Below are 144,179 nucleotides of genomic sequence, written 5' to 3'. Positions count from 1 at the left end.
TTATGTGGTCAATTTTAGAATAAGTGTGATGTGGTGCTGAGAAGAATGTATATTCTGTTGATTTGGGTGGGGGGAGAGTTCTGCAGATGTCTAGTAAGTCGCTTGGTTCAGAGCTGAGTTCAAGTCGTGAATATCCTTGTTAATTTTCTTTCTTGTTGATCCATCTAATATGGACAGTGGGGTGTTAAAGTCTCCCACTATTATTGTGGGGGAGTCTAAGTCTCTTTGTAGGTCTCTAAGAACTTGCTTTATGAATCTGAGTGCTCCTGTATTGGGTGCACATATATTTAAGATAGTTAGCTCTTCTTGTTGCATTAATCACTTTACCATTATGTAATGCCCTCTTTGTCTTTTTTGATAAATGGTAAATATTCCTCCACCTTTCATTTTGAGCCTATGTGTGTCTTTGCACGTGAGATGGGTCACCTGAATACAGCACACTGATAGGTCTTGACACTTTATCCAACTTGCCTGTCTGTGTCTTTTAATTCGGGCATTTATCCCACTGACATTTAAGGTTAATATTGTTGTGTGTGAAGTTGATCCTGTCATTGCGATGCTAGCTGGTTATTTTGCCCATTAGTTGATGGAGTTTCTTCACAGTATCAATGGACTTTACAATTTGATATGTTTTTGCAGTGGCTGCTACCAGTTTTTCCTTTCTATGTTTAGTGCTTCCTTCAGGAGTTCTTGTAAGGCAGGCCTAGTGTGGACAATCTCTCAGCTTTTGCTTGTCTGTAAAGGATTTTATTTCTCCTTCAATTATGAAGCTTAGTTGGGCTGGATATGAAATTCTGGTTTGAAAATTCTTTAAGAATGTTGAATATTGGCCCCCACTCTCTTCTGGAATGGAGGTTTCTGCAGAGAGATCCCCTGTTAGTCTGATAGGCTTCCCTTTGTGGGTAAGGCAACCTTTCTCTCTCGCTGCCCTTAACATTTTTTCCTTCATTTTAACCTTGGAGAATCTAATGATTATGTGTCTTGGGGTTGCTCTTCTCAAGGAGTATCTTTGTGATATTCTCTGAATTCCCTGAAATTGAATGTTGGCATGTCTTGCTAGGTTGGGGAAGTTCTCCTGAATAATATCCTGAAGAGTGTTTTCCAACTTGGTTCCATTCTCCCCATCACTTTCAAGTACACCAATTAAACATAGGTTTGGTATTTTCACATAATTCCATGTTCTTGGAGGTTTTTTCATTTAAGAAACTCACTCAAAACCGCACAACTACATGGAAACTGAACAATCTGCTCCTGAATGACTACTGGGTAAATAATAAATTAAGGCAGAAGTAAAGAAGTTCTTTGAAACCAATAGGAACAACGAGACAATGTACCAGAATCTCTGGGACACAGGTAAAGCAGTGTTCATAGGGAAATTTATAGCACTAAATGCCCACAGGGAGAAAGGGCAAAAGATCTAAAATCAACACCCTAACATTACAATTAAAAGAACTACAGGAACAAGAGCAAACAAAATCAAAAGCTAGCAGAAAACAACAAATAACTAAGATCAGAGCAGAACTGAAGGAGATAGAGACATGAAAAATCCTTCAAAAAATCAACGAATCCAGGAGCTGATTTTCTGAAAAAATCAACAAAGTAGATAGTCCACTAGCCAGACTAATAATGAATAAAAGAGAGAAGAATCAAATAGACACAATAAGAAATGATAAATGGGATATCACCACTGATCTCACAAAAATACAAACTACCATCAGAGAATACTATAAACACCTCTAAATAAATAAACTAGGAAATCTAGAAGAAATGGATAAATTTCTGGACACATACACCCTCCCAAGTCTAAACCAGAAGTAAAATCGCTGAATAGACCAATAACAAGTTCTGAAATTGAGGCAGTAATTAATAGCCTATGAACCAAAAAGAGCCCAGGATAAGACAGATTCACAGCCAAATTATACCAGACATACAAACAGGAGATTGTACCATTCCTTCAGAAACTATTCCAAACGACAGAAAAAGAGGGACTCCTCCCTAACTCATTTTATGAGGCCAGCATCATCCTGATTCCAAAACCTGGCAGAGGCACAGCAACAACAAAAACTTTCAGGCCATTATCCCTAATGAACATCGATGCAACACTCCTCTGTAAAATACTAGCAAACCGAATCCAGCAGCACATCAAAAACCTTATCCACTGTGATCAAGTCAGCTTCATCCCTGGGGTGCAAGGCTGGTTCAACATACAAAAATCTATAAACGTAATTCATCACATAAATGGAACAAATAACAAAACCATCTGATTATCTCAATAGATGCGGAAAAGGCCTCTGGCAAAATTCAACAGCCCTTCATGCTAAAAACTCTCAATAAATGGAATGTATCCCAAAATAATAAAACTATTTGCGACAAACCCACAGCCAGTATCACACTGAATTGGCAAAACCTGGAAGCATTTCCTTTGAAGACCAGCGCAAGACAAGGATGCCCTCTCTCACCAATCCTATTAAACATAGTATTGGAAGTTCTGGCCAGAGCAATCAGGTGAGAGAAAGAAATACAGGGTATTCAAATAGGAAGAGAGGGAGTCAAATTGTCTCTGTTTGCAGATGACATGATTATATATTTAGAAAACCGGTCATCTCAGCCCCAAATCCCCTCAAGCTGATAAGGAACTTCAGCGAAGTCTCAGGATACAAAATCAAAGTGCAAAAATCGCAAGCATTCTTATGGACCAATAATAAACAGAGAGCCAAATCGTGAGTCAACTTGCATTCACAATTGCTGCAAGGAGAATAAAATACCTAGGAATACAACTTACAAGGGATGTGAAGGACCTCTTTTTTTTTTTTTTTTTTTTTGAGACGGAGTCTCGCTCTGTCGCCCAGGCTGGAGTGCAGTGGCGCGATCTCGGCTCACTGCAAGCTCCGCCTCCCGGGTTCACGCCATTCTCCTGCCTCAGCCTCCAGAGTAGCTGGGACTACAGGCGCCCGCTACCACGCCCGGCTAATTTTTTGTATTTTTAGTAGAGACGGGGTTTCACCGTGTTAGCCAGGATGGTCTCGATCTCCTGACCTCGTGATCCGCCTGCCTCGGCCTCCCAAAGTGCTGGGATTACAGGCGTGAGCCACCGCGCCCGGCCGAAGGACCTCTTTAAGAACTACAAACCTGGGCTGGGCGCAGTGGCTCACGCTTGTAATCCCAGCACTTCAGAAGGCCGAGGCGGGTGGATCACGAGGTCAGGAGATCAAGACCATCCTGGCTAACACGGTGAAACCCCGTCTCTACTAAAAATACAAAAAAATTAGCCGGGCGTGATGGCGGGCGCCTGTAGTCCCAGCTACTCCAGCCGAGGCTGAGGCAGGAGAATGGCATGAACCCGGGAGGCGGAGCTTGCAGTGAGCCGAGATTGCGCCACTGCACTCCCGCCTGGGCCACAGAGCGAGACTTCGTCTCAAAAAAAAAAAAAAAAAAAAAAAAGAACTACAAACCACTGCTCAAGCAAATAAGAGAGGACACAAACAAATGACAAAACATTTCATGCTCATGGATAGGAAGAATCAGTGTCGTGAAAACTGCCATACTCCCCATACTCCCCAAACTAATTTATAGATTCAATGCTATCCCCATCAAGCTACAATTGACTTTCTTCACAGAATTAGAAAAAAAACTACTTTAAATTTCATATGGAACCAAAAAAGAGTACATATAGCCTAGACAATCCTGAGCAAAAAGAACAAAGCTGGAGGCATGACCCTACCTGAATTCAAACTATACTACAAGGCTATGGTAACCAAAACAGCATTATTCTGGTACCAAAACAGATATATAAACCAATGGAACAGAACAGAGGCCTCAGAAATGACACCACACATCCACAACCATCTGGTCTTTGACAAACCTGAAAAAAACAAGCAATAAGGAAGGGATTCCCTATTTAATAAATGGTGTTGGAAAAACTGGCTAGCCATATGCAGAAAACTAAAATCAGACCCTTTCCTTATGCCTCATACAAAAATTAACTCAAGATGGATTAAACACTTAAATGTAAGACTTAAAACCATAAAAACCCTATAAGAAAATCTAGGCAATAGCATTCAGGACATAGGCATGGGCAAAGGCTTCATGACTAAAACAGCAAAAGCAATTGCAACAAAAGCCAAAATTGACAAATGAGATCTAATTAAACTAAAGAGCTTCTGCACAGCAAAAGAAACTATCATCAGAGTTAACAGGCAACCTATAGAATGTAAGAAAATTTTTGCAATCTATCCATCTGACAAAGGGATAATATCCAGAATCTACAAGGAACTTAGACAAATTTACACGAAAAAAAACAATCCCATCAAAAAGTGGGCAAAGGATATGAATGGACATTTCTAAAAAGAAAACATTTATGTGGCTAACAAACATATGAAAAAAAGCTCATCATCACTGGTCATTAGAGAAATGCAAATCAAAACCACAATGAGATACCTACCATCTCATGCCATTTAGAATGGCGATCATTGAAAAGTCAGGAAACAATAGATGCTGGAGAAGATGTGGAGAAATAAGAATGCTTTTACACTGTTGGTGGGGGTGTAAATTAGTTCAACCATTGTGGAAGACAGTGTGGTAATTCCTCAAAGATCTAGAACCAGAAATACCATTTGACCCAGCAATCCCATTACTGGGCGTATGCTCAAATGATTATAAATCATGCTACTATAAAGACACATGCACACATATGTTTACTGTGGCACTATTCATAATAGCAAAGACTTGGAACCAACCCAAATGCCCATCAATGATAGGCTGGATAAAGAAAATGTGGCACATATACCCCATGGAATACTATGCAGCCATAAAAAGGATGAGTTAATGTCCTTTGCAGGGACATGGATGAAGCTGGAAACCATCATTCTCAGCAAACTAACACAGAAACAGATAACCAAACACTGCATGTTCTCACTTATAAGTGGGATTTGAACAATGAGAACACATGGACACAGGGAGGGGAACATCACACACTGGGGCCTGTCAGGAGTGGGAAGCTAGGGGAGGGATAGCATTAGGAGAAATACCTAATGCAGATGACAGGTTGATGGGCACAGCAAACCACCATGGCACGTGTATACCTGTGTAACAAACAAGCATGTTCTGCACATGTATCCCAGAACATAAAATATAATAATAAAAAATAAATAAATAAATAAATAAAATTTAAAATAATAACAATATGACAATAAAATAAGAATTTAAAAAATACAGTATAGCAACTATGTATATGCCATTTTCATTGTGTTAGTTATTACAAGTAATCTACATACTATTTATACAGGTGGAATCACATAGGTTATATGTAAACACTATATATAATGTGTGTTTACATGTATTGTATATAATGGACTTTTATATAACGGACTTGAGCATCTACAGATTTTCCTATCTACAGGGGTCTTGAAACCATTATCCCTACAATACTGCAGGATGATCACCAAACAATTAAATTTTCTTTGTTAATAGGGTCCCTATACTGGTAAATGATAGGAATGATGAAGACTTTAGGGCTTCATAGTTTTAGGAAACTATTTTACAAACTTTGCTGTCACAGGCTAGTGTGCAAACTCAAATATCATTTGAACTGCATAATGGCCCAGTTTAGTGGATGTTTATGCCTGTGAGAAACACCAAAGAGGATGAATTGATGATTTGTCAAGTAGCACACAATTTAGACTCTTGTCTAATCTATCCTCAATTTGTAACAATGGTTTGGATAAAGACGCTAACATTTTGCTGATCAAATTTGCATATGACACAAAGTTGGGAGGAGAAACTAATGTAAGGGATGATAAAATTGAGATCCAAAGAGATCTTGACCAAAACAATGGACCAATTTTTACAAGATGAAATTTAATAGGAATAAATGTAAAATCATGCACTTCAACTAAAAAAATCAACTACCCCAGTACAAGATGGTCAAAATGTGGCTTATAGTCAAGATGCTCATGTGAAAAAGACCTTGGGAGTTTAGCTGGCAACAAAGCCTCTTATGGGTCAAGGGAAACTTAGTTGCATAAAAATGCTAATATCCTCTTAGCCTTTGTAGGTGTATACTAATATCTCCTTAGGCTATATTAATGGAAAAGAGTGTTGCTATAATCAATGGTAATAGCTCCTCTTTACTCTGCACCTCGCTGTGCTTTGAGTTTGGTTCTGGACCACAGAAAAACAGGAGCTTGTTCATTGGAGAGTGAACATGAGTGCTCCAGGCAATCCAACTGTGCTCTGGAGAATTTCAGCTTGGATATGGTGGTATGGAGAGACAAGAGACATGAATGTTTTTTAAAAATGTCAGATTAGCTGTTTATGAAAAGTGCTTCAAATAATTCCTACAGCCCTATGGAACTAGGATTAAAAGTAGATCTATTGAGGGTCTATTCTTTAACAAATGTTAGCACAGTATACAGGACCTGAAATAGTGAAGTCTTGAGAGAGATTTGTTCAGTATATAAGCAGATAATATATTAATGCTTAACACAATGGAAACATTTCCACTACTGAAAGACAGACAAAAATTGAGTGATGAATATATGAAGTCAGAAATTCACCATTACTAGAGGTATGTGAGCCAAGGCTGTGTGTATAATTGCCACAGTGTTGCAGGGCAGATGCAAATATTGGATGGGAGTTGGACTAGAGGGCCTTTAAGGCTCCTTTCAATTGTGAAATTCTATAAGTGTGTGAATGTCTCTGTAATGGTGAGCTATAACAGGCACTTTCAAGGTTATTTGGTTCAGAATGTTCTTACGCATGTTGCCTAAACTCTCCGGGTACGTATCCAAAATATCTGCCTGTAAGTTGGGTTTAGTCTATAATGATGCTGAATCATCATGGTAATAGATTTTTGCCTTTCTATCAAATGGACATCTTGGGTCCTTGAAACTGATCTGCATTTTTCCTCCTCTAAGATTTTGTTCACCTGTTGCTCTCTTTGCCTTGAATAATTGCCTCAGTACTTCCTCATAGACTTCTACAATATCTCAGCAACTAAAGATCCTTAGGGGAAATTTACCCCCAAGATTTTTTGTTGCTCAGATATACACTGGTGGTGCTCAGAAAGGTCTCTTGACTACTAACCCAGTGCTATTGCAGTTCTACTGTATTATGTTCTGGGGTTAAAAATCTTAATGATTCATAAGAAAACCAAATAACTCAAGAATATAAGGAGATGCTCTACCTGATGCATTATAATTTGCACTTAAAACTACATTTATTTTTTACACATCTTATTGACAGGTGCTAAAATGAATGAGAATCCTCTTTATGTACTGAAGTGGAGCAATCTCCAAGCTATATAAATGGAAAAAAGGTTATAGGATATCTTGTATAGTGAGTATACTGTCATTTATATTAAGAAAAAGGGGGGAGAGGCATAAAGATATAAATACATATACATGTATAAATGTTTGCTTGTATATTTGAGGTAGCAGATAAACAAGACTCGTTTTCATGACCCTGCTGATCAAAACAGGTTGTAGCAAATAAATTGGCTAAAACCAGCTAGGACTAGGAATTATAATACATTTTCATAAGACACTCCCACTGGCACTATGCCAGTTTACAAATGCCATGGCAACAACCCAGAATTTACCTTATATTGTTCCAGGAAATTCCCGTCCTTTTTCTAGAAAATTTGTCAATAGCCTGCTCCTTATTTAATATATAATTAGGAGTGGGTATGAATATAGCTAACCGGCACTCCACAAGTGCTACGCTCCCTATGGCATAGCCCTGCTCTGTGTATGGAGAAGCCATCTTGCTGTACACTGTTGGTCTAATAAACTTGCTTTCTTTCACTGTCAGCTCACTCTTGGATACTTTCCTGAGTGAAGCCAATAATAGACATATTGTTGTCTATTTTTCTAAATGTCTTTCCAAATTTATAATATAAATATGATGCAAGTGAGCCTTAAAACTGGGGCTCAGACCAAGGGGATTATCTTTTTAGAATTTTAGAATGTATTACAGGTAAAACCCAACTACTACATTACTATTATAGGACAATTCTACATTTCTGTCCACATATTCAAAAAATATTTAAGCAGTACCTTTCGGTGGAGGCAAAATTACCACTTGGACAATTAAAGGAATTGATTTTGTCTACTTTGGATAAAGCAGTTGATTTCTTAAGTAATTATAAAATATCATTTGGTTTGGAATGTTAAGTAAGCAAATAGAAAATATGTTGTGAAACAAAAAAGATTGACAGGGAGAGAAAGAGGAGTTGGGTGGAGTTGGTCAAAATTAGGAGCATTCTGCTCCCATCATCTAATCTTGAACTTAACTGCAAAGCCAAGATTACCACACCACTGAGAATTGTTGTTACTTGGTGTGTGAACCTTTAAAGTTACAAACCTTGACATAAAGCTGAAAGAAAATGACCACATATATCAACATAAAACAAACTTTCCTGTCTCTTAATCAGTTATTCCCCCCACCCCAAGGTAGAAAAAAATCAATGGAATAGCCATGAGCTTGCTCTCTGATTGTGGAGGTCAATGGAACTCTGAGTAGTAGATTTGCTAGACATGGCTGGTTGCTACAATGTTCCCAGCAAGTGTAAATGCATCACCACTTCTACCTCCAGACCTTTTCTTATGTCATTTCCCCATTTCTACCAGTGGAGGCCCCTCCCTTCTCCTATCTTATCTGAATTTTCATCATCCTTTAAGGCTGAACTGAAAACTCCTTCATTCCTGGAAGATTTTTATAACAACCTCCTGATTTTGTCCAACTCTAACCACCTCCAGTCCTTACTGTCTGCATTAAGCACTTGATTCTTCTTTCCAGGTGGCATTGTCAGCATCTTAGATTTGCAGACATATTGTATTCCCAAGAAATAAGACAAAGCCACTTGTTAGGGACTATATGTTCCTCCTTGTGGTGAATAAGAAGAGTAGAGACAGTCTGTGTCCTACTCCTAGCCTGGGTATGGAGTGCAGCAGAATTAAGTTAATTCCCAAATAATTAGAAGTTCAAGAACAACAGGAACCATAAGAGAGACAGATAAGACATTGAAGCTTCAGAGGGTACTCTTGCATCAGTAGGTCTAAACACTACAAAATGCTACTTTGCAAGATATTCAGAGCCTTTTAGTGGAGTTATGATCATCATAATGGAAGTAATGTAATGAATGGAGGTGGGGCTTGAAACCAATTAATTAATTCAACAAATATTTATTAAGCCCATATCACGTTCTTGGCACAATTCTCAGCACTAGGGATATATCAATGACCAAAAAGAAGAGACATTGACCCTGTGCTAACAGAACTTACATTCTAGTGGAGGGAAACAGACAATAAACAAGTAAACAAATATAGTAACAGGATTCTATCAGAAGTGATGCAAAATGCTATAAATAATATGACATATGGTAAACGTGATAAGGAGTGGGCTGGTGGTCCAAGAGCTACTTTGGATAATGCTATGGACTGAATGTTCATGTCCCCCCAAAAATTCATGCGTTTAAGCCCTAACCTGCAATTTGATGGTACTTGAAAATAGGACATTTGGGATGCAATTAAGGTTAGATTAAGTCATCAGAGAAAAATCTTAGTACAATGGAGTAAAAGTCCTTGTAACAAGAGACATAAGAGAACTTGCTCTTGTTCTTTCTTTGTGTGAACTCAGAGGAAAGGTAATGTAAACACATGGCAAGAAAGCATCCATCCATCTACAAACTAGTATAGGACCTTCACCAAAAGCCAACCATGCTGGCACCTTGGTCTTCAGCTTCCCAGCCTCCAGATCTGTGAGAAATAAATTTCTGTTCTGCATATCACCCAATATGTGGCATTTTGTTATTTTCAGCCCCAGAAGACTATTACAGATAGAAGGTCAAAGAAGGTTCCTACATGAAGGTGATTTTTGAGCTGATATCTGAAGTGTTCAGAAAAAGCCATGTGAATATTGAGTGAAGACCATTCCAGAAAAAAAGGAGCAAATAATTCAAGAAAAAGGATGTCATGATCTTGGTATGTTAGAGGAATAAAAAGGGCAATGAGACTTAAGAAGAGTGAAGGGAGGAGAGGTAAGAGATAAAGTTGGAGAGATTGACATATATCAGGTCATACAGGGTAATGTAGGCCATGAGAACAAACTCAGTGGAAAGTCACTGGAGCATCTTAAGCAGTAAGATAATATAACCTTATGAAAAGTTTAAGATGACTTTTTGCTACTGTGAAATGGTGACAAAAACAGAAACAAAAGGCAAGATAGATTTATTGCAGTAGTCCAAATGAGAAATAATTGCAGCAGTGCCAGAGATTCAGAGAAGTCTCTGAATATAGGTATGCTTCAGAAATGACCAACTTTAAGTAAGAATGGCAGATTAAATGCCAGAATGGCCCCGAGGTTGCTCGTCTAAGAAACTGAGTGCATGATGGAGACTTCACTGAGATGGGTAATACTGATAGAGGAACACATGTTCTGGTCCTGTTGAGTTTGAGATATCTATTAGAAATTTAAATAAAGATATCAAATAGAGAGTTGCATATAGAAATCTTAGAGTTCATTGGAAAAAATATTTTCTATCCTCTACCATATGTTCTGCTGCTCACTCTATAACCTACATCTCCTCTAGTTTCTCCACAGTAAAGAAAAAATAAAAACCTAGGCCAGGCATGGTGGCTCATGCCTGTAATTCCAGCATTTTGGGGGGCCAAAGTTGGTGGATCACTTGAGCCCAGGAGTTTGAAAACAGCCTAGGAAACATGGCAAAACCCTGTTGTTAGCCAGGCATGGTGGTGCGCACCTGTAGTCCCAGCTATTCAGGAGGCTAAAGTGATAGAATGACCTGAGCCCCAAAATTTGAGTCTGCTGTTAGCTGTGATTGTGCCACTGAACTCCAGCTTGGGTGACAGAGGGAGAACCTGTCTCATAAATAAATAAGTAAATGAATAAACATAAATAAAAAATAAAATATACTGTCTAGTCACCAGTATTTCCTAGAATTTGATACTGGCTCAAGTCTCAAAACTAAGACCAAAAGGCAGTGGCCTTCCAAAAAAAAATGGTGAAGCTGACTTGCTAGTAATAACACTAAGTGCCTGAAAGTACTTATAATACTGCATACCTAATACACTTAGCAGCAGGAAAGCCTTTGGCCTATCATTAATCGGGTGGAGGTGGGGAGGTAACAAAAACTGAGTACAAGACTTGAGCCAGTTCTCATACCTGGACACTCATATCCTTCGGTACGTGGATAATTTACTTTTAGCCGCCTGTTCAGGAACCTTGTGCCATCAAGCCACCCAAGCGCTCTTAAACTTCCTTGCCACCTGTGGCTACAAGGTTTCCAAACCAAAGGCTCAGCTCTGCTCACAGCAGGTTAAATACTTAGGGTTAAAATTATCCAAAGGCACTAGGGCCCTCAGTGAGGAACGTATGCAGTCTATTCTGGCTTATGCTCATCCCAAAATCCTAAAGCAACTAAGAGGGTTCCTTGGCATAACAGGCTTCTGCCGAATATGGATTCCCAAGTATGGCGAAATAACCAGGCCATTATATATACTAATTAAGGAAACTCAGAAAGCCAATGCCCATTTAGTAAGATGGACAGCTGAAGCAGAAGCAGCTTTCCAGGCCTTAAAGAAGGCCCTAACCCAAGCCCCATTGTTAAGCTTGCCAACAGGGCAAGACTTTTCTTTATATGTCACACACACACAAAAAAAACAGGAATAGCTCTAGGAGTCCTTACACAGGTCCGACGGACCAGCTTGCAACCCATGGCATACCTGAGTAAGAAAATTGATGTAGTGGCAAAATGTTGGCCTCATTATTTACATGTAGTGGTGGCAGTAGCAGTCTTAGTATCTGAAGCAGTTAAAATAATACAGGGAAGAGATTTTACTGTGTGGACATCTCATGAGGTAAAACAGCATACTCACTGCCAAAGGAGACTTGTGGCTGTCAGACAACCATTTGCTTAAATATCAGGCTCTATTACTTGAAGGGCCATTGCTGCGACTGCACACTTGTGCAACTCTTAACCCAGCCACATTTCTTCCAGACAATGAAGAAAAGATAGAACATAACTGTCAACAGGTGATTGCTCAAACCTACGCTGCTCGAGGGGACCTTCTAGAGGTTCCCGTGACTGATCCCTACCTCAACTTGTATACTGATGGAAGTTCCTTTGTAGAAAAAGGACTTCAAAAAGTGGGGTATGCAGTGGTCAGTGATAATAGAATACTTGAAAGTAATCCCCACACTCCAGGAACTAGCACTCAACTGGCAGAACTAATAGCCCTCACTCAGGCACTAGAATTAGGAGAAGGAAAAAGGGTAAATATATATACAGACTCTAAGTATGTCTACCTAGTCCTCCATGCCCATGCAGCAATATGGAGAGAAAGGGAATGCCTAACTTCCAAGGGAACACCTATCAAACATCAGGAAGCCATTAGGAGATTATTATTGGCTGTACAGAAACCTAAAGAGGTGGCAGTCTTACACTGCTGGGGTCATCAGAAAGGAAAGGAAAGAGAAATAGAAGGGAACCGCCGAGCGGATATTGAAGCCAAAAGAGCCGCAAGGCCGGACCCTCCATTAGAAACGCTTCTAGAAGGACCCCTAGTATAGGGTAATCCCCTCCAGGAAACCAAGCCCCAGCACTCAGCAGGAGAAATAGAATGGGGAACCTCTCAAGGACACAGTTTCCTCCCCTCAGGATGGCTAGCCACTGAAGAAAGAAAAATACTTTTGCCTACAGCTAACCAATGGAAATTACTTAAAACCCTTCACCAAACCTTTCCCTTAGGCATTGATAGTACCCATCAGATGGCCAAATCATTATTTACTGGACAAGGCCTTTTCAAAACCATCAAGCACATAGTCAGGGCCTGTGAAGTGTGCCAAAGAAATAATCCCCTGTACTGCAGGCCATACATTTCAATCCCTGTATCTTTAACCTCTTTGTTAATTTTGTCTCTTCCAGAATTGAAGCTGTAAAACTACAAATTGTTCTTTAAATGGAGCCTCAGTTGCAGTCCATGACTAAGATCTACTGCAGACCCCTGGACTGGCCTGCTAGCCCATGCTCTGATGTTGATGACATCAAAGGCACCCTTCCGCAGGAAATTTCAACTGCACGACCCCTGCTACACCCCAGTTCAGCAGGAAGCAGTTAAAGTGGTCATCAGCCAATCTCCCCAAGAGCAGTTGGGTTTTCCTGTTGAGGGGGGTACTGAGAGATAGGACTAGCTGGATATCCTAGCTGGGAAGGTGACCGCATTCACCTTTAAACATGGGGCTTGCAACTTAGCTCACACCTGACCAACCAGGTAGTAAAGAGAGCTCACTAAAATGCTAATTAGGAAAAAACAGGAGGTAAAGAAATAGCCAATCATCTATTGCCTGAGAGCACAGGGGGAGGGACAATGACTGGGATATAAACCCAGGCATTCAAGCCGCAAAAAAAAAACAAACAAACAAACAAACAACAAAAAAAAAAAACACCTGAGTACACTCTGGGCATTCCAGTCAATTGGATGTTATAATGTGCATGTAACAAGCAGGTCCTTAGGTCAGTTATCAGTATGAATATGAATAATAAAGCATGGGTGAGGTATCTCCTCTGGAATCAGTTTCTGCTTAGGAAACATAACATCAGCTTCTACTTTATGTATCTGTGAAAGATAGAGATATGGGAAAATATATGTAGAGAGTTGGGATGGAAAAATTTCAACTATGATTAATACAAAGGTGAATACATACTCATTCTTAACTCTTTCTCACTATATAGAGGCTAAAAACCTTAATACCTGCTTTCTAAGTCTCCTTTGTGGCTAGAAGTACTATATGATATAGGTCTTGCCAAATAGACCTAAGGGAAAGGGTGCTGGGAATTCTAGGAAAGCTTATATATTTGCTTATTTTAAAAAGACAGATGAAGAGCAAGACAGTGGAATAGAAGGCTCCATCAATCGTCCCTCTCCCAAAGACACAAATTTAACAACTGTCTGCACAGAAAAAAAACACCTTCATAAGAATCAAAAATTAGCTAAGCATGCATAGTACCTGGTTTTAACTTTATATCACTGAAAGAGACATTGAAGAGATAGAAAAAACAGTTCTGAATTACTAACGCCATCCCTTCTCCATCCCTGACAGTGGCAGCCTGGTGCAGAGAGCTTTTCTGGGTGCTGGGGTAGGGAGAACACAGAAATTGTGAGGCACTGAACTCAATGTTATCCTGTTAGAACAGAAAGGAAAACCAGACCAAACTCAGTTGATGCCCACCCACGGAGGGCATTTAAAGAATCCCTAGCCAGAGGGGACTCTCCAATCCCAGAGGTCTAAACATGAGTTCTGGTAAACCTCGCCACTGAGGGCTACAGTGCTCTGTGTCTCCAAGTAAATTTAAAAGGCAGCCTAGGCGATAAGGACAGCAAATCTTAGGTGAGTCCTAGCACTGAATTAGTACCAGAGAAAGTGGACTGAAGGGGCATACAACATACTGAGGCAACAGCTGGGGCAGCCAAGGGAGTGCTGGCATCACCCCTCCCTTAAATCCAGGCTGCACAGCTCATGGCTCCAAAAGAAACCTCTTCCTTCTGCTTGAGTAGAGGAGAGGGGAAAATGAACAGATCTTTGTCTTATGTTTTGGATACCAGATCAGATCAGCCACAGCAAGATAAGTTACTGGTCAGAGTCATGAGGCCTCTGTTCCAGGCCCTAGTTCCTGGAAAACATTTCTAGACATGCCTTGGGCCAGAAAAGAACCCACTGACTTGAAGGGAAGGACCCGGTTCTGGCAGTACTTATCATCTACTAACTGAAGAACTCTCCCATACTGAATAAAGAGCAGTGATATTCAGTTACTACATCAAGGGCTTTGGTTGAGCATCTGTGACTTGCTGGCTTCAAGCGAGACTCAGCACATTACCAGCTGTGGTGGCTATGGGTTAAAACTCCTTCTGCTTGGGAAAAGCAGAGGAAAATGTAAAGGGGACTTTGTCTTGCACCTTAGGTACCAGCACAGACACAGATTGGTAGAACAGCAAGTGGGCTCTTGGGATCCCTGATTCGAGGACTTGACTCCTGAATGGCATTTCTAGACCTGCCCTTGGCCAGAGGGGAGCCCACTTCCTTGAATGGTGAGTCTCAGGCAAGGCAGCATTCACCACAAACTGACTTAAGAGCCCTTGGGCCTTAAGGGAACATCTGAGATAATCTGGCAGTACTCTTCTTGGCCTGGGGTTGCAGTAGCTACAGGGTGAGGGTCATCTGTCTTTGGAAAGGGGAGGGAAGAGTGGAAAGGTCTGCATCTTGTGGTTTTAGTGCCAGCTAAGCCACAGTAAAACACCAGGTATACTTCTAAGGTGTTTGACTCTACTCCCTCACTCATGGATGGTACCTATTGACCTACTCAGGGCCTGAGGGAACTTATCATCCTGAAAGGAAGAACACAGGCCAGACTGGCTTTGCCATGGGTGGCTGTGGAACCCCAGGGGATAGAGTGAACACAGGCAGTTGCCAGTGAGTGATTACAGTGGGCCTTGGGCAAGACCCAGGACTGTGCTGGCTTCAGGTCTGTCTCAGGCCTGAATTCACAGAGAATTCAAAACAGCTGCGATAGGAAACTAAGAAATTCAAGATAACACAGGAATTTTATCAAATAAATTTAACAAAGAGATTGAAATAATTAAAAAGCATCAAGCAGAAATTCTGGAGCTGAAAGATGCAATTGGCATACTGTAGAATGTGTCAGAGTCCTTTAATAGCAGAATTGATAAGGCAGAAGAAACAATTAGTGAGCTCAACAAAAGACTATTTGAAAATACACAGTAAGAGGAGACAAAAGAAAAAGAATAAAAAACAATGATGCACCCCTACAGGATCTAGCAAATAGCTTCAAAGGGGCAAATCTAAGAGTTATCGGACTAAAAAAGTATGTAGAGAAACAGATAGAGATAAAAAGTTTATTCAGAAAGTAATAGGAGAGAAATTCCCAAACCTAGATAAAAATATCAATATACAAACACAAGATGGTTATAGAACACCAAGCAGATTGAATACAATGAAGACTACTTCAAGGCATTTAGTCATCAAAATCTCAAAGGTCAAGAATAAAATCCTAAAAGCTGCAAGAGAAGAGAAACAAACAGCATACAATGGAGCTCCAATACACTGAACAGCAGACTTTTCAGTGGAAACCTTACAGGCTAGGAGATAGGTCCATGACATGTTTAAAGTGCTGATTGAAAAAAACTTTTACCTTAGAATAGTAGATCTGGCAAAAATATCCTTCAAACGTGCAGGACAAATAAAGGCTTTCCCAGACAAACAAAAGCTGAGGGATTTCATCAATACCAGACCTGTTTTATAAGAAACTCTCAAGGGATTACTTTAATCAGAAAGAAAGGGGCATTAAGGAGCAGTAAGTAAGCACCTACTGGTACAAAACTTACTGGTAATGGTAAATAAACAGAAAAACACAAAACATCATAACAGCGTAACTGTGGTCTGTAAACTACTCTTAAGTAGAAATACTAAACAATGAATTAATAAAGATAATAACTACAACAACTTTTTGGGACACAGATAGTACAATAAGATATAAATAGAACCAACAAAATGTTGAAAAGTAGGGGGATAAAGTTAAGGATTCAAGTCTTTATTAGTTTTCTTCTTGCTTGTTTTTATATGCAAACAGTATTAAAATATCAACTTAAAATATTGGGTTATAAGATAATATTTTCAAGCCTCCCGGTAACCTCAACCCAAAAAGCATACAACAGATGCACACACACAAAAAAGAAAGAAACTAAGTCATGTCATGAGAGAAAAATGACCAATAAAGGAGTGCAGGAAGGAAAGAAAGAAGGAAGGAAAAGAAGACCACAAAACAACTAGAAAACAAATAACAAAATGACATAACCAAGTCCTTACTTATCAATAACAACATAATGATAAAGTGGTCCATTCAGCAAAAGGATATAACAACTTTAAATATCTATGCACCCAACACCAGAGCACCCAGATATATAAATAAACAAAGAAACATTGGATTTAATCTGCACTACGGACCAAATGGATGTAATAAATATTTACAAAACATATCATCCAATGGCTGCAGAATACACATCCTTTTTCTCAGCACACAGATTATTTTCAAAAATAGACCATATGTTAGGTCACAAAACAATTATTAAAACATACAAAAACAATTGAAATAACATCAAGCATATTCTCTGACCACAATGGAATAAAACTAGAAAATAATAAGAAGAGGAATTTTGGAAATTATACAAATACATGGAAATTAAACCATGTGCTCCTGAATGACCAGTGGGTCAATGAAGAAATTAAAAAGAAAAGTGAAACATTTATTGACAGAAATGATAATGGAAACACAACATATCAAAGCCAATGGGATATAGCTAAAGCAGTACACAGAGGGAAGTTTATAGCTATAAGCCTACATCAAAGAAGAGGAAAATCTTTCAGTAAACAATCTAATGATGCATCTTAAGGAACTAGAAAAGCAAAAAAAAAATCAAATTAGTTCTAAAACAAGAAATAATAAAGAGAGCAGTAATACATAAAATTCATATTAAAAAATGCAAAGGACCAATTCAACAAAAAGTTGTGTTTTTAAAAAGTTAAACCAAACTGACAAACTTTTAGCCAGACTAAGAAAAAAGAGAAGATCCAAATAAATAAAATTAGAAATGAAAAGGATACATAACAACTGATATGGCAGAAATTCAAAGGAACATTAGTAGCTACTATGTGGAACTAAATGCCAATAACTTGGAAAATCTAGATGAATTTGACAAATTCCTAGACACATACAACCTACCAGGATGGAACCAGGGAGAAATTTAAAACCTGAACAGACCAATAACAAGTAATGAGATCAAAGTCATAATAAAAAGTCTCTCCATAAAGGAGAGCCTGGGAGTTGACGGCTTCACTCCTGAACTCTACCAAGCATATCAAAAGAATTAATCCCCATCCTACTCAAACTTTCACAAAGAATAAAGGAGGAGGGAGGACTTCCAAACTCATTCTAAGAGGCTGGTATTACCCTGATACCAAAGTGAAAAAAAGACACATGAAAAAAGGAAAACTACATACGAGTATCTGCTGAATATTGATGCAAACATTCTCAACAAAATATTAGCCAACCAAACCCTAGAAGAAAACCTAGGCATTACCATTCAGGACATAGGCATGGGCAAGGACTTCATGTCTAAAACACCAAAAGCAATGGCAACAAAAGCCAAAATAGACAAATGCGATCTAATTAAACTAAAGAGCTTCTGCACAGCAAAAGAAACTACCATCAGAGTGAACAGGCAACCTACAGAATGGGAGAAAATTTTCACAACCTACTCACCTGACAAAGGGCTAATATCCAGAATCTACAATGAACTCAAACAAATTTACAAGAAAAAAACAAACAACCCCATCAAAAAGTGGGCAAAGGACATGAACAGACACTTCTCAAAAGAAGACATTTATGCAGCCAAAAACACATGAAAAAATGTTCATCATCACTGGCCATCAGAGAAATGCAAATCAAAACCACAATGAGATACCATCTCACACCAGTTAGAATGGTGATCATTAAAAAATCAGGAAACAACAGGTGCTGGAGAGGATGTGGAGAAATAGGAACACTTTTACACTGTTGGTGGGACTGTAAACTAGTTCAACCATTGTGGAAGTCAGTGTGGCGATTCCTCAGGGATCTAGAACTAGAAATACCATTTGACCCAGCCATACCAAAGGACTATAAATCATGCTGCTATAAAGACACATGTACACGTATGCTTATTGTGGCACTATTCACAATAGCAAGGACTTGGAACCAACCCAAATGTCCAATAATGATAGACTGGATTGAGAAAATGTGGCACATATACACCATGGAATACTATGCAGCCATAAAAAAAGGATGAGTTCATGTCCTTTGTAGGGACATGGATGAAATTGGAAATCATCATTCTCAGTAAACTATTGCAAGAACAAAAAACCAAACACTGCATATTCTCACTCATAGGTGGGAATTGAACAATGAGAACACATGGACACAGGAAGGGGAACATCACACTCTGGGGACTGCTGTGGGGTAGGGGGAGGGGGGAGGGATAGCATTAGGAGATATACCTAATGCTAAATGACAAGTTAATGGATGCAGCACACTAGCATTGCACATGTATACATATGTAACTAACCCACACATTGTGCACATGTACCCTAAAACTTAAAGTATAATAGTAATAAATAAAATAAAAAAAATACTAGCCAACCAAATTCAACAGTACATAAAAAATATCATTCATCATGACCAAATGGGATTCATCCCTGACATGCAAGGATGGTTCAAAATATGCAAATTAACCAATGTGATACATCATATCAACAGAATGATAGATTAAATAACATGAAACATACCTCAACATAATAAAAGCCATATGTCACAGTTCCATAGCTAGTATTATACTGAATGGGAGAAAACTGAAAGCCTTTCCTCTAAGATTGGGAACATGACATGGACACCCACTTTCACTCCTGCTCTTTAACATAGTACTGGAAATCCTAGCTAGAGAAATCAGACAAGAGAAAGAAATAAAAGACATCCAAATTGGAATTTAAAAAGTCAAATTATCCTCATTTGCAGATAATAAAATTTTATATTTGGAAAAACCTAAATATTCCACAAAAAACTATTAGAACTGATAAACAGATTCAATAAAGTTTCAGAATAAAAAATCAACATACAAAAACAGTAGTATATCTATATGCCTACAGTGATTAATCTGAAAAACAAATTTTTTAAACTCCACTTATAATAGCCACAAATAAAATTACATATCCAGGAATTAACCAAATAACTAGAAGATTTTTATAATAAAAACTATAAAATGCTGATGAAAGAAATTCAAGAGGACACCAAAAATGGAAAACTATTCCATGTTCATAAATTGAAAAAAAAATCAATATTCTTAAAATTGTCATACTACCCAAAGCAATCTACAGATTCAATGTAATCTCTATTGAAATACCGATGACATCCTAGGCAGAAATAGGAAAAAAAATTCTAACGTTTATATGAAACCACAAAAGACGTAGAATAGCCAAAGCTATCCTAAACAAAAAGAACCGAACTGAAAGAATCACATTACCTGACTTCAAATTGTACTACAGAGCTATGGTAAACAAAACAACATGGTACTGGGAAAAAAAAAAAAAAGACATATAAATAGAATAGAACAGAGAACCCAGAAACAAATCTACATACCCACAGTGAACTCATTTTTGACAAATGTGCCAAGAACATACACTGGGAAAAAGACTGTCTCTTCAAGAAATGGTGCTGGGAATACTGGATATTTCTTATGTGGAAGAATAAAGCTACTCCCCTCTCACCATATATAAAAATGAAATCGAAATGGAGTAAAAACTTAAATCCAAGACCTCAAACTACAAAACTACTATAAGAAAGCATTGGAGGAAATCTTCAGGATATTGGTCTGGGCAAAATTTTTCGAGCAATACCCCATAAACACAGGCAGCCAAAGCAAAAATGGACAAATGGGATCACATCAAGTTAACAAGCTTCTGTATAACAAAGAAAACAATCAACAAAGTGAAGAGACATCCCACAAAATTGAAGAAAATATTTGCAAACTACCCATCTGAAAAGGGATTAACAATTGGAATACATAAGGAGTTCAAAGAATTTTATAGAAAGAAATCTAATAATTTGATCAAAAAATGGGCAAAAGATCTGAATAGATATTTTACAAAAGAAGTAATACAGATAACAAACAGGCATATAAAAAGATGCTGAACATCATCGATCATCAGGGAAACATAAATCAAAAAGACAGTGAGCTATTATCTCACTCCAGTTAAAATAGCTTATATCAAAAAGACAGGCAATAACAAATGCTGGCAAGGATGTGGACAACAGGGAACACTTGTATATTGTTGGTGGGAATGTAAATTAGCATAAGCACTATGGAGAACAGTTTGGAGGTTCCTCAAAAAAAAACAAAATATTTACCTACCACACAAGTCAGCAATCTCACTTCTGGGTATATATGCAAAAGAAAGGAAATCAACATATTGAAGATATATCTGCCCTTCTTTTTTTATTGCAACGTCATTTACAATAGCTAATATATGGAAGCAACCTAAGTGTCCATTAACAGATGAATGGATGAAGAAAATGTGGTACATATACACAATGAAGTACTATTCAGTCATTTAAAAGAGTGAGATCCACTTATTTTCAACAAAATGGATGGAACCAAAGATCATTACATTGAGTGAAATAAGCCAGGCACGGAAAGACCAACATAGTATGTTCTCACTTATTTCTGTGATCTAAAAATCAAAATAATTTAACTCATGGACATAGAGAGCAGAAGGATTGTTACCAGAGGCTAGAAAGGGTAGTGAGAAGCTGAGTGGGGTGATGGGGATGGTTAATGGGTACAAAAAACAATGAGAAAGAATAAACAAGACCTACTGTTTGATAGCACAACAGGGTGAATATAGTCAATAATAACTTAATTGTGTATTTTAAAACAACTTAAAGGGTATAATTCCATTGTTCGTAACTCAATGGATAAATGCTTGAGAGGATGGATATGCCATTCTTCATAATATGCTTATTTCACATTGCATGCCAGTATTACAACATCTCATGTATCCCATAAAAATATACACCTACTATGTACTCACAAAAAAAAGACTTAAAATTAAAAAACACAAATGTGTGAGCACTGCCTCTTCCTCCTTCTTCTTGCCTTAAATACAGTTATGATGGTTGCAGCAACAGTAATCATTTTGTGTTTTTGAGGAAGATACCATAAGTATCTCAGTTACCTCAGCCCTGAAATGATTGAGTTACTGAACCACAGCAACCACTTTATATTTCTTGATATGTGAGAAAATAAAAAACTTCTTTTTTTTAAGCCACTATGGTTGGGTTTCTCGTACTTACAGCCAAATGCAACCCTAAGTTAAACTACTAGTTAGTGTGGGGTAGGAATTTATTACAGGTGTGACTGAATATGTCTCATGTTCTTGATCAGTATCCTATGCCATCTGCCCCACTGGGCACAATTTGTAAACAGCTCACAATACAATAGACTAAGTGATATGTAATGTGGTACAGGTTCTTTGTGGCATGGAAGTGTGGAAGCTCAGGTCACTGAAAGCTGGTGTAATTAGGAAGGGCCTCTTCCAAGGATGGAGAGCTGCTACAGAGACAGAAGGATAAAAAGAGGGCATTCTATGTGGAAGAACGTGCATTAAAAATTGGCATTACTTTTGCTCCTGTCCTCTGGTAACCATCCTTCTGCTCTCTATGACCATGAGTTTAATTATTTTTAATTTTAGATCACAGAAATAAGTGAAAACATACTATGTTTGCCTTTCTGTGACTGGCTTATTTCAGAAAGGTGCAATGTCTAGCTTCTGTCCTCAGACCAAGATTCCTTCCTAGGTTCCATTTGTTTCCCAAAAGAGTCATTATCCCTTGACTCCATAAAACCGGGCATCTGACTTTTACCTCACAATTATTTATAAATAACATCCCATTCAACGTTAAAGTAACATAAGTGGTAGGTCTGTTATATTCCCTGGGGCAGAGGGCTCTGGAGATGTGGCAGCCCCATCAGCACTGTTCAGATTATCTTGATAGAGATCAAAATCCTGTGTATAGGCAGGCCACAGAAGAGATCAAGGAGAGCTATGGAAACAGTTGCTGTAGAGTCTCTAAAAATCTTCATAGTAAACTTGGAGCAAAAATTCCTTAAACTTCCCACTCTGCCTCCACTGCAATGAAATTGTTGGGCCTAGCCTCACTTCTTTATGATTCTCAGTTTCAGCACCCACACAACCATCCCCATAACGTCATGCCACTCTGGCTCAATCTCAGCTTGTAGATTCAGACTCCAGACATTTGGTCCCTACTATAGGACTTGTCATGGGAGGGAATTAAGAAGGAATGAGGGCCGGGCATGGTGGCTCACGCCTGTAATCCCAGCACTTTGGGAGGCTGAGGTGGGTGGATCACAAGGTCAGGAGTTCAAGACCAGCTTGGCCAACATGGTGAAACCCCATCTCTACTAAAAATACAAAAATTAGCTGGGCATGGTGGCACGTGCCTGTAATCCCAGCTACTCAGGAGGCTGAGGCAAGAGAATTGCTTGAACAGGGACCTGGGAGGTGGAGGTTGCTGTGAGCCGAGATCGTGCCACTGCACTCCAGCCTGGGCTACAGAGGGAAACTGTCTCAAAAAAAAAAAAAAAAAAAAAAGAAGGAATGAGACAATGGGAACCAAACAAAGTTTTGTTGCCACTTGTCTTTCATTTTTTGAGTTACATCACCTTAGGTTATTGCATTATCCCACCAAGCTTTACTTTTCAAAGTGGAAAATATTTCTAAGTCAGATTATGCCTTCATTTGCTAACAGTCATTAATTCTAAACTGTGAATTAGTACTGTGAAAGCAATGATAAATGCTCTGAACGAATAAGAATTCTGATGAGAAGAGGGAAGAATACATTTGAAACATGAGACATTATTCTAGGGGAGCATCATCTAGGGCCATTATCGAAAAATTAAGCATGATAATTTTGAGAGAGAGTAGGGAGGATATCAGGGCTTTTCCCATTTTTAAAACTTGGTTGCTTGTTTTTTTATTGTTGGATTTTAAGAGTTTATTGTATACTTTATTTGCGGAAGTTTTTGTTTTTTTAATTTTTTACTAAATCTGAAATGAACAAATTTGTAAATTTTTAATTATATTTATTTTTAGAGACCGGGTCTTATTCTGTTACCCAGGCTGGAGTGTGGTGGCACAATCATAGCTCACTGCAGCTTCAACCTCCTAGGCTCAAGTGATCCTCCCACCTCAGCCTCCCGAGTAGTTAGGGTGACAGGCACATGCTATCATGTCTGGTTAATGTTATATATGTATATTTATATTTATTATATATAAAATAAATATAAACATATATACATATATACATATAATATGTATACACACATATATACATATATACACATATATACATATATGTGTATATACATAAACACATATATGTGCATACACATATATACACACATATGTATACACATATATATACACACATACGTATACACATATACGTGTACACATATATATATACACATATACATGTACACATATATACACATACACATGTACACATATATACACATATACGTGTACACATATATACACATATACGTGTACACATATACACATATATGTGTATATACATATACATATATGCACATATACACATATATGTGTATATACATATACATATATGCACATATACACATATATGTGTATATACATATACATATATGCACATATATACGTATATACACACATATATGTGTGTATATACGTATATGCATACACGGACACACACATACACACATATATACATATATACATATATACACACATATATACGTATATATGTGTGTATATATATATACACACACACACATACACACACACACATATATGAGATGGGAGTCTCTCTAGGTTGCCCAGGCTGGTCTTGAACTCCTGGTCTCAAGCAATCCTCCGACCTTGGCCTCCCAAAATGCTGAGATTACAGATGTGAGTTGCCATGCCTGGCCTCTTTTTTTTATTTTAGATAGCAGTCTTTTATCAGATATGCCTTTTGTGAATATTTTCTCCAATTTTGTAGCTCGACTTATTTATTGACAGTCTTTATTTTAACCATTTAGGAAGAGGCACTATTTACACGTTGTAAGTAGCAAATGTTACACTTGAAAATTATATTAAAATCTTTTTCTATAGCCTGGGAGTTACAGTTTGGTCCTATTTCTATGTTAGTTTAAATGAGACATAGATTTTCTCATTCCTCATTTATAAGAAATCTTGCAGGGTCATCAGATGATTTCATGGGAAGAACTATTTCAGTATTATTAACCTAGGACAGCTGCTGAAACAGCCCCTTGGAACTCCCAAAATTGAGTTTGGAGGCACTTTCACAAGGCGTAGTAGCAACTTCTGAATTTTCGGTGTCATTAAATATAACACTCACAAGGACCAATTCCTGACACAGGATTGTGGCTTCCTTTTAAGTTTTGGAGGAAGAGGAACATTTTCTACTCACCTTGCTGAGATTTCTCTTGACTACCAGTTAGGAACCGGTAGGTTTCAAGGTCAACTATGGGATTCCATTAGCACTTGGTGAGGAATAATTGTGAACATCAAAATGTACAATGTGGAAAGTGAAAGGCCAGAGGAAGATTATTATAACGTAGACTAAGGGCAAGCAGAATTTTGCTTCCTCAGTCCTTCACTAAGGGGCCCTTGTTTGATCCCTCACCTTAGATTTGATTCCTTCTGAGGTGCTTGTTCCTGACCTCAGCATTCCTCCCCCTGCTTCTTTTGTGTCCAGGGGCAGGGTTTGTTATGCAGCATTTAAGGTATAGTTGGGCCTCATTCAATAACCATTCCTGCTGCCTATGAATTAGGGATTCTAGCGTTCCTGCAACTCCTTGTATAATTGATTTATCCCCAGAAATGTCCTCAAAGGTCCCCAGCCTGTCTGTCACGTTGTGGCTATTCCTTCGTAACTGAGGCTGATTGACTCTTGGGTGACCTATGTTTTGGCAGGATAAGGTTACTTATTCTTTGCCGGTAAAAGACCCCTCACATTCTTCCTCACTGGCCAAGGTGAAGTTTAAGGCCATGTGGTTCTGATGTCCAAAGTCTTGAATGATCTCCAGTTGATACATTCAATTTGGTTGGTACTGACTTGTCCTAAATGGAATCTAGGCCCTGAGTCCTTAGAGTTTGCAGTCCCCTGGAGTGGTTGTGGTCTCTGCCTGTCTTTGCTTTGGTTATACCATGGGGTCATATTGAAAGATGTGGCATGAAGCGGGAGTGGGCCACCAAGACTGATGATCTATTGGCATATACAGACACAAACTTAACAGTTAAATATTAAAGTATATCCGATATGAGTGGTAAACTAGCACTGCCATTAGCTTACCCAAGTGGGTCCTCTCCAGGCTTTCCCATGATCAGGAGCTATAGGATTCATCCCTGGTTTGGCAGGCATTCTTCAGGATGGTGCACAGCCTCTAGCCAGGGCCTTGTTAAGTATTTTCAACATTGTTCTACATTCAACATTGTGTTCAACATAGTATTGCCTTTACTCCTTTGTCAAAGATCAGTTGACTATACTTATGTGGATCTATTTGTGGCCTCTCTAGCCTGCTGAATTATCTATTTATTTACTCTTTCACCAAGATCACACTGTCTTGATTATTACAATTTTATAATAAGTCTTGAAGTCAAGTGGTGTCAATCTTCTGATTTTGTTCTTTTCTTTTAATATTTTGTTAGCGATTCTGTCCTTTGTCTTTCCATATAAACTATAAAATAAATTTGTTGATATCCACAAAATAACTTGATGGGATTTTAATTGGAATTGTATTGAGTCTATATATCAACTTGGAAAAAGTAACATCTTGACAATATTAAGCCTTCCTATCAACTCTTCATTATTTAGTTCTTTGATTTCTTTCATCAGTTTTGTAGTTTTCCTAATATAGATCTTCTACTTATATTTTTTAGTTTTATACCTAAGCATTTTCTTTTAGGGCATGCTAATGAAAACAGTAATGTGTTTTTAATTCAAAATTTTACTTGTTACTGCTGGTATATAAGAATATGATTTACTTTTGTGTATTAACCTTGTATCCTGCCACCTTGCTATAATTGCCTTCTAGTTCCAGGAGTTTTATTATCTATTCTTTCAAATTTTTTGCACAGACAATCATGTCATTTGTGAACAAAGACTTTTATTTCTTCTTTCCCAATCTGTATAAATTTTCTTTCATTGTCCAGTCTTATTGCATTGGCTAGGACTGTCAGTACAATGTTGAAAAGGAGTGATGAGAGGAGATATCCTTGCCTTCTTCCTGATCTTAGTGGGAAAGTTTTTAGTTCATCATTAAGGGCAACGTTAACTGTAGGTTGTTGTAGATGTTCTTATCAAATTAAGGAAGTTCCTGTATATTCTTAATTTGCTGAGAGTTTTTTATCATGAATGGGTGCTGGAAGTTTTCAAATGCTTTTTTCTTCATCTATTTGTATGATCATGTGATTATTCTTCTTAGTGTGTAGATAAAATTGATTACACTAATTGATTGTTAAACCTTGAACCAGCTTTGCATACATGGAATAAATCCCCCTTCATCAAGGTGTATAATTTTTTAATACATGTTTAGATTTGATTGGCTAATATTTTGCTGAGAATTTTTACATTTATGGTCATGCGAGATAGTAGCCTGTAGTTATTTTTTTCTGCAATGTCTTTGCTTTTTGTACTACAGTAATGCTGCCTGGCCATATAGAATGAGTTAAAAAAAATTCCTTCTTCTGAAAGAGATTATAGAGAATTGGTGTGATTTCTTCCTTAAATATTGATAGACTTCACCAAGTAAATCCACTGGGGTCTAGTGCTTTCTTTTTAAAAATATCATTAATTATTGATTCATCTTCTCTAATAAATATGGGAGTATTCAGATTATTTCTTCTTGTGTGAATTTTGGCAGATTGTGTCTTTAAGAAATGGGTCAATTTCATCTAGGTTTTAATTTATGGACATATAGTTGCTCATAGTATCTATGTGTTTTCCTTTCAAGTCTTCAGAAACTGCAGTAATGACTCCTCTTGAATTTTTGACATTAGTAATTTTCATTTTTTCTTATTTTTTAGTTGGCTTGTCTATTGATATCTTCAAATCATCTACATTTGGTTTTGTTGATTTTCTCTATTGATTTTCTACTTTTAGTTTCATTACATTCTGCTCCAATTTTTATTATTTTCTTATGTTTATTCTTGATTTAATTTGCTCTTCTGTTTCTAGTTTCCTAAATTAGGAAATTAGATTATTAATTCTAAATCTTTCTCCTTTTCTAATATACTTATTCAGTGCTATAAATTTTCCTCTAAATACTGCTTTAGCTGCATCTCACCAAGCAATACATTTATATGTAACACTTAGAAGCAATATACTGTAGTGGAAAGGGCACTCAACAGTGCCAGCAGACCACCATTTAAGTCCCACCCTGACTTTATGGCCTAATAAAGACTCCTATTCTCCTCTACTCTTAGTTTCCTCATCTGTAAGAATAGAATTTGTTAGAAATTATAGAACAGCTCAAAGCCCTGAGTTGTAAATGATAAATACTGCCCTTTTTTAGATACTTTAAATCACTGTGAAATGGAATGGTAATTAATACTCTATGGAGGCGACAAGGCTTGACCTTTTCTAATGTAAGCAATTTAGTTCTACAAATTCCCTATTTAGTACTGGTATGGCTGCAACCCACAAATTTTGTTATGTTGTATTTTCACTTTCAACCAGTTCTATGTATTTCTTTAATTTCCTTTAAGAATTTGTTTATCCATGGATTATTAAGAAATGTATTTTTAAATTTCTGAGTGTTAAAGATTTTTCCTTTGTCTTTTGGTTAGTGATTTCTAGCTTGGTTCTATTGTGATTGGAGAACACACGCTGTATGATTTCAATTCTTTCAAATTTGCTGATGTTTGTTGTATGGTCCAAGATATGGTATATCCTGATGAATGTTCCATGGTTGTTTGAAAATGTGTATTCTGCTATTCTTGGTAGAGTATTTTATATATATCAGTTAGATCCTGTTGATTGATGGTATTGTTCAAACCTTCTCTGTCCTCATTTATACATATTTTTGCTTTATGTTTCTGTTTTTTTCTTTCCTTCATAATGTTTCAGAATTTTTTACTTTTATTATGTATTTTGTGTTTCAAGAATTTTCTTTTAGCCATTCTTTAAAAGTATGTCTGATATTAAAAATGTATCTTAAATTTTCTTAGTCTGAGAATGTCTTTATTTCTCCTTCATTCTTGATGTATAGTTTCACTGGATATAGACAATATTTTTTATTCATCACTTAAAAAAACGGAATACAGGCTGGGTGTGATGGCTCATGCCTGTAATCACAACACTTTGGGAGGCCGAGGTAGGTGGATGACCTGAAGTTAGGAGTTCGAGACCAGCATGACTAACAAGATGAAACCCTGTTTCCACTAAAAATACAAAAAATTAGCCGGGTGTGGTGGTGGGTGCAGGTAATCTCAGCTGCTCAGGAGGCTGAGGCAGGAGAATTGCTTGAACCTGGGAGTTGGAGGTTGCAGTGAACCAAGATTGCACCATTGCACTCCAGCCTCGGTGACAGAGCAAGACTCTGTCAAAAAAAAAAAAAAAAAAGGGCATGCTACTTCCCTCTAGCCTCTAGAACTTCAGATAAATGCCCATTGTTATTCAAATTGATGTTCCACTATACGTAATATGTTGTTTCTCTTTGGATCTTTTAAAGATTTGTTTTGGTCTTTAGTTTTTGGAATTTAAGTATGTTGTGTCTTGGCACAGACTGCTTTGGGATTATCATATTTGGGTAAAACTCAGCTTCTTAAATCTGTAGGAGCATAACTTTTCCTAAATTTGGTAAGTTTTCAACCATTATATCTTCAAATACTCTTTCAATCTCATCCATTTCTTCTCTTCTGAGACTCCTATAATATGAATTATGGATGTACTGTAATATTTATATAAGCCCCTGGGACACTGTTCATTCAGTCTATTTTCTCTGCTGTTTGGATTTCGTAAATTTTGTTGACTTGGTCTCAAGTTCACTAATCCTATCTTCTGTTATCTCCATTCTACTGTTCAGCCCATCCATCTAGTAAGTTTTTTAAATTTCAGTTATAGTTTCCAGATCTGGTTTTTCACTTGTTTTCTTTTTCTAATGTCTGTTGCTTTGTTGAGATTTTATATTTTTCATTTTATATGGTTTGGCTCTGTATTCTCACCCAAATCTCATCTTGAAATGTAATCCCCATAATCTCCATATGTTGAAGGCAGGACCTGGTGGGAGGTTATTAGATAATGGGGAAGTTTTTCCCATGTTGTTCTTGTGATAGTGAGTTCTCACAGTTTTCATAAGATCTGATGATTTTATAAGTGTTTGACAGCGCCTCTTAAACATGCTGACTCTTGCCTGCCACTGTGTAAGTTGTGCCTGCTTTCCCTTCCACCATGATTGTTAGTTTCCTAGGCTTCCTCAGCCATGTGGAACTGTGAGTCAATTAAACTTCTTTTCTTTATAAATTACCAAATCTCAGGTAGTTCTTTATAGCAGTGTGAGAATGAACTAATACAGGATATTGGTAGTAAGAGTGGAGCACCGCTATACAGATAACCTAAAAATGTGGAAGCGACTTTGAAACTAGATAATAAGCAGATACTGGAACAGTTTGGAGGCCTCAGAAGAAGACAGAAAAATGTGGGAAAGCTTGGAACTTCCTAGAGACTTGTTGAATGGTTTTGACCAGAATGTTGATAATGATGTGGACAATGAAGTCCAGGCTGAGATGGTCTCAGATGGAAATGAGGAACTTATTGGGAACTAGAGTAAAGATCACTCTTACTATGCTTTAGCAAAGAGACTGGTGGGCATTTTTCCCCTGCTGTAGAGTTCTGTGGAACTTTGAACTTGAGAAAGATGATCCGAAATTGGAAGTTATGTTTAAAAGGGAAGAGAAGTACAAAAGTTTGAAAAATTTGCAGCCTGACAATGTGATGAAAAGAAAAACTTATTTTCTGGGGAGAAATACAAGCTGGCTGCAGAAATTTGCATTATTAACAAGGACCCAAATGTTATTTACCAAGACAATGGGGAAAATGTCTCAAGGGCATGTCAGAGATCTTGGCAGCAGCCTCACCCATCACAGGCCTAGAGGCTTAGGAGAAAAAATTGGGTTTTATGGGCTGGGCCCAGGGCCCCAGACCCTACTCCTGAGTGCAGCCTTAGGACTTGCTGCCCTGCATTTTAGCCACTCTAGTTCCAGCTGTGGGTAAAAGAGGTCCAGGTACAGCTCCAGGCTTTGCTTCAGAGGGTGCAAGCCCCAAACCTTGGCAGCTTCCATGTGGCATTGGGAGTGTGGATGCACAGAAGTCAAGAATTGAGGTTTGAGAACATCTGCCTGGATTTCAGAGGATGTATGGAAATGGCTAGATGTACAGGCAAGTCTGCTGCAGGGCCAGAGCCCTGATGAAGAACCTCTGCTAGGATAGTAGAAAAGGGAAATGTGGGGTTGGAGCCCCCACACAGAGTCCCCACTGTGGCACTGCCTAGTAAATCTGCAAGAAGAGGACCACCATCCTCGAGACCCCAGAATGGTAGATCCACCAACAGCTCACACTGTGAACCTGGAAAATCTGCAGGCACTCAACCCCAGGCAATGAGAGCAGCCACAGGGGTTAAACCCTGCAAGGCCACAGAGGAAGAGATGCCCAAGGTGTTGGGAACCCATGTTTTGTTTGCATTTGGATGTAATAACTGCCCTGTTAGATATTGGACTTGCATGGGGCCTGTAGCACCTTCGTTTTGGCCAATTTCTGCTATTTGGAATGAGTGAATTTGTCCAATGCCTGTACCCCCATTGTATCTTGGAAAAAGCTAACTTTTTTTTTTTATTATTTTACAGGCTCATAGGTGGAAAAGACTTTCCTTGTCTCAGATGAGACTTTGGAATGTAAACTTTTAGGTTAATGATGGAAGGAGTTAAGACTGAGGGACTGTTGGGAAAGCATAATTGGTTTTGAAATGTAAAAAGGACATGAGATCTGGAAGAGCCAGGGGTGAAATAATATGGTTTGGCTATGAGTCCCCACTCAAACCTCATCTCCAATTGTAATCCCCATAATCTCCATGTGTTGAGGGCAGGACCTGGTGGGAGTTGGTTGGATCATGGGGGAAGTTTTCTCCATGCTGTTCTCATGATAGTGAGTGAATTCTCATGAGATCTGATGGCTTTATAAGTGCATGACAGTTCCTCCTACATACTCTCACCTGCCACCATGTAACATGTGCCTGCTTCCCCTTCCATCATGATTGTAATTTTCCTAAGGCCTCCCCAGCCACGTGGAACTGTAAGTGATATGATTTGGCTCTTTTTCCCCACCCAAATCTCATCTTGAATTGTTCTCCCATAATTCCCACATGTTGTGGGAAGCACCCAGTGGGAGATAATTGAATTATGGGGGCAGGTTCCCCCATACTGTTCTCATGGTTGTGAATAAGTCTCACAGGATCTGATGGTTTTATCAGGAGTTTCCGCTTTTGCATCTTCTTCATTCTCTCTTTGCCTGCCACCATCCACACGGAATGTAACTTGCTCCTCCTTGCCTTCTGCCATGATTCTCAGGCCTCTCCAACCATGTGGAACTGTAAATCCTTTAAACCTCTTTCATTCATAAATTGCCCAGTCTTGGGCTTGTCTTTATTAGCAGTGTGAAAATGGACTAATACAGTGAGTCAATTCAACCTCTTTTCTTTATAAATTACCCAGTCTTGGGCAGTTCTTTATAGCAGTGTGAAAACAGACTAATACATCATTTGCTTCAGGAGCATTTATAATTGCTCATGGAAGCATTCTTATGATGGCTGCTGCTTTAAAATAATTTTTGGGTAATTCCCACACATCATTTATATCAGTATTTGTGTCTATTGATTGACTTTTCTGAGTCAAGTTGTAATTTTCCTTGTTCTTCATATGATAAAATTCTGGGCTATATAGAAATTCTCTATTTTAGCAGGCAGTCACTCTGTTTACGTTTAGCAAACAGGTTGTGGCATAATTTTGAGTTCCAATAACAAAATAATTTTCAGAGATTTTTATGTGCTGTATTATTTTGCCTGGATTCTCTGGTGTCATGAGGGCTCTTATTGATCTCTGCCAGAGCCAGTTGGTGTCTCTGGACAGTGAGAAGGATTCTCTAGCTTGAAGGATCAAAGAGTGCTTTCTGGATTGGGCACCTTGCTGGGATGCGATCCCCCCTTGCAAGTGCTGCCTTGTGTCTATTTGGGGGACTGGAGTCACTGGCTAGTGGAGAGGAAGAGCAGCTCCCCTGACTACTTAGTGTTAACAAAGCTTCTCAGTGTCTCCTGCCACTGCTGCCAGGCCCACCTGGAATTGTCAGTAGGACTCTCCTTCAACCTCAGGCTGCATTTTGCTACATTGGGAGAGGCTGGGCCTATATCAACTTCAATTTCTGGGTTGAGGCTTATATGATGTCAAGTTTCTGTATTGCTCTTCCAGGTCTGTGTCCCTAGCCAGTCTGCCTTTCTCTTTTTAACATTTGAATTCTTTTATTGTTGTCTCTCTCACAATTTCCAGTGTCTTTTCATCTTAAAGGAGAGACAAGTCTATGACATTTTGTCCAAAATAGAAGCCTAATTTATTTGCAAAATATTACTTTTCTATGTGAAGAATAAATTGGATGGAGCTAGAGAGAATGTGAGAAAATTAAGCAGAAGACTACTATAATAGTTGAGGTAACATATCATTGTGGGAATTTTTAATTTTTAGCTTTCATGGGTACATAGTAAGTGTGTATATTTATGGAGTACATGAGTGGTTTTGATGCATGCATTTAATGTGTAATAATCACATCGTAGAGGATGGGGTATCCATCTCCTCAAGAATGTATGTTTTGTATTACAAACAATATATTTATGCTCTTTCATTTATTTTTAAATGTACAGTTATATTATTATTGACTATAGTCACCCTGTTTGGCTATTAAATAGGTTTATGCATTTTAAACTATTTTTTTTTACCCATTAACTGTATCTATCTCCCTGCTCCCTACTCTTCTTGGCCTCTGGTAATCATCCTACTCTCTATATCCAAGAGTTCAATTGTTTTGCTTTGTAGATCCTAAAAATAATGAGAACATGTGAAGTTTGTCTTTATGTGTCTGGCTTATTTTGCTTAACATAATGACCTCCAGTTCCATCCACATTGTTGCAAATGACAGGGTCTCATTCTTTTATGGCTGAATAGTACTCTATTGCGTATACTTACCACATTTTCTTCTTCATTCATCTGCTGATGGACATTTAGAGTGCTTTCAAATCTTGGCTGTTAACAGTGCTGCAACAAACATGGAAGTGCAGGTAGCTCTTCAATATACTAATTTATATTCTTTTGGGTATACACCCAGAAGTGAGATTGCTGGATGCTATTGTACCTAAATTTTTAGTTTTTTTTTTCTTTTTATTTTAGGCTTGGGGGGGTACTTGTGAAGGTTTGTTACATATGCAAACACGTGTCACCAGAATTTTTCGTACATATTATTTTATCACCCAAGTATTAAGCCCAGTACCCAATAGTTACCTTTTCTGCTTTTCCTTCTCCCACCCTCCCTCATCAAATAGACCCCAGTGTCTGTCGTTTCCTTGTGTTCATAAGTTCTTATCATTTAGCTCCCACTTATAAATGAGAACACATGGTATTTGGTTTTCTGTTCCTGCCTTAGTTCGCTAAAAATGGTAGCCTCTAGCTCCATCCATGTTCCCCAGAAGACATGATCTTGTTCTTATTTATGGCTGAATAGTATTCCATGGTGTATGTGTACCACATTTTCTTTATCCAATCTGTCATTGATGGGCATTTATGTTCATTGCAGGTCGTTGCTATTATAAATAGTGCTGCAGTAAACCTTCACATGCATGTGTCTTTATGGTAGAATGATTGATATTCCTCTGGGTATATAGCCAGTAATGGAATTTCTGGGTTTTACGGTAGTTCTGCTTTAAGCTTTTTGAAGAATCACCATCAGGTGATTCACTATACACTGTTGGTGGGAGTGTAAACATACTGTTTTCTACTATGGTTGAACTAATTTACACTCCCACAGTGTATAAGTGTTCCCATTTCTCCACCACCTCACCACCATCTGTTGTTTTTTGACTTTTTAATAGTAGCCATCTGACTGATGTGAGATGGCATCTCATTGTGGTTTGATTTAAGTACCTCTAATGACCAGTGATACTAAAATTTTTTATATGCTTGCTGGCCACATGTATGTCTTCTTTGGAAAAGTGCCAGTACAAGTCTTTTACCTTCTTTTTAATGGTGCTTTCTCTTGTAAAGTTAAGTTCATATAGATGCTGGATGTTAGACCTTTGTCAGGTGCAGAATTTGCAAATAATTTCTGTAGGCTGTCTGTTTACTCTGTTGATAGTTTCTTTTGCTGTGCTCTTTAGTTTAATTATATCCCACTTGCCAATTTTTGCTTTTGTTGTGACAGGTTTTGGTTTCTTTGTCATGAAATCTTTGCCCATTCTTATGTCCAGAATAATATTGCTCAGGTTGTCATCCAAGGTTTTTATAGGGAAGGGGTCAGCTTCAGTCTTCTGCATATGGCTAGCCAGCTATCACAGCACCATTTATTGAATAGGGAGTCGTTTCCCCATTGCTTGTTTTTGTAAGCTTTGTTGAAGATTAGATGGTCATAGATGTGTGACCTTATTTCTGGGCTCACTATTCTGTTATATTGATTTCTGTTCCTGTTTTTATACCAGTACCATGCTGTTTTGGTTACTGCAGCCTTGTAGTATAGTTTGAAGTAGAGTAACATGAGGCCTCCAGCTTTGTTCTTTTTGCTTAGAACTGCCTTGGCTATTTAGGCTCTTTTTTGGTTTCATATGAATTTCAAAACAGTTTTTTTCTAGTTATGTAAATAATGTCTATGGTAGTTTCATAGAAACAGCATTAAATCTGTAAATTGCTTTGGGAACTATGACCATTTTAATAATATTTATTTATTTACTCTTCCTATTCATGAGCATGGGATTTTTTTTTCCATTTGTTTGTGTCTTCTCTGATTTCATTGATCAGTGTTTTGTAATTCTCATTGTAGAGGACTTTCACCTCCCTGGTCAGCTGTATTCCTAGGTATTTCATTCTTTTTGTGGCAATTGTGAATAAGATTGTTTTTCCGATTTGGCTCTTGGTTTGGCTGTTGCTGGTGTATAGGAATGCTAGTAATTTTTGTACATTAATTTTGTATCCTGCAACTTTGCTAAAGTTGTTAATCAGCTGGAGGAGCTTTTGGGCTGAGACTATGAGATTTTCTAGATACAGAATCATGTCATCTGCAAATAGATACACTTTGACTTTCTCTCTTCCAATATGGATGCCCTTTATTTTATTCCCTTGCCCGACTGCTCTGGCTTCGGCTTCCACTATGTTGAATAGAAGTGGTGAGAGAGCGCATCCATATCTTATGCTGGTTTTAAGGGAAAATATTTCCAGCTTTTGCCTATTTGCTGTAATACTGGCAGCGCATTTGTCAAAGATGGCTTTTATTACTTTGAGATATGTTCCTTCAATACCTAATTTATTGAGAGTTTTTAATATGAAAGGGTATTGAGATTTATCAAAAGCCTTTTCAGCATCTATTGACATAATCATGTGGTTTTTGTCTTCAGTTCTGTTTATGTGATGAATCACATTTATTGATTTGCTTATGTTGAACCAATCTTACATCCTGGGATGAAGCCTACTTGATCATGTGGATTGGCTTTGTGATGTGATGCTGAATTTGGTTTGCAAGTATTTTGTTGACAATATTTGCATTGATGATCATCAAGAATATTGGCCTGAAATTTTTTTTTTGTCTCAGTCAGGTTTTGTTATCAAAATGATACTGCTCTCATAAAATGAGTTTGGGAAGTGTCCCTTCTTCTCAATTTTTAGAAATAGTTTTTGTAGAAATGATACCATCGTTTTTGCAGAATTTGGCTGTGAATCTGTCAGGTTTCAGGCTTTTTTTTTTTTTTTTGGTGGGTAGACTATTCATTACTGATTCAATTTTGGAGCTCAAGATTAATCTGTTCAGGGAATCAGTTTTTTCCTGGCTCAGTTTTGTGAGGATGTAAGTATCCAGAAATTTATCCATCTCTTCTAGGTTTTCTAGTTTGTGTGCGTAGATGTTTTTGTAGTAGTTTTTGAGTGTTGCTTTTATTTCAGTGCAATCAATAGTAACATTCCCTTTATCATTTCTGTGTTTGTTTGGATCTTCTCTGTTTTATTATTATTCTAGCTAGTGTCCTGTTTTATTAATTTTTTCAAAAAACAACTCCTGGATTCATTGATCTTTTGGATGGCTTTTTGTGTCTTGATTTTGTTCAGTTCAGCTCTAATTTTTTGTTATTGTTTCTCATCTTCTGCTAGCTTTGGGGTTTATTTGTTCTTGCTTGTGCAGTTTTGAGGTTACATTCTTGAGATCTAACTTTTGGTGTGGATATTTAATGCTCTGAATTTCCCTCTTAACACTGCCTTAGCTGTGTCTCAGTGATTGTGGTATGTTTTATCTCATTATTTTAAAAGATCTTCTTGATTTCTGCCTTTATTTCATTATGTACCCCAAAATCATTCAGGAGCATGTTGTTTAATTTCCATTTAATTTCATGGTTTTGAGAAACTTTCATAGTGTTGACTTCTATTGTTATTGTGTTGTGGTTTGAGACTGTGTTTGGTATGAATTTGATTTTTTTTATATTTGCTGATAATTGCTTTATGTCTAATTTTGTGGTTGATTTTAGAGTATGTGCCATGTGGTGATGAGAAGAATGTGTATTCTGTTGCTTGGGATGGAGGGTTCTGTAAAGGTCTATCAGATCCATTTGGTCCAATGTTGAGTTTAGATCCTGAATATCTTTGTTTTTTACCTCATGATCTAACACTGTCAGTGGAGTGTTGAAACCTCTCAGTATTATTGTGTGGGGATCTATGTCTCTTTGAAGGTCTCTAAGAACTTTCTTTATGAATCTGCATGCTTATGTGTTGAGTGCATATATATTTAGGATAGTTACTTCTTGTTATTGAATTGGACCCTTTACCATTATGTAATGCCCTTCTTTGCCTTTTTTTTTTTATTATTCTTGTTGGTTTGAAATCTCCTTTGTCTGAATTAAGGATTGCAACACTTGCTCTTTTTTTTTTTCCACTTGCTTGGTATATTTTCCTCCATCCCTTTATTTTGAGCCTATGAGTGTCCTCACGTGTTAGATGGATCTCTTGAAGACAGCATACCATAGAGTCTTGCTTCTTTATCCAGCTTGCCACTCTGTGCCTTTTAAGTGAGGCATTTTGACCATTTACATGAAAGATTAGCATTGATATGTGTGGATTTGATCCCGCCATTGTGTTGTTAGCTGGTTATTATGTTGCCTTGTGTGTGCAGTTGCTATACATTAACACTGCTCTGTGTGTTTGAGTGTGTTTTTGTATTAGCTTGTATCAGTCTTTCCTTTCTATATTTAGTGCTCCTTTCAAGATCTCTTGTAAGACAGGTCTAGAGGTAATAAATTCCCTCAAGATTTGCTTGTCTGAAAAGGACATTGTTTCTCCTTCACTTAGGAAGCTTAGTTTGGCTGGATGTGAAATTCTTGGCTGAAGATATTTTTTTCTTTAAGAATGTTGAATGTAGGCCCCAAATGACTTCCGGCTTGTAGGGTTTCAGCTAGCAGGTCCTCTGTTAGCCTGATAGGGTTCCCTTTGTAGGTGACCTGCCCATTTCTCCTGACTTTAACATTCTTTCTTTCATTTCAACCTTAGAATTTCTGACAATTAAGTGTCCTGGAAATAATCTTGTGTAGAATCTTGCAGTTCTCCGTATTTTCTGAATTTGACTGTTGGCATCTCTAGCAAGGTTGGTAAAGTTTTCATGGATGATATTCTGAAATATGTTTTCCAAGTTGTTTGCTATCTCCCCCTCCCTTTTAAGGATGCCAATAATTTGTAGATTTGGCTTTTTTACATAATCCCATACTTCTCAGAAAGATGCAGGTCAGCAATAGCTCAGTGCAATCAGCCCAGTATGGGACGCCTGTGCTGTGGGCCCAAGCTAGGGGTTCTCTGGTCATGAGCAGTAGCTGTGTGTGGGGGACTCATGGGGGACAGACTTGCCTCCTCTCCTTGGGTCCACTGCAGCTTGTTGGAGGTGTGGATAGGGCACTTAGAGTCTTTGTTCCTTCATCAGTCTGTAAGTGACAAAAGCAATTCCACTGCAGAGGCAGTGGCAGAAAGGCTTTCAGTTGCTCCTGGAGGCTCTGTCCAGAGAGTTGCTGAGTTGTTACTGGCTCAGTAGCTCTGTCAGGAAGTGGCTGGAATCCCAGGTCTGGAGGACCTATCTGGTGAGGAGAAATGGGAACAGGCAGTTATGTAACACTCTGGCCACTTTCCCACAGGGCTGCTGCAGTATGCTTGGAAACTGCTCCAGCCCTGAGTTACCTCAGATTTTCCAGTACCTGGTATCACCAGTGAAGGCTGTAAAACAGCAAAGATGGCAGTCTGTTCCTCCCTCTGGGAGCTCTGCGTCAGGGAGATATGGGCCAGTTGCTGGTACAAACACACCTGTAGGAGGTGGCTGAAGATCCCAGTTGGGGGTTCCCACCCAGTGAGTTGGAACAGGATCCGTGACCCACTTTAAAAAGCAGTCTGGCCACGTATTGGTAGAGCAGCTGTGCTGTGCTGGGAATCTGCTTCAGCGCACCAGTTGCCTCAGACACTCTGAAGCCTGAAGGCTGGAAAGGATATGTCGCCCAGACAGAAAGGATAGTGGCCCACCCCTCCCTCTGAGAGCTCCATCCCAGGGAGGTTACAAATCTCTGTTTGCTGTAGAATGCCAACAGCAATGGTTGGAGGCCCCAGTTGGAAGTTCCCACCCAGTGAGGAGAAATGAGATCAGGCACCTGATTAAAGTAGCAGTCTGGCCATGTTTTGGTAGAGCAGCTGGGCTGTGTTGAGGGATCCCTTCTGCCACCCATCAGCTTGGACTCTACAAAGCCTGAAGGCTGGAATGACTAAGGCACCCAAACAGCAAAGATGGCAGTCCACCCCTCCTCCCAGGACCTCCTTCTTAGGGGGTGCAATGCAGTTACTGGAGGCTGGCTGAAATTCCAAGCCAGTGGATCTTATCTTGTGACGTGCCATGTGCCATGGAAGTTGGGACTGCAGGCTGTTGCTGCTCAGCCTTGTAAATTTAGCCTCTTTCCTATGGGTATGTATGGGGGTCTAACCTCCCACTTTGCCCAAGTTACAGCTATTTTTGCCAAAAAACCCAAATAGCTAAGGCTCCAGGGTCTCCAATCATACCTGAGCAGATGCCCTGCCAAGACTCCACATAGCCCTGCATGTTCAGACTGAAGGCTGCAGTGGAGTGGCTTCACCAGGTGATCTCCTGACCTAAGGGCTGTAAAGATACTTGGGAGAACCATGGTACCGTGGTTCGCCTGGCTCTGTGTTGCCCGCAGGTGAGCCACTGTTCTGTCTTGCTTTTCTTCATTCTCCATGGGTCAAGTGGTTTACTTGATTAGTCCCAATGTGAGTACCTGGATATTTCAGTTTAAAGTACCATATGTACTCACCCCTTCCCTTCCTCTCCATGAGAGATAGAGCCATACACACTAGCTGCTTCTAGTCAGCCGTCTTGGCCACTCCCTAATTTTTTTTTTTGTAACGTCCAAACTGTTCTCTATAATGGTTGTACTAATTTACATTCCTACCAACAGTTTGTGAGGGTTCCCTTTTCTCCACATCCTTGCCAGCATGTTATTGCTTATCTTTGGATATAAGACATTTTAACTGGGGTGAGATGATATCTCATTGTAGTTTTGATTTGCATTTCTCTGATGATTGATGATGTTGAGCACCTTTTCATATGACTGTTTGCCATTTGTATGTCTTCTTTTGAGGCATGTCTATTCAAATATTTTGCCAATTTTTGATTAGATTACTAGATTTTTTCCTGTAGATTTGTTTGAGCTCCTTATATATTCTAGTTATTAATCCCTTGTCAGATGGGTAGTTTGCAAATATTTTCTCCCGTTCTGTTTGGTGTCTCTTCACTTTGTTGATTATTTCCTTTGCTTTGCAGTGGCTTTTTAACTTGATGTGATCTCATTTGTCCATTTTGGCTTTGGTTGCCTGTGCTTGTGGGGTATTCCTTGAGGTATTTCTGCCCAGACCAATGTCCTGGAGGTGTTCCCTAATTTTTTCTTGTCTTAAATTTAAGTATTTAATCCATTTTCATTTGATTTTTGTATATGGCGAGTGATAGTGGAACTAGTTTCATTCTTCCACATAGGGATATCCAGTTTCCCCAGCACCATTTATTGAAGAGACTTTCTTTTTCCCAGTGTGTGTTCTTGGCACCTTTGTTGAAAATGAGTTCACCGTAGGTGTGTGGATTTATTTCTGAGTTCTCTATTCTTTTCCAATGGTCTATGTGACTACTTTTATTCCAGTACTGTGCTGTTTTTGTTACTATAACTCTGCAGTATAATTTGAAATCAGGTAATGTAATTCCCCCAGTTTTCTTTTTCCTCAGGATATCTGTGGGTATTCTGTGTCTTTTGTGGTTCTGTATGAATTTTAGGATTTTTTTTTAATTTCTGTGAGGAATGTCATTAGTATTTTGATAGGGATTGTACTGAATCTATAGATTGCTTTGGGTCAGATGGTTGTGTTTTAAACTTAGGTGGTAGCAATGGAGATGGAAACGAATAGCAATGGAGCTAGAAACAAATGAATAGGATAAATACATTTTGGAGGTAAAACCGAGACTCACTGATGTGTTGACACTGATAATTTCCAGCTTGAGCAACTGAATAGATGGCAGTCACTTGATTGTCAAAAATAGATACTTGTATCCCTACTTGGAGCAAACTTACCACAAAAATACATTTCTTTCTTAAATACATGGGCTCTGAGTTTCTATTCCTTGACCTGGAGCAGGATTACAAAATAAGAAGAAATGCATTCCATCTTATCTACCTCTCCTAGTCTCTTAGAGTTATAACTGAGACCAAGCTAAGAACCTCCTAGTTGCATGTAAATTATAACCATTAATTGACTGGAATTCCTAGCATGTACTTGGTCTTCATTAACATTCATGTTAACTGCAGGCCAAAACAGTTCTGCTGCTGTTAAATCATTGATTCTGCAATGGCCTAAACACTAACTCTTGGATAACTAGCCATCTAAATCCCCCTTCCACCCACACTGTATTTCTGAGATTCTCAGTAAAGCTCTCCAGAAACCCATTGACCATGGAAAAACAAGAGGAATCATAGCCTCTGGATTGTGTTTTCTCCTCCACCAGCTCTGTGGGTTTCTACATTTTATCTTCAAGAGATTGCTACCTAGACAGACAGATTGCTGGACAGACAGAAAAGTTGGAATCAATATGGGTAAGGTGGATGGAGATTAGTGGATGTTTCCATGATATATGAGGATGAAATAGGCATTTGGAGTCAAACAGATGAATACATGAATCCCTGCTCAACTTCTAGCTGAGGGATCTTGGATGAAGTTACTTAATGTCCATAAGCTTTTGTTCACTCAAATGTATAAATGGATAACATTACTCAAATGTAAAATGACTTGCCCTGAGGTAATCCAAATGCAATCAAGAATTAAAATGCTTTTTAAAGTGTAAAACAGTACATAGTTATCATCTTTTCTCTCCTTGATACCTCTTCTGTTCTCCACTTGCCATGTGGTACAATATTATGGATATTGCAGTGGGGTGGGCCATCTTACCCAATCTAAAATTTATCACTTATCTGTGCTCTCTAACCAATATTTGGCTCAAATTTGCATGTAACAAAGGAATATTGCTGTAAAATACCAGAAAGAATGACTCCATCCTATAAGGAAGCCCCCAAAGTTGCAGCTAGACCTTTCACACCACCACTGCCAAAAAGGCCCCATAAGATATGGTCCTACTTCCCCTGGCCCACTGGACAGGTTTGAGTCTCGTCTCAGACTTCTATTTCCCTCCGGCAAATTTTCTTGACACTCAGAAAATTTTTGTCATTTATGCGACAGCTCCTTTTCTAGGGTGGTACCCAGCACTCTTTGATGCTTCCTCTGGAACAGCTTCCTCGTCTCTAAAACAAAAACTTGTAGGTTCTACAAAGGCTAGACAAATACATACTATACTCACTCACCCCCTAAGTATTTTCTGTTTCAATCACAGTGACAGAAGCCACAGAGACTGTCAAAAATCACCAAATTCAGTCTTTCAGTGTTCTAACAAGTATTTTAATGGATAGGGTTTGCTGTCTAAAACATGAAGAGGTAACTCAACATTCCTTTCAGTGCCACAGTTTAAGAACTTGGAGAACTGGCTTTCCTGAGGAGCTTCTAGCTCCAGAGGTTGTACATGCTCATGGCAGCAACAACCCATTGACCACTTCTTCAAAGTAGTTCACTGCCAAGGAGAATCAAAATTCAATTTGGATTCCCAATACTCAGCCTACCTTCAATTTCCCATCAAGCCTATATTCTTAGCCTTTAGTTTAAGTGTGGGTTATCTTAACAGCTCACTTGGCCTCAGTTCAAAGTGAAATTTCCTGAGTTCTTGAAAGAAGTAGAAACCCAATCAATGAGTTTTTCTCTTGGTCTCTACTTTGTGAGAAGGATACATTTCTAGAAATTTCAATACCTTCCAAGTGTCAGAAGGAAATATAATGTAGCTGTTGAAATTTGCGATGTAGGATAATAAGGTACTCCCTTAGTGCCAGGTGCCCACGTAGAGCAAAGAAACTAAAGAAAAAGTGAAATCATATTATTTCCATGTAAAATAAATAAAGAAAGAAATATCCAGATAAGCTTGATTCCTCCTTCTGCTTCTCCACCACCCATGCCCCTTTGAGTGTTGGGTTAGTGACTAGTCCATGGCCTGCTGGGAGTGCACTACAGATGTGCTTCCTGAGGATATCTCCAGGCTCCAGATGTTACTGTTTGAAAGACAGAAGCTTGAAGCTGTCATCCAGGATGGACCTCCTATTGCGTCGTAGCTTTCTCTGTCGATGTTGGTACCAAACCACTCCACCAAGAGCCAGAACAACGAGCAGAAGGGTGACACTAATGGCAACCAAAACAGAGGCCAGCATCTCAACATTCTTTATGGGGATCTGCATGCCCAGCATCTTCACATTGCCTTCTTCAATGTCTCTGGGGGGCACTGCTGAAATGGAGAAAAAAAAAATGGGCATCCTGGAATGGGGAGTACTCTAAAAGGTAACTATCTATAGTCATCACTTGAAAAAAACAAGTCAATCCAAATAGGACAGGAGACCTGTCCTTATCCTTCACAAAACCAGCTGATGAAGACAGATTTAGAGGTTAGAGAGTCAAGAAAACATGATGTAACAGCTATAAGGGTCCTTGAGAATCACTGAGGCCCCAGTCCATTCATGGAAAGAGCTAAGACTCAGATTGGGAAGGCCCTTGATACATTTTCTCAAATATCTAAAGGACTGTGATATAAAAAAAGATGAATTTGACTTGTTCTGTATGGTTTCAGAGGGTAGAATTGGAGGCAACAAGGGAAACTTCAGAAAGAAATTTGACTCAGTCATCCAGCTTATCAATAGCAATTTTGACAATTAAACCATGACAAGAACCTGCTACTAGGCTGTCCAGTCTTACCTCTTTGGGTCATGTTAACGCTGATGTCACATAGACCTTTCCAAGAGAAATAGCTGATTGTTAGTTCTTGGCATACACACTTTTGATGATTCCCAATTAGCCTACAGAGAAAAGCTCAGACTTTTAAACCAGACATTCCAACTCTCAGTATCAGGCTCTAATCTATCCTTCTAGTCCTATCTACTAGTTTGCAGCCATAGCAACACATTCTTTCCTCCTCATAAAAAGTGATCCCCTTTCAGGCTTCTAAGACTTTGCTCATGCTAATCCCTTTGTCTGAACACACTTTACTCCTTATCTTTCTAGCCCTACCTTAAATTTTACATGTCTCTGCAAAGTTTTCTTTGATTTCATTAGACAATTGTTCTTTCCTCTATGTTTTCCAAGCGCCTGTACCTTGTACCCCCACAATTTACTTATTGTGTGACCTTGGGCCAAGAGACCTAATCCCTCACTTCCCATCTAAACCTCAGTTTCCTCTTTTATAAAATCAGAATAACAACCATACCTAACACAGAGGCATATTGTAAAATTTAAGTGAATTAATACTTATATCTAGTATAGCACCTAGCAGACAGGAAGTACTCAATAAATGTTAACTGATATTATTGCTTGCCCTTTTTGTACAGCACACAGCATCCAGCATTATTATTTCTGTGCCTCATTCCATTTATAGACGCTGAAAAATAGCGGCTATGTCTTACTTATTTTGATATCCCTGGTACCTGACACTTGTTTGATGATTGTATAACTGGTTGAATTAATGTTCTAACACAACTGAGAGAAGACAGAATATAATGAGTTCAAATAGAAGCTCAAAACTTTCTGGTTCTGAGTTTACATTCTACCACATACTCCTTCTGTGACATTGAACAAATCATTTTCAATTTCTCAGCTTCTCATGTAGAAAATTATTGAGTTTTATTAGAACAACCGTTTCAAAGGCTTTTTTCCCCAGTGTGGAAACTTTTTAACAAATGAGAGCTTATGAGGAATGTATATATGTACACAAAATATGTATGTATATATACAAATATACACACAAAGTATGTGTGAACACAAATATATATATAATATTTAAAATATATAAAATATTTAAATATTAAAAAAATATATATTTAAATATATAAAATATTTAAATATTTAAAAATATATATATAAATATATAAAATATTTAAATATTTAAAAATATATATATTTAAATATATAAAATATTTAAATAGTTAAAAATATATATATTTAAATATATAAAATATTTAAATATTTAAAATATATATAAAAATATATATATATATTATATATATATAAAATAATTTAGTTGCTCAGGTTGAAAGAGACATGGCCTGAAAGCCCACCCACACAATCACACCTTACCTTTCCCCATCCCCTCCAGGACATATCCTGGTCCCCTGGTTAACAGTTCATGAGATACTTAGGCAGATCATTAAGACTTCTCCAAACAGCTGTAAAACCTCAGACTAAACTACTAATTATCTCTAATGTTCCTTTTAGCTCTCATACCTTTCTGGATCTTTCCTAGTCCAGAGACAAATGAGGTGGAGAATAACAACACTATTTGGACCTGGGCTGCACAGAAAAATAATCTCTACAGTATTCAAGGTCAGAAATGGCTGGTTCCAAAGGTTTAACTCCTTGGTATTCCATAGATGAAAGGGAAAGAGGCAAGAATAAAAACAGCCGTTGAAGAATATATGGTGTTTGAACTAGTCTCATACTGTCCCTAGGGGGGATTCATATTTGTGCTATAACTTTTCCATGTCCAACCCAGCAGGACCTAGATTTAATATATATATATATTAAATATATATATATAATATATATATTTAATATATATATATTATATATTTATATATATATTTCAACAGCTTCAGGAGTACAAGTGGTTTTTGGTTACATGGATGAATTGTGTAGAGGTAAAGTCTGGGATTTTAGGGCACCCATCACCCAAGTAGTGTACGTTGTACTTAATAGGTAGTTTTTTATTCCTCACTGCCCTTCTACTCTCCTTGCTTCTGAGTCTCCAATGTCCATTATGCCATTCTGTATACCTTTGCATATTCATAGCTTAACTCCCACTTATAAGTGAGAACATGCAGTATTTGGTTTTCGACTAGTATCTAGAATTTACTTCCCCCCTCACACATTAGATGAGAGGCTAAGACAGCAGCCTTTAAATGGGGAGGAGGCTGTTTTCCCCAACTCAGGAGGTTTGGGGTGGAAGCCAGAGAGAATAAACCTGCTGAGGGAAGCTAAACATTGGTTCTTTGGCTTCTGAAGTCTCGCAGAAGTCTCAGGATACTTTCTGCTGATGTATTCTAACTCTCAGTCACATAAGTCCCATACCCTAAAGGTACTTCACCCAACCTCATACACAGACACACTACATATAAGTACCCAGTCTGTGCATCATTTTACGTACCTTTTTCAGTCTCTTTGGTGATGATGGTGAGAGGGCTTAAGTGTTCTGGTTGGGGGGAAAAAAGACAAGAGGTTAGCCTTGTTGTTCTTCCTACCAATCCATAGGCCCCCTATGAAAAGTCAACATTGGTTGCAGAAATTTCTCTGTGATAAAGTAAGCAAAATAAAGGCAGAATTTACTACTTTATAGTCAAAGTCAATATTGGTATGTTGATTTGATTTTGAACAGTGACATGAAATATGGGCAAGAGAACAGGTGTAAATCACCCCTCTGCTATTATTTAAATATTTCTTGGCACTTCCTCTATCCCCATTATTGCTCTATTTCCAACCATTTGCCACACTTCCTTCAGGAAATCCCTGCTCCTTGTGAAACATACTTCTCTACACATTCAACATCTTCTCAGAACACTTCTTCCTCTCCTTGATTTAATAAAGCTGAGTTCTTCTCTGAGGACCATACTTCATTTACATCCTCTCAATACTTCTTTGAGATCATTGTTCCTCCTCTTTTTGTAAAAATATATCTCTTTTGAGGCTCATATTATTTGGCTAGAACTACAATCGTTTCTTGTTATTGTTAGCTAGCAGTTCTCTTCATTTATGGAAGTCTTTAGTACCTGGCTCAGTCTTCCTCTCCCTCAATTCCAACCATGGGTGCTGACCCATCAAATACTCAAGCCTCACAGTTTCTAGCCCTTTTAACTCCAATAACTTTGATGTCTACTCCAATTCTACCAACCACTCCCATGGTCACATTAACCTTGTTATCAAGAATTGTTACATCTCAGAAATCTAAAATCTAACAACAACCTCCCATCCTTTCAGTGCTCTAATACACTTTATTTCAAAAACCTGTTATCCTCCCCTGCCATGAGACCTCTAGCTTTCAAAACCTTCAGTTTTTTTCCTCAACCTAGTAGCTTCATCCTGTCTTTTCTTCCATTCCTGACCAAGTGAGACTCCAAGGTCTATCACTTCAACTACTAATCTACCAAGAGTGTTGCAATAATCTACCAAAACTCCAGTAACTGTAATTACCCTGTATTTTGTCTGGTATGCTTAATTGCTGTTAGAGAAAATCACACAATTGTAAAGATTATTATCCTTTGTGTCCAATTTCAACTAAGCCCTCAATGCTGGCTGGTGATAATTATTTATTTCCCATCCCCCAGAGTGGCTATTTCAAACTTTCATCCACTTTTCTCAAGCCCTGTACCCTATCACCTGCCTTTCATTCTCAGCAGATGACTCTATTTGCTCCATCAGAGAGAAGAGAAAGACCATAGGCTGAAATTATCTGTCAGTCTGTCAAACCCCCTGGTCAAACCTACACATTGATCCTTATATTTTCTGTCTTCTTTCTTCTTAGAGTAGAAAGATGATTTTCCTCCACTCTTGCACTAATCTTTCATGTTAGCTCTGATTCTCATTCCCTGCTGCCTTATCAGAAACCTTGTTCCAAAAATTAGTCTTTTCCCTCTGTCTTTTCAACTCTTCCTTCCTGTTGGCCTGTTAACACACATGGAGTTGAAACAATATGAAATTAGGCCACAGCGGGTTATAAAAAAACAAAAGGGCAAATAGAAAAGATTTATGGGCTGGCTCATTGTCATAGAGAGATATGAGCTATCCTTCCTCATGGAAGTACCCTGGCAATATGTATTGAAATGGTCTCATATATTGGATGGTTCATATTTGGGATAACCCATTGCTACATATAGAGAAAACCTGTTGTCTTGGATCTATATCACCCTGATGATGTATCAATTGATCACTTGACTTTTGTTCTATGTACTTACAACACAACAAAGAAGTTTCTGTAAATCTGGGTGCTAGGGAATAGCTCCTGAGTAGTTAAGTGGAAGCTGCATTCTAGCAGTATTAGTTGATAGAGAATAAATATTTTAAATTATATAGGAAGTCATAATGTGCAATCATTCATCTCCCTCTCTGAGGGTAAACAGAAGAGTTGTATTCTCTACCCACATTTGCTATGTCTGTATGAATATTCAAAGACATTTTCCCCTTCACTATTCTTATTGATAGAATGCCAATGATTGACAACCCCAGAAAACCATTTTTGTTTAAATGGTGGCTATATATTCTTTAAAAGCATAGAAAAAAAAAAAAAAAAAACACAGCCTCGATTTGTATGGGTCCCAAAAGGCTCTACAGGGCTTCTTGGAAGGCAAATAGTGTTGGGGACTGGACTCAGGTCAAGAACCTTAAGAAGTAAGACATTTGACCCTTTAATTACTCAAAGACACAAAAGCCAACACAGCCTACCCATCTACATTTTTTGGTGAGGAACAAAGAGTGGCTGGTAAAGAAATTGTCCCAGCTGCTCCCTCTCCATATAAAATATAAAGAAAAAGTTGTTTCCACCCTTGGTAGTAACTCAGATAAGCTGTAACTGAAGGACAATCTCTCTTTCTAGCCTTAGATGAAGATATTCAAAAACCAAAAAGAACTGTCTTGCTAGATGTGGTGGCTCATTCCTGTAATCCCAGCGATTTGGGAGGCTGATGTAGAAGGATGGTTTGAGCCCAGAAATTTGAAACCAGCCTAGGCAAAACCCTGCCTAAAAAATAAAAACTAGGCCAGGTTCAGTGTCTTATGCCTGCAATCCCAGCACTTTGGGAGACCAAGGCAGGAGGATTGCTGCTGCAGAAGGAGGCCAAGAGTTTAGAACCAGCCTGTGCAACATAGGTAGACCCCCTTCTCTACAAAAAGTATAAAAATTAGCCTTATGTGGTGGCACATTCCTGCAGTCCCAGCTACTTGGGAGGCTGATGTGGGAGGACTGCTTGAGTCTAAGAACCTTGACTCTAAGAAAAAAAAAAGAAAAAAGGAAAGAATTGCCTTTCACAACCCCATAGAACAAATCAACTTAATGGGTGACTATTAGAATTATTTCTATTCTCTTTTTAAAAAGACTAATCAGCAATATTCCTTGAAATAATCAGTTACTCTAATGAAGTCAAGTAATACATTTGTATATAAGTTAAATTTATTTCAAAAGAAGCAGGCCTTCACTAGGCTTCAATGCATAGAGCCAAACCGGTTTCAGGCTGGGTCAACTCATGTGAGCTCAACAGGTTTTGAAGTAATTCGGAGAGGGACAGGTGTCAGGGGATTAGAAATATCAGTTGGGGCAATGGAGGGACAGGTGCAATGGAGGATTAGAAATACTGGTTGGGGCAATACCTAGAGGGAGGCTATGCTCTGCCTTAAGACCTGCTTACTGTGGGATCAGAAGGAGACAATCAAGAGGCTTTTTGGTATTACCTGCTTCCTATAGGCTAGATAAAGTGTTAGAAGATGATCATTTTGGGGAAGTTAGGACTTACCTGTTCGAGAAAAAACAGTGAAGAGGGTCTCCATGCCAGCATGGACATGGTCAGTCACATGGCAGTGCATCAGCCATGTCCCAGGGTTGCTGGCCACCATCTCCACAACCTCAAAAGTCCCTGGGAACAGATCCACCACATCTGCCCGGTAGTTCTCGCCATTCTGCAAGAGAGATTGGGAATGAGGGAGAGGAAGTGAAGGGTATAAAAATCATCTTAGAGCTTTCAGGAACCAAAAAATTGTGATGTCCACATTAGGGAGCTGAGACTTCAAGGTTCCTAGACCAGTGAGTGGTTTTAAAAGTCCACTTTATCAAGACCATCCTGGCTAACATGGTGAAACCCCGTCTCTACTAAAAAAAAAAAAAAAAAAAAAAAAAAATGCCGGGCATGGTAGCAGGCGCTTGTAGTCCCAGCTACTCGGGAGGCTGAGGCAGAAGAATGGTGTGAACCCAGGAGCCGTAGCTTGCAGTGAGCTGAGATCACACCACTGCACTCCAGCCTGGATGACAGAGTGAGACTCCATCTCAAAAAAAAAAAAGTCCACTTTATTCATATCTCCAATGAACCCACCCATCGAAACTAAAACAACAGAGGTGACTTTCTCCTCTTAAAATGTCCCAAAGTAAAAGAATTTCTAGGTTACTTTAGAAGGTTCAAAACAAGTATCTTTATAATTTTCAGCAGGCTAAAATATGGGGAATTTGGCTTAAGCTTTGACCCCTATGAATGAGGCATATATTTCCTTTAGAAATTGATTCAAATAAAGTTATCTTTGCCATTGTCTTTTTCAGCACTTCTAAATCTCGAAGTCTGTATCAATGCCCCCAACTCTTCCTCCTTTACCTAAGACTAAACTGTTTTCAAAATCTACATATTGTTCCATGTACCCCCTAAGTTGAAGCTCTTCTTATAATAGATTAAGGACTTTCAGCAATTCTGAGATGCCACTCTGAAATCCCTTGTTCTTAAAAATCACTGCTCATTGAGTCTCAAGTCCTTGACTGAGACTTGATATTGATTCCTTCAGTCTCCTTACTGATAAATGGGCCTTTTTTTGTCTTCCACATCAGAAGGGAAAGCTAGGGCCTAGCGGGAAGTTATTGAGTCTAGGATATACAGCCAGACTAGAATTTCCAGCTCAGTGCTCCATGTACTAGACCTCTGCTCTTTTAACTAATTGTTACCTGTTCCACACTGTTACCTTTTTTCTCAATTGCTGTTAAACCACTGTTCTAATCATCCTTGAGGGACTCAGCCCACTTTCCAGCTCACCCGATAGAGGAAGCTCTCTGCATGAAAGTGGATGGTGTGTAGATCCACATCTTGGCCCATGGCCAGCATGTACCAGGCCACTCGTTCTCCTTGGTACATGGTAAGACCCCTAAGGTTGGCATAGAGTTTCCCATTGATTGCTGTCAAAAAAAAAAAAGAAAAGAAAAGAAAAGAAAAAGCTTCTTACATCTCTCCTTTGGACTTCCCATTTCCACTATCCTAGGCCTAATCTTTTTTACCAAAGATAGCAATGGGCTTCTAATTTGTCTCATCTTTTTTCCATCTGTCCCTCTTCAAGGTATCTTCTTACATTGATATTATCAAAATTATCTCTCTAAGTGACTGAATCTGATGACATCATTCTGCTGCTTAAAATATTTTAATTACTCTCTCCTGCTCCAAAGAGCAAGTCCATGGATCCTTACTTCACCCAACAAGATCCTTCAAAATATAACTCCAAACCACCTTCCTAGACTCATCTCCCACTACCCAACACATTTATTCCAGTTGGGGTGATTTCTTCACCATCCCTCAAATGGTCCATGCATGTTCTTTGTGTCCTTGTGTTTCTAAGATTCCCTACTAGAAATCCTGCCTTCTTTTACCCATTTTTTAAAGCCCAGTCAAATCTTCACTCCCCCAGAAAGACTTTCCTGATCTCCTAGTTCCTCTCCATACCTCTCATTCCCTGCATCCCCTTCCACCTGTGAACTCCTCCAGTACTGTCTGCATGACTCACTGAAACTCATAAGAAATTGTCTTCTACATTTACCTGTCTTTTCATGCGTGAAAGCTTACATCCCCAATTAGACTATAGGTTCCTAATATGCAGGAAAGAATGTATGTATACACTGCATTACTATAGCTTCCTTGTATTTTTTCAGAACACCCAGTAGACAGCTGAGCCTACAATAAATGTTAAAAAAAAGACCTGCCACATTCATGGAATTAATAACATTAATGCATAGAATTAATAATGATATTAATGCATGGAATTAATAATGATATTAATGCATGGGTCTCTTCCCAGGCCACATCCTATGCTCCAAGGACATCAAACTACTCATTGTTACAATAATTCACACTTCCAGGACTTTTCCCTGGACAATTTTCCCCCACTTCTCATGTTCTTACAGAGAGAAGATAATTTCCACTTTATCACCCAAGAGAGGAAGCAATCATTTATAATCTGTCTCTATGTCTACCTCTACCAAATTGTGGATTTCAGAGAGGAAACTAAACATGATCAACTCAGCCTCTTATTGATCTTTTCTCTCCCTCATCAATCAGGCCACAGAAATGGGCAATAGCCGATTCATTATTTCACTGTGGGGTATGATTCTCCCTCTGCCAAAGAGGTGAGTATTGCTGCCCATCTATGTCAATGACAAGGTGGAAATGTCTATGTGTTGCCAGAGAAGTGTTAGTAAGCCCATTTAGTTGTAGAACTGAAATCAGTTTTTCAATTAGCCTTCTTAGTAATAAGGTTCACATTTGATCTTAAGCATCTCTCTTTCTCAGTTGGTTCAGGAACCTGAAAAGGAAGAGAGGGATGTTATTTATTTACCCCTCAGGTGCAAATATCTCCAGGGCTAGCACTCAGAAACTGCTTAATAAATACCTGCTCGATCGATAGATAGGTAGACTTATACCTCAAGAGTGTGGATAGACACATAAACAAACAGAAGAAAGTAAGCATTAGCCAAACCCCTGCATTAACAGGACCTAACTGTGTCCTCTTTCCCTTTTTATCCTGGACCATTTCTCTGATTTGACAGGCGCTAAAATGTCTGCCTTGTGAAGTCTGTGAATCATCTGTTCTAATGTGAATCATTCATCACTCCATCAAGGTGAAATAGCTAAAATCTGTGGGATAATAATATACGACTTTTTAGTTCCATTAGAATCACTATCAAAGATGCTCCTTATTCTCAGATCAAAGAAATCTTGGGCTAGAAGGAATAGTGAGAGATCACTTCATTCTACTGCACTTATGCTCTCCCCTCCTTCTCTTGTTTTTGAAAAGCTACACAGATCTCTCAAACAAAGGAAGGCTTTGATGCACAATTTCTCTCCAAAATCCATTCAAGTACCAAAAAGTTCTTCCTTGTATCTGACATAAATCCAGTATGCTTCTCACTGAGGATCTCTTCAATTCTTCCATCTATAAATTGAAACTCTTTTAAAAAGAGACTAAAATACAAGCTTTCATCTGGCTGTATTGGAATCCATTGAGAAAACAGATCCCAAATTTAGAGTGGTAAATAAATAAGATGATATTGGCAGACTAAACTCAGGGTTTTAAAATAGAGGGGCACTAAGCAGCCAGCTTGACAAGTACATTGAAGGTCATACATGTCCATTTTGCCTTCTCTAATATGTTAAAATTTTCTGGTATCGCCATGGCAATTTACAGAGTCAACTTCCTGCTTTCTGGGCACCCAATCTAACCTGGACCACATATCTGCCTTTGTATATGTAAATGTACAATAATAGGAAATGCTTCTTCTAACTCATCCCCATTTCACCTTCCCATGTTCGTGTCCTCTCTGGGATTATGTTCCCTTAGGTAGCAATAGGGCTATTAAATATCCCCATGTAACCAGTAGGGACTGCTTTGGAACAAGAGTAGGTTTTTTACTACTGACCATGCATTTTATTGCTCTCCAAGAAAGTTTCATCCTGTAGGTTAATACTGCCTGGATCCTGGGACCCATGGGTTGCCACATTTTCCTCCAAATACCAAGACTTATTTTCATCAAAAATCAAGAACAACAATGCAAATTCCCGGTCCATGTCACTCCGTCCTCCATGGGGCTCCAGGATGCCCTTTTGGCAGATAGCCAAGGGCCCCACCAGGCCACTATACATGTCCTGAGGAAGGGAGGAAGTGGGAGAGAGAGAAAGAGATGGAGTTGTTTCTGGGTAGCAGTACTCCGCAGGGAGCCAGCTTCTCATACAAGCCCACTGTGCCTCTTAGCATTTCCTCATGATATCTTACATTTATAATTACCCCACTATGTTATTTGAATTCATTCTAACAATTATCTTGGGACTCAGTTAAGATGCACTATCTGACCTATGCTTTATCTAGGCTAAATTATTTATTGATCTCTTAGCCTACCAAGCATTTTTACAACCTAGTGTCTTTTTTGTGCTGTTTCCTCTGCCTGCAATGCCCTCCCCATCATCATATCCCTTATCTGATGGCATAATGTGACTCAGCTTTTAAGGCCGAGAGTACATGCACCTCCCATTGTGATGCCTTCTCCAGGTTCCCTCTTGCTCAACTAGACCATACTCTTTGAAGGTGGGAAATGTATCTTAAATTTATATCATCCAAAGCACCAAGTAAAATGCCTAAAATGTGGTAGGCACTCAATAAATGATTACTAATGGCTGGCTGTAGATGGATGGCTAGATCGATAAATCCATTTTCCAGATGAGAAAACAGAGGCAGAATGACTTATTTAAGGTCACTCTAAAAGCATGCTATAACCAAATTTGGGACTAGAACCTCAATCTCTGTACAACCAATCCCAGGTTTCTTTTGTGTTTTTTGTTTGTTTGTGTGTTTGTTTTTTTTATAATGAGAACATGTTGCTTTATAGGATCCAAAATGAAAAGATAAGGAAGAAAATCTTCATGACAAATATCTGGTGCTACCCATTCCCTTCGTCCCTCCTCCTGTCTATTAAAATAAGTCCAGCTTTTGAAGAATGTTCCCCAAATTCTAGGCTCTAGAATCTCAGGAGTAAGCTTCTTACTACACCTGGTTAATAGCTTCTTTTTGCCAGGAAGTTTGACCCACCTCCAGGTAGCCAATCTTGTATTTACCTTGATGGGATCCACTGCAGAATAATAGATCCAGGAAACACAAGCAGAGTCATTGGGCCCAGGGCCAGACCTCTCTGGGATGTTCCACTGATAAGTGAGCACCTCACCTAGAAGTGTAACAAGGAACCTCCAGTTGCACCGGGTCAGAAATTTCTCTCAACTCCCAGGTCTCCCCAAGAGGCAGTGGTGGGTGAATCCCATCTTCTTTAAGATCTTTCTTCATCATTCCTCCATCATTTTATTTTTGTGACCTTGCTCTTCTCCCTCCTGGGACACCCTCAACCTTTCTTTTCTACTTTTCCTATCCTCAGAGGCCCAGGTCCAATCCTCTAGTAAGGCAGCCTTGCTACTTTTTTTTCTCTGCTTTTAATATCATCTTTTTCTTTGCGGGGCGGGGGTGGGGTGGGGTGCTCTGCTTTGGTTTATTTTTTCCAGCTGCTATATCCTAAATGCAGTTGTTTGCACAAAGTTCTGTCTCAGTTCTCTTCTCTCTTTCCATACTCTCTCCTTGGAACCTTTAGTCACCTTTCTGACCTCAACTATGATCTGTGCATCGATGACTCTTAAATACTTAGTTCCAGCCAGACTCCCCTTGTTACTAAGCTCCAACTCCAAATATTCAATTAGATGCTGAATATCTTTTAAAGATTGTCCTGACAGCACCAGGAAAACAGATTGTATGAACTCACCTCCCTCCTTTGAAAAACCACCGTTTCCCAATCTGTGCTCTCAGTGTCTATCTAGAAATAACATTATCACTCTTTTACTTACTCAGACTCAAAACTTTAATCTTTACTTCTTCACTTTCGTAATTCAACATCTAACCAAATGGCAGGTCTTATTGATTATACCTCTACCCTATATTTTAGAACCATCCTCTTCTCCTTTCAATTATCATTACTCTTGCCCTAGTTTAGACCCTTGTTTTCTTAACTCAACCATTACAAAGCCTCCTAACATGTTTCTCTGCCTCCAGCCTTGCCCCCTCCAATTCATCTTCCAAATAATGCTATATTAATCTTTTCTAACAACTTTATTGAGATGTAATTTGCATGCCATACAATTCACCCTTTTAAAATGTTCAATTCAATGTTTTTAGTATATTACCAGAACTTTGTAACCACCACGATTCATTTTCCATTTCATTACCACCAAAAAAACTCCTGTACTGCCCTCATCCCCTAATCCACCCATCCATTCCTGCCCCACCCCACCCAAGGTAATCAATATTCTACTTTCTGTCTCTATAGACTTGTCCATTAGGGGCATTCCATAGATATTGAATTATATCATACATTTTATTTTGTGACTGAATTTTTTTATTTAATATGTTTTCATTGTCCACCCACTTTGTAGCACATATCAATACTTAGTTGTGTTTATTGCCAAATAATAGTCCATTGAATAGATACACCATATTTTATTCATTCATTCTTCAGTTGATGAACATTTGGGTCATTTCCACTTTTTAGTTATTATGAATAGTGCTGCTATCAGCATTTGTGTACAAGTTTTTATGTGGATATATGTTTTCATTTATTCCTGAGTTATATGGTAATGCTATGTTTAACCACTTAAAGAATTGCCAAACTGCTTTCCAAAGCACGTGCACCATTTTGCATTCTCACCAGCAACATATTAGGGTTCCAATTTCTCAACATCTGCATGAAAATTAGTTATTGTCTGCTTTTAAAAATCTTTTATTTTAGTTATCCTAGCATGTGAAAAGTGTTATCTCACTATAGTTTTGATTTCCATTTCTCTGATGGTTAACCATGTTGAGCATCTTCTCTTGTGCTTAATATCCATTTTAACATCTTCTTGGGAGCAATGTTTATTCAAATCCTTTGCCCATTTTAAATTGGGTTATGGGTTTTTTGATAATAGCATTGTCAAATAACAATGACATCAAGCAATAGTTCCTTATGGATTCTGGATACAAGTCCCTTATCAGATATATGATTGTCAAATTGTTTCACATCCTGTGCATTGTCTTTTCACTTTTTTATGGTGTCCTTTAAAGCATATTTTAAATTTTAAGGTATTTCAATTTATTTGTTCACTTGTGCTTTTAGTGTTGTATATAAGAAACCATTGCCTAATCCATGGTTATGAAGGTTTGCTCCTTTGTTTTCTTCTAAAAGTTTTATAGCTTTAGCTTTTATATTTAGGTCTTTGACCCATTTTGAGTTGATTTTTCTGTATGTTGTGAGTTAGAGGTCCAATTTCATAGTTTTGCATGTGGATATCCAATTGCCTCAGCACAATTTATTGAAAAGACTATTTTTTTTCCATTGAAAGGTCTTGGCGCCTTTGTTGAAAATCAATTGACCAAAAATGAGAGGGTTTATTTCTGGATCTTCAATTCTATTCTATTGATCTATCTGTCTATCCTTATGCCAATGCCACACAATCTTGAATTCTATGCTTTGTAGTAAGTTTAGAAACCAGTAAGTATGAGTTCTCCAACTTTGTTCTTCTTTTTTAACATTGTTTTGGCTATGCCATATTAATCTTTCCAAAATCTCTCTTTGTTCATGTCATACCTTTTATCAAAGGCCTGTAATGGCTCCCTAATATTCAAATAATAAATTTCAAAAATTTCCCCATCAGCTAAGCACTCTCTAACTCAGCCCTGGCCTGCCTTTTCAGCCATATCTCTTACTCTTTCTAGTTCTGCAAAATATATACTGGTCGAACCTAACTACATGCTCACCTCTGGGCATACCTCATACTTTCACAGCTCTGCATCTTTTGTCATGTTGTTCTGTTTACATGAACTTCTCTCCAACCTCTCCATCGAGTTCAAGACTTATTCAACTGCATTCTTGGCACCTCCATTTGTCTAATTTTTATCTCAGACTCAACATATTAAAAATAAATATTTGATTTTCCCCCAAACCTTCTCCTCTTCAGTCTTCCTTATCTCAATAGACAGTGCCACCAGTTATGTAAGCCAAAAACACAAGAGTTATCTTTGATTATTATCACTCCTCACATCTCATATCCATCATCAAAATTCTGAGGGATCTACCTGAAAAGTATATCTCATATTATCCACTTCTACCCATCTCCACTGCTATCACCATAGTCTGTGCTATTATCTTCTGGCACCTGAAAAACTACAATAGCCACCTCTCTTGTTCCTCTCATAACATATGCTTCACATAACAACAAATGTAATCTTTTAAAATACAAAGTAAACCATGCCACATCTCTGCAACAGCTCCTCACTGTGAGTAAAACTAAACAAAAATTCCCTACCATGGCTTGCGAGACTCTACATGATCTTACTTATCATTCTTTATATCTACAAACTCATTTCTTATTATTCTTCATCATTCTCAGTATGCTACAGCCACACTGTCTTCTTATTATTCCTTAAATACATTGAGATCATTCCTGTCTCAAGGTATTTACACTTGCAGTTGAAGCTGTCCTGTAACTTTCTTAATATGGCTGATTTCTATGCTACATTCAAATATCAGCCTAAATATAATTTTCTCAGAGAGCCCTGGACTGACCATAGTAGTCAAGGCTTCACTCTTGTATCCAAAATACATAAAGAACTCTTAAATTTTAACAAAATAAAAACAGCCCAATTAAAAATAGGCAAAACAAATTGAACGGACATTTCACAACACAAGATATAAGAATGACAAATAAACATATGATAGATGTTAAACATTATTAGCCATTTGGAAAACGCAAATCAAAATTACAATGAGATATCATTACATACCTGTCACAATGGCCTTTAAAAATCAGTGATAACACCAAATGCTGGCAAGGATGTGGAACAACTGAATCACTCACACTTTGCTGATGGGAATGTAAAATGGTTCAGACACTCTGGAAAAAAGTTTGGCAGTTCCTTATAAAGTTAAATATCCCCTTACTATATGATCCAGAAATCCTAGTTCTAGGTATCCACCAAAGAGAAATGTGAATGATGTTCACACAAAAGCTTCTACACAGCACCTGTAATCCCAGCACACTGGGAGGCCAAGGTGGGTGGATCACTTGAGGTCAGGAGTTTGAGACCAGCCTGGCTAACATGGCAAAACCTATCTCTGCTAAAATTACAAAAATTAGCTTAATGTGGTCGTGGGCACCTGTAATCCCAGCTACTCGGGAGGCTGATGTATGAGAGTCATTTGAACCTGGGGGGCAGAGGTTGCAGTTAGCCAAGATTGTGCCACTAAACTCCAGCCTAAGTGACAGAGCGAGACTCTGCCTCAATCAATCAATGCCTCTATACAGATAGTCATAGTAATTTTATTAACAAGAGCTAATAACTGGATAAAATCTAAATTCCCTTTAACAGTGAAAAGTTGTACAAAATGTGGTACATTCATACCATGGAATACTACTCAGCAATAACAAATAGTAAACTATTGACACATACAACAACTTAGATGAATCTCCAGAGAATTATGCTGAGTGAAAAAGGTTAATCCTGAAGTATTGCATACTGCATTATTCCATTTATATACATAAATATATTCCATTTATATGTAGATATCACTTATGTAAATCAAAGAATATATATACATATATATGCATATTTTTTCTAGGAAAGATGTAACAATAGGAATTGAGACCAGATCAGTGGTTCAAAGAGGGCGGGGATAGCAAGAAAGTAACTGCTCTAATTCCTGATTGCTGTGGTGATTATACTAATCTATACATGTGCTAAAATTCATACAACTGTACATCAAAAAAGTCAATTATACTGTAAGACTTAAACAACTACAGGAGTTTAGAGGTATTAATCACCAGAGAAAGTGTTATAGAAGAGTTTAGGCTTGGCCTGAATCTCAAGGAATGAGGAGAGCTTAAAGAAGAGTCAGAGGTGAAAGCATGCAATTTTTTTTCACTCATACAATCAACAAAGCTGTATTGAACACAAACTATATGTTGAGTGTTGGAAAGAGTCATCAACAAAACAACATAGTGCCTGTCCTCTTAGAATCTAGTCAGGAGAGGAAACAATATACAAGTAAACCAACAAAAAAAAACATGTAGAATTACAAGGTGGGATAAGTGCTATGTCCTTGAGAAGATCCCTACTCTCCTCTACCTTTTTTAATCAGGTCCCTCCTGACTCCATTCTTTTCCCTATCTGGTCCAAATTCCCTCACTGCCATGGTCAGCATTTGAACTACTCTTTTACAAATATCCTGCACTCTCATGTCTTCTTGCCTGTTACTCTATTCTACACAATGCATCCCCTTCACCACTCCCACCCCATAATAACTTCCTGTAAATCAGTGGTCCTCAAAGTTTATTTCTTCCACCAGCAGCATCACAATCCACTTAGCAATTTGTAGAAATGCAAATTGTTGGGAATCTCTCCACACCTGAAGATTCAGAAACTCTGGGCATGGGCTCAGCAGCCTATGGGCAATTTAACAGTCCCTCTAAGTGATTGTCATGTCCACTAAAGTTGGGTACCACTAACCTCCCTAGGTGTATCTTACAATCTGCCTTCTCTGATCTTAGACTGTGATGTGCTGAACACAGCTGGAGAAAACTCTACAGCCTTCTGTAGTGCTGCTTCTTCAAATTTTTATTTTCCAGTCTCAATTGTGTCCTCAGTGCTGTTTGGTTCAATAGCTTCCAATCCTGTTCCTCTGGGTGACAAGTACAAACTTTCAATACACTCCTCAAGCCTAATTTCTTCCTTACCTCCTCACTCTCAACAACTGAATTCAACTCAAACTTCACAGAATAAGAATAATATTGGCAAAAACTTGCATAGCACTTAAAATACATTAATTCAAAATCCCTATGAGACAGATATTACTATTAATTCCATTGTATATATGAAATAAGTAAGGCTTCAGCTCATAGATATTATATCACTTTCTGAAGATCACACATCATAGCTGAAATTTGAGCCCATGCAGTCTATCTTGAAAATTCCTTTTACCACTACTCTACAAAAGCTCTCATCCTTTAAAATTCCATTCCTTATCCATGTCTACCAAGCCCTTGAGCCTCAGAGGGGGAAGTGTTTCTACTCACGTGGGTCCTCTATACTGTTCATCAGTCTTATTCCATTTCTCAGAAAAGTTTGTTTTTCTACCCTTTGAATCAACAATTTCATACATTTCTTCCTTTTCTTCAAACCTCCTACACCAGCACACCCACCTCCACAACACTGATGGCCTTTACTTAGATATGAATAAGAATATTGAAACCACCAGAAAAAACTCTCATGATACTATTGTAAAATCCGCAAACTTCTCTCACTATACAGTAGTCCCCTCTATCCATGGAGGATACATTCCAAAACCAGTGGAAACCTGAAAGCACAGATAGTACTGAAGCCGATTACTGTCAATTGAAACACATTTCTGTTTAAATCTTCCACCCACAAATGTAATGCCTTTTTCATCTTAACTAAGCACTTATCATACATTGTGGCCATAGCTTTTGTAGTTTGAAGTGCTACAGAAAAACTTGCATGAATTTATTTTTCCTTCTTCACAATTGCATAGATAGAATATTCATTCTTACCATCAATCTTAGCAACCTCAGCATACAAGTTTTTTCATTATTAATTCAAAAACTTTCACCCTTTCACTAAAAGAAGCATTTTACGGCTTCTCTTTGGCACATACAAATTGCCAGCATCATTACTCTACCACTTTGGGGCCTTTATTAAGTAAAATAAAAGCTACTTTAATGCAAGAATTGCAAAACTGTGACAGTTGATCTGGTAACTGAGACAGCTAAGTGCCGAATGGGCAGGTGGAATATCCAGTGTGGATATGCTGGACAAAGGAAACATTCTCATCCCAGGTGGGATAGTATGAGATGTTATCACAACACTTATACAAAATTTAAAACTTAAAAATTGTTTATTTCTGGAAGTTTTCATTTAATATTATCAGATTATGATTGAACATGAATAATTGAAAGCATAGGAAATGAAACCAGGAATGAGGTGGTACTACAGTACTAGAGCATGTTGATCTAGCAAAGAGGGAGAGACTGATAATTAGGTGGGAGAGAGAGAGAGAAATAATAACCATAGGACTTAGGTAAGTAAAAAATGGAGAGGGAATGGGATCCAGAGTATGAATGATAGGAATTAATATTTAATGAGAGAAAAGATGCCTTATTATTTGTAACTGGATAAAAGAAAGGGAAGATGGTGCAAATCAGAGGAGTTTTCAGTGCTGTCCAATACAGTAGTCACATGTGGCTAATATAACTGAGGAACTTAATTTATAATTTAGTTTAATTATAATGAATTTAAGTTCATATAGCCATATGTAACTGGTGGCTATGGTATTGGACAGTTAGCCCAAACTATGCCATTTAAAAAACCTTCCTTAGTCACACATTTCTATCGAACTACAATATCCCATTTTTCAATACCCTTTAAAACAAGCCTTGAGAAAAGTTGTTGATACTCCCTATTTTCATTCCCACAACTCCTTTTTACTTTTTGGTTCATGTAACTTGACTTTTGTTCCCACTATATCACTGACGTAATTACTTATAAGAGCTGCTTAAGTATGCTTAAAGAACTGAAAACATAAATAAAAAATAAAGAAAAACTTAAAACCATATCTGAACAAAATTCAAATATAAATAAAGATATGGAAATAAAAAGGAACCAAACAAATTCTGGAATAGAAAAGGAGAATTGAAATTTCAATTCACTAGAAGAGTTAAACAGCAGATTTGAGCAGGCAGAAGGCAGAATCAGATAACTTGATGATAGGACAATGGAAAATATCTAGTATGAGGAGCAGAAGGAAAGAATAATGAAGAAAAGTGAACAGAGCATAAGGGACCTGTAGGACAACATCAAGCGGATTAATATATGTATTATGGAAGTCAAAGAAGGAGGAGAGAGAAAGGAGAAAAAACATCTGAAACAATAATGGCTAAAAATGTCTCACATTTGACAAAACATGTAAATCTACACATCCGAGAAGCTCAGCTGACTAAAAGTAGGATTAGCAAAACTCTACCCACACCAAGGCACATTATAATTAAACTATTTTAAAAAAGACAAAGAGAACCTGAAAAGATGCAAAACAAGATTTGTCACAGAAAAGAAATTCTCAATAAGATTAATAGCCAATTTCTTCTCTGAGACCATGGAGGTTAGAAATAAGTTAACTGACATATTTAAAGTGCTGAAAGAAAAAAATACTCGTCAACAAAGAATTCTATATTTGACAAAATGACCCTTCAAAAACGAGAGGGTGGGAGGGGCCAATATGGCAGAATAGAAGCAGCTCATGTACTCCACTCTCACAGAGAAGAAACAAAAAGTTTAATAAACACTGGCCCTGAAGGCCAATCAACAGAGAAACCATGTCAGGATTCATCAAGGTAGCAGGGCTACAGAAATCAGAGAAGAGGGAAGCTGAGCACCAGCCTGTATGGGCACAGCAAAGAGCCAGAAGAACCTCTCCAACAGGGGAAAGGGTGAGTAAGTGAGAATCTTCTGGGATACTCACATCCTCCACAGGAGACTATGCAAGACTGGGAACAGCAGAATCACCCTGGCCCCCACACACTGCCCCCACCATGCTTCTAGACTGAGGCAGAGGACCACCTGGATGCTTTGCAGGGGAAACTCTTGACTCCAGGGGAAACTCTACAAGTCTTAGGCCACAGAATAGACCAGCACTGACACCACAGCCCCAGTAAAGACTAAAGTCATGGTGCCTAGAAGGAGTAAGATTGCTCTACTGCCCCTCATCAGACAGGGCTCAGCACCAGCTTCTGGCACAATGGTCTCACTTCTACCTAAACTCAGCCAACATCTGTAGCCCCCTGCTGTCTTAAAAAGCACCCAGATGGCAGAAAGGGCAATCCCACCCACTCCTGCCACTGGTAGCCAGGCAGGTAATGCCTGCTAGATTTTCTAACCCAACAGTCTCACTTCTGTCTGAACTCAGTCCTATTCAGCTTCCTGTTTTCCCAGGAAACACCCAGACAACAGGGCAATCAATTCCATCCACCTCCACCTCTCATGGACAGACAGGCTACACCTGCTAGAGCTTCCAACCCAGCAGTCCCACTTCTGCTGGGACTCTGTGGGCAGGCACAACCCCATGTTCCCCCAGGAAACACTCTGACAGCAGATTACAGCTGACCCGGCAAGGACATGGCCTGTCTGCAACTGCAGCCTCTGCCTGAGGGAGCTTCATGGACAAGAACACCCAACAAAAGAAACATAGGCACAGAGACAGTAATCAGAGGGAGTTATTTAAACACCAAGGAGTAGACTAGAATCAAAACCATTCTACTCAGTTTCCATGTAGTTGAGCGGTTTTGAGTGAGTTTCTTAATCCTGAGTTCTAGTTTGATTGCACTGTGGTCTGAGTGAAAGTTTGTTATAATTTCTGTTCTTTTACATTTGCTGAGGAGTGCTTTACTTCCAACTATGTGGTCAATTTTGGAATAGGTGTGGTGTGGTGCTGAAAAGAATGTATATTCTGTTGATTTGGAGTGGAGAGCTCTGTAGATGTCTATTAGGTCCACTTGGTGCAGAGCTGAGTTCAGTTCCTGGATATCCTTGTTAACTTCCTGTCTCGTTGATCTGTCTAATGTTGACAGTGGGGTGTTAAAGTCTCCCATTATTATTGTGTGGGTATCTAAGTCTCTTTGTAGGTCTCTAAGGACTTGCTTTATGAATCTAGGTGCTCCTGTATTGGGTGCACATATATTTAGGATAGTTAGCTCTTCTTGTTGACTTGATCCCTTTACCATTATGTAATGGCCTTCTTTTTCTCTTTTGATCTTTGTTGGTTGAAAGTCTGTTTTACCAGAGACTAGGATTGCAACCCCTGCCTTTTTTTGTTTTCCATTTGCTTGGTAGATCTTCCTCCATCCCTTTATTTTGAGCCTATGTGTGTCTCTGCACATGAGATGGGTTTCCTGAATACAGCACACTGATGGGTCTTGACTCTTTATCCAATTTGCCAGTCAGTGTCTTTTAATTGGAGCATTTAGCCCATTTACATTTAAGGTGAATATTGCTATGTGTGAATTTGATCCTGTCTTTATGATGTTAGCTGGTTATTTTGCTCATTAGTTGATGCGGTTTCTTCCTAGCCTTGATGGTCTTTACAATTGGTCCTCAGTTGGCCTGTTTTTCACATAAATGGAAGTTTTCTACACATAATGTTTCATAATTTGCTTTAATAATATGTATAAATGACTTTCTATGTACTTAAATATTTTTAAGAGGATCACTTAAAAAAAAACCATTCTACTGAACCCACCTTGCACCACAATCAAATCCCCAAGGGCATCAAAGAATATAAATGCAAGAAAAACTTATCCGAAGGACAGCAACTTCAAAGACTGAAGGAACATCAGCCTACACAGATGAAAAAGAATCAGCACACAAACTCTGAAAACTCAAAAATCTAGAGTGTCCTCTTACCTCCAAATGACCACACTAGTTATCCAGCCATGGTTCTTAATCAGGCTGAGATGGGTAAAATGTCAGAAATAAAATTCAGAGTATGGATAGGAATGAAGATCAACATTCAGGAGAAAGTAGAAACCCAATTTAAAAAAATCTAAGGGATACAATAAAATGATATAGGAGATAAAAGAAAATAGGCATTTTAAGAAAGAACCAAGCTAATCTGATAGAGCTGAATAATTCACCTCAATAATTTCATAATAAAATTGCAAGTATTAACAGCAGAATCAACCAAGCTGAGGAAAGAACCTCAAAGCTCGGAGACTAGTTCTCTGAAATAACCCATTAAGACAAAAATAAAAATAAAAGAATGAACAAAATCTCTGAGAAATATCAGATTATGTAAAGATACCAAATCTATGACTCATTGACAACCCTGAAAAAGAGAGAGAGCAAACAACTTGAAAAACACACTTGAAAATATCCATGAAAATTTCACCTAGCTCACTTGAGAAGCCAGTATTCAAATCCAGGAATTGCATAGCACACCTGAAAGATACTATACAAGATGACTATTCCTAGTGTGCATAGTCTTCAGTTTTCTTCAAGGTCAAAATGGAGGAAAAAATGTTAAAGGCAGATAGAGGAAAGGGGCAGGTCACCTACAAAGGAACCCCACTGGGCTAACAGTGTACTTCTCAGCAGAAACTCTACAAGGCAGAAGAGACTGGGGGCCTATATAAAGCATCTTTAAAGAAAAGAAATTCAAACCAACAATTTCATAACCAGTGAAACTAAGCTTTATACAAGAAGGAGAAATAAGATCCTAAGATCCTTTTCAGGCAAGCAAATGCTAAGGGAATTAGTTATCATCACACCTGGCTTACAAGAGGTCATTAAGGAAGTGCCAAACCTGGAAAAGGAAAGACCCTTACCAATGACCACAAAAACATGATTAAATACGTAGACCATTGACACTATAAAGAAAGCACACAATCAAGTCTGCATAATAACCAGGTAACAACACAATGACAGGATCAAACCTACATGTATCAATATTAACCGAATGTAAACTGGCTAAATGCCCCAATTCAAAGGCATGAAGTGCCAAGTTGGATAAACAAGCAAGATTCAACTGCATGCTGTTTAAAAGAGATCCATATCATATGCAATGACACCCATAGGGTCAAAGTATAGAGATGGATAAAAATCCACCAAGCAAATGGAAAACAGAAGAAAGCAGGAGTTGCTATTCCAATTTCAGACAAAACAGACTTTAAACCAACAATGATCAAAAAAAGACAAAGAAGAGCATTCCATAATGGTAAAGGGTTCAATTCAACAAGAAGACCTAACTAGCTTTTTGATCCTTAGCCTCCTGGCATCCTCCACCCTCAAGTACACCCTGGTGTCTATTGTTACCCATAACTTTGAGTACACGTTTGCTTGTACTCTAAGTTTAGCTCCCACTTATAAGTGAAAACATGCAGTATTTGGTTTTCTGTTTCTGCATTAGATCACTTAGGATTATGGCCTCTAGTTCCATCTATGTTTCTGCAAAAATATGTCATTCTTTTTCATGGATGCCTAGTACACCATAATGAATAGTACCACTTTTTATTATTCAATACACTGTTCATGCTATCATGAAAAGTGCTGTGATGAATATGCACGTCAGGTGTCTTTATGATAGAATTATTTGTATTTCCTTGGTTATATACCCATTAATGAGACTGCTGGGTCAAATAGTAGTTCCGTTTTAAGTTCCTGGAGAAATCTTCAAACTGCTTTCCACAGTGACTAAACTAATTTACATTTCTGCCAGCAGTGTATGAGCATTCCCTTTTATCCACAATCTCATTGGCATTTGTTGGTTTTTGACTATTTAATAACAGCTACTCTGACAGGTGTGAGATGGCATCTCATTGCGGTTTCAGTCTGCATTTCTCTAATAATTAGTGTTGTTGAGAATTTTTTCATATGCTCGTTGGCCACAGAATATAACGTCTATGTCTTCAAGGAGTATCTGTTCATGTCTTTTGTCCATAGGGTTGTTTGATTCTTGCTTGTTGATTTGTTTAAGTTCTTTATAGATTCTGGATATTAGACCTTTGTTGGATGCATAGTTTGAAAATATTTTCTTCCATTCTGTAGGTTGTCTGTTTCCTTTGTTGGTAGTTTATTTGGTACACAAGCTTTTTAGTTTAATTAGATTCTACTTGACAGTGTTTGTTTTTGCTACAATTGATTTTGGAGTATTTCTCATAAAATCTTGCCAAGGCCTATGTGCATAATGATATGTCCTAGGTTTCTTCTAGGGTCTTTATAGTTTTAGGTTTTACATTTAAGTCTTTAATCAATTTTGAGTTGATTTTTGTATATGATTAAAGAAAGGGTCCAGTTTCAATCTTCTGCATATTGCTAGTCATTTATCCCAGCATCATTTATTGAATAGGGACTTTTCCCATTCCTTGCTTTTGTCATATTTAAAAAAGATCAGATGGTTCTACATGTGCAGCTTTATTTCTTCATTCTCTAACCTGTTATATTGGTCTATGTGTCTGCTTTTGTACCAATACACCACTGTTTTGGTTAATATAGCCTTGTAGTATAGTTTAAAGTTGGGTAATGTGATGCCTTCAGTTTTTTTTTTTTTTTTTTTTTTTTTTTTCTGCTTAGGATTGTCTTGCCTACTCAAGCTATTTTTTGGCTCATATATATTTTAAAATAGTTTTTTTTCTAATTCTGTGAAGAATGTCCTTAGTGGTTTGATAGGAATACCATTGAATCTACAAATTGTTTTGGGTGGTATGGTCATTTTAACAATAGTGATTCTTTCTACCCATGAGCATGAAATCCTCTTCCATTTGTTTATGTCATCTCTGATTTCTTTGAGTGGTGTTTTGTAATTCTGTTACAGACATCTTCCACCTCCCTGAATTGCTCTATTCCTAAGTATTTTATTCTTTTTGTGGCTATTGTGAATGAAATTGCATTCTTGATTTGGCTCTCAGCTTAGATGCTACTGGTGTATAGAAATACTACTAATTTTTGCACATTGATTTTGTATCATGAAACTTTACTAAAGTGGTTTATCAGTTCTAGGAGTGTTTGGGCAGAGACTACATGATATTTTAGGTATGGAATTATATCATCTATATGATAGCTTGACTTCTCTTCCAAAGTGAATGTCTTTTATTTATTTCTCTTTCTTAATTCCTCTAGCTAGGAATTCCAGTAATATGTTTAATAGGAGTAGTGAGAGTGGGCTTCCTTGTCTTGTTCCAATACTCAAGGGGAATGCTTCCAGCTTTTGCTCATTCAGTACGATGTTGGCTGTGGGTTTATTATACGTGGCTGTTATTTTTAGGTATAATCTTTCAAAGCCTAGTTGTTTAGGATTTTTAATATGAAGGGATACTAAATTTTATCAAAAAACCTTTTCTGTATCTACTAAAATAATCATGTGGTTTTGGTTTTAGTTCTCTTTGTGTGGTAAATCACATTTATTGATTTGCACATGTTGAATCAGCCTTACATACCAGGAATAACGCCTATTTGATCATGGTGGATTAGCTTCTTGATGTGCTGCTAGATTCTATTTGCTAGGATTCTGTTGAGTATTTTTGTGTCTAAGTTCATCAGGCATATTAGCCTGAAGTTTTCTCTTTTGTTGTGTTTCTGCCGGGTTTTTACTAAAACCCTCATAGAGTTATTGCCTCATAGAGTGAGTTAGAGAGGTTTCCCTCCCTTTTCATTTTTTTGAATAGTGTCAGTAGGATTGGTACTAGCTCTTCTTTGTACATCTCTTAGACTAGGGCTGTAAATCTGTCTATTCCAGGGCTTTTTCTGCTTCGTAGTTTTTTTTTTTTAATTTCTAATTCAATTTCAGAACTCATTATTGGTCTGTTCTCACTTTCCATTTATTTCTGATTCAATTTGGGAGTTCGTATCTTTCCAGGAATTTACCCATTTCTTGTAGGTTTTCTAGTTTGTGTGCAAAGAGGTGATTGTAATAGCCTTTACATTTTTGTGAAGCTAGTGGTAATATCCCCTTGGCCTTTTCTGTTTGCATTTATTTGGAACTTCTCTCTTTTTTATTAATCTAGGTAGCAATCTATCCATTTTATTTGTTATTTCACAGACCCGCTTTTTGGTTTTATTGATCTTTTTATGGTTTTACTCACCTCCATTTCATTCTGTTCAGCTCTGATTTTGGTTATTGCTTTTCTTCTGCTAGCTTTGTTGTTAGTTTGCTGTTGTTACTCTAGTTCTTCTAGGTGTGATATTTGGTTGTTACCTTGAGATCTTTCTTTTTAATGTGGGCATTTAGTGCCATAAACTGTCCTTTTAACACTGCCTTAGTGGTGTCCCAGAGATTATAGTATGTTGTACTTTTGTTTTCATTCATTTCAAAGAATTTCTTGATTTCTGCCTTAATTTCATTGCTTACTCAAAAGTCCTTCAGGAGCAAGTTGTTTAATTTTCATGTAATTGTATGGTTTTGAGAGATCTTCTTGGTATTGATTCCTCGTTTTATTTTGCTATGATCCAAGAATGTGGTTGGTATAATTTTGGTTTCAATTTGTTGAGAATTGCTGTATGACTGAGTATGTGGTCGATCTTAGAGTACGTGCCATGTGCAGATGAGAAACATGTATATTCTGTTGTCGTTGGGTGGAGTGTTCTGTAGATTTCTGTTAGGTACATTTGGTTGAATGTCAAGTTTATGTCCCAAATATCTTTGTTAATATTATCTCTTGATAATCTGTCCAACATTGTCATTGGGGTGTTGCAGTCTCCCACTATTATTGTTTGGTTATCTAAGTATCTTCATAGGTCTCTAAGAACTTGTTTTATCGATCTGGGTGCTCCAATGTTGAATGCATTTATGTTTAGGATAGTTATGTCTTCCTGTTGAATTAAACCCTTTATCATTATGTAGTACCCCTGTTTGGCCTTTTTGATTGTTGTTGGTTTAAAGTCTGTTTTATCTTGAATAATAATAGCTACCTCAGCTCTTTTTTGTTTTCTGTTTTCTTGATAGATCTTCCTCCATCACTTTACTTTGATCCTACGGGTGTCATTGCATGTGAGTTGGGTTTCTTGAAGACAGCATAGAATTGGGTATTGCTTCTTTATCCAACTTGCCACTCCATGCCTTTTAATTGAGGTGTTTAGCCCATTTTCATTCAAGGCCAATACTGATATGTGGAGATTTGATCCTATCATCATGATGTTAGCTGGTTTTTATTTAGGCATGATCCTATAGTTGCTTAATAGTGTCCATGGACTATTCATGTAAGTTGGTGTTTGTCGTGGATGGTAGTGGTTTTTTATTTCCATGTTTAGCACTTCCTTAAGGACCTCTTGTGAGACAGATGTGGTGGTAATGAATTCCCTTAACAAATGCTAAGTGCTTGTCTATATTTTTAGTAGAGATGGGGTTTCTCCAAGTTGGCCAGGCTTATTGCAAACTCCTGACCTCAAGCAATCTGCCTGCCTTGGCCTCCCAAAATGCTGGGATTACAGGCATGATCCACTGTGCCTGGTGTAATATTTTTTCTTTTATGTTGACCTTGCAGGATCTGATGACTATGTGTATTGGGGATGTTCATCCTGAAGTAATTTATTTAACATTTTTTGTAGTATAGGTATGTAGGGAATGAATCCTCATAGACTTTTCTTTCTGAAAATGTTGTTTGTGTTTTCTTTTTATTTTCAGTGTACAGAATTCTGAGTAAACTATTTTTTCTTTCAGCACGTAAAAGATTTTTGTAACATTAACTTCTGGCTTCTGTGGCTTCTGATGAAAAAATTGCTATAACTTTTCTTTCTATATTTCATTTTATTTTCTCTGTTTTTTAAGATTTTCTGAATGTCTTTGGTTTTCAGTACATTTTACATTGTATGTCTGGGGTGGGTGCGTTTTTTTTTTTTTAATAATTAGCCAAGTTGTGGTGCTTTGAGTTTTTTGAGTCTGTGGTTTAATATCTGTAAACAATTTTGGAAAATTATCAGCCATTTTATTTGAAGTCTTTCTTCTGTCACATATTTCTTTTCCTTATACAATTAGAATTGCATTTATATTAGGGAGTTTGATATTATCCCACAGATCCTGGATGATATATTTCATTTTCTTCCTTTTCTTTTTCCTAGTGTTTCAGTTTGGACGAGTTTTATCGACATATCTTTAAGGTCACTAATGATTTTCTCAGCTGTGTCAAGTCTCCTGATAAGGCCAATAAAGAGACTATATCTATTATTCTGTTTTTAATTTCTAGCATTTCCATTTTATTCTTAGAGTTTTAATCTCTCTAATGAAATTATCCATCTTATTTTGCAGGTGGTTCACCTTTTCCATTAGAGCCTTTAACATTTTAATCATAGTTATTTTTAATTCCCTTTCAGGCATTTCCAACATCTATATCATTATCAGAATCTGGTTTGTTTGATGTGTTTGTTTCTCAGAAGCATGGACTGTATTATTCTATTTATATGCCATTGTGAAGAAGATAAAGCTTAGAAACGTAGAAAATAGTGGCAGTGTTTACCAAGGGTGACGAAGGTGGGAGAAGGGCTTGACAACAAAGGGACAGCATAAGGGATAATTGTGAGGTGATTTAATTTTTATCTTGATTGTTATGGTAGATATATGACTCATTTTGTAAACTCATAAAAACACTACATTATGAGAGAATTTTACTAAATATAAAGTTTTAATTTAAATTTTAAAAATCTTAGAAGAGTGTGTCCTTTCTGCTCTGGAACCATAGGATTTGGCCAGGCCATGCTCTATGAGGTCAGGGTCTAGATCCTGCTTGGTTTCACATTTTTCTCTGGCTGAGAATCATGCATATCTTCACATGATGAAGTAGAACAACAATTAAAATATCTGGGACCCCAAAATGATTATGTGAAAGTAATTATCACATAGAGGATGGTCTGTTCCATTTATGAACAAGAAATCTTAACCATTTATAAACACTTGTTAAGTAAAGTGGCTGACCAGACACAGCCAGGTGGAACAGATGCCACTGAGGTACTGACACAAATGGCATGCTCCTAAAAAGTATTCAAAGGGAAGATACTGAGAATGGATGGAAGGAAGACACAAAAGCTGGGTTGAAGGGGGAAGACTCTGGGGACTCTACAAGGGGCTACCATGCACCCGGACTTATTCCTGGTCCCCAACAAATTAAGGGGAATGGGTGAGTTGAACCGACAAGGAGCAACCTCCTGTCACCACGGGCCTCTGAAATTCCAACAGAAAGAGACCCTTCAACCACCAGGGATACTGGATGTTGGGAACAGGCCCCAAAAATCTGGCCATAAACTGGCCCCAAAACTGGCCATAAACAAAATATCTGCAGCACTGTGATGTTCATGATGGCCATAAAGCCCACACTGGAAGGTTGTGGGTTTACTGGAATGAGGGCAAGGAACACCTGGCCCACGCAGGGCAGAAAACCACTTAAAGGCATTCTTAAACCACAAACAATAGCATGAGAGATCTGTGCCTAAAGAACATGCTCCTGCTGCAGATAACTAGCCCAACCCATCCCTTTATTTTGGCCCATTCCTTCATTTCCCATAAGGGATACTTTTAGTTAATCTAATATCTATAGAAACAATGCTAATGACTGGCTTGTTGTTAATAAATACGTGGGTAAATCTCTGTTTGGGGCTCTCAGCTCTGAAGGCTGTGAGACCCCTGATTTCCCATTTCACAGCTCTATATTTCTGTGTCATCAGTTTCTCCAAGGTCAAAATAAAAGAAAAAAATGTTAAATGCAGCTAGACAGAAAGGGCAGGTCACCTACAAAAGGACACCCATCAGACTAACAGTGGACCTCTCAGCAGAAACCCTACAAGCCCGGCAATGTTCAACATTCTTTTGTTTATTTGTTTGTTTGTTTTGACAGGGTCTCACTTTGTCATGCAGGCTGGAGTGCAGTGGCATGATCATAGCTACATGCAACCTTGAATTCCTGGGCTCAAGGGATCCTTGCACTTCAGCCACCCAAGTTCAACATTCTTAAAGAAAATAAATTGCAACTCAGAATTCCATATCTGGCCAAGCTAAGCTTCATAAGCAAAGGAAAAATAAGATCCTTTTCAGATAAGCAAATGTCAAAGGAATTTGCTCCCACCAGAACTGCCTTACAAGAGCTCCTGAAGGAAACACTAAATATGGAAAGGAAAGACCATTACCAGCCACTCCAGAAAAATACTGAAGTACACAGACTAATGACACCATAAAGCAACCACACTAACGAGTCTGCATAATAACCAGCTAATATGATGACAGATTCAAATCCACACATACCTATACTAACCTTGAATGTAAATGGGCTAAAGGCCCCCATTTAAAAGACACAAAGTAGCAAGCTGCATAAGGAACCAAGACCCTGTTGGCATGCTGTCCTCAAGAAATCTATCTCACATGCAGTGACACCTACAGGCTTAAAATAAAGGGATGAAAAAAATCTACCAAGCAAATGGAAACACAAAGAAGCAGGGGTTGCAATCCAAGTTTCTGACAAAACAGACTTTAAACCAACAAAGATCAAGAAAGAAAAGGTATTACATAATAGCAAAGGGTTCACTTCAACAAGAGCACCTAACTATCCCAAATATATATGCATCCAACACAAGAGCACACAGATTCATAAAGCAAATTCTTAGAGACCTTCAAAGATATTTAGACTCCCACACTATAACAGTGGAATACTTCAACATCCCACTTACAGTATTAGACTGATCACTGAGGCAGAAAATGAACAAAGATATTCAACATGTGAACTCAGCACTGGATAAAATGGACTTGATAGAAATCTACATAACTATCCACCCAAAACAACAGAATATACATCCTTCTCATCACCACATGGTACATCAAAATCAACCACATAATCGAACACAGAATACTGCTAAGCAAATGCAAAAAAACTGAAATCATAACAGTCTCTCAGAACAAAGTCCAATCATATTAGAAATCAAGACTAAGAAATTCACTCAAAACCATACAATTACATGGAAACTGAATAACCTGCTTCTGAATGACTTTTTGGTAAATAATGAAATTAAGGCATAAATCAAGGCCTTCTTTGAAACCAGTGAGAACAAAGGTGCAGCATTACAGAATCTCTGGGACACAGCTAAGGCAGTATGAAGAGGGAAAAGGAAAGTTTACAGCACAAAATGCCCACATCACAAAGTTGGAAAGATCTCCATTTAACAACCTAACATCACAACTAAAAGAACTAAAGAAGCACAAGAAAAAAACAATCCCAAAGCTAGTAGAAGAAAAAAAAATCAGAGCTGAACTGAAGGAGACTGAGAAACACAAACACACACACAAAAAATTCAAAAGATTAATGAACCAAGGGGTTTGTTTTTTGAAGTAACTAATAAAATAGACTTCTAGTTAGATTAATAAAGAAGAAAGAAAGAATATCCAAATAAACACAATTAGAAATGACAAAGGGGATATTACCATTGACCCTACAGAAATACAGATAGCCAACAAAGAATATTATTAACACCTCTATGCACATAAACTAGACAATCTAGAAGAAATTGATAAATTTCTGGACATATACGCCCTCCCAAGACAGAGCCAGGAAAAAATTAAATTTCTGAACAGGCCAATAAAAAGCCCTGAAGTTGAATCAGTAATAGCCTACCAGCCACATCCCCCATAAAAAAAGAGCACAGGACCAGACAGATTCACAACCCAATTCTACAAGGTGTACAAAGATCTGCTACCATTCCTACTAAACCTATTGCAAAAAAATGAGAAGGAGGGACTCCTCCCTAACTCATACTACGAGGCCAGCATCATCCTGATACCAAAACCCGACAGAGACACAACAAAAGTAGAAAACTTCAGGCCATATCCTTGATGAACACTGATGAAAATATCATCAACAAAATACTGGCAAACCAAATTCCACAGCACATCAAAAGGCTTATCCACCATGATAAAATTGGCTTTATCCCTGGGATGCAAGATCAGTTCAACATATGCACATCAATAAATGGGATTCATCTCATAAACAGAACTAAAGACAAAAACCACATGATTATCACAATAGATGCAGGAAAGGCTTTCAATGAAATTCAACACTCCTTCATGTTAAAAACTCTCAATAAACTAGGTAATGAGGTAACATATCTCAAAATAATAAGAGCCATCTATGACAAACACACAGCCAACATCATACTGAATGGGCAAAAACTGGAAACCACCTTTTGTCCCTTGAAAACCAGCACAAGAAGAGGATGCACTCTCCCACAACTCCCAATCAACATAGTATTGGAAGTTCTGGCCAGAGCATTCAGGCAAGAGAAATAAAAAAAGGGAATATGAATAGGAAGAGAGGAAGTCAAACTATCCCTGTGTGCAGGCAACATGATCCTATATCTAGAAAACCACACAGTGTCAGCCCAAAAGCTCTTAAGCTGATAAGCAACTTCAGCAGTCTCAGGAAAATCACTAGCATTCCTATACACCAACAACAGTTAAGCAACGAGCTAAATCAGGAATGCTATTCCATTCCATTCCATTCCATTCCTAAAACACTGCCAAAGAAATCAGAGATGATACAAATGCAAATATGGGATCATGAATAGACAGAATCAATAACATTAAAATGGCCATACAGTCCAAAGCAATGTATAGATTCAATGCTATTCCTATCAAACTACAGATGCCATTTTTCAAATAAATAGAAAATACTATTTTAAAATTCATGTGGAACCAAAAAGAGCCCAAATAGTTCACCAAAGCAAAAAGAGCAAAGCTGGAGGCATCACAGTACCTGATTTCAAACTATACTACCAAGCTACAGTAACCAAAACAGCATGGTACTGGTACAAAAATAGACACATAGACCAATATAACAGGATAATGAGCCCAAAAAGAAGGCCACATACCTACAACTATCTGATCTTCAACAAAGCTAAAAATGAAACAAGCAGTGGGGAAACAAACAATCCCCTAATTGAATAAATGGTGCTAGGATAACTCACTAGCCATATGCAGAAGACTGAAACTGGACCCCTTCCTTACACCTTATTCAAAAATCAACTCAATATGGATTAAAGACTTAAATGTGAAATCCAAAAGTATAAAAACACTGGAAGAAAACTTAGGCAATACCATCCTGGATCTACAAAAAGGCAATGATTTCATGACGAGGACACAGGAAGCAATTGCAACAAAAGCAAAAATTGACAAAAGGCATCTAGTTAAACTAAAGAGTTTCTACATGGTGAAAGAAACTATCAATTGAGTGAACTGAAAACCTACAGAATTGAAAAAAAGTTTTGCAAACTATGCATCCAAGAAGGGTCTAATATTCAATATCTATAAGGAACTTAAACAAATTTACAAGGTAAAAACAACCCCATTTAAAAGTGGGCAAAGGACATGAACAGACCCTTCTCAAAAGAAGACATACATGCAGCCAACAAGCATATAGGAAAAAAAAAAACTGCTCAATGGCCAGGTGTGGTGGTTCATGCCTGTAATCCCAGCTTTTTAGGAGGCTGAGGTGGGCAGATCACTTGAGGTCAGGAGTTCAAGACCAACCTGCCCAACATGGTGAAACCCCGTCTCTACTAAAAATACAAAACAAAACAAAAAAGATAGCCAGGTGTGGTGGCATGTGCCTGCAATCCCAGCTACCCGCAAGGCTGAGGCATGAGAATTGCTTGAACCCAGGAGGCGGAGGTTGCAGTGAGCTGAGATTATGCAACTGCAGTCTAGCATGGGCAACAGAGCAAGACTACCTCTAAAAAAATAAAATAAAAACCACATGAGATAACATCTCATACCCATACAGCTATTATTAAAATGTCAAAAAAAAAAAAAAACAGATGGTGGCAAGATTGCAGAGAAAAGGGAATGCTTATACACTGTTGGTGGGAGTGTAAATTAATTCAACCATGGTGGAAAACAGTATGGCGATTCCTCACAGACATAAAAACAGAACTACCATTCAACTCAGCAATCCCATTACTGGGTATATACTCAAATAATATGAATTGTTCTATCATAAAGACATGAATGAATATGTTCATTGCAGCACTATTCGCAATAGGAAAGACACAGAGTCATCTGAAATGCCCATCAATAGTAGATTGGATTTTTTTTTTTAAAAAAGAAGCATTATAAGTACACTGTAGATTACGCAGCCATAAAAAAGAATGAGATCATGTCCTTGGCAGAAACATAGATGGAGCTGGAGGCCATTATCCTTAGCAAACAAATGCAGGAACAGAAAACCAAATACTGCATGTTCTCACTTATAAGTGGGAGCTAAATGATAAGAACACATGGACACATATCAGGGAACAACAGACACTGGAGCCTACTCGAATGTGAGGGGTGGGAAGAGGGAAAGGATCAGAAAAAATAACTATTGGGTACTAGGCTTAGTACCTCAGTGAGATAATAGTCTGTACAACAAATGTCCATGACACAAGTTTACCTATATAACAAACGTGAACATGTGCCCCTGAACTTAAAATAAAAAATTAAAAATTAAATAAACTAAATAAATAAATACATAAAAATAAAAACATGTTTTGACAGCCTTGGTCTAGAATCATGACTGACCAGTGAATTCTGAAAATCAAGACTTTGGTTCAGTACATAAATTTGATGGATGCCTTGATTTCCATGTTATGCTTTTTAGAAATGTATATATTCAATTTAATTTTAATATATAGTATAGTCACTAATAATGTTTCCTTGAGAAAGACAAAAATCTAATACTAGATGCACAGATTAGCCATTGTTGAAGAAGATTTTCTTCACTGAGTTACTTAAATTTTTTTATGTTAATGGTTTTAATGTTTAATGTTGGCAGTGAAGTAGTTAAAAGTTTAACATTGGGCAAAAGAAAATGTTCTGTCCAAACAAACTGCTTAGTAAGCCCAGTGCTCATAAATCCACTCTAGGAAAGCTCCTCACAAATAGCTGGCAATTAAGGCAGACACAAAGAGCAACCCTCTCAGCCAAAGCACTACAAAGCCTCCTCACAGACCCAGAATTGTTGTCATTACCAGACATGAACAAAGCATCTAATTTGACAACTGCTCTCTGGGGCCTCAAAACAGGCTTGAGGTTTGGTAAGGAAGTGATGGATGCCTTTCAGGAGGCTGGTGAATCATACCTGGTGGGATTTTGCAGCATGCTCACATATGTACCATCCTTTCTCAATAATTAGTTCATCATACACATATATATCCAGTTGGCCAATTGGTTATATACAGAGGCAGTTTGTATGGTGTTTTGTAATTAATTGTGTAAACTATGTTAATTTTAACGTGTGACATATTTGTAAAAAGTTGTTTATAATATGCTGCATTTTTATTTAAGCCCATTTTTTGCTTAGATCATAATCATGCTTCTGTAGGTTAATGATTTTTTGGTTAGCTCTTAAGGTACTATAATTGATATACTTGTATACAGGGTCCTTAAAAAATACAACTTATAACTAAATCCAGATATTTAATAATTGGGCCCATTAAGTCCAATCACACATCACTATGACAGAGCAAAAGCTTTACAAAGGGTATAATTTTTCTATGTAATAATTTACAGTACCCTAAAAAAAGTAAATCTGGCATCAGATTTACTGATAGAATATACCATATGCATTTATCATAACGATTTTATGTATTTTGGTGCTATTTATGTATTTTTTATGTATTTTAAAATTAAATATTGTACATTGATACATAGGAGAGCTTATCATTAAGGTGGGTGTACAGGTAGTTTTCTACTGACTAGATTATAATTGTTTTCATAAAAATAAGATGTTATGCTCCATTATAACTTGCATATGTCCCCACTGCACCACATATTAACCAACCTTATAACTGACAATACTAATATTACACTAGGATTTCATACGGACATTATATTAAAACATAAAAATTACTCATGTCAGCATTCTGAAGCAGATATTGCATATTTTCAATAGTGGTATGGTTGATGTCATAACTAGGTTGGATTTTTATTCTCTATTAAGAGAAAACTAAATACAGGAGAAGCTGTATGCCTTCTGCAGTATTATTGTAACAACACTTAGAGTAAATTTTCTATTCCAATCAACAGAAAAAGAGGGAATCCTCCCTAACTCATTTTATGAGGCCAGCATCATTCTGATACCAAAGCCGGGCAGAGACACAACCAAAAAAGAGAATTTTAGACCAATATCCTTGATGAACATTGATGCAAAAATCCTCAATAAAATACTGGCAAACGGAATCCAACAGCACATCAAAAAGCTTATCCACCATGATCAAGTGGGCTTCATCCCTGGGATGCAAGGCTGGTTCAATATATGCAAATCAATAAATGTAATCCAGCATATAAACAGAGCCAAAGACAAAAACCACATGATTATCTCAATAGATGCAGAAAAAGCCTTTGACAAAATTCAACAACCCTTCACGCTAAAAACTCTCAATAAATTAGGTATTCATGGGACTTACTTCAAAATAATAAGAGCTATCTATGACAAACCCACAGCCAATATCATACTGAATGGGCAAAAACTGGAAGCATTCCCTTTGAAAACTGGCACAAGACAGGGATGCCCTCTCTCACCACTCCTATTCAACATAGTGTTGGAAGTTCTGGCCAGGGTAATTAGGCAGGAGAAGGAAATAAAGGGTATTCAATTAGGAAAAGAGGAAGTCAAATTGTCCCTGTTTGCAGACGACATGATTGTATATCTAGAAAACCCCATTGTCTCAGCCCAAAATCTCCTTAAGCTGATAAGCAACTTCAGCAAAGTCTCAGGATACAAAATCAATGTACAAAAATCACAAACATTCTTATACACCAACAACAGACAAACAGAGAGCCAAATCATGAGTGAACTCCCATTCACAATTGCTTCAAAGAGAATAAAATACCTAGGAATCCAATTTACAGGGGATGTGAAGGACCTCTTCAAGGAGAACTACAAACCACTGCTCAAGGAAATAAAAGAGGATACAAACAAATGGAAGAACATTCCATGCTCATGGGTAGGAAGAATCAATATCGTGAAAATGGCCATACTGCCCAAGGTAATTTACAGATTCAATGCCATCCCCATCAAGCTACCAATGACTTTCTTCACAGAATTGGAAAAAACTACTTTAAAGTTCATATGGAACCAAAAAAGAGCCCGCATCGCCAAGTCAATCCTAAGCCAAAAGAACAAAGCTGGAGGCATCACACTACCTGACTTCAAACTATACTACAAGGCTACAGTAACCAAAACAGCATGGTACTTGTACCAAAACAGAGATATAGATCAATGGAACAGAACAGAGCCCACAGAAATGACACCGCATACCTACAACTATCTGATCTTTGACAAACCTGAGAAAAACAAGCAATGGGGAAAGGATTCCCTATTTAATAAATGGTGCTGGGAAAACTGGCTAGCCATATGTAGAAAGCTGAAACTGGATCCCTTCCTTATACCTTATACAAAAATCAATTCAAGATGGATTAAGATTTAAACGTTAGACCTAAAACCATAAAAACCCTAGAAGAAAACCTAGGCATTACCATTCAGGACATAGGCATGGGCAAGGACTTCATGTCCAAAACACCAAAAGCAATGGCAACAAAAGACAAAATTGACAAGTGGGATCTAATTAAACTCAAGAGCTTCTGCACAGCAAAAGAAACTACCATCAGAGTGAACAGGCAACCTACAAAATGGGAGAAAATTTTTGCAACCTACTCATCTGACAAAGGGCTAATATCCAGAATCTACAATGAACTCAAACAAATTTACAAGAAAAAAACAAACAACCCCATCAAAAAGTGGGCGAAGGACATGAACAGACACTTCTCAAAAGAAGACATTTATGCAGCCAAAAAACACATGAAAAAATGCTCACCATCACTGGCCATCAGAGAAATGCAAATCAAAACCACTATGAGATACCATCTCACACCAGTTAGAATGGCAATCATTCAAAAGTCAGGAAACAACAGGTGCTGGAGAGGATGTGGAGAAATAGGAACACTTTTACACTGTTGGTGGGACTGTAAACTAGTTCAACCATTGAGGAAGTCAGTGTGGCGATTCGCCAGGGATCTAGAACTAGAAATACCATTTGACCCAGCCATCCCATTACTGGGTATATACCCAAATGACTATAAATCATGCTGCTATAAAGACACATGCACACGTATGTTTATTGCGGCATTATTCACAATGGCAAAGACTTGGAACCAACCCAAATGTCCAACAATGATAGACTGGATTAAGAAAATGTGGCACATATACACCATGGAATACTATGCAGCCATAAAAAATGATGAGTTCATGTCCTTTGTAGGGACATGGATGAAATTGGAAATCATCATTCTCAGCAAACTATCACAAGAACAAAAAACCAAACACTGCATATTCTCACTCATAGGTGGGAATTGAACAATGAGATCACATGGACACAGGAAGGGGAATATCACACTCTGGGGACTGTGGTGGGGTGGGGGGAGTGGGGAAGGATAGCATTGGGAGATATACCTAATGCAAGATGACGAGTTAGTGGATGCAGCGCACCAGCATGGCACATGTATATATATGTAACTAACCTACACAATGTGCACATGTACCCTAAAACTTAAAGTATAATAAAACAAAACAAAAAAAAGAGTAAATTTTCTTTGGAGAGTAGGATGAAAGGAACAAATTCCAAGCTTATCAAAGCTTATTAGAATCTGTGCCATCTAATACAATTTAAAGATTAAGATATATCTGGTATAAACATCTTGGAAAAGGTACTTTATAGAGGTAGTCTTCAAAATGTTTTATTTTTATTTCAATAGGTTTTTGGGGAACAGGTGGTATTTGGTTACATGAATGAGTTCTTTAGTGGTGATTTCTGATACTTTTGTGCACCCATCACCTGAGCAGTGTACACTGTATTCAGTGTGTAGTCTTTTATCCCTCACCTCCCTCCCACCCTTTCCCCTGAATCCCCAACGTTCATTGTATCATTCTTATGCATTTGCATTCTCATAGCTCAGCTCTCACTTATGAGTGAGAATATACGATGTTTGGTTTTCCATTCCTGAGTTACTTCACTTAGAATAACAGTTTCCAATTCCATCCAGGTTGCTGCAAATGCTACTATTTCATTACTTTTTCTGTCTGAGTAGTATTCCATGGCACATATATATCTACATCTATATCTATATATCTATATCTATGTCTATGTCTATATCTATGTCTATGTCTGTGTCTATGTCTATATCTATATCTATCTCACATTTTATTTTTCCACTCTGATTGATGGGCATTTAAGCTGGTTCCATATTTTTGCAATTGCAAATCGTGCTGCTATAAACATGCATGTGCAAGTATCTTTTTTCGTATAATGAACTTCTTTTCACTGGGTAGATACGCAGAAGTGGAATTGCTGGATCAAGTGGTAGTTCTACTTCTAGTTCTTTAAGGAATCTTCACACTGTTTTCCATAGAGGCTGTACTAGTTTACATTTCCGCCAACAGTTTAAAAGTGTGCCCTTTTCACCATATCCATGCCAACACCCATTTTTTTTTATTTTTTTGACTATGGCCATTCTTGCAGAAGTAATGTGATATCACACTGTGGTTTTGATTTGAATTTCCCTGATCATTAGTGCTGTTGAGCATTTTTTTCCATATGTTTTTGGCCATTTGTATATCTTCTTTTGAGAATTGTCTATTCATGTCCTTAGCCCACATTTTGATGGGATTTTTTTTCTTGATGATTTGTTTGAGTTCCTTGTAGATTCCAGATATTAATACTTTGTCAGATGTATAGATTATGAAGATTTTATCTCACTCTCTGGGATGTCTGTTTATTCTACTGATTATTTCTTTTGCTGTGCAGAAACTTTAGTTTATTTAAGTCCCATCTATTTATCTTTGATTTTGATACATTTGTTTTTGGGTTCTTGATCATAAAATCTTGGCATAAGCCAATATCTAGAAGGATTTTTCCAATGTTATCTTCTAGAATTTTTATGGTTTCAGGTCTTAGATTTAAGACTTTGATCCATCTTGAGTTGATTTTTATATAAGGTGAGCGATATGATTTTGCTGTGTTCCACACGAATCTCATCTTGAATTGTAGCTCCTATAATTCATGTTGTGGGAGAAACCCAGTGGGAGATCATTGAATCATGGGCGTGGTTTCCTCCATACTGTCTCATAGTAGTAAATAAGTCTCACAATAACTGATGGTTTTATAAGAGGAAACCCCTTTTGCTTGATTTTCATTCTCTTCTCTTTTCTGCTGCCATGTGGGATGTGACTTTCACCTTCTGCTCTGATTGTGAGGTCTCCCCAGCTGCATGGAACTGTCAGTCCATTAAACCTCTTTCTTTTGTAAATTGTCCAGTCTCAGGTATGTATTTATCAGCAGCATGAAAATGGACCAATACAGTGAGAGGTGAGGATTCAGTTTCATTTTTTTACATTCAATGCAATTTCCATCAAAATACCAACATTATTCTTCACAGAACTAGAAAAAAAATCCTAAAATTCATATGGAACCAAAAAAGATCCCACATAGCCAAAGCAAGGTGAAGCAAAAAGAAGAAATCTGGAGGAATCACATTACTCAACTTTAAACTATACTATAAGGCCATAGTCACCCAAACAGCATGGTACTAGTATAAAAAAAAGGCACATAGAGCAATGGAACAGAATAGAGAACCAGAAATAAAGCCAAACGTTTACAGTCAACTAATCTTCAAGAAAGCAAACAAAAACATAAAGTGTAGAAAGAATACCCTATTCAACAGAAGGTGTTGGGTACTGGTATGACAAATGGTACTGATTTGTGTATATTAATTTTGTATTCTGAAACTTTGCTGAATTCATTTACCAGTTCTAGGAGCTTTCCAGATGTGTCTTTAGGGTTTTGTAGGTATACAATCATGTCATCAGCAAACAGTGACAGTTTGACTTCCTCTTTACCAATTTGGATGCCCTTGATTTCTTTCCCTTGTGTGATTTCCAGTAATATGTTGAATAGAAGTGGTGAAAGTGGGCATCCTTGTCTTGTTTCAGTTCTCAGGGGGAATGCTTTCAACTTTTCCCCATTCAATATAATGTTGGTTGTGGGTTTGTCATAGATGGCTTGACATATCTTAAGGTATGGCCTCTCATACCTTAAGGTATGTGCCTTCTATGCCGATTTTACTGAGGGATGCTAGATTTTGTCAAATGCTTTTTCTGCATCTATTGAAATGACCATGTAATTTTTGTTTTTAATTCTGTTTATGTGGTGTATCACATTTATTTACTGTTGGGTGTTAAAACATCCCTGCATACTTTGTATGAAACCCACCTGATCATGGTAGATTATTTTTGATATGCTGTTGGATTCCATTCACCAGTATTTCATAGAGGATTTCTGCATCTATGTTCATCAGGGATATTGGTCTGTAGTTCTCTTTTTTTGTTGTGTCCTTTTCTGGTTTTGGTATTAGGGTGACACTGGCTTCATAAAATGATTTGAGGAGGATTCCATCTTTCTCTGTATTTTGGAATAGTGTCAATAACATGGGTACCAAATCTTCTTTGCATGTCTGATAGAATTCAGCTGTGTACCCTGGGTTTTTTGTTGTTGTTGGCAATTTTTTTATTACCATTTCAATCTCGTTGCTTGCTGTTGGTCTGTACAGGTTTCTATTTCTTTCTGCTTTAAACTAGGAGCATTGTATATTTCCAGGAATTTATCAATCTCCTCTAGGTTTTCTAGTTTATGCATGTAAAGGTGTTCATAGTAGCCTTGAGTGATCTTTTGAATTTCTATGGTATCAGTTGTAATATCTCCTGTTTCTTTTCTAGTTGAGCTTATTTGGATTCTCTTATTTTCTTGGTTAATCTCCCTAACGGTCTATCAATTTTCTTTGTCTTTTCAAAGAACCAGCTTTTTATTTCATTTATCTTTTGTATATTTTTGTTTCAGTTGTATTTAGTTCTGCTCTGATCTTGGTTATTTCCTTTCTTCTGCTGAGTTTGGGCTTGATTTGTTCTTGTTTCTCCAGTTCCTTGAGGCATGACCATAGATTGTCTATATATGCTTTTTCAGAATTCCTGATGTAGGCATTTAAATGTTTAAACTTTCCTCTTAGTAAGGGAGGAGACCACCCCTCATATTGTCTTATGCCCAATTTCTGCCTCCAAAGAAAGAAGAAGTAAAAACTAAAAGGCAGAAATGAATTCCATAAGCAGACAGCCCGGCACCACACCCTGGGCCTGGTAGTTAAAGATCGACCCCAACCTAATCGGTTATGTTATCTGTAGATTACAGACACTGTATAGAAAAGCACTGTAAAAATCCCTGTCCTGTTCTGTTCCATTCTAATTACCAGTGAATGCAGCCCCCAGTCACATACCCCCTGCTTTCTCAATAGATCACAACCCTCTCACACAGACCCCCTTAAAGTTGTGAGCCCTTAAAAGGGACAGGAATTGCTCACTCAGGGAGCTCAGTTGTTGGAGACATTAGTCTTGCCAAAGCTCCCGGCCGAATAAAGCCCTTCCTTCTTTAACTCAGTGTCTGAGGGGTTTTATCTGTGGCTTTTCCTGCTACATTTCTTGGTTCCTTGATCAGGAAGCAAGGTGATTAACAGACAGTCGAGGCAGCCCCTTAGGCGGCTTAGGCCTGCCCTGTGGAGCATCCCTGTGGGGGACTCTGGCCAGCTTGAGTGACACAGATCCTGAGAGTGCTCCCAAGTAGGCAATTGCCCCAGTGGAATGCCTTGCCAGAGCAGCGCATGGCAGGCCCCTGTGGAGGATCAACGCAGTGGCTGAACACCGGGAAGGAACTGGTACCTGGAGTCCAGACATCTGAAAGTTGGTAAGACTAGTCTTTGGAACTTGCCTACTTCATTTGAGTGGAAGCATGGCCTGATCACCCATGGTGTGCCTGTACCAGCACTTTAGTTCTTTTTTTTTGACTTGACTTGGATTGCTTGATACTTTGGTTTTAGTTTTGACCTGGCTTGGATTTCTTGATACTCTGATTTTGGTTTTGATTCTGCTTTGGTGTAAACTGTAAAAGTGTTTGTGTGCCCTTTTTACCCATTCTTTGTTTTGTGGTGTGCGTGTGATGTAAGCGTGGTGTTTTGTCTTGAAGAAGCATGGGTCAGGCACAAAGTAAGCCCACTCCACTAGGAACTATGTTGAAAAATTTCAAGAAAGGATTTAAGGGAGACGATGGAGTACTATTACACCAGGAAAAGTTAAAACTTTTTGTAAGATAGACTGGCCAGCATTAGAGGTGGGTTGGCCATCAGAAGGAAGCCTGGACAGGTCCCTTGTTTCAAAGGTATGGCACAAGGTAACCTGTAAGCCAAGGTACTCAGACCAGTTCCCATATATAGACACTTGGTTACAGCTGGTTTTAGACCCCTCCACCACCACCCCCCACCACAGTAGTTGAGAGAACAGCAGCATAAGCAGCTGGCAGAGGTAAGGAAAGATCAGCAGAGAGAGAGAGAAAGAGAGAGACAGAGAGAGAGAAAGAGACAGAGGTAAAAGGAAAGTCAAAGAGAAAAAGAGACAGAAAATCAGAGACAGAGAGAGAGAAAGAAAGAGAAAGAAAGAGAGAGAGAGAGAGATACAAGTAGTTAAGAAAAAAAAACAGTGTACCCTATTCCTTTAAAAGCCAAGGTAAATTAAAAACCTATAATTGGTAATTGAAGGTATTCTCTGTAACCCTATAACACTCCAATACAACTTTGTTGTCAGTGTAAACAAGGGCATATCCAGAAAGCACTGAAGCCTTCCTATCAAAAATCCTTAATCCAGTAAACCCCGGATGGCCCAAATGCATTCAATCTATAGCAGCAAGAGCTTTGCTAACAGAAAAAAGTAAAAAAATAACTTTTAGAGAAAACCTCATTGTGAGCACACCTCACCAGTTGAGAAGTATCCTAAGGCAATAAAAGAAAAGGATGATTTAACATTAACCACTGAAAATTCCCTTAACCCAGCAGGTTTCCTAACAGGGGATCTAAATCTTAATTACCATACAAAGATCCAACCAGACCTAGGAGGAACTCCCTTCAGGACAGGACAATCAATGATTCCTCCCAGGTAATTGAAGGGAAAAAAAAAAGCCATCTATACCAATTCTAAGTTAATTTGGACAAAACAAGGTCTGATTAATAGCAAAGGATAATTAAAATCCCAAACTTACAAGGTTTTCAACAAAAGTAAAGTTTGCTAAAAGTTAACAATATAACATATATTATAGTAATTTCTAATCTTGTGGCCTTAGACAGTCTAGTCCACAGACATAAAAGAAGTTCACTTTGGAAAAGAATGGTTATCATCCTCAAAAAAAAAAAAAAGTGGGGGAAAGAGGGGCCGCAGAATTTAGTAAAAAGAGTGTTATATGGTAAATTCTTATCCTGAAATAAATTAACTGGTTGTTTAAAGAAAGAAATGTTTGTAATAAGTCAGAAAGTTAAGGCACGTCGAAGAATTGTCTGTGAAAGTCGTGAAAGAGAAAAATGTTATAAAAAAGAATTTATGCAAGAAATGTTGTATAATTTAAAACTAACTAGGCTTCCTAAATGTAAAACTATTGGGGAAAAAAAGTTTATGTGCAAGGTGTATAAGGAATGTAAAATATGCCTTTGGTAAAAAGATTAGAAGGAAGCATAAGAATGTAAATTTTTACCTACATTAAAAGGTTAAAAAAATTTGTTTTGAAGGTTTTAGCAAGTTTTAAAATGTTAATTATAAAAAAAATCTGTGTGTAAACATATTAGCTAATGTTAAAGGGGTATCATCCAGTTTTTCTGTGAACTGGACATTAAAGTAAAAACACAATGGGTTTTTCTTAAAGCACTAACCTGCTCTTTAACAAAGATTATAAAAGGTTAAAAAGAGTCTATAAAAATCTTACCTTATGGTCCGACATTAAAAACTGAATAAATACGTATACAAAGTTTTACTAAAACTAAGTTTAACATTAATAGCATACTAATATAAAGGTGAAATTTAGCTTATCTGGCATAAAAATCATACAAGAAGCATTATTAAATATAAAATGGCGTTTGGGTTTCTTTGGTCTAAAAACTAATAAAAATAGGTGCTAAAGGAAATTTCTCAGTAAGAAGGCACCAAAGACTATAAAGTCCACTGTTGATGTCCCCACATTTAAAACAAAAAGTCAATTTCTTAGAAATTATATACTTGGTTTATCTTCCACTTTCCTTTCCCTCAAAACTAAAAGTCTTTTAGCACAGGTACCACCCCTAGAATTTCCAGTAAATCAGCCCCAGCCTGAAGATCACCTTCTTATCAAAGGGCAGAAAGAAGAAAAACTCTAGCCAGCCTAGGAAGGACCCTACCTTGTGCTGCTAACCTCCGAGACTGCTGTTCGTACAGCAGAAAAGGGATGGACTCATCACACCCGAGTTAAAGCGCCACCCCCTCCAGACTCCTAGACTGCAGTCTCAGGGGAAAACCCTACCAAACTAAAGCTAAGAAAAATTTAACTCTTTCATCTATTCTATTGCTCTTTCTTCTTTCCTCGTTCTATTGCTGACCGTCTGGTTATTAACATAACCAAGTCAATTTTGCCTCAAACTATTGTATTTAATGCTTGCCTTGTTATACCCTGTGGGGACTTGCCAAGTCAAAGACAGCTCTCTACTTCAGAAAAGTACCTCTGTCCCTCCTGACTCTCCTCAGACTGGGTATTAGTAAATTAGGACCATTTAATCTGGGGAAATTTCAATAAAGACTCCAATGTCAACCAGGAGTCTTGCTCCCCAAATGTAGAGCTTTTATGCCATAGTTGGCCCAACATTCTGTGGACCACTAGAGAGCAAGGATGGACTGCCCCAACCAGTTTTTGTAATTTCCCAAAATCATACATTCATTTTACTAGAGGATCATAGAAGTTAAAGACTTAAAACAAACTTTGGCAATTAAGACAGCATACCAAGATGCAAATGCCCGGTTGGAATGGATCAAATATTCCATCCACACGTTAAACAAAAGCAATTGTTATGCTTGTGCACATGGCAAGCCAGAGGCCCAGATTGTCCCCTTTCCACTAAGGTGGTCCTCCAGTCGACCAGGTGTGGGCTGCATGGTAACCCTTTTCCAGGATTCTACAGCCTGGAGTAATAAGTCATGCCAAGCTCTCTCTGCTGCATCCCAAAGTCTGGCACCCTGCGGGTCAGCCCCCAAGGGCCATCCAACCTCCATCTCCCAACATAAGTTCACTTTGTGTCTCTCATGACAGGGAGGAAACTTAGCATTCCTTGGAGACCTGAAAGGATGCAGTGAGCTTAAACATTTTCAAGAGCTTACTAATCAGTCAGCCCTTGTTCATCCCTGAGCAGATGTGTGGTGGTATTGTGGTAGACCTTCACTGGGCACTCTGCCAAATAACTGGAGTGGCACTTGTACATTAGTCCAATTGGCTATCCCTTTCACCCTGGCATTTCATCAACCATAGGGAGGAAAAATAAGACATCGTAACACAAGAGAAGCCCCTTATGGGTCTTTTGACTCTCACATCCATTTAGACGCAATTGGAGTCCCACAGAGAATACCAGATTAATTAAAAGCTTGAAATCAAATAGCTGCAGGATTTGAGTCAATATTTTGGTAGGTGACAGTTAATAAAAATGTAAATTGGATAAACTACATCTATTACAACCAACAGCAATGACCTTTTCACGAATTAAAAGAAAAACTCATGTCAGCCCGAGCCCTGGGGCTATTTGACCCGACAAAACCCTTTACACCCTATGTATCAGAAAGAGAAAAAAATGGCAGTTGGACTTTTAACCCAGACTGTGGGGCCCTGGCCAAGGCCAGTGGCCTAGCTTTCAAAACAACTAGGCAGGGTTTCCAAAGTCTGGCCCCCATGTCTAAGGGCCCTGGCAGCAATGGCCCTGTTAGCACAAGAAGCAGACAAAATAACCCTTGGGCAAAATCTGAATATAAAGGCCCCCCATGCTGTGGTAACTTTAATGACAACCAAAGGACATTATTGGTTAACAAATGCTAGATTAACCAAGTACCAAAGCTTGCTATGTGAAAATCTCCACATAACCACTGAAGTTTGCAACACCCTAAATCCCGCCACCTTGCTCCCGGTATCAGAGAGCCCAGTCAAGCATAACTGTGTAGAGGTGTTGGACTCAGTTTATGCTAGCAGGCCCAACCTCTGAAACCATCCTTGAACATCAGTAGACTGTGAGTGGTACGCGGACAGGAGCAGCTGTGCCAACCCCTGCAAAGTGACTCTGAAGAAGACGACAAGCCCTGTTCCAGTCACACCCGGAAGCTGACTGGTCCACGCACAGCCGAAGCATGAGAAAACTCATCGCGGGGACTCATTTTTCCTTAAAATTCAGACTTGTACAGTAAGGACTTTAACTGACCTTCCTCAGAATGAGGACTGTTCCCAGTGTATACATCAAGTTACTGAGGTAGGACAAAAATGTGCTACAGTCCTATTATTTTATGATTATTATAAGTGTACCGGGAATCTAAAAAAAAACTTGTATCATGCTATCCTATGCAAGGTATGTAGCCCAGGAAATGACCAACCTGATGTGTGTTATGATCCATCTGAGCCTCCCATGACCACAGTTTTTGAAGTAAGATTAAGGTCTGAGGACTGGTGGGGGCTCATAAATGATATGAGTAATGTGTTAGCCAAAACAAAATAAAAAGGGGTGCCCAAACGAGTCACCTGGAAGTTTGATGCCTGTGCTGTTATTAATAGTAATAAGTTAGGAATAAGATGTGGTTCTTTTAATTAGGAAAGAGGCTACATGGCAGAAAATAAGTACATTTGTCATGAGTTAGGACTGTGTGGAAATGAATGTGGATGCTGGTCTTGTGTCATTTAGGCTACTTGGATAAAAAATAAAAAGGATGCTGTCCACCTTCAGAAAAGGAAAAGTGGCCCTTCCTGTACCAGTGGTCAGTGTAACCCCTTAAAGCTAGTAATAACCAACCCCCTTGATCCTTGCTGGAAAAAAGGGGAGTGTGTAGACCTAGGAATCGATGGGGCTGGACTGGATCCTTGAGTAAATATCGTGGTTTGAGGAGAAGTTTATAAACAAGCTCCTGAGCCAGTATTTCAAACCTTCTATGATAAACTGAATGTGCCAGTACCAGAAATTTCAGGAAAAACAAGAAATTTGTTTTTGCAATTAGCTGAGCATGTAGCCCAGTCTCTCAATGTCACTTCATGTTATGTATGTAGAGGAACTGTAATGGGAGATCAATGGCCATAGGAAGCCCAATAATTAGTACCTACAGACCCAGTTCCTGATGAATTCCTGGCACAAAAGAATCACCCTGATAACTTTTGGGTCCTAAAAGCCTCAATCATTAGACAATACTGTATAGCAAGAGTCGGAAAGGACTTCACCTTTGCTGTGGGAAGACTCAGCTGCCTCGGGCAAAAACTGTATAATAATACTACAAAAACAGCCACCTAGTGGAGTTCAAACCACACTAAGAAAAATCCATTTAGTAAATTCCCAAAGTTGCAAACTCTGTGAACCCATCCAGAGTCCCACCGGGACTGGACAGCCCCCACTGGATTATACTGGATTTGTGGGCATAGAGCTTACACCAAAATACCCGACCAGTGGGCAGGTAGTTGTGTTATTGGCACTATTAAACCATCTTTCTTCCTACTGCCTATAAAGACAGGTGAACTCCTGGGCTTCCCTGTCTGTGCTTCCCACAAAAAGAGAAGCATAGCTATAGAAAATTAAAAAGATGATACATGGCCCCCTGAGAGAATCATACAATACTATGATCCTGGTACTTTGGCACAAGACAGCTCGTGGGGATACCCGACCCCCATTTACATGCTCAACTGAATCATATGGTTACAAGCTGTCTTAGAAATAATCACTAATAAGACCAGCAGAGCCTTGACTATTCTGGCCTGGCAAGAAACTCAGATGAGAAATGCTATCTATCAAAATAGATTGGCTCTCGACTACTTGCTAGCAACTGAAGGAGGGGTCTGTAGAGAATTTAAATTTAACCTAATTGCTGTCTACACATAGACGATCAAAGGCAAGTAGTTGAAGACATAGTTAGAAATATGACAAAACTGGCACATGTGCCCGTGCAAGTGTGGCATGGATTCGATCCTGGGGCCATGTTTGGAAAGTGGTTCCCAGTGCTAAAAAGATTTAAAACTCTTATAATAGGAGTTATAATAGTAATAGAAACCTGCTTACTGCTTCCTTGCTACCTGCACTTCTTCAAACGATAAAAAGCTTCATCGCTACCTTAGTTCACCAAAATACTTCGGCACAAGTGTACTATATGAATCACTATCGATCTGTCTTGCAAGAAGACATAGGTAGTGAGAATGAAAGTGAGAACTCCCACTATTGAGTGAGATTCTCAAAGTGGGGGAATAAGGGAGGAGACCACCCATCATATTGTCTTATGCCCAACTTCTGCCTCCAAAGAAAGAGGAAGTAAAAACTAAAAGGCAGAAATGAAATCCACAAACAGACAGCCCGGTGCCACACCCTAGGCCTGGTAGTTAAAGATTGACCCCTGACCTAATCAGTTAAGTTATCTATAGATTACAGACATTGTATAGAAAAGCAGTGTAAAAATCCCTGTCCTGTTCTGTTCCATTCTAATTACCGGTGCATGCAGCCCCCAGTCACGTACCCCCTGCTTGCTCAATCGATCACGACCCTCTCATGTGGACCCCCTTAAAGTTGTGAGCCCTTAAAAGGGACAGGAATTGCTCACTCAGGGAGCTTGGTTGTTGGAAACATGAGTCTTGCTGAAGCTCTCAGTCGAATAAAGCCCTTCCTTCTTTAACTCAGTGTCTAAAGGGTTTTGTCTGTAGCTTGTCCTGCTACATTTGCACCACTATTGTATCCCAGAGGTTTCGATAGGTTGTGTCACTATTATTGCTCATGTCAAAAGGTTTTTTAAATTTCTATCTTGATGTCATTGTTGATCCAATGATCATTCAAGAGCAGGTTATTTAATATCTAGGTATTTGAGTGGTTCTGAGGGTTCCTTTTGGAGTTGAATTCCCATTTTATTCCACTGTGGTCAGAGAGAGTACTTTATATAATTTCAGTTTTCTTAAATTTGTTGAGACTTGTTTTGTCTATCTTGGACTTTGTCTATCATATAGTCTATCTTGGAGAACATTCTATGTGCTGATGAATAGAATGCATATTCTGCAGTTGTTGGTAAAATGTTCTGTAAATATCTGTTAAGTCCAATTGTTCTAGGTATAGTTTAAGTCCATTGTTCCTTTGTTGACTTTCTGTCTTGATGACCTATCTAGTGCTGTCAGTGGAATATTAAAGTCCCCCACTATTATTCTGTTGCTGTCTGCCTCATTTCTTAGGTCTTGTTTTATAAATTTGGGGGCTCCAGTGTTAGGTGCATATATATTTAAGATTGTTATATTTTCCTGTTGGATTAGTCCTTTTATTATTATATAATGTTTGTTCCTCTTTGCCTTTTTTAACTGCTGTTGCTTTAAAGTTTGTTTTGTCTGATATAAGAATAGCTACTCCTGCTCACTTTTGGTGTCCCTTTGCATGGAATATCTTTTTCCCCCCTTTTACCTAAAGTTTATGTGAGTCCTTATGTATCAGGTGAGTCTCTTGAAGACAGTAGATACTTGGTTGGTGAATTCATATCTATTCTGCTATTCTGTATCTTTTAAATGGAGCATTTAGGCCATTTACATTAAATGTTAGTAGTGAGATGTAAGGTATTGTTCTATTCATTGTGCTGTTTGTTGCCTGAATACCTTGGCTTTTTTAATTGTTGCTGTTTTATAGGTCCTGTGAGGTTTATGCTTTAAGGAGGTTCTATTTTGGTGTAGTTTGAGGATTGGTTTCAAGTTTTAGAGTTCCTTTTAGCAGTTCTTGTAGTGCTGACTTGGTAGTGGCAAATTCTTTTCAGCATTTCTTTGTCTGAAAAACACAGTATCTTTCCTTCATTTACGAAGCTTAGTTTTGCTGGTTAAAAAATTCTTGGCTGATAATTGTTTAGTTTGAGGAGGCTGATGATAGGACCCAAAACCCTTCTACTTTGTAGGGTTTCTGCTGAGAAATCTTCTGTTAATCTGATAGGTTTTCCTTTATATGTTACCTGGTGCTTTTGCCTCCCAACTTTTTACAATTCTTTCCTTAGTTTTGACTTTAGATAACCTGATAGCTATGTACCTAGGCAACGATCTGTTTGAGAGGAATTTCCCAAGTGTTCTTTGAGCTTCCTGTTTTGGGATGTCTAGATCTCTAGCAAGGCCAGGGAAATGTTCCTCTATTATTCCCTCAAATATGTTTTCCAAACTTTTAGATTTCTCTTCTTCCTCCCGAACACCAATTATTCTTAGGTTTGGTCATTTAACATAATCCCAAACTTCTTGGAGGCTTTTCTTTAAAATTATTTTTTCTTTGTCTTTGTTGGATTGAGTTAATTTAAAAGCCTTGTCTTTGAATTCTGAAGCTATTCTACTTCTTCAATTCTACTGCTGTGACTTTTCAGTGCATTTTGTCATACCGTAACTATGTACTTATGCTGTCTATTTCACTGGATATTTTTTTCATTTATATCCTGTATCATGTTTTTAATTTCTTTAAGTTGTTATTCACCTTTCTCTGGTGCCTCCTTGATTAGCTTAATAGTCTACCTTCTGATTTTTTCTTCTGGCCATTCAGAGATTTTTATCTTGATTTGGATCCATTGCTGGTAAGGTAGTTTGATCTTTGGGGATTGTTAAATAATTTGTTTTGTCATATTACCAGAATTGGTGTTCCAGTTCCTTCTTATTTGGGTAGACTATGTTAGAGGGAAGATCTGGGACTCAGAGGCTGCTGTTCAAATTATTTTGTCCCACAGGGTGCTCCCTGGATGTGGTGCTCTCCCCTTTCCCTAGGGAGAAACTGCAGTGATTGTTATTTCTCTTCTGGATCCAGCCACCCAGCAGAGCTACTGGGCTCCAGACTGGCAATGGGGAGTGTCTGCAAAGAATCTTGTGATATAATCCGTCTTCATGTCTCTCAGCCATGGATATCAGCACCTGCTCCAGTGGAGGTAGCAGGGGAGTGAAGTGGACTATGTAAGAGTCCTTGGTTGTATTTTTATTAAGTGCATTGGTTTTGTGTTGTTTGGCCTCCAATCAGGAGGTGGTGCTTTCAAGAACACATCAGCTGCAGGTGTGTAGGGAGGATACATGCTTCTCATAGGGTCGCTTTTGGATAAGTGTTCAGTTTTGTCAGGTTGTACGCAGGGTCATAGAGCCTCTAAGAGATTGTGTTCGTTGTCTTTGGCTACCAGGAGTGCAGAATTAGGTGTGCCTGAACTCAGACTCTCCTTGGGCAGGGCTTGCTGTGGCTGCTTTGGGGGATGCAAGTGTGGTTCCCAGGCCAATGGAGTTATGTTCCTAGGGGGATTATGGCTGCCTCTGCTGCATCACACAGGTCACCAGGGAAGTGAAAGAAAGATGACAGCCCACAGCCGAAAGGCTGGTCTCAATTGCACCATGCCTCCCCAACAGCACTGAGTTTATTTCCAGGTAGTTGGTGAGCAGGGCTGAGAACTTTCCCCAGGCTACAAGCCTCCCAACTGAGAAAGCAAGACAACTCACAGTCCCTTGGCTGTCCCATGGAGCTTGCAGCGGCAATGCACCTCCATCAAAGGGTCTGTGGATTCTCTCAGTGGTATGTTTCTGCTGTAGTTCCTGGAGCAAAGATTCATGATATGGCTCTTCACATGCTGCTCTGTCCATCCCAGTGGGAGCTGCAAGTTAGTCTTCCTATCCACCATTTTCTCCTCCACCCCAAAAATGGTTTTAAAATTATTCTTCTACTGAAGGTTTTAGGTCAGTTATCTTGATTAAAATTTTAAATAAATTTTTGTTCATTTGGAAATTTAAATAAATTTCCAAAAAGAAATCATAGCAAAGAGAGAGAAACTTTACATGCATTCTCTTGAGATTGGGAGAAATTTGAAGATGACCACTACCATCACTAGTATTAGTGATCCTGGCAAACATATATGGAAATGGAAAGGAATAAGAGATAGAAGAATAAAACTCTCAATATTTCTGGAATCAACAAACTAGTAAAACTAATAAGGGAGTTCAAGAAGACTACTAGATACAGGTTCAACTTACACAAATGAATAGCATTTCTCTACATTATAAATAATCTATTAGAAATATAATTTAAAAGTAGTAAGAAAAACTAAGAAGCATTAATGGATTAGCTTAACCAAGCATATGTACAACCTTTATGACAATATTTTTACAAAACTATAAAGTCATAGAAGACCATCTGAATAAATGGAAATCCATTCCAACAAATAATATAAAGATGTAAATTCTCTCCAAATTAATCTATAAATTTAATGCAATGTCAATCAAAATTTTAGCTGTATTTGAGAAACTTGAAACTTACTCTAAAATCTATATGGAAAAATAACATACACCTAAGTAAATCCTCAATAAAAGAGGTTTGTTCTTCAAATAGTAAGACAAATTTCAAACCCATAATAATAAAAATAATATGATATTGTTGCAAGAACTGAATTGACAAATATAACAGAATAGATTGGAGACTGATTAATATATTTACAGAAACTAAACATGAAATAATGGTGGCAAAGCAACTCAAAGGGGGGAAAGTTGAATGGTTTAGAAGATGTTATTAAGAAAATTTTCTTTCTATATAAAGAAAAATTAAAAATGGATCTATAGCTAATAGCATATAAAAATGCAAACTCTGGTCTGATTACAGATTTGAATGTGAAAAAAGAAACTTATAAAGTTAACAGAAGATAATGCAGCAGAACGTCTTTGTGACCAAGGGCTGGGAAGGACTTGATAAACAAAATTTCAAAAGCACAAACTATGAGGCCAAAATTCCATTGATTTGATCACATCACATCAAGGATTTCTGTTCAACAAATGATATCACAAACAAAGTTAACAAGTAGATGACAAATCGGGAAAAGATATCTGCCATGTTTAAAACCTAGAAGGGATTAATGACTAAAATATAGCAACTACCGAAAATAAAAAAGAATATCTAGAAACCCCAATTCACCAGCTAATTGTCTTAACCAACAAAATATATCCAGAATTATAAAACTTCTCACCCTTTCTACTTTATCAGGCTGGTCCAAGCTGCCATCATCTCTTACCTGAATTAATCCAGCCACCTTGGTCACTATTTACTGTATAACTCACTCCTTGAGTGATCTCATCCATATTATCACTTTAAATATTATCTACATGCTGATGACTCTCAAATTTCATTAAATTAAGATAGCTAGATCTACAGCACAGACCCTGTACTAATACACATATCCAGTTTACCCAGTTGCAGGCATAGGTCAACTTACCACATGGAAGGGGGCAGTGCAATAGGGAGTGCTGAGATAAAAGAAACTGTAATCCTGCCCACTGGTAAGACATTTCCAGCAAACATTTTAGATTCTGACTAATCAAATTAACATCTTTCTTGTCTGAAGCTGATGGAGTTCTAGAAGGCAGATTTGTGCAGTTAGTAATAGACTAGTATTATCTGTATTCCCATTGCTATTGACAAAGGCAGAAGCTTGGGTCTGCTTCAGGAATGTTTGTTTTGTCCTATTGATTTTTATTTACAGTATCATGTCACTTTAATTATTGTATCTTCATCTTTATAATATGCTATACTATTGGGTTACGCTAGTGTGATTTCATTAGTATTTTTTTTTTTAATGTTTTGGCTCTTCTTGCCCAGGTATTCTTTATTTTTCCAAATGAACTTTGCATACAAGAATTTCATTGCAATACAAAAATATATCCAGTTGTAGTTATACAAAATAATAAAATACCTAGGAATAATAAAAATACATAGTAAAAATTTTAACCAAAGAGGTGAAAGAGCTTTACAATAAAAACTACAAACACTCATCATTTTTATGGCTGCATAGTATTCCATGGTGTATATGTGCCACATTTTCTTAATCCAGTCTATCATTGTTGGACATTTGGGTTGGTTCCAAGTCTTTGCTATTGTGAATAGTGCCACAATAAACATGTCCTTTGTAGGGACATGGATGAAATTGGAAATCATCATTCTCAGTAAACTATCGCAAGAACAAAAAACCAAACACCGCATATTCTCACTCATAGGTGGGAACTGAACAATGAGAACACATGGACACAGGAAGGGGAACATCACACTCTGGGGACTGTTGTGGGGTGGGGGAAGGGGGGAGGGATAGCATTGGGAGATAGACCTAATGCTAGATGATGAGTTAGTGGGTACAGCGCACCAGCATGTCACATGTATACATATGTAACTAACCTGCATTTTGTGCACATGTACCCTAAAACTTAAAGTATAATAATTAAAATAAATAAAATAAATAAATAAATTAAAAAAAAACTACAAACACTGATGAAAGAAATTGAAGAGGATAAAAACAAATGAAAAAAATCAAAAGAATTAATATCATTAAAATGACCATATTGTCCAAAGCAATCTGCAGAATCAATGCAATTCCTCTCAAAATATCAATGTCATTCTTCACAAAACTTTTTAAAAATTTGAAAATTTATATGACACCAAAAAAGAGCCCAAATAGCCAAAGCAGTCCTGAGCCATAAACAAATAAATAAATAAATAAACCACTGGAGGCATTACACTACCTGACTTCAAAATATATTAAAAGGCTATGGTAATCAAAACAGCATGGTATAAAAATAGACACATAGACCAATGAAACAGAATAGAAAATCCAAAAATATTGCCACATATTTACAGTCAACTGATCATTGACAAAACTGACAAAAACTTACATTGGAGAAAGAACATCCTCTTTAATAAATAGTGCTGAGAAAACTGCACAGCCACGTGCAGAAGAATAAAACTGGACCTATATCTCTCACCATATACAAAATTATCTCATGATGGATATGTGAAGCTATAAAAATACTAGAAGAAAATTGGAGGGAAACTCTCCTGAACATTGGTTGAGGCAAAGAATTTATGACCTCAAAAATACAGTTAATAAAACCAAAAATAGGCACATGGGACTATATTTAACTAAATAGCTATTGCACAGCAAAGGAAATAATCAACAGAGTGAAAAGACAACCTGCTGAATGGGAAAAAAAAAATTACAAAGTATTCATTTGACAGGAGACTAATACTAGAATACCAAGAAACTCAAGCAAGTTAAGAGGAAAAAAAAACACATTAAAAAGTGGGTAAAGGACATGAATAGACATTTCTCAAAATAAGACATACAAATGGCCAACAGGTATATGAAAAAATGCTCAACATTACTAATTATCAGGGAAATGCACATTAAAACCACAATGACAGATCATATTACCCTAGTCAGAATGGCTATTACTAAAAAGAAAAAAATAATAATAATGACAGATGCTGGCAAGGATGCAGAGAAAAGGGAACTCTTACACACTATTGGTGGAAATGTAAACTAGTGGAGCCACTCTAAAACATGGTATGAAAATTTCTAAAAAAACTCAAAAATTACTATTCAATCCAGCAATGTCACTACTAGGTATTTACCCAAATGAAAAGAAAACAATATATCAATGGAATACCTGCACTTATATATTTCTTGTAGCACTATTCACAATAATAAAGATATGAAATCAACCTGTGTTCATCAAGGGATGAATGGATAAAGAAAATGTGGTATATATACACAATGGAATACTATTCAGCCATAAAAAAGAATGAAATCATATAATCTGCAGCAACATGGATGGAAATGGAGGTCATTATCTTAAGTAAAATAAACCAGACACAAAAAGACAAACATTGCATTTTCTCACTTATATGTAGGAGCTAAAAAATTTGATCATATGGAAGTGAAGAGTGGAAAGGTAGATAACAGAGACTGGGAAGGGTGGTGAGTGTGAAAGAAAGGGAAAGATGAAGAAAACTCATTTAAAGGGTACAAATATGCAGTAAAATGGAATGAATTCAATGTTTGATAGCAGATTAAGATTACTATACTTAACAAAAATATATTATACTTGGATGATGGACACTGTACATATTCTGACTTGATCACTATACATAATATACATGTAACAAAATTTCTCATATACTCCTTACATTTGTACAAATAAAATAAAATATCGAACTGTAATTTCAGTTAGAACTACTTTAAACCTATACATTATTTAAGATAGAGTACCTCCTCTTAAATAATAGTATGTTCCAAAGTTTCATTCTCAGCTGATGTCATTGTCACTTTACACACTATCTCACTGGGTGATTACATGCATATCATGATTTCAACTATCATCCATTGTAATTACTTATGACTGTTAAATTTCTATGCTATCCCAGGTGTCTCTTCCAAGTTACAGATCCATATCTCAAACTGATGATAATCTTCTATCCGTACAGCTCTCTCATTTCCACCTCGATGTTTTATGGCATCTCATATTAAGATTTTGAAAAATAAAGTCAATATCTCCCCACTCTAAACAAACAAACAAACAAAAAACTGCCCCCTGCTTCCTGCATTTATTTTCTTTGTGAGTGGTACCAACATCCAGGTGCTTAATCCAAAAACTTGGTTATGAACCTTGATTCCACCATCTCCCTAATCTTCTCAACACCCATTCAATCAAAAAATCCTATTTATTCTGCCTTAACATCTCTCAAATTTATCTAGTTGTCTCCATTCTCATTTTCTATTACCTTTGTTTAAGCCATTATCATCACTTGTAGATCACTACAACCTTCTAACTGGTTTCCCAACTTCCAATGTATCCCTTCTCTCTTAATGGTCATTTATTGATTATTTTGGTACCTGGATCACCATCCTCTTTTCCATCCCAATCCCCACCATTTTTCTGAGTGACTTCAAGGTGCATGTGGATGATTTATCCAACACTATAGCCTATTAGTCCCTAGATCTCCTCAACTGTAGTGTCCTTTGCCTCCACTTTACTTTAGCCTTTGGGCACAACCCTGACCTTCTCATTAACTAAAATTGTTCTGCCTAAGTCTTAAAATTAAGCCATACTCACTGTTTTCAATCTCTTATCTCCCGATTACTCTCTAATACATTCTAATATAGCTTCTTTCCCCAATTTATCAAAATCATCAGCCATTTCCCTATTGCTATAAGCAATGGAAAATTTTCTGCTCTTATTTTATTTGAACTCTTTGAAGCAGCTGAAGCTGTTGACTACTTCATCCTTGACATGACCTTTCTTAACATCTGTAATCTCATTTTGGCTTTCCTCCTATTTTGCTAACTTTTTCTCAGGCTCACATTTCAATCGGTACCTCCCTTAAAAATTGGCCTTCCTCGGGGTCTCATCTGAGTATTTTTACTTTCTCATTCAATATACTCTTCTGGGGTAACTGTGTTCACTCTTATGCTTTTAACCACTACCTAGATGTTGATGCTTCCCACATCTATTCCTTCAGAGCATACTTTCCTCCTGGGCTCCAGATCTGTAAGTCTATCTTTATGTCTAGATACCTATATTTGATCAACTTACAAATATACCAAATCCAACAAATTCAAAAGGGAACTCATCATCATCCAATACTCCAATCCTCCCACTCCATCTCAAGTCACCTTTCTCTTATGTTCCCTATCTTGATGAATGGCATCACTATTTTCCTGGTTGTCCAAATCAAAAACTGGGTATTATTTAAGAATCTTTCTCCAAAAACACCGATATCATTCAATAATACTTATCTTTCTCACCTTCAAAATCCAATTAATCACCATATCTTGCTTATTTTACTTCATTGATCTTTTTAGAACCTATTCTTTTTCCTTTACACCAACTTCAATCTCTTTGCCTTTGCACACTGCATTCTTTAAATCTGGAACTTCCTTTTCCCTGCTTTTCTTCCATACTGTACTTTACCTTCACCCATATGTCCCTTTTTTCATCCTTTAGGTCAGCTGTTTCCAAAGTGTAGTTTCTGAACTAGCAGCATGAGAACTTATTTGAATGAGCAAATTCCTGAGCTCCATCACACACCTACTGAATCAGAGACTTTCAAAGTTGATTTCAGCGATCTGTGTTTTAGCAAGCCTCTCGGTGATCCTGATACATGCTAAGGTTTGAAAACTACTGATTTAGGTCTCAGCTGAGATATCATCTAATCTGGAAAACCATTCCTGACTATTCAAACATTAGATTAAATACCCTTTTCTTCACATGCCTATCACACTGTAAAAACTCCTATTAACACTTAACACACTGGATTATAGTTACCAGTTTACCTGTTTCTATCATAACAGCTCAAGTTTCTTCAAGACAGGAGCAAGTGTTCACTACTGCATCGATAGATTCTAAAGTTGTTCTTGTCACCCAGTAGGCCTCCAGTAAGTGTTTATTCAATGAATGAATTAATAAAAGAGAATGTTGACAAGATTATGATTATTCTATATTTAGTATTAGGAGCTTAGTATGTGACTGGGGTTAGAATTTAGTCTGCAAGAAGGGTACAAGAACTTTATTTACTGGGCTAAGGGCTGAATGATCAGCTTGTGGCCTAGGTCACATCACTCTCTAGTCAAGATTAGGAGCTCATACTGTATCCAAGGGTATTTTCTTAGAGATCTGAAACAGGAATATTAGCCAAGTCTAAGCCATAGCCTATTCGGGGATTGAGAAAATGAGTATTTGATAGAGAAAAACTCAGGCTGTGGCTTAGTTTTGGCTATATTCCTATTTCAGGTCTCTAAGCTCATATATATATATATAGATACACATATATATATATATATGTATATATGTATATATTTGAGATGGAGTCTTACTTGTCACCCAGGCTGGAGTGCAGTGGCATGATCTTGGCTCACTGCAGCCTCCACCTCCTGGGTTCAAGAGATTCTCCTGCCTAAACCTCCCGAGTAGCTGAGACTACAGGTGCACACCACTGCACCCAGCTAATTTTTGTATTTTTGGTAGAGATGAGGGTTCACCATGTTGGCCAGGCTAGTCTTGAACTCCTAACCTCAAGTGATCCACCCGCCTCAGCCTCTCAAAATGCTGGGATTACAGGAATGAGCTACCACTCCAGTCTGAAGTACATTAATTTTTTAAGGAAAAATCCAGAAGCCTGAAGCAGAGGTGATGCATGTCCTTTGTTCTTTCACTAAGTGTCCCCACTCACCAGGCTCAGCAGCCAGTGGCCAGCCAGTAGTAGATTCTAGCACTCCATGAGCATGCACAGAGTAGGGGCGGCTGGCATTATTCTTGAATACCACAGTCAGGATATCACCAACTTCACCTTTGATAAGTGGACCTAATGTAAACAAAAATAATTAAATAAAGTTTCATTAATGCAGGAGCACAGGGAGCATTAAAGAAAGGGACATATATGAGCACTTCATAGAATTAGGGGTTTACCCTGACAAAACATCCTTCTAAGACCTAGAAGGCATGGCTGGCTCCATTTTAAGATTCAGAAGTCCTTAAACTGTTACTACTACCCACAGGATGAAGGTACTTCAATGACAAGATTATACTTCCAATTACCTCCACTTTTCCCACCCCTACCCTCTATCTATAACAGCCCAAGGGTCTAAAGAATCAAGGTGCTGTGGAATCATTGACGATAAGGAGTGATAAGTTTGGCAGACAATAAAGAATTGAGAGGATCTCTTCAGGAGTCAGTGGGTCCCTTCTGTACCATAACTAGAATAAGGGGGAAAACACCTAAAGCAATAATTAAACAGTGGTACAATGAAAAAACTGATTCCTTGTGTATATATATAGTTTTTTCACTTTTTGATGTTCCTAAGTTATTCTGCCCCTAGCATTTATTACAACTTACCATCCTCAGAGACTCATACCTTGAAGATATAGAAAACCCAGTAAAATCTGGTTCATGAATTCATGATTTCCTTCCTCCCCCTTCACTGTTTATTGTCATGGTTGTTTCATAAAATATTCCATAATTCCAGTATGTCATATGAAAACATTGAGAATGGGGAATAGTGAGGCCATCCTGGTATAACATAGCTTCCCTAGGTGGAGTTCAGGCTGCTAAACACTAGGAGGGAAGTAGAATTCCCTTACCCAAGATTCCCAAGTGTTCTTCTGGTCCAGTCCTTGGCCGAGGGATCCTGAATGTACCATCAGTGTATTCCCTGAATACAGCTTTCTTGTATCTGGAACCCAGGAGCCCATCCTTGTTGCTCAGGAAAATGTAACCGTAACTAGAGGAATCCAAAGAGTACTATCAGCACCTGGCCATCAACCCCTCATTTTCATTTGAATATTTATGGGGAAGCTAAGTCAGAACCAGCTTCATGTCACAGACAGAAAAAAAAAAGGGGGGGACCTATTTCTTTGTTTTTCTTTTTTTAAAATTTATTTATTATTATTTTTTTTTTAGACGGAGTTTCGCTCTTGTTGCCCAGGCTGGAGTGCAATGGCATGATCTCGGCTCACCACAACCTCCGCCTTCCGAGTTCAAGCGATTATCCTGCCTCAGCCTCCAGAGTAGCTGGGATTACAGGCATGCGCCACCACGCCCGGCTAATTTTTGTATTTTTTAGTAGAGACAGGGTTTCTCCATGTTGGTCAGGCTGGTTTTGAACTCCTGACCTCAGATGATTCACCCACCTTGGCCTCCCAAAGTGCTGGGATTACAGGCATGAGCCACCACACCTGGCCCCTATTTCTTCTAATGTCAGACTTCTCACCACATTGGCTGCATAACCACAATTAAAGTTGGCAGGTATGCCATACACAGTGGCTCACACCTGTAATCTCAGCACTTTGGGATGCTCAGGCCGGTAGATTGCTTAAGCTCAGGAGTTTGAGACCAGCCTGCCCAACATGGCAAAACCCTATCTCTACCAAAAATTAAAAAAAAAAATCAGCTGGGTGTAGTGGCTTGTGCCTGTAATCCCAGCTACTTGGGTGGCTGAGGCACAAGAATCACTTGAACCTGGGAGGCAGAGGTTGCTGTGAGCCAAGATCATGCCACTGCACTCCAGCCTGGGCAACAGAGTGAGGCTTTGTCAAAAAAAAAAAAAAAAAAAAAAAAAAAAAGATGGCAGGTTTCCTTGTTTGCCATCATCCAAATACAAATTTGGTATATAATTCATACTATAAGAGCACTGGGCTAAGAATCAGAAGCCACAGGCTTTAGCTCCAGCCCTAATGATGTCTTGATGAAATTAGTTTTACAAAAGGCAAGATACAAGGTGGCAGGAAAGTATTAACTACTGCTGCAATCAGAGGGCAAAGGATGGTGAGACGTAGGGAGGGAATGAAATCTTACAGATTTTCTCCTTATAGGATTCTGTCTAGTTTACAAACAGATTTATCATTTGATATTTCTAATAGGCCTATGGGGTAGGTAGGTGCCAGAGGTGCAATCAATTGCACAGAGATGACAGGACTTATTCTACAAGTGACATTGTTAGCCAGAAAGTGAGCCAGGATTTAGATTCAAGTCTGCTGCTCCTTCCCTCCCTCATTTTCTAGTCCTGTTTTTTCATCTTATACTGCATCATTTTCAAGATGAGTATACCCAGGCTCAGAGACAGGAAGTCACTTTTTAAAATTTCCAAAAACTGAAACAATTCAGCAAGCAAAAAACAAATCACCCCATTAAAAATGGGCAATAAATGGGTGTGGCAGCATGCACCTGTAGTCCCAGCTACTTGGGAGGCTGAGGCAGGAGAATTGCTTGAACCTGGGAGGTGGTGGTTGCAGTGAGCCAAGATCACACCACTGCACTCCAGCCTGGGTGACAGACTGAGACTCTATCTCAAAAAAAAAAAAAAAAAAAGCATGAAAAATAGATCATTCTATCAAAAAGACGCATGCATTCATATGTTCATCACAGCACTATTCACAATAGCAAAGACATAGAATCAACCTAGGTGCCCATCAGTGGTGGACTGGATAAAGAAAATGTGGTATGTATAAACAATGGAATTCTATGCAGACTTGAAAAAGAATGAAATTATGTCCTTTTCAGCAACGTGGATGTACCTGGAGGCCATTAATTTCTCAGCAAATGAATGCAGGAACAGAAAACAAAAAAGTTCTCACTTATAAGTGGTAGCTATGCATTGGGTACATATCGACATAAAGATGGCAACAATAGAAATTGGGGTGGAGGGCAAGGGTTGAAAAACTATTGGGTACTATGCTTACTACCTATGTGATGGGATCTGTACCCCAAACCTCAGCATCACATAATATGCCCATGTAACAAACCTGCACATGTACCCCCATACCTAAAATAAAAGTTGAAATTAATTAAAAGAAAGATTTAACAAGAGACACTGGGGATTACTAAAGGGGGAGGAGGGATGGGGAAAACGGTTGAAAAACTAACTATTGGATACTATGCTCACTACCTGGATGACAGGATCATTTATATTCTAAAACGTAGCATCGCACAATATACCCATGTAAGAAACCTGCACATGTACTGCCTGAATCTATAATAAAAGTCCAAATTATCAAAAAAAACCATTCTCACGTGGGCCCTACCTGAATGCTAGCAACTAATATTATATTTTTAAAAAACTGATGTAAATATCTCTTTTCCTTTTTCTTTTTTTTAAATTATAAGATCTTGTTAGATGTATCTCACTGGGTTCTGATCAGAAACAAGTGAGAGGAACTAAATAAATAACTGATTTCTACATAAAGTCAAATTTTATTCTCAGTAGTTGCTGATAATTCAATTGCGGCTTAAATTAGTGTTTTCAAAGTCAGTATCAATTAGTAATATGTTTTCCTTTTAGCATGTATATAGACAGAGGTGATAGATGGAATCTTCAAAAAAATGTCCAGCCCAGTAATCTGCTTCTGTTTACAGAAAACTTAGCATACATTCCATGGATTTTTGTTTTCATAATTGTATGTCTATCTGAACATCAAAAATCAAGAATTAAAAATAAAGTAAAATTTTTAGATGTTTAGCAGGAAGACTTCAACCTTCAACGAACAACGTAAAGAGTAAAAATTGCTAAAGTGTAGTGACAGCACCAAAAACAAAGTAGTGGAGACTGCTAATTTGTATCTCCATTTCCGTTCTCTCCTTCTTTTTTAGTAATAGAATCACCTAACTTTTAGCTGAGCACATGGCTGACTAATTAGAGATTACATCTTTTAGACTCTTTTTGCAGCCAATTATGGCCATAAGAATTAGTTCAGAACAACAGAGTATAAGAAAAAGTGATATATACAATTTCCATGCTGTGTCCTTATAGACAATGCTGCTTGCCCTGGACTTCTTTCTTTCTTCATGATAGCTGGGAATAGCTACAACTGGAACAGACATCTTGGCCCCAGAAAGGAAAGCAAGTGCTGAGGATGATAGGGTTCACCTGCCAGCCCTGAATTGCTCATATTTGTATTATTATGTGAATAAGAAATAAAATTCTATCATATTTAAATCACTCTGTTTTAGACATTTTCTGCTACATAGCTTAGTCTGTACCTTAATAAATGCAATGCCATTTTGTCAAGGGACAGCTGAGCTTGAGACATTCAATCCCTTGAGTAAATCCTGTAAAATTTAAGTCCCAGGGTAAATATTTCCAGCTAACTGAAAAAAGAGAGACAAAGATTAAGAGGGTGAAGGTGTGGGCAAGCTTTATTCCCTCCCTATATCAATATGGAAGCAGCAGTGAGCTAGAATTCATAAGAGCTGCATTATAGCCCCATCTCCCAAATCTGTTGGTATCATATTAGGATACCTGAGATAAGAGTCTCCTCATCTCAGAATTTCAGTATTCTCATTTGCAAAATGCTTTTCTAAAAGTGTAATCTCTCCATTTCTGAAGCCTTACCTGTCCTTCTCAGACTGGTTGTGCCATTCCCGTTCCCAGCTCCGGTCAGGGCAATAGTCCCACTCTACTTCTTCTGCCATGATATAGTAGATTCTTGCAGCTTGGTAGCGTTGGCGAGGGGTGGCTTGGTGGCCAGGACACTGGGAGACATTATAGATTGCCCTCATCCCTGCTTCTCGATGGCTGCCTGCCTGGCAATAAATCTCAAATGTCCCTGAGGGAGGATCAGAGAGAAAAATCTGACTCAGAACATCCCTGGGTGGTGCCTGGGGGATTTCCTGCCTTTCCCTAGGCATACTGCAGAAAAGAGTTAGTTTCAGATAGTCTCAGATAAGGCTCTTGCCTTAACTACACATAGATAAAAGAGTATTTAAAGTTTATTGAGAGTAATGGGCTCAAAGGTTAAGAGCTCCGGCTCCAAAGCTACATACACTGGGTTTATTAAAACTAAACTCTGCCGCTAGAATAACCAACTTCTTCCAGGGTGTTTCTAGTTTTAGCACTGTAAGTCCCATATTCCTAGAAACCCCTCAGTACTAGGCAAACTGCCATGGTTGGTAACCGTATCTTTCATTTATTATATATAAATCATATATATATACATATATAAAAATATATTATGTGTGTGTGTGTGTATATATATATATATGCACACATAAAACCTTGTGGCAATTGCTAAACCTCTGTGTTTTTCAGTTCCCTCATCAGTAAAATGAGGATTATTTTACTTTATTTGGTTGTTTTACAATTAAACACAATAATTTGTGAACAGTGCTTAGTATAGAACATATTCAATGTTCAGTTAAGTGATGCTATAAATAAGTAAATATAGCTGTAATAATTCTTATTCCAAGAAAAACATTGATGAGTTGTCTCCTATCAAGTACCAAAGAAATAAAGTAGACTTCAATAGTTAGGTAAAAAGAAAGAGAATGTCTTGATTGCAGAGGGATGCTTACCTAAGACAGCTTTAGAAGGTCCTTCACTCGTTTTTTACAATGGAATGCACAGGTAACAAACAGTCTTAAATGTCTGTGTTGTGAAGTTGCCTGGACCAGATCTTAAGCTCCAAATTTCTACCTCAAGGATACTCAAACTCAATGTCAATCAAAAGAAGCTAAATTTCTTAGAACATTACTCTCATTGTTTCCTTACTTTGCTGCTCAGTGCTTATCCCATCACTACAAACTCTTCTTCCTGGCTTTCAAAGCCTTCTATGAGTTGGCACCAAACTACCAATCTAGTACCACCTCCCACACATTGTCTCAAACTCAACTAGCACTCCAACTACATGGAACTCTGACTGTTTCACACATCTCATTCATTCCTACCTTGAAATCTTCATTCATTTTGTTACCCTCTTTCTGGAACTTACCTGCCCACCCCACCCCCAAGTATCTATGAGAGTCCACTCATTATCCAAGACTCAATTCATGTTTCTTTTCCAGAAAGCCCTCCCTGACTATTTTGGCCCAAATAGAGTTCTACATTCTTCACTTCTCCACCTCTAATGCACTTTATATCTAAACCACATGTTAAAGGGCTAAGTGCCCCTCTCTTTTAAAATGATCCCTTCTACTAGTTTATAAACACGTGGAAAGAAAGGGTCTACTCATTTCTTTCCACATCTATTTCTTCTATTTCCCTTACCACCATTATCTATTGCATCAGTAAATCCTATCAGCAATTCCTTCAAAATTATTTTTTCGTTTAAACTGCCACTTCCCGAGTCCAAGCCACAAGCTTCTCTCACAGAGAAAACTGCAATAGCCTCCAAATTGTCCTTTCTATTTCTGAGGACACCAGCTTTATGTCAAGTGTTTGTCAAACTCAGGACTAGGTTAATATTATTAAAGCGTTGAAGACACTTGTTCAAGGATGTTTTTCCCCCCAGATATGAATGGAATTTACAGGAGTAAAACAAAAGTTTAATAGGAACTGCGTGGAGCTGACAGGTTGTTCTTACAAACACTATTGCCATCTAATGGCTGGAAAAAAAAATACACCATAGGGACTAAAGAAAAGATAACTGCTCCATTATGAAATTCTAGAAATACATAGAATCTGAAGAAATATTATACTCAAATATATTCATAAAAGGAAGAAAAAGGATATAGAGGGAAGGAGAGATGGAGGGAGGACAAAAGGACAGAAGGAAGGAAGGCAGAAAGGAAAGAATCAAGGGAGGAAATCTAGCTAGAGAGAAGGGAAGTAATTAGACCAAAGTTACGCAGCAAGTTAATGAAAGAGCCTGAACTAGGGCTCCTGTGTTCTGATTTCCAGGCTGAAATTGTTACATCACCACACACACACACAAACACACACACGGGGTGGCAGGGGGCAGAGGGTGGGGCGCATCATGGGTAGAAAGAGAAAGAGAGAGGGAGAGATCAGAAATGAGAGAGTCTGTAGAAAGCCTCACAGAATATCAATTTGATAGCACTTATAAGTGCATTTTATTGACCTTCCTCCCAATAAAAGTACTGTACCTATAAAATCTCTGTGTTGTCAAGTCCACTCCCTGCCATATAAGAACTTCACTAAAGCTGAGCAACATCCCAACTTCCCTTCTGTTGTTCCAGAAAAGAGCTTCCTCCACCTTCTACTAACTATTCTGCCTGCAGCTGGGTAGGGAATCCAAGTAACCAGAACATGGAGAGCACATTGAAGAAGAAAAAGACAAGTGTTTTTAAAAACTTCCTAGAACCCTTAACATGCCTATTATTTTCTTTTCACCATCCCTCCCTCTTCCCGACCCCATTCCTGGCCCTATACCCAACAAAGCCTCTAGGGCCAGCCGCTAAGGCACTTACCAAGGTTGTCAGGCTGCATGATGGCCATGACAAAGGTATGAGGAAAGAGCATAGCTGCACCCTTCCTCATGCCCTGAAGCTGCACAGTGTTGCCCTGGAACATGACTCCATGCACATCAGTCTCTGTGCCCAGGCCGAGCAGGTGCCAGGCCACTGTGTCACCCTTGCACATGTCCAGCCTGGGCAGGTTAGAGAACAGAAACCCATTAATGGCTGGAAAACAAAAACACAAGACAAGGTGGGGAGATGAGACCAGACTACTCCAGCACTGGCCAGGAGCATGGCATCAGCTATGTACTATGGTTTCACACAACTTGAAACTGCTGAGTCATCCTCAACACCTCTGCCTTCCTCTCTATGCCACTTTAACTCTACTCGTGAATATCTCTGTCTTTGGGATGAGTGCTCAACTGTCCTTTCCGGCCTCACCTCCACCATGATCCACATCCTGACAACATTGAACTATTCTCCACTACAACACACACACACACACACACACACACACACACACACACACACACCAATCTCTCCTATTCCCTATTTCTTGAAACTCTCCTTCCTTGGTTTCTGTGGCAACATACTTTCTGGTCCTTTTACAACCACTCTGATTGTTCCTTTTCCATATTGATCTCATTTTCCACCCCCCTATACGTGTTGGGTACTGAAAATTCCATCTTCAGCTCTCAACCTGTTTCCTCCTCTTCATCTTCACTGCTACTGCCCTGGTTCTGGCCCTCATCCTCCCTGGCCTGAACTAAAATAGCCTCCTCTCTGGTACCCTTACCTGCAGTCTGTCCTCCCATCCTCTTCCATACACACACACACACAGACACACACACACACCATTGTCCTGTGAGCTCTATTTTTCTCTGCATTACCAAAGCTTTAAATATTGTAGGTGCTTTGATAATACCTGTTGACTTTTCACATGATTTCCTGTTTCTGGAATAAACTTCCCTTATGGTCTCTTTCTATGGCATCCTACCACTTACCTGTCGTATCTTCGTTCAGATATACTCTGTAAAGCAGTTATTACTCTCTCTTCGATCCATGAAAATTTTATCCCACAAAATTCTGCAGTATCAGTTGCCATGGATTGTAACTGATATACTTTCTGGTGATTTACTTACAAATCTATTTCCTGCACTGGATCGACATAACAGGAAGCATATCATTTTTTTTCTATATCTATGTGACTGCCTGAGCACCTAGCACATTACCTAGTACCAATTAGGCGCTCAGTAAATTCTAACTGGAATGAACTTTGCTCATGAGATGGTTTTACTTTTTCCAAATGATGAAACTAACTAGTAATGGGAACCAAGAGATGGAGCATTTCAAGTGAAGGGAACAGCACTGCAAAAGCATGAAATCAGCATGTTCACAAAGAAAAATAGCCCCAGTTGGCTGGAGTATGGGGTAGGGGACCCAAGGTACTAAAATATAAGGAAGAGGGGAGATAAGATTGGAAAGGTATCATCTGGCTTATTCTTCACAATCTCTTGTAGATTTCTTGTGCGCACCCTCATTTTGCAGTACTTTCTTCCAGTTTCCCCCATACTGTGTAACACAGGACACAGCACCCAAAGGTACTAAGTATAAGATCTGCTGTGTTCGGTTGAATCTCTCAATCTAGCTCGCCTCTTGGACAGAGATGACCAATAAAATCAGTGTTTTCAGGATTGGTCATGACTACGGTTAAAGTTAGATTTTACTTGGGACCCTCAATTTAGCCCAGGGCAAAAGTACTCCCCATACCATGCATCCGATTGGAGTCTTGGAAGCCCTCAATATCCTCTGAAAGCAGTCGGAAATCCAACATAGCAGCTGCTTGATTGGCATTGCTGTACCAGCTCTTGTTCTCATCCAACACAGTGAAGAGAAGAAAGAATTCTTTATCCACCCCTTTCTGCAGGCCCAATAGAAGAAAGTAGAGGGAATAATGACAATAGTTTCAGCAGTTGTGGACTGTGTCATTACAGATCAAGGGATGCCAGATTCTTTCCCATTTCCTTTTCCCATTTTGAGACCATACCTCCTATCCAGAGCTGCAGCAGTTTTTCCTTAGGTAACCTCAAATTGCAGATGAGAGAAGAAGGTCACAATAAAAGTACAAGCCTGACAGGGAAGACTGTATGAAAGTGGGCAGGGAAGGAGCATAGGATAAGAAATAAGAGGTATAGAGTGTAAAAGAAGAGAGATGGTAATCACCTGGGGAGAGGAATGAGGGGAGGTGGCTAGAAAAGCAGGGGAGGGTCTTGGGGGGAAACTAGAAAATAAAAGATAAGTAATATCAGTGATAATTATTGTTACCACTAACATTTACTGAGTGCTTAATATGTGCCAGACACTGTGCTAGGCACTTTATATGGGTTATTTTAATTAATCTTCACAGAAATCCAAGGTATCTTCTTCCATCATTATCCCATTTTTACAAATGAGGAAACGGAGTCAAAGAGAAGTTAAGTAGCTCACCCAATGTTACACAGCTAGAAATCGTGGGCTGAATACAAAAGAAGACAAGCAAATATTAAAGCAGATTTATGGATCAGGAGCAAGGTTTAGGGGCCACCGAGGTGAGGGAGAGGGAAAGGGAGAGCGGGAGAGAGAAAGGGAGAGGGAGGGAGGGAGGGAAGGAGGGAGGAAAGAAGAAGATGTTGAAAGGATATCATGAATTATCTGCAAGGCTAAGGAAGATATATATTTGTCAGTACAAAAAATAACATGCAAGATAGCATGAGGTCACCAACTATTAATTTCTGATGGACCAGCTTGATTATTTTTCTTCTATTCCCTAAACTTTAGAACCCAGTTCCATGCTTAACTCCTGTCCAGCAACCCAGCTTCATCCTTCTCCCAGCAGGCTTTCCAGCCAGATAACCCTGACAATACCTGCTTGCCATCTGCACCCAAGGCACCAGCCCTGCACACCAGCAGCGGGCCCACCAGGCCAGAATTTGTGTCTCTTATGGGATCTGCAGCAGAGAAGTACATCCAAGTGAGACAAGCAGGATCCTGAGCAGTGGGACCGGCATGAGGGGGGACTGTCCAGCGGTATGTTACTTTCTCAAAGGGCTTGGCAACCAAGCCAGGGTAAGATGAGCCTGTAGTGAAAATATGGGACTCATTACTTAGATTGACTAGAATGAGAATCATCAGCTCCAAACAGTGAAATAAAGATTATGAACTACAAAGGCATTTTGGAGCAGCAGTAGCAGCAACATGGAATATTGAATAATGAGGAGAACTCTGGTCAAGGAGTCAAGAGATGAGTTTATTTTCTCGTTCTTCCATTACTTGCTATATGAAATGCAGCAATTTAATCTTCCCTATGTTTCGGTTTTCCAAAATCATAGGACCTTGGGACTAAAAATGGACTTTAAGACTTATTTGGAACATCTCTCACTTGAAAACATACATTAATCTGCTCTTACATCCCTACTTCTGCTTAAAACTCTCCAGTGATGGGGGACTCACTACCTGCCATTATAGTCCATGTCATCTTTGAACAGCTCTGATTATTTAATTTTTTTCTTTTAATATGTATTATGTACATGTGGGTGTGTATATGTTATGTATGTATGTATATATATACATAAATATATATAAAACACTAAGGCTGTAATTTCTAAAATGGACACAAGACATGGTCAAGCAATGCACAGACCTTTTTCAAATTTTCATGCCATCAGTAATCAAAGAAGTACAATTGAAAATAGCTAGATAACTTTTTTACAAATTAATTTAGCAAAGATTTTACAAATTGTAATAATGCATGATGGTAAGAAGTGGTTTAGATGGCACCTACCCTACTCACTCACCTATAAAGAGTGTAAATGTAAAAGGGAATAACACTTGAAAAAAAATATAGACAAAATTTGAAAAAAAAAGTACACAAAAATGTAGACAAAGCTATTTCTTTAAAAGGTTCATATGCACAAGTAGAATAATATATGCAATAAATACTGAATGTACAACATGAAATAATCAAACAAATGTAAATCAAAACAACAGTGAGTTTTGTTGATGCTGTCGTTTGCCTACAAGACTGCCATTTTGACAAGATTAAAAAGATTTCCCCAGTGCTGATGAGGTTGTAAGAAAAGGAGTCCTCCTCAGGTACTGCTAATGGAACTCTAAACTGATAGGACTGCAAATCTTTCCAGAGAGTAATTTGGGTGTAGGTACCAAAAATTTTAATGTACATAGCCTCTGATATAGCAATTCCCCAACTTAAAAATATATTCTGAAGAAAGGTTTATAAAAACATTCAAAGAAACATATGGAAGGATATTTCTAGTATAGCTTATAACAAGGGGCTATAATTTAGGATGGTTTTAACCTATCTTTCCTTATTCATTCATTATTTCTTACTTTTCAAATTTTCAAATATACAGAAAACTTTAAAAAATAGTGCAATGATCAACCTATCACCTAGAGTCTATTGCTAACATTTTGCCATCTTTATTTATCTACTCTATGTGTATATACATCTACACACACATACATACAGTTTTTGTTTGTTTGCTTTTGTTGAATCATTTGGAAGTAGAATACAAACATCATGATATTAGCATGCATCTCCTATGTTGCTATAATGCCATTATTCCACCTAAGAAAATTCCCTAATAACATCTAATATCCAGTCTATATCAAGAATTTTGCAATTATCTCCAAAATGTCTCCTAAAGCTATTTTTACAAGCAGAATCAATCAAAATGTGCACATTTCATTTGTTATGTCTCTAATCCCCTTATTGATGGTATTGACTTCTTGAAGAGACTAGACCAGTTGCCTTATAGAATGTTCATTCTAGATTTGTCTGCAACTTTGCTCTTTATGCTTTCAGTTTTTCTTTTATAGTTTGGCTAGAATTAGCATGCATTAATATTCTTAGATAAAGTAAAAAATCAATTACACAATACTCTCACTTCTAAGATTCTCTCCTGATACAGTAATCCAAAATGCAAGCTAGGATATACGCATTCATTCATTGCAACCTGACTTACAATATTCAAAAATACTGAAAAAACCTACATGTCCAAGCAATAGAGGAAAAAGTAAATAAATTTCGACAAATCCTTGAGATAAAGTGTTTTATAGTCATTAAAATGTTTGTAGCATTTTAATGGCATAGAAAAACAAACACAATACAATGGTAACTGAGAATAGTAGGATGCAAAACTGTACAAACCATATGATCACATATCTCTATATATAGACTTGTATAAGCACATAAAAATATTTAAAGGTATATCAAAATTTATATGACAATCTATAAATGATGCTTATTTACTTTGTAATTGTCTGCTTTTCAGAGTTCTATAATAAACTTATTTTTAAAATTAGGATATATTTAAATATATTTAAAAGAAATTTTCTCTTATTATTGAAGCCCAGCTCTGTTTTACTATTATATTATTCATTCATTCAACAGCATCCACATATGGCAACTAATTCTGCCTACTTCATCCTCTCCATCTCCCATTTATTTGTTTTCTAGAGACACATGGTACCACCTAGAGCCCACATTTACTAGAAACCCTGTTGGCTCACCATCATTGTACACAGTGCCTTCATAGTCTTTCTCATAAAAGACCCCATGGGGCTGCATGCTGAATGGCTGGGAGGCACGGTTGTAGAAGACCACCTGAATGGTGTCACCCACCTCAGCCCGGATCACTGGCCCTGGAAAATGGGAAGGAGAGACAATGAGAATGATGAAAGGGATAAACAGGGAGGAAGGAAATGGAAGAAGAGGGAGGGAAAGAAAAGGAAAGTGAAAGTGAAGAAGAAAATAAAAAACTTTTCTTTGTAATAATAAGAACAATTCCTTTCAAGTATATTGCAATTTACAATTACAGAAAACACTGGGAAATCCATTATCTTATTTTGATTCTCAAACATCATTTTAAGGCATATAGGGCAGAAATTATTAACTCCAATTTACAGATGAGAAAATTTCAGCTGAGAGAGGTGGAATTTACCTATGCAAATTTAAATGGTTGATTAGCCATTCAGCCAGGACCAGAGGCCAGCAATTTCTCTCATCCCATTGTCAGCCCCCATCTCATTTTCACTTACTTTATTGTCCCAGATCCCATAGCTACATGTCTTTGTGGACCTATCTAAGATCTGTGCTTGCCTCAATCTGAAACCAATTCTGAGCAAAGAGAATTATGATATCTTCTATCCAGGCACTGGACTAGGTAATCTAGCCACAACTCCTGGACTCTTCTGAACTTCATTACCCACCACATGTAATCTAGCTTAGGTCATCTTTGAAGCAGACAAAAAGTACCAAAACTGGGCACTTATTCCGGCTCTAACTCTTGGTCAGAGTTTCTAGCTTGGTTTCCTATTCAATTTCCACATCTAATGTTTCACCTCATCTCAAAGACTGGGCACTCATACTGAAGTCCAGCCAATGATAATTCCTTCAGGCTCACCACCATCTCTCTTTCCTATGGTGGATTTCCCCTCATTGTATCTCCCTATCCAGCTGATGTAAGATCTATTGTCCATTATCAGATCTAGAATCAACTGGCACACACCTATCCCGAGTATGGTCCATTATATTAATTTCCAAAGTTTTTTTTCCATCTGGCCTATTTTATTTTCTGGTTCCATCATGCTACTAAACCACATCTAACCTTGGTTTAGCCCTTCTAGATACCTTCTTCAAGTTCAGACTCTAAGCCTATTCTGCATTCCTCCTATTTCAAGTATGTCTGCATGTCATGCCAATCTGCTACTGGCCCCAGATTGCTGAGAACCTATACAGTCTTACTGCCTTATGTAGCCCTTTAGGAATACTTCTAGAGAAGGAATTCTAAAAATGTGTACTGTACATCAGTGGTATTGGAAGATATTCACTGAAAAAAAGTGGAGATTCATGATAAACAAAAATAAATCTAAGGCTCCTAGAAATCCTGTAGCATAAAAAGCACTACTTAACTGCTTAACTTAGTGGTTTTACAAACACATTCAGACTCATAACTCTTTCACAAAACAATCATCTCATAAGACTCACTTTGGGAGATGCTGGTCTACAATGTGCTCCTAAGTGATGTCCAGGCCTCAGTTTCAAAGTCTTCCTCAATTCTCTGGCTCTAGTAAATGAATTTCATATTTTAAAAATTCCTCACCCAGGATTCCAAGATGCCTATCTTCCTCCAAATGCATCTTCTCTTGGAATGTCTCATCTTGAAAGGCTTCATATCGCACTTTCCAGTAAGTGCCCCCAATTCGGCTGGAGCTCTTCTGGAAAAACTTATCTGAGATACTGATGTATAAAAAGGAAAATATGATATTATTTCATTAGGTATCAAATAGACTCCCATCTCACCCTTAGTCTCACCAAGTTATGAATCTTTATATTTAGGAAGGACCTCAGAGCTCATCTAAGTTAACTCCCACCAGTGAAGATATCTCCTTTGGTGGCACCACTAGAAAGTTATATACAGCTTCTGCTTGAGCCTTTCCAAAAATAGGAAACTCATATCCAGAGGAGACAATCTCCCTTACTGTTGGATATTTTAAATTATTGGAATTCTATTTTAGTGTAAGTTGGAATATTCTTGCTTATAATTTCCAGGCACTGGGACCAGTTCTGCCCTCCAGAGATTCATAGTCTACATCTGTCCTTAATCATCCTTAGGTATTAATAATCCTTTCTCTCACTCCAAAATGAAAGCCCACTATGTTAATAAGCCCAGCTGGAAATCGTAGAATCCATGCTGAGATTCAAACACCAACTTTCCTAAGTTTTCTCCAGATTTACTCTATTATTTCCTGCTAGAAGTATAACCATGAAGGATCTTCCCCCAACCCCTCTCTTAGTTACCTATCAAGTGCCTCCTCTGTGGAAGACCTGTCATCATCGATTGCCCAGTGAGTGGTATGACTTAAGACCCAGCAACTGAGTAGGGCACTAACCTCCTACTCTATCTTGCCCATATCTGGGTCATGGATGAGGCAGGAGAACTTGGAGAAATTCCTTCAAAAGAATGGGCATGTGATAGCCAAAAAGCAGGCTGCCTCTCTTCCTACATTTCTCAGAGTGCTTTTTATACCCCTGCTCAAATGCCTCATTCAGACTATAGAAAAGAAATGAAGGAGCAAGGAGGTAAATAATGGGTAAAGTGAAGAAACCTGGAATAAAAGCTATTTCAACTGATACAAGAACTGGTCCCACCTAGGCTTTCCTTTATGAAAATCGCCAGGAATTATAGTAGGACCAACTTCAAACTCTGTTTGGACCCTTCGTGGGGATATGGAATAACCCCACAAAAAGCTTTGCTACCTGTATCTCCCCAAGAGCAAGCTCTCCAGGGGGACACAAGAACTTGGCTAACAGTTGGTTCATGTAACCCCAGCCAGACAATGATTTGGATCCCTGAGTAAAGTGAGAGATTTCTGGAAGAAAGATAATAAATGTTTGGAGCTGGACCCAGAATTAAAGAGAGGGATCCCACTGCCTCTTACCTGCCTGGCTCTCTCAAATTCTTCCCAGTACTCCCATCATGCCCCATTGGGCCATAGTCCCATTGAATCTCATGGGCCTCAATGAAGTACTGTCGAACTTTGCCTGTGAGCAGGTCCACAGGAGGGGCCATGGAGCAAGACTTGACCTTGTAGAGTGCCTGCATGCCATCTGAAGGAAGAACATTATGGCTGACCCCATTCTATCCAATAGGATTTTAACCCAGAGGACTCACCTTCCTCCTTCTGTTAGTGTTTCCTCCACCCACCCTCCACTATTCTCTTTACTCCTGTTCCAAAATGGGCCGCTTTCTCTCACTCTTAAAGTGCATGGCTGAGAGAGAGAGTCCAGGGTAGAATTCATGTACCTCCACTTGCTTATACCACCACTGATGCATTTACTAGATCCTCATTCCTGCCTCTGCATAAAGGCTCACATTGTAGCAACATCACAGAGACAGAAGTAAGGAAACTCGAGTTCAAGCCCAAGCTTTAAGCACTATCTGTAGGACCTTAGGCAAGTCACTTCCTGAATCTGAGCTTCCCTCTTTTGCCAAAGGAGAGAATAGGAAAATCCACCTCATGGGGCTGGTAGGAGCATCAAATTTAAAATAGGGGTTAATTATTTGTAAACTGGGAAGCTCCCAAAATAATAGAACATCTTCTATCAGTGAAGATAAAGCTTCAGACTTGGGACCGTAAGGAAAATGTAGATTCTAAGTAGTGTTTTCAAATGTGGAATATACTACATTGCATCATAATGGCAATGGATGGTACTGTCTTATATTGGCTTAGCAACTTATAGAGGTCACTCAGCTATATTATTTTATTAGCATCCCACAGCATCCCAGGGAGATTTGAAATTTGTAAATTAGAAACTTGAGGTATGATGAAGGGAGAGGAAAAAATATTTATTTTCTTCAACATGTATTATGTTAGGTAGGTTCTGTGTCAGGTGCTTTACATCTTTTTTAAAATTTCAGTCCCAGGGAGTACATATGTTATCTCTATCAATGCTTACAACCATTGTATGAAATAGACTTTTAATGTCCCCTTTTGCGGATGAAGAAAACTAAAGGTCAGACAGGTTAAATAACTTGCCCAAGGTTGCACAGCTAGTCAGAGGTGGAGTGGAGACTTAAACTCTCATCTTTCAACTACAGATCTTAATTGTTCATTTTATTTTCTTATATCTACTATCTTGTTTATATCATCCCCCTATTCTCTAAGATCCAAAATCACATTTTTACTCTAAAACCTCATTACAATTTTATGAGGTATACATCACTACTTCTATTAAGAGGCTCAGAGAAGTGAAATGATTTATCAAAGGTGGCTAAACAAGTGATGGAACCAGGATTTGAATCCAAGCACGTCGGTCTCTAAGGTCCATGCTTATTCCACTATCATGCTGCATCTCTAATCCCAATCCATATTTATACTCTCTTACCTAGGAAGCTTTGGGGCTAAGACATACCCTGGATAATGGAGTACATGTAACTGTCCCCTATTGTGTCAAACCTAACACCCAAGATTTATTATCCTATTAGTCTACAACTCCTAACCTACTAAAATCCACTTCAAGTACTCACATATCACTTTTCTGACACCCTTCTAATTTACCATAAATCAAATAATTCTAGAAAATGACAGCTGAAGAGGATTTAAGAGACGATTTAGACCAACTTTCCCATTTTACAGATGTGGCAAATGTGACCTAGAAATGGAAAGGCACCTGTCTAAAGTCATATAAAGTTTTTCACAAACCTAAGACTACCATTCAAACCTAACCACTTATCTACTATTCTTTCCATTGCTTCATACGCTCTTCCTCCCCTCTGATGCATCTGATGCTCCTCAATACATTGCTCTGCAATGACATTAATGTTTCTCCCTTTGAAAATAAAACCTTCCACTCCTACTGCTATTGAGTTCCAACCAGAGTGTAACTATGTACCCACAATACACCATGATCTCCTACAGAAATGTTACTCTCTTTTAATTAATCTCTCCTTCACTCCCTGTTCAATATGTTGAAAATGTCTCCAGGTATTAATTGTTTAGAATTCTAAGCAAATAATAAAAAGCTGATTAAAAGTCTACTTATCCATCCCCAGGCTGTCTTATGTTCAAGATGGGGAAGATTAAACACAGAGAGATGTGCCCAAAGTTATCCAGCAAGTTTCCCAGCAGATTCAGGAAAAAACCTGGGTCCCCTGACTTCTAATCTAGTGTGCTATCCTTTATCCCAAGATGCCTCAACTGGAGGACTTATTTATGGCTTCAGGCCAGAAACCCAGCCTCCTTTGACCATTATCATACCTCTCTCTTACAACCCAACGGTCAGAAATGTTGGATCTCACCTCGAAAGTGACTGTTCACTTGGCAGCTAATTAACCAGGTACCAGGTTCCCAGGGCACCATCTCAGCAGTCACAAAGGTGGCTGGAAAGATGTTAGCCACATCAGTGTGGTGTCCACGGGTAGTCAGCATCTGTCCATGGAAAAATGCTGTGTGGACATCAATTTCATTGCCCATGCCAAACAAATGCCAGGCCACACGTTTCTGTGCACACATGTTCAGCTCCGGTAAATTCCCAAAAACAAAGCCATTGATTGCTGCAAAAGAAAACCCAAAGAAAATATCAGGATTAGGAAAGGACAGCCAAATGGAAGAAGCCTTACCATTTGACAATAATAGATAACATTTAAATGAGGTTATAAACAGCACACTGTGTTGACCTATGTATTATCTTCTTTAAATCTCAAAAACATCCCTGAGAAATAGGCAGATATCATTAGTCTCATTAAAAAAGAGAGAGAGAGAGAAAACCAAGACTTCTTTCCCAATGCCATAGAGCTAATAAATGCTTACAGCCAATATTCCAAACCAGAAATGTGAAGAAGCTCTCTAAGGAATTTAGTTATTTTGCAGGCTATTCTTTCAGGGTGGTTTCATTCTAAAAATTTCCACAGGACAAATGTCAAATTGGCTGAATAATTAACATGGCTTTTATAATCAATTGGTATAAAATTCAAGAAAAAGTTGAGCTATCCAAGCCATCCTTTACATCTTCCTTCTGAATTTCCACCTCCTTTGGGGACTGTATGGTTTTTAGCCCACCCCTGTCATGAATGGCCAGTAAATGACTTCCTTAATGAAACAAAAACAAAACTGACTTGTTTATATTCCTAAAATCAGTTCAATATTCATGCCTCGGGTCTTCTGTGCCTTTAGTTTCTTTTTCAATTTAATTAATATGGTCAATGTCCCTATAGACATAAGCACAGAGTACGATGGGAGATATAAGCAAGGTAGCTTGAAAGAAACCATTTTTCTCCACAAAGTGGATAATTCTGCTAACTTCTTCCTTTTTAAAACAAATCAATATTAATTAATTGTATCAGTGGGCAACCCACAGCAAAGTAATTGACCATATACTATATAACTTTAGACTGTGTGCTATTCCACATTATGAGGCAGAATGCCTAATGGCAAGAGCACAATCTATGCAGTCAGAGAGACCAAGGTTGGAATTTTAGCTGTGCCATTTATCTGCTGCATAACTTTAGGAGCCTCAGTGTCCTCACACGTAAAACAGGGAAGAGCCATCTACTACTCCTTGTCCTCCTGATGACTAAAAAGGACTATGTATGTGAAAGCATCCACCAAATACTAGGCCCAGTGGATACCCTCCAACAATGTTCCCTGTCACAATGTGGCCACCTTTTCCCAACTCACCATGCATCCTATTGCTCTCCTGAAATGTCTCATCTTCTTTGTCCACTGAAGCAGGATCTGAGCAGTAAGTGGCAATGTTCTCATTGAGATGCCAGCTGAGGTTCTCATCTACCACACTGAAGAGGAGGAAGAAATCATGGTCTACATCCTGGCGTTGAGGAGGGGAGTTCCCATCCAGGGCTCCTAGGGCAAGTAAGACAGTTTCCCTTGAGAAGATCCTTTCCTTAGCAATAGTAAGCTGAAAGGGGTACTCATAAGAAAGGAATAGAAAGAGAGGGGTCTTAAGAATCTGTAAGCAACAGAAAAGCAGAAATAACCCTCTTAGATTAATTTCCATTTCCAAACTCCCCATTTAAAACCACCAATTCAGTTGAACCTAGGACTTGATGTTAGGACACATAGGATCTACAATAATTCCCTCCTACCATCCCTGCCTATGTCTTCAACCCAGGGCCTGAACCTGACCACATTCCTGCCACCCTCTGGTCTTCAAGTCTGACATATCCTATTATCAGCAAAATCCTCCAAAACCCTGATGACCACACTTTCACTCTTATCTATATCTAAACTCTTACTACATATCTGATTTCAATGCAACTTGACTCCTATAATGACTAATTTGAGATTTAAAAGTGAAGCAAGAAAAAAATAAAAAGGAGAAAAGTTTGGTGTTTTGTTGTTTTTAATAACAATAATTTTAAAAAAGGTTCGTAGGATCATCATGGTGGACAAGAGTCAGGAGTAATTGCAGCTCAGACTTGGATGGACAGAGCAGCATGTGGAGGCTTGCATCATGAATTTTAGCTCCAGCACCCTTCATGAACACACCAGGAATCCCAAGAGGACCCACAGACCCTCTGAAGGAAATGGACTGCTCCTGCAGGACCCGGGAGACACCCCAAATACTGTGCTGGTATTCACAGCAGAGAGACCCATACACAGTTCGCATCACAGGACTCTGTGCAGACAACCTCCAGTATCAGCCCAGAGCCAGGTAGACTTGCTGGGTGGCTAGACCCAAAAGAGAGATAACAATCACTGCAGCTCAGCTCACAGGAAGCCACATCCATAAAAAAGGAGGGAGAGATGGGGGAACACCCTTTGAGACAAAAGAATCTGAAGAACAGCCTTCAGCCCTAGAGTTTCCCTCTGACAGAGCCCACTCAAATGAGAAGGAACCAGAAACCCAACTCAGGTAATATGACAAAACAAGGTTCTTTAACACCCCAAAAAAATCACACTAGCTCACCAGCAATGGATCCAAACCAAGATAAAAAAAAAAATCCCTGATTTACCTGAAAAAGAATTCAGGAGGTTAGTTATTAAGCTAATCAGGGAGGCACCAGAGAAAGGTGAAGCCCAGTGAAAGGAAATAATAAAAACAACAACAACAACAACAAAGATAAGAAGTGAAGGGATAAATATTCAAGGAAATAGATAGCATAAAGGAAAAACAATCAAAACTTCAGGAAACACTGGACACACTTATAGAAATGCAAAATCCTCTGGAAAGTCTCATCAATAGAATTGAACAAGTAGAAGAAAAAAATTCGGAGCCTGAAGACAAGGTCTTCAAATTAACCCAATCCAACAAAGACAAAGAAAAAAGAATAAGAAAAAATGAACAAAGCCCCTAAGAAGTCTGAGATTATGTTAAATGACCAAACCTAAAGAATAATTGGTATTCCTAAGGAAGAAGGGAATTCTAAAAGTTTTGAAAACATATTTGGAGGAGTAATAGGGGAAAACTTCCCTGGCCTTGATAGAGACCTAGACATCCAAATACAAGAAGCACAAAGAACACCTGGGAAATTCATTACAAAAAGATTATCACCTAGGCACATTGCCATCAGGTTATCTAAAGTTAAGACAAAGAAGGAAAGAATCTTAAGAGCTGTGAGACAAAAACACCAGGTCACCTATAAAGGAAAACCTATCAGATAAACAGCATATTTCTCAGCAGAAACCCTACAAGCTAGAAGGGATTGGGGCCCTATCTTCAGCTTCCACAAACAAAACAATTATCAGCCGAGTATTCTGTATCCAGCAAAACTAAGCATCATATATGAAGGAAAGATGCAGTCATTTTCAGACAAACATACGCTGAGAGAATTTGCCACTACCAAGCCACCACTACAAGAACTGCTAAAAGGAGCTCTAAATCTTGAAACAAATCCAGGAAATACATAAAAATGGAACCTCTTGAAAGCATAAATCAATCACACAGGATCTATGAAACAAAAATAAAATTTAAAAAGCAAAAATAAAAAAATAAAAAAAAAACAACGTACACAGGCAACAAATAGCATGATGAATGCTATGGTACCTCATATCTCAATACTAACACTGAATGTAAATGGCCTAAATGCCCCACTTAAAAAATACAAAAATGCAGAATGGAAAAGAAGTCACCAACCATCTCCTGCTTCAGGAGACTCACCTAACACATAAGGACTCACATAAACTTAAAGTCAAGGGGTGGAAATAGGCATTTCGTGCAAAAGGAAACCAAAAGTGAGTAGGAGAAGCTATTCTTATATCAGACAAAACAGACATGAAAGCAACAACAGTTAAAAGAGACAAAGAGGGCCATTATATAATGATAAAAGGCCTTGTCCAACAGAAAAATATTACAATCCTAAACATATACGCACCTAACATTGGAGCTCCCAAATTTATAAAAAAATTACAATAGACCTAAGAAATGCCATAGATAGAAACACAATAATAGTGGGAGACTTCAATACTCCACTGACAGCACTAGACAGGTCACCAAGACAGAAAGTCAACAAAGAAACAGTGGATTTAAACTATACCTTGGAACAAATAGGCTTAACAGATACATACAGAATATTTCATCCAATACTGCCCAAGGTACTTTATAGATTCAATGTCATCTCCATCAAGGTACCAATGACTTTCTTCACAGAATTGGAAAAAACTACTTTAAAGTTCATAAGGAACCAAAAAAGAGTCCGCATTGCCAAGTCAATCCTAAGCAAAAAGAACAAAGCTGGAGGCATGACACTACCTGACTTCAAACTATACTACAAGGCTACAGTAACCAAAACAGCATGGTACTGGTACCAAAACAGAGATATAGACCAATGAAAAACAACAGAGCCCTCAGAAATAATACCACATATCTACAACCATCTGATCTTTGACAAACCTGACAAAAACAAGAAATGGGGAAAGGATTCCCTGTTTAATAAATGGTGCTGGGAAAACTGGCTAGCCATATGTAGAAAGATGAAACTGGATCCCTTCCTTACACCTTATACAAAAATTAATTCAAGATGAATTAAAGACTTAAATGTTAGACCTAAAACCATAAAAACCCTAGAAGAAAACCTAGGCATTACCATTCAGGACATAGGCATGGGCAAGGACTTCATGTCTAAAATACCAAAAGTAATGGTAACAAAAGCCAAAATTGACAAATGGGATGTAATTAAACTAAAGAGCTTCTACACAGCAAAAGAAACTACCACCAGAGTGAACATGCAACCTACAGAATGGGAAAAAATTTTTGCAATCTACTCATCTGACAAAGGGATAATATCCAGAATCTACAAATAATTCAAACAAATTTACGAGAAAAAAATAAACAACCCCATCAAAAAGTGGGCGAAGGATATGAACAGACACTTCATAAAAGAAGACATTTATGCGGCCTAAAGACACATGAAAAAATGCTCATCATCACTGGCCATCAGAGAAATGCAAATCAAAACCACAATGAGATACCATCTCACACCAGTTAGAATGGCAATCATTAAAAAGTCAGGAAACAACAGGTGCTGGAGAGGATGTGGAGAAATAGGAACACTTTTACACTGTTGGTGGGACTACAAACTAGTTCATCCATTGTGGAAGACAGTGTGGCGATTCCTCAAGGATCTAGAACTAGAAATGCCATTTGACCCAGCCATCCCATTACTGGGTATATACCCAAAGGATTATAAATCATGCTGCTATAAAGACACATGCACACGTGTGTTTATTGAGGCATTATTCACAATAGCAAAGACTTGGAACCAACCTAAATGTCCATCAGTGATAGACTGGATTAAGAAAATGTGGCACATATACACCATGGAACACTATGCAGCCATAAAAAAGGATGAGTTCATGTCCTTTGTAGGGACATAGATGAAGCTGGAAACCATCATTCTTAGCAAACTATTGCAAGGACAAAAAACCAAACACTGCATGTTCTCACTCATAGGTGGGAATTGAACAATGAGAACACTTGGACACAGGAAGGGGAACATCACACACTGGGGCCTGTCATGGGGTGGGGGGATGTGGGAGGGATAGCATTAGGAGATATACCTAATGTAAATGACAAGTTAATGGGTGCAGCACACCAACATGGCACATGTATACATATGTAACAAACCTGCATGTTGTGCACATGTACCCTAGAACTTAAAGTATAATAAAAAAAAAATTCTTCAATCTGATTGACAATAATAACACAACCTATAGAAACCAAACCTCTGGGATACAGCAAAAGTGGTGCTAAAAGGGAAGTTCATAGCTCTAAACGCCTACATCAAAAAGATTGAAAGAGTGCAAACTGACGTTCTAAGGTCACACCTCAAGGAACTAGAGAAACAAGAACAAACCAAACCCAAACCCTAGAGATGAAAGGAAATAACCAATATCAGAGAAAAACTAAATGAAATTGAAACAAAAAAAACTACAAGATAAATGAAACAAAAAGCTGGTTCTTTGAAAAAAATAAATAAAATTGATAGATCATTAGCAAGATTAACCAAGAAAAGAAGAGAGAAAATCCAAATGACCTCATTAAGAAATGAAACGTTGAGATATTACAACTGACACCACAGAAATACAAAAGATTCAAGGCTACTATGAACACCTTTCTGCACATAAACTAGAAACCTAAATGAGATGGATAAATTCCTGTAAAAATACAATCCTCCTAGATTAAACCAGGAAGAATTAGATACCTTGAATACACCAGTAACAGGCAGCAAGATTAAAATGGCAGTTAAAAAATTTACCAACCAAAAAAGTCAGGACTAGATGGATTCACCATGGAATCCTACCAGACATTCAAAGAAGAATTGGTACCAATCCTTTTGACACTATTTCACAAGAGAGAGAAAGAGGAAACCCTCCTTAATTCATTCTATGAAGCCAGCATCACCCTAATACCAAAACCAGGAAAGAACATAACCAGAAAAGAAAACTACAGACCATCTGTTCATATCCTTTGCCCACTTTTTGATGGGGTTGTTTGTTTTTTTCTTGTAAATTTGTTTGAGTTCATTGTAGATTCTGGATATTAGCCCTTCGTCAGATGAGTAGGTTGCAAAAATTTTCTTCCACTCTGTAGGTTGCCTGTTCACTCTGATGGTAGTTTCTTTTGCTGTGCAGAAGCTCTTTAGTTTAATTAGATCCCATTTGTCAATTTTGGCTTTTGTTGCCATTGCTTTTGGTGTTTTAGACATGAAGTCCTTGCCCATGCCTATGTCCTGAATGGTATTGCCTAGGTCACATATACACCATGGAATACTACGCAGCCATAAAAAATGATGAGTTCATGTCCTTTGTACGGACATGGATGAAGCTGGAAACCATCATTCTCAGCAAACTATCACAAGGACAAAAAAACCAAACACTGCATGTTCTCAATCATAGGTGGGAATTGAACAATGAGAACACATGGACACAGGAATGGGAACATCACACACCAGGGACTGTTTTGGGGTGGGGGGAGGGGGGAGGGATAGCATTAGGAGATATACCTAATGCTAAATGATGAGGTAATGGGTGCAGCGCACCAACATGGCACATGTATACATATGTAACAAACCTGTACATTGTGCACATGTACCCTAAAACTTAAAGTATAATAATAATAAAAATAAAAAAAGAAAACTACAGACCGATATCCCTGATGAACATAGGTCCTAAAATCCTTAGCAAAATACAAGTTAATGGAATCCAACAACATAACAAAAAGATGATCCACTGTGATCAAGTGGGTTTCATACTCACTTGATGCATATGAAAGGAATGCAAGGATGGTTTAACATATGCAAGTCAATATGTGTGATGCACCACATGAACAGAATTTTTTAAAAATTACATGATCATCACAATAGATGCAGAAAATGCATTCAACAAAATCCAACATTACATTATGATTAAAACTCTCAGCAAAATTGGTATACAAGGGACATACTCCAATGTAATAAAAGCCATATATGACAAACCCACAGCCAACATTATACTGAATGTGGAAAAGTTGAAAGCATTCCCTTTGAGAACTGGAATAAGACAAGGATGCCCACTCTCACCACTCCTCTTCAACTTAGTACAGGAAATGCTAGCCAGAGCAATCAGACAAGAGAAAGAAATAAAGGGCCTCTAAATATGTAAAGAGGAAGTCAAACTGTCACTGTTTGCTGACAATATGATAGTTTACCTTGAAAACCCTAAAGACTCCTCCAGAAAGCTTCTAGAACTGATAAAAGAATTCAGTAAAGTTTCTGGATATAAGATTAATGTACAAAATCAGTAGCTCTTCTATACACTACCATTGACCAAGCAGGGAATCAAATCAAGAACTCAACCCCTTTTACAATAGCTGAAAAAATAAATAAACAAATACATACATACATACATACATACATACTTAGGAATATACCTAACTGAGGAGGTGAAAGACCTCTACAAGGAGAACTACAAAACACTGCAGAAAAAAATCATGGATGACACAAACAAATGGAAACACATCTCCTGCTCATGGATGGGTAGGATCAATATTGTGAAAATAACCACACTGCCAAAAGCAATCTACAAATTCAATGCAATTCCCATCAAAATACTACCATCATTCTTCACAGAATTGGAAAAAACAATTCTAAAATTCAGATGGAACCAAAAAAGCGCCTGCATAGCCAAAGCAAGACTAAGCAAAAAAAAACAAATCTGGAGGCATCACACTACCTGATTTCAAATTATACTATAATGCCATTTCACCAAAACAGCATGGTACTGGTATAAAAATAGGCACTTGGACCAGTGGAACAGAATAGAGAACTCAGAAATAAACCCAAACACTTAGAGCCAACTGATCTTTGACAAATCAAACAAAAACATAAAGTGTAGAAAGGACACCATTTTCGACAAATGGTACTGAGATAATTGGCTAGCCACATGTAAGAGAAACTGGATCCTTATCGCTCACCTTATACAAAAATCAAATGAAGATGAATTAAGGACTTAAATCTAAAACCTGAAACTATAAAAATTCTAGAAGAAAACATTAGATAAACCCTTGTAGACATTGGCTTAGGCAAGGATTTCATGACCAAGAACCCAAAGGCAAATGCAATCAAAACAAACAGTTGGGACTTAATTAAACTAAAGAGTTTTTGCACGCCAACAGGAACAGTCAACAGAGTAAACAGACAACCCATAGAGTGGGAAAAAATCTTCACAATCCATACGTCTGACAAAGGACTAATATCCAGAATCTACAATGAACTCAAACAAATCAACAATAAAAAAATAAACAATCCCATCAAAAAGTGGGCTAAGAACATGAATAGACAATTCTCACAAGAAGATATACAAATGGCCAACAAACATATGAAAAAATCCTCAACATCACTAATGATTAGGGAAATGCAAGTCAAAACCACAATGTGCTACTACCTTACTCTTGCAAGAATGACCATAATCAAAAAAAAATCAAAAAACAGTAGATGTTGGCTTGGATGTGGTGAACAGGGAACAGTTACTTCTACACTGCTGGTGGGAATGTAAACTAGTAGAGCTACAAGGAAAACAGTGTGGAGATTGCTTAATGAATTAAAAGTAGAATTACCATTTGATCCAGCAATCCCACTATTGGGCATCTACCCAGAGGAAAAGAAGTCATTATACAAAAAAGATACTTGCACATGCATGTTTATAGTGGCACAATTCACAATTGCAAAATCATGGAACCAACTCACATACCCATCAATCAACAAGTGAATCAAGAAACCGTGGTACATATATACGATGGACTACTACTCAGCAATAAAAAGGAATGAATTAACGGCATCTGCAGCGACCTGAATGAGATTGGAGACTATTATTCTAAGTGAAGTAACTCAGGAATGGAAAACTAAACATTGTATGTTCTCACTAACATGTGGAAGCTAAACTGTGAGGGTGCAAAAGAATAAGAATGATACAATGGACTTTGGGGATTTGGGGAAAAGGCTGGGGGGGCACGAGGGATAAAAGACTACAAACAGGGTGTAGTGTATAGTGCTCAGGAGATAGGTGCACCAAAATCTCACAAATCACCAGTAAAGAACTTATTCATGTAACCAAATACCACCTGTACCACAATAACCTATTGAAAAAAAAATTGTTCCTAACCCACAAACAAAGAAAAAAAGTAATGAAATTGCAAAAAAAAAAATAGTGCAAAGTGAGTTTAGCAGAGATTTTTCTTGCTAATAAACAAGAGTGCTGAATTAGCACTCCTCAGGCTGCTGTCCAATATGTAGGTGGTTCAACCACATCACTGCTACCCCTAGATGTCCCAAACTACACCTCATAGCTTATCCTTGGGACCTGTACCTCTTTTACAGGTGATGAGAGGCCCAATTAGGCCAGTTGCAATGTCTCGTGGAGCATCTACATGAGAATGGTAGATCCAGGTGAGGCATGCTGGGTCAGCATCGGTGGGTGCATGGCCTTCTGGAATGGTCCAGTTGTAGATATGGCTGCCCCCCGGGGGAACAGAGTCATCAGCTTTCAGTGGCCCAGAGGAGCCATCTGGGTATAGGGAACCTAGAAATGAAATTGTACATGCGCAGGCCCAGAATAAGTGAGGGACCGTGGCAAATACATAAATTAAGACAGAGCTGACATGTAGAACCCTAGGTCCAGTCTTATAAAATGTAGCACGCTAATGACCTACATAATATTCCTCACAACCTAAGGAGAGCACAGATTTAGGTAACATTTAACCTAAAAAATCCAGTCCTCACATTAACAATGGGTGGAAAGCTTGTAGCCACTGGAAAAGTTCTGTGGCTAGGAAAAGTACAGCTTGGCCTGATCTGGTAATGCCATAGCATAAAGCTGGTGGCATAGAAGCAAGAAGACAGAATTCCCTCCCTTCAAACACTCACTTAAAATAAAAAAGCAGGCAATCACAGAATTTCAGTCTGCAGTCAACTTAATGATTAATTGGTTCACTTCTCCATTGTATGGAAGAGAAAACTAAGGAAAAGTAACTTGTCCAGGATCATACAGGGATTTAGTGGCCCAGCCAGAGTCTTCTGACTTCCCTTTCTATTCCTCTTACTGTTGTCAGTATTATAAATTACTGGGCCAGGAATAAGGGAGGTAGAGATAAATAAGCTGAACTCCCCTTTAGGGAAAAACAAAATGGAACTTTCAGAAGACTGTGACACTAGGATGACAATCCTTCACATTTATAGCATTCTCTTTTCTTTTCATAGAATATTCAAATATTCTATGGAGATGCCATTCAAATAGTTCCTTGTGTTAAGAGGTAGACTGTGTCTTCACATTTCTGAGAAGGAATCTGAGACCCAGAGAGAGACAATGACTCGTCCAAGTCACACAGTATATGAATGGCAGAACTGATACCAGTGCCCACACTTGTTTACTCTGAGGAGAGTCTTTGCCACCTCAGATAAATAGGAAGAAAAGAAAATCTTCACTACCAATTCTTCTCCTTCACCTGGCAATAAAGGAAAAGTGATATTTGTTGGGCATGGGGGAAAGAAACGGTGGAATGGTTTACCTTCGGAGTCCTTCTCGTAGAAGACACCATGAGGGTGGATGGTATAGGGACGAGTGGCAAAATTCTTCAGGTGAATAAGAATGACATCCCCCACTTCAGCCTGCAACACTGGCCCCAGGAAGCCCAACCAGGCAGGCTGGGCCACTTCATCTGTGTATGAGTCATCCTTGTATTCTTTATAGATGGTCTTCTTGTAGGTTCCCCCTATCCGGTTCTTGTCAGACTTTAAGAAGCTGGAAGCCACTCTGGAAAAGAAGAAAGAGAGTCATAATTTTGCCCCCCATCTTCAAGCCTTGAGAGGTTCCTTTTCCAGAGGATACTGACCAAAAAGTGACTATCTTTGTTTAGGACAAAACAAGAGGAAATGGCATTGTACTGATCAAAACATGAAAGTTTTAGATTTAACTATTAAAAATTTCAAATATCAGCATATGAAATTGCTCATATTTGACCACTTTAAACCCACATAAAAGGCAATTTCACATAGCTTGACACAATATGCAGTAACAAAGAGACAACCAACTGTGGACTGACTCTTTAAGTGATCGACTCCTCGTCAATGTAGCCTGACTTAGCATCATTCTGATACATATGGGAGGCCTTAGGGCATAGTGCTTATAACTCCAAGCTTTGGAGCCAAGCCACTTGGATTGATTGCTGACTCTGCCACTTCCAAATTAGTGGGATGTTGAACAAGTTACTTAACTTCTCCGAACACAATTTGCCCATCTGTAAAATGGAATGGAAATAATCATAGTTCCTAACTCAGACAGCTTTTACTGGTGACTAAAAAAAAAAAAAATTCAAATACACAAAGAGCTTAGGACAGTGGCAAATAGTAAAAGTTCAATAAATGTGGAATATTACTACAAAGTATTAGGGATGAAGGATAATGAATTTATTCCCTCAAAAAAATTAATACAAGGACTCTGACTCTGAAACTAGATGAATATTTTGTGTCAAAAAAGACAGAGTTGTTATTCCTACTATACTCTAATTCTTCTCAGAGAACTCAGAGATATTACAATCAGCTTTGGAGAGAAAAAAATGAGTCATGGTCACAAAATATTTTTTCGTACATTCATTTATTCTTTAACAGATATTTGTGGAGCACTTGCTATTTTCTAAGATCAGGAAAGGTTAATCCTGTGGGATCTATGAGGGACAGAGTGGTGAGAAGAGTATTAGTTTACATTCTCATTATCGAGGTTCAAATCCTATCTTTTTCATTTACTAGTTATAGGACTTGGATAAGTCACTTGACCTCTCTGAGCCTCAGTTTTCTCATCTATAAAATAACTACACACATACTTACCTTCTAGAGTTTTTGTGAGAGTTGAGACAAAGTATGTAAATTTCTAGTATGGTCTGTGTCACAGAGTATTACATAAGTGAGAATTATTACCATTAATTCCTTGATTCTAAGGCTTACTTTCTTTTTTCACATTTTCACATATCTGAAATAAATATACAGTAGCTTCACCAAACTATAGAAGCATAGCTCCCACCCATACATCTTACAAACACTGTATATATTTCATTATTCTTTTTTAAAGTCAAACAGTTGTTATTAAATAAGTAAGCATTGTGGGTATGAAATTAGAAAACAGCAAATATGGAATTCTCTTTAGGACTCTAAAAATGTTACGGCAAACTCCAGATGAAATGCTGGCTTCTGACTCAACTAGCCTTCTTCCCAGGAAATCTGCCACTGAGTATGTACAGCTCGGAGCGATCAGGAGCTGGCTGCTACCACACCCTGGGAAAGGGGCCTCAAGAGGCTACTTCCTGACCTCAAGAGTGCTCCCATAACTTCCCCTCAAATACCACAAGAAATTAAACCTACATGTCACTGTCCAGAGGCTGGTTCGTGATGACATTTCTTCCCTTGGGAGCATAGTTCCACTGCACATCCCGGATGCCCAGGTAGTAGACTCGAGTGGCTCCATCAGTCAGTTGAGGCCACAAGGACTGCGTGAACAGCAGAGCCCAGAGGAGGTGGCCTGACTCCATGGCCCACATTACTCTGGGAAACAGGCAAATAAAAACTGCTGGTGTAGAAGAAAGAGAACAAAGGGGCTTTCTACGTGTCCAGAAAACTGAAGAGGCAAGAGCCAGGTTGAATGACTGAGAAAGCAAAACCCATTTAGCCCAGTTTCTTTAACTTACCTGATTCCTTTTAATTCAATAAGTTTTCAATGATTGGATTTTGAAGGGCATAGTTAAAAAGTCACCCGTGCTGCTAATCATGTATTACTAGCTCCTTCAGAAGAGAGATCTGGATCCAGTTTTTTCAATGGTGTAGCAGGAAGAATGTGCTCTGTCCCAAGAATCAGGAAACAGGCACCAGAAGCCTTATTGGGCCACTAACACTAATTCTCCCTTTGCCTCTCTTTTCCCATAGGCAAAAGGGGAACACTCATTGTTGTTGCCACTTCCTATCCTCTATAAATTGTACTTAACAACAAGTGAGAATTTACCAAAAAATATTTACTAGAATATTCATAAACCCAAAATAGAAACAGTCAAAATGTTCGTGAACACTATAATGAATGAATACATTGCATTTTATTCATAAAATGAAATTTTTTATAGCAATAATAATGAACAAACTACAACTACACACAACAATATGAATGATTATGACAAATGTAATGTTTAAAAAAATAGACACAAAAGAGTACATATTGTATGATTTCATTTAAATACAGTACAAAATCAGGCCAATGTAATCTATGCTGGTAGAAGTAAGGATAACGTTTGCCTTGAAGTAGGATTCTGTGACTGGGAAGGGAAGAGGAGGGCTTCTAAGTAATGCTCTGTTTCGTGATCTACATGCTGGTTGTAAAAGCCTGTTCAGTTTGTGAAAATACATTGAGCTATAAACAAGATTTGTGCACTTTATGTGTATTATACTTCAAAAGTTAACAATGAACCAAAAATAAATGACAGTATGTGAGGGAAGTATTTTGAACTTCTCAGAAGAAATGTTGTCTGCTGATTCCCAAGGCTATTCATAAATTTATTTCATAGGTCTAATCCTGAGTCAGAATCAGACCCAAGATTCTAACCTCTCACTTCAATGCATAAGACAGGACGTTAGACTTCCTGGGACTAGGACGAAGCACTCAGTGATACCATACACAGTTACAGTCAAACACAGAAACACAGACAACATCACATAAATACATAAACTTGCACACACAGGTACATGTAGTCTTACCTAAAAGCAGAGATGCACACACTTCCATTTACACATAAAATCACTCTGTTATATAAAAACTTAGTCAACTTCAGAATAATAATAATAAAGCTATATTTATCGTATGTGCATGGTACATCTGTTCCAAATGTTTTACACAGATTAAATCATTTATTCCTCACAACCACCCTATGAAGTAGACACCATTATTATCCCCATATTACAATGGAGAAACTTCAGAAGAGAGGTGTAAAGCAGTTTGCCCAAGGCCATCTAGATAAAAATCGGTAGAGTTGGGATTTGAGCCCAGGAAGTGTGGCTCCAGCATAATCACCATGCTGTACTACTTTCCACAAAAATATACTTGCACACTCACATGTATATACACAGAGAACATACATATGCCTATAGCAACAGCCATATCTATGAAAAAACACATACATTCTGAAACAAGCAATTACATGCAGTTATAATCACTTTACAAACAGACATACATACTCATGTAGGCAGAGATATAACTAATAGATTGTATTAATGATAATGATGATAATGGCTACTATTCACTGAGAGATCATTACATAGTAGCACCATGTCCAGTGCTTTATATAAATTATTTCGCTAAATCTTCAACCCAAGCACATGAAATAGGCATTGTTAATAAAAAATAGAGAATCAAATATATGCACAGATTCACATATGGATAGAAAATCCCCAGATATTTACCCTTTTTAAGAAATAAACTTATAGACTACTTCACAAACTCTCAGTCCTCTCCATACGCAGCAGTGACCCAAGTGTTAATCCCTAGATTCCATATTATATTTGGCAGAAAGCCCTTGATGTAAGAGAGGATCTGTTTTGGGGTCCTTTTTTCCAAAACCTGGCTCTCCCACTGACCAGCTGTGTAGCCTTGGGGATTACTTAACCACTCAGAACCAGTTTTCTCATCTGTAAAATGGGTATAATAATATCAGCCCTGGAGAAATAAATCAGAAAGCTTACATGAAACAGACAAGTATAATCCATGTTTGGAACATAGTAGGCAGTAGTAACTACTGGTTGCCTTCCTCTTCCTTTTCCCTCATGGCTGCAGTTTGTTCATTAATCTCTACAGTCTCACATCCATCATACTTTCTATATTCCTACTCCAAGGGTTAATTTGAATACTAACTGCTCCAGAAGGCCACCTTTAGCCTCTTCATATCACTGTCCTCTGCAGGGCTACTTACTGTCTATAGCACCCAATTAGATTAAGTCAGACTCTGTATTATTGTTACCTTTCCATCTCATGACCTGCCTCATGAACTGTCTTCATTTCCCAGATTGGACTACACACTCCTTGAGAGAGAATGTCATTTTTTAGAGGTCGCTGTGTATCTATTATGACATGGCGATGGAGGCCAAGTAGATGGGCAATAACAGCTATTGTTAAAGTGACATAAAGAAGCACAAGCATACATTTTTCCATCAGTTGGGTCTGGTTCAAGTTCTAATACTTGTTCAGGGTGAACTTAGGCAAGTTTCTTCACCTCATTTTTCCCATCTATAAAATAATTGACTATATAAAGCTGGACTATATAGTTCTTACCTTTTGAGGGAGTCACAGAAGTGTGATAATCTAAGTGCAGAACCATAAAAATGTGGTATGTAATGAGCTCTCAAAGAGTCCTTCCAGCTTTCACATGCTGCCAATACTTACATTCACTGATGAAACACAGGCGTACTCACATACACCTACACATAGCTCTATATATGGTCACACAAATAGTCATGCCTTGGAATCCTCAACAGGGAGGGAGTGTCCTTGGTTCATTCCAAGTCTGAATGCAACATGGACCCCTTTCAATCTTCTTTCTCAGAGAGGTGTCAACAAAGCAGTTGTGCCTTGAACTCATTTACCTAGACAGAAAACTGTCCCAGGCAAGAGCTCCACAACTGGAGAAACACATGATAAAATTGAAAATATTCCTGGGAGAGACTAGTACAGGCCATCAGCATACAGTGAACAAGCATTCAACAGTGGTGACTTATGATCCAAATGGCTTAAACAATAGAATCTGGGGAGTGGTGGGAAATGCCACCTAACATACCCCTAGCAGTTTCCAGATTACAATGTGTTTTTCATATCTGCCATCTTATATAATTCTCAAGATCTTGAGAGATAAGGAATACTTACTCGATTTTGCATCCAGGGCACAGGCTTTGGTATCAGGCTACCTAAGTGAATCTTGGCTCCATTTTTCCTAGCTGTATGACTTGGGAAACTTCTTCATTTATTTAGCCACAGTGTCTTTATTTTTCAAATGGTATTAATACTATTAGCTACCTCATAGAGTTTTGTGGGGATTAACTTAATTAAGATCTGTAAGTACTTTAAGGGCACATGTAAGTGATCAAAAGGTATTAGTGGCTATTACTATTGCAAGTAAGGAAATAGTTTGGAAATGAAACTTGCCAGGGCCATAAAGATTTTCCATTTTATGAATAGCAATAAATATGTGCACACTCATAAATTCCCATATATGGTAACACATTCTAAGCATACAGGAATATATACATAGGTATGAAAATGCACACAGCCCAAGCTGAACTCTCTTCTTGGAAACAACATGGTATAATGTAAAGAACTAGAACTTTTGAGTCAGACAAACTTAGGTTTAAGTACTGTTTTACTCTATATCTAAATAAGATAAATTTTTGCAGCAGCTGGGACTTAGTAGGCACCTGATAAGTATTTTTCTTCCTTCTAATTATTGACATCCTTTCTTTCCTCCTCAAATTTGAATTTGTCATTGTTATTGCTGCTGTTTAATTTGGTTTTATCATATACTAAAAGAGCAGAAAAAATGAAAAACCCATAAAATCCTTTATAACCACTTAGATGTTAGGCCAGGCACAGTGGCTCACGCCTGTAATGCCAGCACTTTGGGAGGCCGAGGTGGGTGGATCACCTAAGATCGGGAGTTCAAGACCAGCCTGACCAACATGGAGAAACCCTATCTCTATTAAAAATACAAAAAATTAGCTGGGCATGGTGGTGCATGCCTGTAATCCCAGCTACTCGGGAGGCTGAGGCAGGAGAATCGCTTGAACCTGGGAGGCGGAGGTTGTGGTGAGCCGAAATCGCACCATTGCACTCCAGCCTGGGCAACAAGAGTGAAACACGGGTCTCAAAAAATAAATAAATAAAATAAAATATAACCACTTAGATATTTCATGGTACAGTGGAAAGCGTTCAGGCACCAGAAAATAGTAAGTTCTAGCTCTGGATTCATCATTTATTGGTTATATAACCTTGAACAAGTCCCTAACTTCCTGAGCCTCAGTTTCCTCATGTCTTAAATGAGGATTGTCTCTACTTTGGGCCCCTCATTAGTTTGTAATAAAGGTCAAATAATATGAAAGATGTGAAAGCCCTGTGTAAGCTTTTCACTTGGGCAAGGATATTTTTTTTTCTCAGCTAAGCCCATAGAGAAGAACCAGACTGATGAGGAAAAAGAACAGGAAGAAATAAAAGGAGAAATGAAATAAGTAAGTTGAGAAAGAATCCTGGAAAAAAGTAAAAAATACAAAATAAAAAGGAAGGCAGAAGGAATAGGCACTCAAAGGAAGGAAAAGAGAAAGAAAAATTCTAGGCTATTTGGATAGTTTAGTTAAGATATACTGAAACCTTGTGCCAACCTGGAGAGAAGATCAGCCAATATAAAGTTAAGCCTCCCTTACCTTTACCTTACCTTCCTGCCATCCCAGTGTCACCTGGGTCTGGTCCCTATTATTCATAACAATTTGCATTGCTGTGTTCCCTAGAATTTGCAAACTGTTCCTTTATTGCGACAATGCTCTTTTCTCTCCCTCCATTTCCCTTTCTCAGTTATACTACTTTGGGCTAGACAGGCTCATCCTAAACAAAGGATTACTCAACTGAATAAAGGAATGCTGAGCCATCTTTGGGGCCCTGTCTTCAATCTCTCAGCAGCCTTCCTAATAAACCCTCCATCAAAATTCACCTTTTGGTCCTCTGCTTTCTTAACTCTGTGATAGAAAACATACCGATTTGAAGTTAAAGACTTGATTCAAATCCTATCTCTTGTCTGTGATAGCTGTGTGACCTTTCAATAAATTATTTTAGCCTTAGTCATCTCATCCAAAAAATGGGATGATATTTATTTCACAGGATTGTCTTGAGACCCAAATAAAACCATGGATATTTGAGTCCCTAGCAAAAGGATTGCTTGTCATATAATAGATGCTGAGTAATGAAAAACTGAATGTGTTATAGATTCACACATGCATGAAACCTTTAGAAACCATCTTTTTCAATCACCCTCATTTGATGTATAAAAAACTGAGACCAGAGAGGTGCAAGGATTTGCTCAAAGTCACGCAGCCAGTTGTTAAAAATAGCCAGAATTTGAACCAATGATTTCTAAAAGATTTTTGCTATGTAGAAACTAAGACTACTCAAATGCAGATGTTTAGCTTAGTTAGGCTATCATTTATTGGCTTACTCTGTGCCAATCTGGTCTCAAAATATGAAACCAAACATGGTTATTTTTAAGTAATTGAGTTCCCACTTACATAATCCTCAGATCCATCACCTCAATAAATTCCTCAACCTGTGAAACAGAAGATGAGCAAGCTGTTTTGACAGGAAAATGAACTATTCTGTATGGCTCCAGGATTGGCCCTGAAACAGACAAGCTAGTGTAGTCCTGGCTATTTTGGCGAGAGGAACAAAAGGAGCCTATTGTCTCCTTTAACTTTCCTGCACATCAGCCAAACCTCCTCCAACTTTTTGGCCACTGACTTTTTCTCCTAGTGGCCAGGACTCCCTTAAACCCAGCTAAATAAACGTTTTTGCACAGGAAGGCAGGTGAGGTAGAGTTTGAAAAGAGAGAAAAGAAAGCTTACCTTTGCTAGAGAAAACTACTCCATATTCATGTCAGCGGCCCATTAATGCTGCACTGCAGACCCCAGCCTGAGTCCGCCAGCCATGTTCAGGCAGTATCTTGGTTACAGGGCCTTTCTCCTAAATTAAGTCCAGGATTCCAATTTGGCAGGGTTTACTGGGTTGGGAGGATGAGGGAGGGGGAAGGGCTGGGTGCCCTCTTTTCCAGAAACAAAACTACTGGAATGTCCTGTTCCTCTGGGGCCTGGTTTGATACAAAACCCGGGATGGTTCTTTACCCATATCCGGGTGTTTTACAAATCCTGGTTAGGATCTCAGGAGGAATTACAAGGGGGTGGGTTGTACTTCTGTTATCAGGACTTGCTAATTGGTCTTTGCTGAGAGGAGAACACTGTCAGTGTGGCCAGCCAAAGCTCATGGGTAGATTTCAACAGCTCCATTTAAGAAATGAGGTAGAAATGGAAACAGCCTCCATCTCACCAGCTCTTTCCCTTCTTGCTTTGAAGCACAATTGTCAGCCCTGACTATTATTCTGAGGTCATGGCTGCTTAGTCATAAGTAAAAATAAAATTGGCAATAAAACAAAGGACTTTTTTTCTACATTCTAAGCCCTATGTTAACCATTTTACATGCATTCTCTTATTTAAGTCTCACAATTATCCTGTGAGATGAATACTCTAATTCTCTCTATTTTACAACTGAGGAAAATTCAGCTCTGAGAGGGAAGTAACTTGTCCAAGGTCACACACTTAGGAAGTAAAAGAGAAGAGAGATTTGCTGGGTCTGTCTAAACTTTTAACCATGAAACCACCACACACAATGTGCTGCTTAGGGGAGAAACACAGTACTTTCAAGGGGGTAGAAGGGACTTCACAATTATTGAAAGCCTACTGGCCACCAGTCACTGGTGGATTTTTTTATATATACATTAACTTTGCCTCCGTCATTTCTAGCAGATTCTAAAGTGAAATTTTATATTAATTATATTTAACATTTTCCACCTGAGGAAACCAGATATAGCTAGAAGATAGCCTGGATTAACACAGGTCAACACCCTAAAAACTAAGACATGGAAGAATTGAAAATACTAAAAAGAAAAAAAAAAAAAACAAAATGTTCCCCCAACAATTCAGGGTAAAACTGGAGTCTGGATTTGTTTAAAGTTAAAGGTCATTCCCATTCCTGGTGGAAAGAGAGAAGAGTGAAAAGTCACTGTCCTGAGTCAAGTGACCAAGGTTCTCGCCCCATTTGCTCTAGGAGTAATCAGCTATGTGGATTTTGTGGATTTGGCCCACTCCCTTCTCTTCTCTGGGCCTCTTTCTATTTCTACAATGAGGGTCTTAAACTAGATATGGACCCTCCCAGCCCTGTAAATTTACACATCTAGAATTCCATGAAGAAAGTATAGTCTAGATATTAAACATAGAAGATAAAGAGGTTTCAAAGACACAAAGTATAGGGAAAGAATGAGTGGGGAGCAATTTGTGGCGACAGGTCTGAGAATACTATGCCTCTCTAAAAAGGACTGCATCTACCCAACAGATCCAGGTATAGGAAGGGGACAGGTATGATGGGGGTTCCACCACCTGATATTCTTACTTTGTGATGAGGAGATCTTGGCTAGGAGCAGATGCTTTTCTCCAGGCAGGCTGGGCACATTTTCCTCTTCTGAATTTAAAGTGTCTGGAGCAGGGTCCAGGGAAGAGAACATTCAGAAGACTGAGGTGGTAGGGCAAAGTCTGGGTCATAAACCACTAGAGATTCTTAAGTGTGCTCAGACACTTAGGCGCTGCCCCATGGACTGCAACTCAGACCAAGGCAGGTGGAAGCACCAGTAGGAAGGAAGGAGGAGCCACCAGCCTCAACTCCCTTAGAAATGCTCAGTGGTCAAGGGAAGCTTAGCCAAGCCATGGCAGCCCCTAGAATTATCTGCCTCACACACATGTGAACCTTGAAGCAATAAAGGGGAAGTGGAGACAAAACTGATTAAGCTGAGATCCAAGTCCAAGCTCTAAGGCATTTATGACAGGGAGGGGAAGGGATAAGGCCTCTGCTCTGACTCATGAAAGACAACAAGAACAGGTCATAATAGACTTGAATCAACACAGTGAAGACTGCAGGAGGCCAGGTAGGCCAGGTTTCCAGGTTTGTATTATTCATTCACCGATTTCACTGAGAGTACAAACAGCACCCACCTTTTCTGCAAATCCGGGGTACATTTCTGGTTCCTTCTCCTGGAGGTCACTTGAAAAACATTTTAAAGTTGGTGTCTACAGACCAGAGGTTGGCAGATTTTTTCTATAAAGGGCTAGCTACTAAATCATTTATTTCCAGAGCATACAGTTTCTGTTTGCCATAACTACACAAATTTGTCTTTGTAGCTCTCAAGGTATATCATTGTGCCAATAAAAATTAATTTACAAAACAAGCAGCAGGCTAAATGGACTTTTTTTTCAATATAGACATTTGCAATATGGCATCACTGTTAAGAGCATGAAAACTGAAATCAGATATTCTGAGCTGAAATCCCAACTCTGCCATTTCCTGATTCTATGATTAAAGTAATTTAATCCCCCTAAACCTCAGTTTTCAAATGGAGATAATAATATTACCTATTTTATAA

At 38.2% G+C, this 144,179-nt stretch overlaps 1 protein-coding gene across 6 annotated transcripts; it reads right to left on the bottom strand.

Annotated features, from left to right (window-relative positions):
* Window positions 1-42,983: 42,983 nt before the first annotated feature.
* On the bottom strand, window positions 42,984-141,855 carry HEPH (hephaestin). 6 transcript variants are annotated; one of them, XM_063601746.1, is made up of 21 exons: window positions 141,559-141,855; window positions 135,292-135,496; window positions 133,446-133,690; window positions 132,248-132,460; window positions 123,626-123,808; window positions 122,248-122,502; window positions 119,888-120,056; window positions 118,549-118,685; window positions 116,957-117,088; window positions 114,293-114,504; window positions 113,159-113,309; window positions 111,401-111,613; window positions 108,588-108,801; window positions 104,842-104,981; window positions 103,934-104,065; window positions 55,302-55,408; window positions 54,113-54,338; window positions 51,465-51,604; window positions 50,190-50,352; window positions 46,838-46,882; window positions 42,984-43,930 (listed from the first exon to the last, which is right to left on the bottom strand). In XM_063601746.1, the coding sequence occupies exons 2-21, from the start codon at window positions 135,465-135,467 to the stop codon at window positions 43,701-43,703; spliced, it is 3,483 nt and encodes a 1,160-aa protein (XP_063457816.1). In that variant the 5' UTR covers window positions 135,468-135,496; window positions 141,559-141,855; the 3' UTR covers window positions 42,984-43,700. The 6 variants fall into 6 exon arrangements, with proteins under 6 accessions (XP_063457816.1, XP_008968265.1, XP_008968266.1 ...); XM_008970017.4 differs by having other exon boundaries at window positions 42,984-43,933; window positions 135,292-135,471; window positions 141,559-141,848; XM_008970018.4 differs by having other exon boundaries at window positions 135,292-135,471; window positions 141,559-141,848.
* Window positions 141,856-144,179: the final 2,324 nt, after the last annotated feature.

Source organism: Pan paniscus, chromosome X, assembly GCF_029289425.2.
Source record: "Pan paniscus chromosome X, NHGRI_mPanPan1-v2.0_pri, whole genome shotgun sequence".
NCBI lineage: Eukaryota > Metazoa > Chordata > Mammalia > Primates > Hominidae > Pan > Pan paniscus.
The sequence above is the reverse complement of the archived record's forward strand: the minus strand, read 5'-3'. Positions and strand labels throughout refer to the sequence as shown.

Coding starts and splice junctions, on each gene's coding strand:
- HEPH (XM_008970017.4), bottom strand. CDS start 135,467: ATGTGGGCCATGGAGTCAGGCCACCTCCTCTGGGCTCTGCTGTTCACG. Junction 122,503..123,625: donor GGAGAGCAATAGGATGCATG/GTGAGTTGGGAA, acceptor TTTCTTTTGCAG/CAATCAATGGCTTTGTTTTT. Junction 54,339..55,301: donor CTGCAGTGGATCCCATCAAG/GTAAATACAAGA, acceptor TCCCTTCCTCAG/GACATGTATAGTGGCCTGGT.